Source organism: Heterodontus francisci, chromosome 19, assembly GCF_036365525.1.
Source record: "Heterodontus francisci isolate sHetFra1 chromosome 19, sHetFra1.hap1, whole genome shotgun sequence".
Taxonomy (NCBI): Eukaryota; Metazoa; Chordata; class Chondrichthyes; order Heterodontiformes; family Heterodontidae; genus Heterodontus; species Heterodontus francisci.
In genome coordinates this window covers 65364208-65475660 of record NC_090389.1, presented here as the reverse complement: position 1 = coordinate 65475660, position 111453 = coordinate 65364208, and the positions used below count along the sequence as shown (strand labels likewise).

Below are 111453 nucleotides of genomic sequence, written 5' to 3'. Positions count from 1 at the left end.
TGAAACCTACCTCTTTGACCAAGCTTTTGACCATTTGCCTTATCGTCTTTTGTGGCTCGGTGTCAAATTTTGCTTTATAATCGTCATGTGCATCACCTTGGGATGTTTTATTACTGTAAAGGCCCTACATAAATAAATATAAAAGGAATTAGCTGTGATGTCAGTTATCTTTTAATATTTTTTTTGAATATTGTTTACATTTCTTAAAGAAATTGTGTGTGTTATATATATTAGTTTGCCACATGGTACATACAGGAGAAGACATTAGCACATTTAGTGTCACTATGGCTTTGCATATTTGGGAACTATACATTGTTTGAAGTTGAGATCATTTCCTGCCAGTCCCTTTTGTTTAGTTTGGGTCAGACATCAAGGGCTGAATTTTAATGTGGAACAGCGGGCTGAATTTAGTGGAGCTGATGAGAGTCCCAACAATGAGCTGCACAGGCGAGGGGAACCATGCCTCAGTCCTTCAGAGCCCCCCAGTGCAATTCAATGGTGCTCAGGCATTTAACTGCCCGGCGCTGAGATCCCTGTCCCTTTAAGGCCTTTCCTGCCCCCAACTTAATTACAGAGCGACGGGCCCCCCGCACCCCGCCTTCCATCGCAATGCTATGGATCCTCCCTCGCCTCCCAGCCCATCTCTCAGAGACCCCTTAAATTCTGCACAGCATGTGGGTTTGGGTATGGGTGGGGGGTTTAAAACTGGCAAAATTGACAACACGTTGGGAATCTGGCTCCAACTCACTGACTTCCACATTTCACCGGAGCACATTAGGCTGTGTGCGAGCAGCCCTCTCAGGAGGGTTCTCAAGTTCTCAATTTCCATGTGTTAAATGCTCAATCAGAATGATATTGACACAATGTTTTCAGTTTAACGTTGGGCCCATGGGCTATTCTGGCTTCCTGAAACTCGCCTCTGAAAGCAAGGTGATTACACGGTAGCAACTGAGGGGGCTGAAGCATTTCAGGCAAAGGTGCCAAAAGATACTCAGAACTCACAGCTGCTTTCCTACCTGCTGGTGGGAAAGTGTTTGTTCACAGTACTTTGGCTGAGACATTACTTCATACAATTTAAAGGTTAATTTCTACACTTTAGAGATTTGCTGAATCACGTCCGGATAGGTGCAGCTTAGGCTGCCTTAGATTGGACCTCAGGTGAGGACCAAGATGATCAACAACAGCAATTGCAGCAACCTGCTATTCACGGATCTGTTGCTGCACAGCAGAGAAGTGCAGCTTACAGGAGGCACTACCCACAAAAGTGGGTCTACAGATAGAGGATTGGTTTCCTTGTCAGGTCTGAAAACCAGTGTTTCAGGAGATGACATCAGATGTGGGGAGACATCTGCAGCCTCCTGGAAGAAGGTCTGCTGGACCTGGTAGCCACGAATTAACAGTGCTTGTCAAAGTCACCGCCACCTTCAACTTTTTTGTCTCTGGATCCTTCCACGGCTCTTCCACAAACATACTCTGGATCTTGTCATGGAAGTGTAGTTTCTTTTTCTGTTTAAAACAGTGTGCCTTTAAAAACTAAGGGGACATAGTGTGCCAGCTGCACCTGTTTCCGAGTCACGGCAGGAGAGAGAGGTCATACGGTGTACTATAACTTTTAACTATGGGTAAAAACTGGTTTTAACTCGTTAGAACTGGAGAAAAACAAAGCATGCTGTACACTGAAAAGAAGCTGTTTATTCCTCAGCAGAGAAAATCTACATTGAGCTCAGACTGTGTTTGCCTAGGGAGGAATAAACCCCTGAAAATTTGCACTGTTGGAGGCAGTAAGTTCTATTTACTTCGAAACTCTAAGAAGTTTGTTACAGAAGTGACTCTTTCTATTGCCTTTCTGTGTTTGCTGGAATTCTCAGTAAAGTTTTTACCAAAAGACTGCCGATTTTAAAATCCAAGTAGACCTACTGCTGTGCTTCTCATTGTTTGAAAGAACTGTGTGACGCCTGCTGCAGCTGAAAGATTTTGAATGCCTATCTATTAAAAACTGTTTCATCAAATTCACCTGGAAACTTTGAGTGGCATCTGATTACTCAACTCTGGGACACCTTATCAACCGGGAACGTAACTTACAACCCAATTACTTATTTTATTCCTTCCAAAAACTTTTTAAAAACCAGTTAACTGTTAGTTTTTGAATGTATGTGTGTGAGCATGGGGGTTAGGTTAAATAAGAAGTTATACAATCTTTAGACATAAATTTATCTTAATAGTATTAAGATTTAGTTTTTTTAATAAATAGTTAATTTGTTGTTGTCTAAAGATACCTGGTTTGGTGTATTTTATTCTGGGGTTAATGAAGTGTTTAATTTGGCTGTTTTCTGGTTAGGTGGGAAAACTTTAATAATATGCTGCGACCTGTGGAGTATTGGGACTGAATTGACAGTGCATTGCTCCCGCCTCGGTCGTAACAATTTGTCAAACAGCTGTGCGCAAATGCACAATACAGCAACAACTTATATTTTACAGCGCCTTAACATAACAAAACATCCCAAGGCACTTCATAGGAGCATTATAAAACAAAATATGACATCGAGCCACATAAGAAGATATTAGGTCAGATGATCAAAAGCTTGATCAAAGAGCTGGTTTTAATGACAGCAGTGGTGCCAGTGGACCTGGGTGGAAACATAGCCCATGACCGAGGAGTTAAGGGAGGGAAGAGAGCCTCCAGTGAAATCACTAACAACAAAAGCAACATCTGCAAAACAACTATAATGATGTCACAATCAGGGCAGGAGCTGATTGTTGAGTAGCTGGTAAGTGTTTCTAGTTAATAATCTAGAACGTAAAGGCATGGTAGGCCACCTCAGCCCCATGGAGTGCACTTCCTGTGCCATGTGGAAATCTTGGATATTTCTTGTGGAAGTGTCACCAGCTAGAGCAGCTCAAGCTCCGGGTTTCAGAGGGTGCAGGCAGAGAGGGAATGGGTGACCACCAGGCAGTCAAGGAAGACTAGGCAGGTAGTGCAGGAGTCCCTGGAGTGCATCTAGCTCCCAATCAGTATTCAGTTCTGAATAGTGGTGAGAGGGATGGTTCCGGTGGGGAGTGCAGGCAGAGCCAAGACCACATCACCATGGGTAGCTCAGATGCACAGAGTGGCAAGAAGAGGAGTGGAAGAGCAATAGTGGAAGGGGATTCAACAGTGAGGAGAACAGACCCTTCTGCAGCTGCAGACGTGACTACAGGATGCTATGTGGCCTCCTTGGTGCCAGGGTCACAGATGTCACTGAGTGGCAACAGGATATTCAGAGGAGGGTGAGCAGCAGAGGTCGTGGTGCATATGGGCACCAATGACATAGGCAGAAAGAGGGATGTGGTACTGCAGGCAGAGTTTAGGGAACTAGGAGAGAGACTGAAAAACAGGACCAGTAATCTCTGGATTACTCCCGCTCTCAATTACTAATGAGTACAGAAATAGGAAGATAGAGCTAATGAATACATCGCCAGAGAAATGGTGTAGGAGGGTTTTAGATTCCTGAGGCATTGGGAATGCTTCTTGGGGGGTGGAGGGGTGGGTGGGGGGTGAGACCTATACAAGCCAGAAGGGTTGCACCTCAACAGGGCTGGGACCAATAGCCTTGCAGTGTGTTTTGATAGTGCCTTTGGGGAGGTTTTAAACTAGCTTGGCAGAGGGAATGGGAACCTTAGAGTAGGTTCATAAGGGAGAAGAGAAAAGTTGGAAATGGAAGGCAGAAAATTATTAAGCCTGTTTGGAAGGCAGAGGAAACAAAGGCTGGAAAATAGACAACAAAGGAGTTTGGCAGTGCTAAATGGGATATACTTCAATGCAAGAAATCGAAGGAATAAGGCAGATCAGCTGAGAGCACAGATTGGCAGGTGGGAGTATGATATTATAGCTGTTATTGAGACATGTCTGAAAGAGGGGTTGGAATGGCAGCTCAACATTCCTGGTTACAGTGTTTTTAGATGCGATAGAGAGGGTGATAAAAAAGGAGTTCCAATATTGATTAAAGAAACAATTATAGCTGTGAGGAAGGATGATATGGTAGAAGGATCATCAAATGAGGCCATATGGATTGAACTGAAGAACAAAAATGGGGCACACAACTGGGTGTATACTATAGACCTCCAAACAGCCAGAGGGAGATAGAAGAGCAAATGTGTAGGCATATCTCTGAGGATTGCAAAAACAATACGGCGGCAATAATGGGGAATTTCAACAACCCTAATATCATCTGACAAATGCAAAATATCTGTTCAATTCATCTGTCATCTTATTTTCCATTATTAATTCCCCACACTCACTCTTTAGAGGACCAACACTCACTTTGCTTATTCTTTTTCTTTTTAAATACCTGTAGAAACTCTTACTATTTGTTTTTATATTTCTAGTTAGCTTTCTCTTGTACTCTAATTTCTCCCTCCTTATTAATCTTTTAGTCATTCTTTGCTGTTCTTTATATTCTGCCCAATCTTCTGACTTGCCACTCATCTTTGCAGAATTATATGCTTTTTCTTTTAATTTGATTTAATTAGGCAGGCATCAAGATCGGCGCAGGCTTGGAGGGCCGAATGGCCTGTTCCTGTGCTGTACTGTTCTTTGTTCTTTGTTCTTGATATTATCTTTAACTTCCTTAGTTAGCCGCCGATGGAGTGTCCTTCCCTAGAGTCTTTCTTTCTCACTGGAATGTATCTTTTCTGAGTGTTCTGAAATGTCTCCTTAAATATCTGCTACTGCATCTCTACTGACCTATTCCTTGACCTAAATTGCCAGTTTACTATAGCCTTCATGACCTCATAATTGCCCTTATTTAAGTTTAAAACACTGATCTTAGATTTGCCCTTCTCTCCCTTAAATTGAATGTGAAATTCAATATTATGATCACTGCTACATAGGGGCACCTTCACTATATATCCTGTCTCATTGCACAGTACCAGATGTAGTATAGCCTGTTCTCTGGTTGGCTCTAGAACGTGCTGCTCCAAGAAACTGTCCTGAGAACACTTTATGAACTTGTCATCCAGGCTACCTTTGCCAATCTGATTTGTCCAATCTATATGTCAATTAAAATCGCCCATTATTATTGTTGTACCTTTCTCACAAGCCCCCATTATTTCATCCTGTAGCATTGTTACTGTTAGGGGGCCTATAAACCACCCCCACAAGTGAGTTTTTACCTTTACTATTTCTCATCTCTACCCAAACTGATTCTACATCTTGATCTCCGGAACTAAGGTCATCTCTCTCTATTGTACCAATGCCATTCTTAACTAACAGAGCTACCCCTCCAGCTTTTCTTAGCTTCCTGTCCTTCCTAATTGTCATGTACCCTTGAATATTCAGGTCCCAGCTTTTGTCATCTTGCAGGCATGTCTCTGTAATAGCTATCAGATCATATGTATTTATTACTATTTTCTCTGTCCATTCATCTGCTTTGTTACAAATGCTACATGCATTCAGATACAGAGCCTTTAGTTCCATATTTTTACTACTTTTGTAACTTCTAGTCTTATCTGCTGGTGCACTCTTAGATTTGTACACTCTGTCCCTCACATTCATCATCAAACAACCTAGAAGGCCACCTACCACCAAGCACCCAAGAATGGACAAGACAGAAACCCATGTGCATAATCTTGTGCAACTACAAAGCCTTATTTTCCCTTTTTCTGGTACTTCCACATGCTGCATCAATGTGTGGCTTAGTAGAACTAGAGGAATGCTGCTCAGATCCCTTATCTGACTGCTGCGATGATTTTCGATGATATCCTCTGGGTTTTGGAGCCTGTGAGGGTCCCATCACAGACTGCTCAATCTATACTTGTGCAGGGGGACACTCAGTCTTCAGGAGATGAGGCAGCTTGTGGGCTACTGACTGAAAGGTGGGCTGTTGGTTAGAAGTCGAGCCGCCTTGAATGGAGTCCCCACTTCCATGATCCCTTTCGGCATCATCCTTCTCATGATCCAGCTGCACTTCACGGCTATCACTGTGTTGGACAGCACTTTGTTGCAAGTCAGGCCAAGGCTAAGGTACCTGTTAACCTATGTAAGGTGGCAGACATGTTGGCATCCAGAATCTGCAGGGCAGTGTTGAAGGTGTGCATGGACTCATTTGATTGGAACATATGTTAGTCAATGCCACTCTATCCATGCAAGAAGACATAATCTCAGTGCGTGTGGCATTACCCCACCTCAGGCTTGAGGTGGACTCCTCCAATCTCTGCGCAATCACGGTGATTCCACTTTGAAGTCTTGTCAGTGCATCACTCATTGTCTGCTGCTGTTCAATGAATCTCCTCTTCATTGACAGCTCCCAAGGTGCAGCATCTGTGCCCAGCTGAGCAGAGCTTGGAGAGGGCTGTGCCCTCTGACCTGGCTGTCCATTGCTAACCCTGTCTCCAGTATTTGCTGTTGCTCTCTTCTAAAGTATGAGCTACCAGATGAAAACCCAACTATCTGCCTTATTGGTCCCACTGAAGTATGAACATCTGAAGTGGTGCATGGTCTGCATGTGTCCTGTGACAGTGACCCTCAGAAGGAATCATCTTCTCTGAGGAACTGTCATCAGCGACCTCCAACTGTTGCTGCGTGCGTGAAGGTCCTATGGGAGATAAAAGACATAAATTAGTCTTGGCAGGTAAGAATATATTGCATGTTATCATTATGAAGATGTTCTTATTCCAGAGACAATACAAGCAGGTTGTTCCATTTGTATATTTCTGCTTGCTAGGATGGGGGACAGAGATTACATTTCTTCCTACATATCAATGAGTTTGAGGATTAATATTGCCCCTAGGTGTTTGAAATCTGCTCCTAATCATGACCTGCATCAACAACAACTATAGCTTGTTTTTATATAGCGCCTTTAATGTAGTAAAACATCCGAAGGTGCTTCACAGAGGCATTGGGCCGAATTTTATAAGCCCCCTGCCAAAATTGGCGACAGGTGAAAAAAATGGCCTGCCCACTGTCCGTCCCCGGCAATGGTGTCTGCTGCCTGTGTGCAGGCACTGACACCATTTTTAAACGGCTGTCAGCCCTACTGGGACATTTAAATATATAAGGGAAATTGAATTTAAATAAATAAAAACATCTCTTTTGCCCCTCTCCCACCGCCCCAATAACAATTAACTTAATTATTTGCCCTTTCTCCCCCACAAAACACTCACCTTTACCAACTGACCTTCCCCCCTCCAAACTGCACAAACTTTCAACTTCAACCCTTTCCCCCATCCCCTACACCCATGAAGCTAATTTGACCCCGTTCCCCCTCCCTGCCCTGATAAACTTGCCTACCCTCCTCCCCACAAGCGTTCTGCCTCGTTTCCCTGGATGGGGATCTGAAAGCGCGGGTGTCCTGGCCGCTGGGATGAAGATCGCGGTGGGACATCAGGAGGACACGTGAGATTCATTAATGCAATTATTTTAATTTATTTAAATATTTAAATTTCAAACCCGTCGCTGTTTGGTGACAGGACCGCCATGAAGCCTCACCGCCACCAGCAATATCGGGCCGGGCTCTGCCGCCGTCGAGGTCCGTGGCGGGCCTCATACGTGGCCATCTTTAGGCGCCCCCCCCCACCCCACTGCCACACATCCTGATGTTGAGTGCTCCTTAAAATCCAGCCCATTATAAAACAAAATATGACACTGAGCCACATAAGGTAATATTGGGAAGACGAACAAAAGCTTGGTCAAAGAGGTAAATTTTAAGAAGACTATCTTAAAGGAGGAAAGCAAGGCAGAGAGGTGCAGAAGTTTAGGGATGGAATTCCATAGCTTAGGGCCTAGGCAGCTGAAGGCATGGCCACCAATGGTGGAGCAATTAAAATCGGGATTGCTCAAGAGGCCGGAATTAGAGGAGCGCAGATTTCTCGGAGGTTTGTGGGCTGGAGGAGGTTACAGAGATATGAAGGGACCAAGCCAAGGAGGGATTTTAAACCAAGGATGTGAATGTTAAAATCGAGGCATTGTTTAAGAGGGAGCCAGTGTAAGTTAGTGAGCACGGGAGTGATGGGCGAACGGCATTTGGTGCGAGTTAGGATTCAAGCAGCAGAGTTTTGGATGACCTCAGGTTTATAGAAGGTAGAATGTGGGAGGCCAGCCAGGAGTGCATTAGAATAGTCAAGTCTGGTGGAACAAAGGCATGGATGAGAGTTTCAGCAGGAGAAGAGCTGAGGCAGGGGCAGAGATAGGTGATGTTATGGAGGTGGAAATAGGCAGTGTTTGTGACGGCACAGATATGTCGTTGAAGTCTCATCTTGGGGTCAAATATGACAAGGTTGCAAACAGTGTGGTTCAGCTTCAAACTGTTGCTAGGGAGAGGGATGGAATCAGTGGCGAGGGAGTGACGTTTGTGGCGGGGACAAAAGGCAATGGCCTCAGTCTTCCCAATATTTAATTGGAGGAAATTTCTGCTGCGGCAGTACTGGATGTCAGATAAACATTCTGACAATTTAGAGACAGTGGAGGGGCTGAGCAAGGGGATGGTGGTAAGGTAGATCTATCTGTTATTACCATACATGTGGAAATTGTCATTGTGTTTTTGGATGATGTCACTGAGGTGATGTCCCCTAACATAGGTGAAGTGGGGAGCACAAGGATAGATCATTGGGTGACACCAGAGGTAATTGTGTGGGAATGGGAAGAGAAGCCATTGATGGTGATTCTCTGGTTACGATTAGATAGATAAGAATGGAACTAGACAAGTGCAGTCCCCCCCAGCTGGATTATGGTGGAGAGGCATTGGAGGAAGATGCTGTGATCAACTGTGTCAAAGGCTGCTGACAGGTCGAGAAGGACTAGGAGGGATAGTTTGCCTTTGTCATTCACTTAGGATGCCACTTGACATTGAACAACTTCACCTTCAACTCCACTCACTTCCTCCAAATAAATGGTATTGCTATGGGTACCTGAATGGGTCCCAGCTATGCCTGCCTTTTTGTGGGATATGTGGAATATTCCTTATTCCAGTCCTATTCAGGCCCCCTCCCTCACCTTTTCTACTGGTACATTGATGATTATATTGGTGCCTCTTCCTGCTCTCACCCTGAACTGGAACATTTCATTGACTTTGTTTCCAATTTCCACCCATCTCTCACCTTCACACGGCCCATTTCCAACTCTTCTCTTCCCTTTTTTGATTTCTCTCCATTTCTGGGGATAGGCTATCAGCCAATATTCACCATAAGCTCACAGACTCCCAGGGCTGCCTGGACTACACTTCCCCACACCCTACTTCCTGCAAGAACTCGATTCCATTTTCCCAGTTTCTCCATCTCCATTGCATCTGTTTGGACAATGCAATCTTCCATGCCAGCGCTTTCAATATGTCTTCCTTTTTCCTCAACCAAGGATTCCCCCCACCATCATAGACAGGGCCCTGGACCATGACCCATCTATTTCACACACTTCTGCTCTCACCCCTTTCCCTCCCTCCCAGATCCATGATAGGGTTCCCCTTGTCTTCATATTCATTCCACTAGCCTCTATATCCAAAGAATCATCCTCCGCCATTTCTGCCACCTCCAGCATGATGACATCACCAAACACATCTTCCCCTCCCCTCCCATTCCAGCAACATCTGCCCTTTTACCTCCTCCCTTCTCACCATCCAAGGCCCCAAACACTCCTTCTAAGCGAAACAGAGATTTACTTGTACTTCTTTCAATTTAGTTTATGTATTCACAGCTCACAATGTGGCCTCCTCTATATTGGGAGACAAAACGCAAACTGGGTGACAGATGTGGAACATCTCCATTCAGTCTGCAAGCATCATTTCAAGCTTCCTGTCACTTGTCAGTTCAATTCTCTACCCTACTCACACTCTGACCTTTCTGTCCTTGTCCTGCTACAGTGTTCAAATGAAGCTCAGCACATGCTCGAGGAACAGCATCTCATCTTTCAACTGGGCACTTTACAGCCTTCTGGACTCAACACTGAGTTCAATCATTTTAGACCATAACCTCTACTCCATTTTTTTTCTTTTCTAATTTTTTTTGTTTTTTTTTCTCCCCTCTTGTTGCTTTCTTAATCCCTTTACTTTGTGTTTGGACAGCTGCTACCCTGCCATTCGCACCTCATCCAGACATATCTTTTGCCTGGTCTGGAGGGTATTAACTATGAGGAGAGGTTGGATAAACTTGGATTGTTTTCACTGGAACGACAGAGGTGGAGGAGCGACATGATAGAGGTTTACAAAGTTATGAGTGGCATGGACAGAGTGGATAGTCAGAAGCTTTTCCTCAGGGTGGAAGACTCAGTTACTAGGGGACATAGGTTTAAGGTGCGAGGGGCAAAGTTTAGAGGGGATGTGCGAGGCAAGTTTTTTACACAGAGGGTGGTGAGTGCCTGGAACTTGCTGCCGGGGGAGGTGGTGGAAGCAGGTACGATAGCGACGTTTAAGAGGCATCTTGACAAATACATGAATAGGATGGGAATAGAGGGATACGGACCCCAAAAGTGCAGAAGGTGTTAGTTTAGACAGGCATCAAGATCGGCGTAGGTTGGAGGGCCGAATGGCCTGTTCCTGTGCTGTACTATTCTTTGTTCTTTTGTTTCTTTACTTGTCCCATTATCAATCCCTTTGTCACTGTACCATGAAACCTTTTGTCATTTAATCTCTCCTGCCCTCCGCCCTATCACAGACCTTCCCTTTTGTTCTTCTTCCACCTGTTCCTCCCCCACAATGTCACCTGCTCAAAACCTTTTATATTTCTAACTTTTCAGTTCTGATGAAAGGTCACAAGCCTGAAATGTTAACTCTGTTTTTTTCTTCACAGATGCTGTCTGACCTGTTGAGTATTTCCAGCATTTTCTGAGACTTCCAGCATCCGCAGCATTTTGCATTAGTACATACCTAAAAATGATGTGCCAAACTGTTTAAGCTACAACACATGACTACATGCATGCTAAAAAGCAGATGCAGCATGTTCTAGACTGAGCTAAACAATCCCAGCTCCACTGCTCTTTTCTCCAACGGGATTTTCGTTTGTCTCTTTTACCTTGTTCACCTTCATTGCTTTCTATTTCCCTCATGGTGTTCGATAAGGTATCTACCAAAACTCGTTTTCACAGCCACATCTCCTTCCTCAGTGACTGTCTCCAGCTCCGACTTATTCCACGTGGATTCCAACTGCAGTTTCACCCATCATGCTTTGAAACCACCCAGGATCACAGGTATCTCCGAGAAATACAACGTTCCTCGGACTGCTACTCTCGCCGCATCCTGAGATCCACACTCAGTGCTATGCGCTGCCACATGCACACACTGGACCTCTCTCTCCAGCAGCACCGTCTCACCTTATCTCAAAGCTGTTCTACTCCGGAGTTCCGAAGAAGGGTCACTGACCCGAAACGTTAACTCTGCTTCTCTTTCCACAGATGCTGCCAGACCTGCTGAGTGATTCCAACATTTCTTGTTTTTGTCCCAGCTCCACTGTCCTGTTCAAGAAGGGAGGGAGACAAAAAGCAGGAAACTATAGGCCAGTCAGCCTAACATCGGTCGTTGGGAAAATGCTAGAGTCCATTATTAAGGAAGAAATAGCAGGACATTCAGAAAAGCTTAACGCAACCAAACAGAGTCAACATGGATTTGTGAAAGGGAAATAATGTTTGACAAATTTGTTAGAGTTCTTTGAGGATATGACAAGCAGAGTTGATAAAGGGGAACTGGTAGATGTAGTGTATTTGGATTTACAGAAGGCAGTCGATAAGGTGCCACATAAAAGATTATTGCACATGAGAGGAGCTCATGGTATTGGGGGTAATGTATTAGCATGGATTGAGGATTGGTTAACTCACAGAGGACAGAGAGTTGGGATTAATGGGTCTTTTTCAGGTTGGAAAGACATAACTAGTGGAATTCCACAAGGATCAGTCCTAGGGCCTCAATTATTTACTATCTATATTAATGACTTGGAGGAGGGGGTAGAGTGTAATATATCCAAATTTGCTGAAGATACAAAAATAGGTGGGAGTGCATGTTGTGATGAGGACATAGGAATCTGCAAAGGGATATAGATAGGTTGAGTGAGTGGGCAAAAGCTTGGCAGATGAAGTCTAATGTAGGAAAGTGTGAGATCATGCACTTTGGTAGGAAGAATCAAAAGGAAGACTATTATTTAACTGGAGAGAGACTTCAAAAAAGTTCAGCACAGTGGGATGTGGGTGTTCTTGCGTATGAAACTCAAAATGTTAGCATGCAGGTGCAGCAAGTAATTAAGAAGACAAATGGAATTTTGGCCTTTATTGCTAGGGGGTTGGAGTTTAAAAATAGGGAAGTCTTGTTACAACTGTACAGGGTGTTGGTGAGGCCGCATCTGGAGTACTGTGTACAGTTTTGTCCCCGTATTTAAGAAGTGATATATTGGCATTGGAGACAGTTCAAAAGAGATTCACTAGGCTCATTCCTGGGATGAAGGGGTTGACTTATTAAGAACTGCTAAAAAGGTTAGGCTTTTATTCATTAGAGTTTAGAAGAATGAGGGTGATCTTATTGAAACGTACAAGATTCTGAGGGGGCTTGACAGGGTAGATTTTGAGAAGATGTTTCCACTAGTGGGGGAATCTCAAACTAGGGGACATAGTTACAGAATAAGGGGACACTCATTTAAAACTGAGATGCGAAGGAATTTCTTCTCTCAGAGGGTAGTGAATGTCTGGAATTCTCTACCCCAGAGAGTTGCGGAGGCTAGATTACTGAAAGTATTTAAAGAAGAGATAGATTTTTGAAAAATCGGGGAGTTGAGGGTTATGAGGAGCTGGCATGAAAGAGGAGTTGAGGTCTAGGGTAGATCAGCCATGATCTTATTGAATAGTAGGCAGGCTTGAGGAGCCGAATGGCCTACTCCTGCTCCTATTTCTTATGTTCTTATGTTCTGCCATATCCGGTTGTGAATGGTGGTGGACAATTAAACAGCATTCAGTACCATTCCCAACTCCTTAGACAGCGCCTTCCAAACCCGTGACCTCTACCACCTAGAAGGCCAAGGGCAGCAGACATTTGGAATACCACCACCTGCAAGTTCCCCTCCAACCCACACACGTCAATCTGACTTGGACCTATATCGCTGTTCCTTCACTGTCACTGGGTCAAAATCCTAGAACTCCTTCCCTAACAGCACTATGGGTGTACAACAGCACTGTGGGTGTACCTGCACCACATGGACTGCAGGAGTTTAAGAAGGTGGCTTACTGTCACCTTCTCAAGGGCAATTAGGGATGGGCAAATATTGCTGGCCTTGCCAGTGATGCCCACATCCCAAGAATGAACAAATAAAGGTCGATGGCAGTCTAGGGTGTCTCATTCTACTTACAATGCATTTACGTTTATATTACATTAAAGTTAGAGTCTAAGGGGTTTGACATTAATTCCAGTCACTTGGTGTACTATGGTAGGAGGGCTCTAACCATTGGCCTTTCCTCATTGAACCTTTGTGGTAGCTGCACCAAGCTTCAGTGCATCCCAATACATAGTTTTAGATCTTGGAATGTGCTAGTCTGTGACACTTTGGTTGTGGAAGGTTGGGGGTGGAAGGTTTTCAGGGGTAGGTGGAAATGTGGAGTAATCAGTTCAGCCCATGAGCTTATTGAATGGCGGAGCAGACTCGAAGGGCCGAGTGGCCTACTCCTGCTCCTAAATCGTATGTATGTAAGATCAACAAGTTTCAGGCAGACTAAAGAACATCTTTCACTGAGTTGATGGCTTTCCAACAGTTGATGTCTTGGTGGGTGTCCCTGTGAATAGCTCGTAGAGCCCAGAGACCTGTGCTACAGAGCTGCTCAGGATGAGCATGGACAAAAACAACTACATCTCTTTCCAGACGTTCTTTGCAAAGGCGCATTTCAGAAGATGAGTGATGGTCTTTTCCCTGCCGCAGCTGCCTCGAGGACAGTGCATGGTGGCGTTGAGAGTCCAGGGGCTGGATTTTATGCTAAGCTAAGAGGTCCTGCCACCTGGACCGAAAGAGGAACCCAACCCTGCACAGGTTGGCGGTGGGACACTGTTGAAGCTACAAGAAGAAGGGCAGGGCACCTCCATGCCAAAGCACCCTTGAAGACAAGGTAAGTTTTTTTTCCCTTATCATGCTTGAGCCAATAGAATCATAGAAAGTTTACGGCACAGAAAGAGGCCACTTGGCCTATCGTGTCTGCACCGGCCAATAAAGAACACCCAGCCTAATCCCACTTTCCAATGGAATCATAGAAACAGACAGGCAGGCCCCGGTGACAGGCGAGGGTGGGGGAGGGCACATTCCAGCAGCTGTGCCATAGCCGCGGGGGCACCCATTGCCGCCTGGGGCCCGTCTGTGTGCCATGGAGTGGCTACAAAGGAGGGTCCCCCACTGGAAACCTGCTGTGAGGTCGCCAGGGTCTACTTGGTGGTTTCCCCACGCAGTGGCGGCCTCTCCCAACTGCAGTAAAGTGCTGGCAGGAGGTGGCCCTTAATTGGGGGTGTCCACGCCTCTGGTAATATTTTGTGGTGGCAGGAAGGCAGAAAGCTCCGCTCCCAACACATTCTGCCACCATTTCACCAACCTCCCACCTTCCAGCTGGTATCCAGAGGGATGGTAAATTCTGCTCCAGGTGTCCCTTATTATCTCAAAAATGTATTACTTTCACATTGAAATTGGTTTCCACAAAATCAGACAACCTCATATAACCTGTACGTCTACCTTTAAGTTTTCTTGAATAAAAGGTGATCTTGGCATACTACACAGGGGCTTTTGTTATTTTTCAGTACAACACAAATTTCCAGTGTGTATCTGAACCAAATAAAGTAAGTTATAATCGGTCAAAATAACAACAAACAAATATCACCTTTAAATATGTCACAAGTGGACGAACACTCAACGGGCTGGATTTTACCAAGCCCATGACGTCGGGCTCCGTGCCGGGGGCGGGTCCGGAAGATAGCTGCGGCAGAGACCCGCAACGGAGCTCGATACCGGGAGGGCCCTGCTCGAAAACGAGACTCCCGAATGGTATGTTGCCTCCCAGGTGCACGGGTCAGGGATGTCTCAGATCGGCTGCAGAACATTCTGAAAGGGGAGGGTGAACAGCCAGTTGTCGTTGTGCACATAGGCACCAATGATATAGGTAAAAAACGGGATGAGGTCCGACAAGCAGAGTTTAGGGAGTTAGGAACCAAGTTAAAAAGTAGGACCTCAGAGGTAGTAATCTCAGGATTGCTACCAGTGCCACGTGATAGTCAGAGTAGAAATGAAAGAATAGTCAGGATGAATGCGTGGCTTGAGAGATGGTGCAGGAGGGAGGGGTTCAGATTTTTGGGACATTGGGACCGGTTCTGGGGGAGGTGGGACTATTACAAATTGGACGGTCTACACCTGGGCCGGACTGGAACCAATGTCCTTGGAGGTGCTTTTGCTAACGCTGTTGGGGAGGGTTTAAACTAATGTGGCGGGGGATGGGAACCAAATGAGGAGGTCAGTGGACAGTAAGGAGGTAGTAACTAAAGCCTGTAAGGAACTAGATAATGAAGTCAGCGTGACTAAGGAAAAGAGTAGACAGGGAGCAGATGATGAACGCAAAGGGACTGGTGGTCTGAGGTGCATTTGTTTTAATGCAAGAAGTGTAGTAGGTAAGGCAGATGAACTTAGGGCTTGGATTAGTACCTGGGAGTATGATGTTATTGCTATTACTGAGACTTGGTTGAGGAAAGGGCATGATTGGCAACTAAATATCCCAGGATATCGATGCTTCCGACGGGATAGAGAGGGAGGTAAAAGGGGTGGAGGAGTTGCAGTACTGGTCAAAGAGGATGTCACAGCTGTGCTGAAGGAGGGCACTATGGAGGACTCGAGCAGTGAGGCAATATGGGCAGAACTCAGAAATAGGAAGGGTGCGGTAACAATGTTGTGGCTGTACTACAGGCCTCCCAACAGCGAGCGTGAGATAGAGGTACAAATATGTAAACAGATTATGGAAAGATGTAGGAGCAACAGGGTGGTGGTGATAGGAGATTTTAATTTTCCCAACATTGACTGGGATTCACTTAGTGTTAGAGGTCCAGATGGAGCAGAATTTGTAAGGAGCATCCAGGAGGGTTTTCTAGAGCAGTATGTAAATAGTCCAACTCGGGAAGGGGCCATACTGGACCTGGTGTTGGGGAATGAACCGGCTAGATGGTTGAAGTTTCAGTAGGGGACTACTTTGGGAATAGTGATCACAATTCCGTAAGTTTTAGAATACTCATGGACAAAGGCGAGAGTGGTCCCAAAGGAAGAGTGCTAAATTGGGGGAAGGCCAACTATACCAAAATTCAGCAGGAGCTGGGGAATGTAGATTGGGAGCAGCTGTTTGAAGGTAAATCCACATTTGATATGTGGGAGGCTTTTAAAGAGAGGTTGATTAGCGTGCAGGAGAGACATGTTCCTGTGAAAATGAGGGATAGAAATGGCAAGATTAGGGAACCATGGATGACAGGTGAAATTGTGAGACTAGCTAAGAGGAAAAAGGAAGCATACATAAGGTCTAGGAGGCTGAAGAAAGACGAAGCTTTGAAAGAATATCAGGAATGTAGGACCAATCTGAAACGAAGAATTAAGAGAGCTAAAAGGGGTCATGAAATATCTTTAGCAAACAGGGTTTAGGAAAATCCCAAAGCCTTTTATTCATATATAAGGAGCAAGAGGGTAACTAGAGAAAGGATTGGCCCACTCAAGGACAAAGGAGGAAAGTTATGCGTGGAGTCAGGGAAAATGGGTGAGATTCTAAATGAGTACTTTGCATCGGTATTCACCGAGGAGAGGGACATGACGGATGTTGAGGTTAGGGTCAGATGTTTGATTACTCTAAGTCAAGTCGGCATAAGGAGGGAGGAAGTGTTGGGTATTCTAAAAGGCATTAAGGTGGACAAGTTCCCAGGTCCGGATGGGATCTATCCCAGGTTACTGAGGGAAGCGAGAGGGGAAATAGCTGGGGCCTTAACAGATATCTTTGCAGCATCCTTAAACACGGGTGAGGTCCCGGAGGACTGGAAAATTGCTAATGTTGTCCCCTTGTTTAAGAAGGGTAGCAGGGAAAATCCAGGTAATTATAGACCGGTGAGCCTGACGTCAGTGGTAGGGAAGCTGCTGGAGAAGATACTGAGGGATAGGATTTATTCCCATTTGGAAGAAAATGGGCTTATCAGTGATAGGCAACATGGGTTTGTGCAGGGAAGGTCATGTCTTACCAACTTAATAGAATTCTTTGAGGAAGTGACAAAGTTGATTGATGAGGGAAGGGCTGTAGATGTCATATACATGGACTTCAGTAAGGCGTTCGATAAGGTTCCCCATGGTAGGCTGATGGAGAAAGTGAAGTCGCATGGGGTCCAGGGTGTACTAGCTAGATGGATAAAGAACTAGCTGGGCAACAGGAGACAGAGAGTAGCAGTGGAAGGGAGTTTCTCAAAATGGAGACGTGTGACCAGTGGTATTCCACAGGGATCCGTGCTGGGACCACTGTTGTTTGTGATATACATAAATGATTTGGAGGAAAGTATAGGTGGTCTGATTAGCAAGTTTGCAGACGACACTAAGATTGGTGGAGTAGCAGATAGTGGAGGGGACTGTCAGAGAATACAGCAGAATATAAATAGATTGGAGAGTTGGGCAGAAAAATGGCAGATGGAGTTCAATCAGGGCAAATGCGAGGTGATGCATTTTGGAAGATCCAATTCAAGAGTGAATTATACAGTAAATGGAAAAGTCCTGGGGAAAATTGATGTACAGAGAGATTTGGGTGTTCAGGTCCATTGTTCCCTGAAGGTGGCAACGCAGGTCAATAGAGTGGTCAAGAAGGCATACGGCATGCTTTCCTTCATCGGACGGGGTATTGAGTACAAGGGTTGGCAGGTCATGTTACAGTTGTATAAGACTTTGGTTCGGCCACATTTGGAATACTGCGTGCAGTTCTGGTCGCCACATTACCAAAAGGATGTAGATGCTTTGGAGAGGGTGCAGAGGAGGTTCACCAGGATGTTGCCTGGTATGGAGGCCGCTAGCTATGAAGAGAGGTTGAGCAGATTAGGATTATTTTCATTAGAAAGACGGAGGTTGAGGGGGGACCTGATTGAGGTGTACAAAATCATGAGAGGTATAGACAGGGTGGATAGCAAGAAGCTTTTTCCCAGAGTGGGGGATTCAATTACAAGGGGTCACGAGTTCAAAGTGAAAGGGGAAAAGTTTAGGGGGGATATGCGTGGAAAGTTCTTTACGCAGAGGGTGGTGGGTGCCTGGAACGCGTTGCCAGCGGAGGTGGTAGACGCGGGCACGATAGCGTCTTTTAAGATGTAGCTAGACAGATACATGAATGGACAGGAAGCAAAGAGATACAGACCCTTAGAAAATAGGCGACATGTTTAGATAGAGGATCTGGATCGGCGCAGGCTTGGAGGGCCGAAGGGCCTGTTCCTGTGCTGTAATTTTCTTTGTTCTTTTTTTTCTTTGATGTTGAGGCTCCGTGATGGCCCCCCCACTGCTCGGCAGCCGGACTCGGATTTGAATATATAAAGAGCCGCTTTTCTTTTGGGCCTCCTTATCTCGAGAGACAATGGATACGCGCCTGGAGGTGGTCAGTGGTTTGTGAAGCAGCGCCTGGAGTGGCTATAAAGGCCAATTCTGGAGTAACAGGCTCTTCCACAGGTGCTGCAGAGAAAATTGTTTGTCGGGGCTGTTGCACAGTTGGCTCTCCCCTTGCGCCTCTGTCTTTTTTCCTGCCAACTACTAAGTCTCTTCGACTCGCCACAATTTAGCCCTGTCTTTATGGCTGCCCGCCAGCTCTGGCGAATGCTGGCAACTGACTCCCACGACTTGTGATCAATGTCACACGATTTCATGTCGCGTTTGCAGACGTCTTTATAACGGAGACATGGACGGCCGGTGGGTCTGATACCAGTGGCGAGCTCGCTGTACAATGTGTCTTTGGGGATCCTGCCATCTTCCATGCGGCTCTCATGCGCTTACCATACATTATTATGTACGCCACTGCAATTCAGTCATCAGTTCACGATCTTCAGCTGGACGTGCGGCACTCACGTGCCTTCACTGTCGTGTCCGTGAAAAGTCGGCGGCACCGAGGCGTCAGTCTTCAGAGCCTGTGAAGGTGGGTGGGTGTGTGTTGTGAAGGGGGTCTCAACTCTACAGTTTTGAGGGAAGTACCCCGACCCTTGTTCCATAAATGGGGCCACTCTGTGCCCATGAATGTTCAGGGGAGGGGGGGAGGGGAACAATGGCAGTCCATAACTCATTTTTGTGAGATGGGGGCCACAAATGGTAGCCAGTTTAAGGTCATGTCACTGGTGGGCCAATCAAGGCAACTGCAATAATATGACTGTGATTATGCTGTCCCACTCTTATTTAAAGCTAAGACAGGCAATGTCATGCCGTACCAAAGAGGTGATGCTAGAAAGCAGCTGAAGCACCAATTCACATCACTCTCTGCCCTGATAGATGCCATTGACCTACTGAAGGAACCAAGTTGACCTCCAGCGTAGAGACGGAGATGGTCCATCCTGTGTTTATTGATCCACGTGCCGTGAGGAGCCATATCCGCTTGAGGCGGAATCAAGAGACAGGCGCAGCCTACACAGAAGCTCCCAGACGTGAGCAGCAGCAGCCACCAAGGCGCATTTGAGGTCACAGAGGACAGCAGATCTACAGGCCCTGCATGACATACCTGCAGATGTTGGAGCGCCAGTGTCAGAGGTGACTGTGGATGTCCAGAGAGACAGTGACACATCTCTGTGCACTGCTGAATGATGACCTGGACAACCCTATGTCTGTGGCCCTCAAAATGACAGCGGCTCTTAACATCTACGCCTCCGCATCATTCCAGGGATCCACCGGTGACCTGTGTGGGGTTTCACAGTCAGTAGTACACTGCTGTATCAGGGAGATCACTGATGCCTTGTACAGCAGGGCCAGTGACTATGTTTGCTTCAGGACAGACCCTGAGATAAAGGCCTGCTCAGGTCAGGGAAAAAAAACCCGACCTGAACCTGACAGAACCACATTGGACCTGAGCCCAACCCAGCCCGAGTCCCTCCATTTTTTCCCGTGCCCGACCCGACTGGGACCCTCCCTGACCCGAGCCCAAAACCCGGACCCGGAAGAGCGACCCGACCCGACCCGAACCCAACACGTCGTCGGATCCCGTCGCATTCGGGTCGGGTAGCAGGCCTTTACCCTGAGAGTCAGGCCCAGAGGGCCCTCGGATTTAGGTCCATTGCAGGATTCCCACAGGTGCAAGGGGTCATAGATGGCACGCGTATGGCCATCCAGGCTCTAGCCGGGCAACCAGCCACATACCTAAATAGAAAGGGCTTCTACTCCCTCAATGTGCAGCTAGTATGTGACCACAGGAAGTGCTTCATGCAAGTGTGCGCCCGCTTTCCAGACAGCTGCCATGGCTCCTTCATCCTGCGCCAGTCCCGGGTGCCACTGCTCTTCACTGCACCAGCTCAGATCCAGGGGTGGATTCTTGGAGACAAGGGCTACCCCTTGCAGACATGGCTCCTGACACTGGTGCGAAACCCCACCAGTGATGCAGAAGAGAGATACTACGCCTGCCACCATCTTCATTCTCCCTTGTTCTTCGGGCAGTGTCTCCTGCATCTTTGAGAATTTGGACAGATGTTACTTGGCAAAATCATTGTCACTTTGTCTGCCAAAAATGATCTGCTGGTGATGGTAAGTCCATATCAATAGGTGTAGCTCTGACGTGGAGCATGGCAACAAGAACATTTTGTTTTGTTGTCCTACATTTCAGGATAAGCGATTTGATTGTGTGAACCATTAGCTCGTCAAGACCATTAGATCTGGGGTAGTGTGGTGAGGACGTCACATGGTTTATGCCCCATTTGGCGCACATATCCCTGAAAGGTTTGCCTGTATACTGTGTATTGTCAGAAATTATTTCTTCAAGGTATACTGAAAAGGCTCAATATAGCACTCAATGTGTCTACATGACTGCGCTCGAAATGTCTTTCACCTGTGTGATAATTGGACAAAGATGAAGTCATCTCCATTAACGCAAAATAGATTAGTGGCGATTTTGAACCAAGGGACTGATGGAATCTCATGAGTGTGTAGAAGTTCTCTGTGTTGTTGTGGCTGGTGGCTCTGGCACTCCTTGCACATCCTCACTAACCTTTTAATGTCATTGTTGATCCCTGACCAATAAACAGTGTGTCGTGCCAGTCATCCTGCTCGCTCTATGCCCATATAGCCTTGGTGAAGTTGTGACAAGATGTCCTCTTGGAGAGCTTTGGGCAAAATTTATTTTTTTATTTTATTTTTTATTTAGAGATACAGCACTGAAACAGGCCCTTCGGCCCACCTCGTCTGTGCCGACCAACAACCACCCATTTATACTAATCCTACATTAATCCCATATTCCCTACCACATCCCCACCATTCTCCTACCACCCACCTACACTAGGGGCAATTTACAATGGCCAATTTACCTATCAACCTGCAAGTCTTTGGCTGTGGGAGGAAACCGGAGCACCTGGCGGAAACCCACCCACAATAACTTGTTTTTCCTTAAAGGTTACGCCTCTCAAGATACCGAGTTTATCTCTATAAGGCCAAAGCACCTGAGGGTTTCTGGCACCTCTTTACTGTATCAGTTCAACCTTCTATGATGACTGTCCACAGTGCCTTCGGTTGTGGGTCACTGGCTGTTTCTGATTGCAGTTGGTTACATTCGTGCTGACTAAAATGCAATAAATCGATTTTTTGCACATCTTCCACCTCGATGTCCATGCTGTCTACTTGTAGATCCAGTGGGACTTCTTCATTTTTGTTCAGGTTTGTCAATCTGCTCAGCGTATCCAAGGTGACCATTTTGGTACCCGGTTTGTAGCAGACGTTGAACTTGTACCCCTGTACCTTCACTAAAAGTCGCTGTAGTCCAGGTGGTGCGCTTGTCAATGGTTTGCGCCAGACTCCAGTGGTTTGTGGTCGGTTTCCACAGTGAACTGCTTACCGAACAGATAGGTGTGGAACCTTGTGATCCACGATCACACAACACTTGCATTAAGGACTGTGCTGTTACGGTGATGTGGCTGTGCTTTGTGCCCTGGCATTAGGGACTGTGTTGTTGCTGTGATGTGGCTGCGTTTTGTGCCCTGGCCACTTGCATTAGGTACTGTATTGTTACTGTGATGTGGATATGCTTTGTGCCCTGGCCACTTGCATTAGGGGCTGTGCTGGGGCTGTGTTGTGATGTTAATGTGCTTTGTGCCCTCACTCACTGGCACTGCTGGAGATAGCGGGGTTGTGCTTCACTGTGACGCTGCTGCACCCTGGTCCACACGAGGCGCTGCAAACCCACCCGGCCGGGGGTAGCTGTCAATCAGCGGGGGCGGTGACATCAGGGCGGGGGGCGATTGATAGGCGCAGCGCTTGCTCTCTGGGAGCACAATGAGCCTGCGAGCGGCGGGCGCTGGGTAGCGGCCGGGGAAAGTCCGCCGCGGCCGGAGCTCACAGGCGGTGCGGCACAATGAGGACGTTGCTGTCGCTGAGCCGCGTCGCTCGCACGGCGCTCAGGAGGCTGAAGAAGGAGCGACCGCCGGCAAGCTGCAGACTGGTTGGAGGCACAGCCGAGTCTCAGGTAACAGTTGCCGGGGGGAGAGCCAGGGTATGAATGCTCCGCCAGCCAGGCTGTCATTCAGTATTAGCCGCTCCGCCAGAGCCACTCAGTGTCCCAGCTATAGGCTGAAGGTAACTCCGGGGATAGACTGCACGCTTTCCCCATCTACACCAGTGGCCACATGCTGCAGACTACTCATTCAACAATGCTGCACTTTTAAGCGCAGAGGAAGAATATCCTTAACACAATAGTTTTTTCGCCACTAATTTGACAACTTTAAATCATATTTAGATTTTTAAAGAAAAATTTTCAGTTCCAGACAATAATTAAACTCCAATATTCCACTTACAATACAGTTAACCTTAAATTACATTTTGTGAACTGTTAAACTTGCATGGTGAAATCTGAAAATATTTCAATCATTTGTTAAATGAACTGATGGTCTGTATGTGTTTTAATAGTTTGCTGGCTGTGAATTATTTGCAGGGTGGTTTCCGCATTTCCAGTTACGGAATTTACCATTCAGAATCGCTTTCGCCTCTCCGACTCCTTTTAAGCCGGAAACGAGCTCTTTGGCCAAAAGTTTTGCGGCTCGGTGTCAATTTTTGTCTGGTTAGAGACCTGTGAAGTGCCTTGTCACGTTTTACTACGTTACAGGCACTATATAAATGCAAATTGTTGTTATATTGGGACTAATATGATTACTAACATGCAACATCACATAGATATGTTCAAGTAATTGACTAAAATAGCAGGGAAAGGGAATGGCGACTTTATTCTGACAAAAAAGCAAGCAATGTGTCTCTAATCCCTGTAGATGCAAGTCATTTATAGCACAGAAGAAGGCCATGTGGCCCATTGAGTTCATACTGGCTTTCCACGGAGCTATGCAGTCAGTCCCACGTCCCAGCTCGATCCCCGAGCCTTGCAAGTCTATTTCTCTCAGGTAACCATCCAGCTTCCTCTTGAAGTCATTGATTGTCTCCGCTTCCACCACCCTTGTGGGCAGCGAGTTCCAGGTAAAGGCCTGCTACCCGACCCGCACCTGATGGGACCCGCGACATGTGTCGAGTTCGGGTCGGGTTGGGCCCCTCTTCTGGGTTCAGGGTTGGGTCGAGCCGAGTCCGAGTTGGGCCGGACACACGTGGTAAGTGCTCTGCTGTTAAGTATTGAAATTAAAAAAACTTACCTGAGCTGGGAGTCCAGGACGAAACTGAGTCTGCGCAGTGAGTGAGTGACATCACTATGATGTCATCACGCATGCGCTGCAGCTTCGTGGAGCTTCCCAGTCAGAAGGTAAGTGAAGGGATGGTCGGGTTGGACTTGGGTTAGGTTGAGTGGGGTTGGGGTCGGGTCGTGCTCGGGGCGAAATCGGAGGGACTCTGGTCGGGCTCAGGTCCGCTGTGGATTGGTCGGGTTCAGGTTGAGTTCTTTCTCCAGACCTGAGCAGGCCTTTAGTTCTGGGTCACTACGTCCTGCTGCGTTTTAAAAAAAAAAAAGTGCTTCCTCATATTCTCCCTGCATCTTTTGCCCAAAACATTCAATCTGTGTCTCCTAGTTCTTGTACCACTTGTTAATGGGAACAATGTTCCTTGTCTAACATTTCTAAGCCTGTCATAATCTTATATACTTCTATTAAATCTCGCCTCAATCTGCTTTGCTCGAAGGAGAACAACCCTAGCTTTTCCAAACTAACCTTGTAACTAAAATCCCCATTCCTGGAACCATTCTGGTAAATCTTCTCTGCACCCTCTCAAGGACCCTCACATCCTTCCTGACGTTTGGTGACCCGAAATGGTTGCAGTACTGCAGTTGGGGCCAAACCAGAACTTTGTAAAGGTTTAGCGTAACTTCACTTCTTTTGTACTCAGTGCCTCTATTTATGAAGCCCAAGATCTCATATGCTTTACTAACCACACTCTCAATATTTCTTGCCAATTTCAAAGATCGCTGCACATGCATCCCTAGATCCCTCTGTTCTTGTACACTGTTTAGAACTGTGCCATTAAGTATGTATTGCCCCTCCCCATTCCTTCTGCCAAAATGCATCACTTCTCACTTGTTGGTATTAAACTCCATCTGCGACTTGTCTGCCTGTTCTGCTAGCCTGTCTATGTCCTGTTGCAGGCAGTTGATATCACCTTCACTGTTTGCCTCAGCTCCAAGTTTGGTGGTGTCAGCAAACTTTGGGATTCTATTCTGTATTCCGAGATCCCAGACATTTATATATAGCAAAAAAAACATTGGTTCCCAGCACTGATCCATGGGGAACACCACTGTCTACCATCCTCCAGTCTGAAAAGCAATATTTACTATGTTCTGATGAAAGGTCACTGACCTGAAACATTAACTCTGCTTGTCTCTCCACAGATGCTGCCAGACCGGCTGAGTATTTCCAGCATTTCTTGTTTTTATTTACTATGACTCGCTGTATTCTGTCCTTAAGCCAGTTTTTTTTATCCAATTGGACACTGACCCTTCTATTCCATGAGCATCAATTTTGTTAACAAGTCTTTTAAGTGGTACCTTATTTTCTTTCTTAAAGTTCTTAACACTTTCTTAAAATCCATATATAAACATCTACCGCATTCCCTTCATAAACCTTCTCTGTTACTTCATCAAAGAATTCAATTAGAGTAGTCAAGCATGATCAGTCTTTTACAAATGCGTACTAGCTATCATTAATTAATTTGAACCTCTCTAAGTGTCTGTTGATATTGTTCCTGATTATTGTTTCTAAAACCTTACCCACCACTGATGTTAGACTAACTGGCTTGCAGGTGCTAGGACTGTCCTTACACCCTTTCTTGAATAAGGATGTCACATTTGCCACTCTCCAATCTTCTGGCACCTCCCCCGTATCCAGATAAGGTTGGAAGATCACGGTAAGCCCTTCTGCTTTCTCCATCCCTACTTCCTTTAGCGACCTCGGATGCAAGCCATCGGACCAGGTGAATTATCAACCCTAAGCATAGCCAACCTTTTTAGTATGGGGAGGCAGTGGCGAAGTGGTAATGTCACTAGACTAGTAACCCAGAGACCCAGGCTAATGCCCTGGGTACATGGGTTCGAATCCACCATGGCAGATGGTGAAATTTGAATTCAATTAATCTGGGAATTTAAAAAAAAAGCTAGTCTAATGGTGACCGTGAAACCATTGTTAATTGTTGTAAAAACCCATCTGGTTCACTAATGTTCTTTAGGGAAGGAAATCTGCTGTCCTTACCTGGTCTGGCCTACATGTGACTCCAGACCCACAGAAATGTGGTTGACTCTTAAAATGCCCTCTGAAATGGCCTGGCAGGCCACTCAGCTCAAGGGTAATGAGGGAAGGGCAACAAATGCTGGCCTGGCCATCGGCGCCCAACCCCACAACTGAATTAAAAAAAAACCCTCCCCCTCTCAATTTTTATCCTATCCATTGCCTCTACTTTCTCTGCTTCTACTGATATTTTGGCAGCCTCCATTTCCTTTAATGAGTACTTTGTATCAGTGTTCACCAAGTATATTAGCCTTGCCCTGCACCTCTACGTATGTTACCCTCTCTGTCCCTAATAGGGCCCACTCCTCTTCTTACTACTCACTTACTATTTACATGCCGGTAGAAGATCTTTGGGTTCCCTTTTATGTTGACTGCTATTCTATTTTCATATTCTCTCTTTGCCGATCTTATTTTCCTCTTTGCCTCCCCCTTCAACTTATTGTATGTGGCCTGGTTCTCACTTGACTTCACCTGCTATGCATCAAACACCCTCTTTTTTTTCTTTTGTTTCATCATCATCTCTTTCTCTCTCGTCAACCAAGGAGCTCTGTTCTTGGATCCCCTACCTTTCACCCTTGTTGGAAAGTTCCTAGCCTGTACCTGAAGCATCTCTTCATTAAAGATAACCCATTGTTCCGATACAGCTCTTCCTGCCAGTCTCTGGTTCCATTCTATCCTGGCTAGATTCCTTCTCATCGAGTTGAAATTAGCCTTTTTGCAATCTAGGTATTCTACCTTATTTTGTTCCTTGTTTTCTGCATTTCTAGTCCAAACCTTATGATACAATGATCACTCTTACCCAAGTGCTCCCTGACAGACACTTGGCCCACCTCATTTCCCCGCACCAGATCCAGCAATGCCTCTTTTCCATTTGGGCTGAGAACATACTGCTCCAGGAAGTTCTTCTGAACAAATTTGAGGAATTCCTCCCCTCCTTACCCTTTACTCTAAAATTATCCCAATTGATATTTGGGTAATTAAAATCCCTCCATATCACCACTCTAAAGGTCTTGCACGTGATTTCCCTGCAGATTTGCTCTTATATGGATAGTAAATTCCTTAACATTCTATTTTCAATCCCAGTCATTCCCTGTTTTGATAATTAGAGTGACCAAACATGGCTGAAATTGGTTATCAAATCTGATCTGCCTATTGTGGTTTCCACATTGGCCAATTCCAGAATAAATTCCAGTTTACCTAGGATCTGGTTGCAGTATAACAATAGTTTTGCTTCAAGATTATGTGCAATAGAATTTACTGAGTGGTGCTTGTGATGCGATGCACCTAAATGATCTCTAAGACCTGTAAACATTACATTTTGTGGAACTTTGTAACTAGTCTATATACTAAAGAAATTTGCCTCCAGTAGAATAGCACCAGATGTGCTGTGCTTTGTTCTAAATTTTTTTGAATTCTTTCATTGTATATGAGTATTGGTGGCAAGGCCAGTGTTTTTTGCCCATCCCTGAGCTATTTTTAATAATTAGCCAACCTCCTGCGGCATCGCTTTTGATGAGTTAGAGAATGTGCAATTTTAAAATTGGTCATATTATAATACAGTTGTTCATGAACAAAAAAAATTATGGGGCTAATTTTAACCGAACCTAATAAGGTCAGAGGTCACCTGTTTTACACCCCAGCAGATTTTACTCTCCATTGAAATTAGTGGAAGATAAAATCTTGCAGGATAGAAGATGGAGAGCTGACCTAATCCTATAAATTTGCTGTTGGGAGGGTTAGATTATCTTTTTCTGTAAATGGCCCTCAGTTTCTTTCCCACTAATTAGTTTTGCTGCTTTTTTTTGTTCTATTACGTACCTTTGGATGGGGCCCCAAGTACTGGAAAACTAGCTCTCAAAGCCCAAGAAACTCAGTCCTATATTGTTTTTGTGGACCTGGAAGTTTGGAAAGGGTTGTTTTTAATGCTGTTACTTCATTGGTGAATGAATCCTCACAGAACACCAAGATCTATTGTTAACAACAGCTGCAGATTAATGGGAGTGCAGAAATAAACTTTTTTTATATGTGGTTTCTAAGGCACAATATGTGCACCTATGCAGCCCATGAGCTTGAATTCTCCCAGCCTAGGGTACATACAAAATTGGAAGAAAACAATTCACTGGGGATAGGGCGAGGATGTTCGTGTGTTGATTCAAAATGGGTGGTTAAGGGAAAATATAGGGCTGTGGGATAAAGCCAGAAAAGATGGGTAGATGTCTCCAGAATGGGTGGAGAAGGTAGAGGTGACTGGGAACATTTGATAGGAAAGTGGGAGCATTCAATGAAGAGTATGAAGATTGGCGGATTAAGGTGGGTGGGGATCTGGGAAAAGTAGGATTTGATGGGCGGGTGGGGGTGGCTTTCTGGTTAGATGGGGAGATCATCAGTGCACTAGGGCCTTGGAGCATTGAGGAACTGAGAACACTGGGGAGGGAAGTGTGGATTGTCAATGGTGTGAAAGTGCTGAGGTTATGTGTGCTGGAAGGGGGGGTGAACTTTGGGGGCATTGAGGGGAATGAAAGAACACCAAAGGAAAGGTACGACTGAGGGCATGCAGCTCTTCTGTTCCTCGAGTTTATTTCTTTAATTTTCTATTAGATGACTTGAAGCTTTCTTATTAGGTGTCTGGCATCAAGTGTGGTGCACTCACATGGTACACTTGGAGAAGGAAATGCCATTTTAGTGGAGTAGCATTTTTCAGGAAAGCAGGACTGGTTCAGGGAGTAGATTGGCATTGCTGCTTTACAAGTAGGAGTAGGACAGGATTGCAACTTTGAAGCTGGATAGAAGTGGAACTGGCATCTTTTTGAAGCTTGGAGTAGCAAGCCAGGGTGGGGTTAATGATACTTGGTGACTTTGCTAAGATCAAGGTATAAAGATGATTTTAGCTTGAAAAGTATGTCTTGTTGCTATTGATGTTTTTTTGTAGTTGCAGCCTTTAACACAATCTCTGATATGTTAGCTACTGTTTAATTGAATTGTATTTGGAGACTTGTGTTGTGAAACCAGAACAGTATTTTAAAAATGGAAATATATTTCTGCTTCGATGCATTTCATGTAAAAATGTGATGTTCTTGGAATAAACATCAAGGGAAGGAGATGCCAAATGGGATGAAATTGTGCAGTGTTTGCTGAATAGATATTTCTGTAGTGACATGAAACTGAAGTCTCTTCTCTGTGTAGTCTGTGGCCCAAGGTGGCCAAGTGATTGTTTTTAAAAATGTCGGTGCTGAGCTGTTTTTATGGAGTCTAAAGTTCAGGATGTGCTTTTTTTTTTACATAGAGTCAAGTTGAAAAAAGATATTTGAAAGTATAATAATGCTGCTACTCATGCTGATTAAAGTAAATGGTGCAAAGATGACTTTTAGCTCTGTTTTGAAAAACTTTGTAGCCATGCAATTGAGTGAACAAAATGGGAAAAAATTCTAGGAGGAAAGCAAAGTATGAGGATAAACATTTCCCAGTTGCACCAGGGTTGGAATTCGTGTATTACTTTTTGTAAAGCGTGATGGGAAACCTATATACTAGATTTGTCATGACATTTTATTGCAGTTAAGCTCTTACTTTCAACGTAATTTCTGCACTAACCATAAGGACTTTGTAAAAGATTTTGAGTTTCATTAAAAAAAAAAATTAAGGTTTTGACAAACCGAAAGAAGCTTACAATAAATTTACTCAACACATGTGTGAAGATTGTCCACCAAAAACCTTACTCCAGGGTTGATTTTGTGAAAATAAGGGTTTGTGATAATGCAGCTATTCTATATCCAGATAACAACCAACAATTTTGGGCAGTCCTTGTTGTAAGGATATAAAACTACAATGAAGGTGCAATGCAGATTCATTGCATGTTACCAAAGATGAGGGGGTTACAGTTATGAAGATAGACTAGAGAAGCAGAGGCTTATTCAGTGGAACTGAGAAGGTCCAGGGGTGACCAGATTTTTGCAGCCTTGAAGATTATGCAGGGTTATGATAGGATAAATAGTGACAGATTATCTCTGTTGTTTGGCAAGACTGTAATAGGAGGGCATATATTTAAGATAATGAAGTATTAAAGGGAAGCTAGAAAAAAAATTACTACACAGAAGGTGGTCAGATTCTTGACTTTTCTGCGACAAACTGTTGATGTGGAATGTATAAACACTTCAAAAAGGCATTCAAAAGTTGCTTGAAACAAGAGTATTAAATTTTGTTACTAAAAGGTGAATCTTGGGTGGGCATATTAAGGAAGTGATAGTTTCTCATTTATCTGGTGTCAAGCACCTGAGTTTGAAGCATATCATGAAAATTATTTTAGAAATTGTAAACTCCATTGAAACCCATGCATGAATCTCAGCCAATTCGGAGGTCTGAAGAAGGTCTCCCCTCGGACATGGTGCTACGCTGTGCAGTAAGCTGACTTTCTGGAGGAAAAGTGATTTTTGCTTGTTTTTGATTTGCTCAATCCTGTGACAGTGTTCCTGGAAGAAAATTCTCTTGAGTTGATAGGCACTCAACGGGTTTTGGATTTGACCTTCCCAGTAGGCAATTTGCTGAACTGTGAATCTAGAATTGTGAAGAAAGTCAAGATGTTACCTAAACTTACACAAAGTGTATTTGCATTTTCAAATATACATGATAGCTGAGGTTTTCTGTTTTTTGTGTTTTCCAGCTTGTAATTTTCTATATTTAAATGAATGGATGGAAAATTGCTGGCTGAGGATAATTGGTATACAGGAAACTTGTTTTGGAGACTTGTGCCATGGGAGAAGTATCCAGTTATCAAAACCACTACTGTTTATCTGATTCCTATATTCTGTTTCAGTTGTATGTGAAAATCAGTTTTTCTGATCATCAGCATGTAGAATCAGAGGATAAATCTGTTCTGACTGGTGTCACGTTAAACGAGTGCAAAACAATGAGAAAGCATGTCAAGCCACATCGATCCATGTGCCTGACTGCCTCTTTTGTAATGCAGTCGTTATTTTTCTAATTAGAATATTGGGCACACTAGTATTGCTACTGTTTCACATTTATCACAAATTAATCATTTTTGTTGCTGAAATTATTCAAATGTTTGGAACCAAATAACTTTCAATAAAAATTAGATTTCTGATTGAGCAACTCAACTGAACAAAAATAGTGTGCTGTAAGTTATGCTGAAAATATCAGCATTGTATTTTATAATCCGAGGCACTTCTATTCTGAGGGAGGGCCAAGGGTTGTGCTGATCAGTGCTATAGAGATGACAGCAGCAGAAACTCCCTGCTGGGGAGTTGGGAACTAGCATCATTGAGGGGAAAAGAATGAGGATTGGGTCTACTTACTGAGTGGGTATTTGTTGGCTTATAAGCATGGTTCCAAGGCATTTGGAGAACCAAGGCATTTGTAGAAAAGAAAGGCAACTAATCCCAACCCAAGAATTAAAGCTGCAGCCAAGTATTTCAGATGGAGCAGCAGGCTCCTGACAGGGTAGATGCCTCTGAGAAAACATTTTCCAGGGGCACAATATTGTAAGAATTAGTATTTTAATCTTGTATATTTAATTTTTCATGGGCTTAATGTATTATAAATGGTAGCAGTTTATTTGGTCAGTTTTTGCTGTGTGCCAGTTTGGAATAATAAGACAATTCAGAGAGAGGAAAAATTCAAATTAAGGTGTTTTTCAGTATTGAAGGTGTTCTATAAATGCTGGTAGCTGTTGATGGTTTACAAAAAGAAATTGCAGTGCAATATCTCCCATTGCTTGGTTTTGTACATAATAAATCTAACTGTGTTTGATCAATCAGCTATTTTGTAAATTTAATGTAAATCTACATAATTAATTTTTGCCCTAACGACGTGTGATGTTCTGAAAAGGCTAGATGCTAAAGATCCTTATTGGGTGTAAGACTTTAACTTTTATAAACAAAAAGTTTCTGGTAAACCCATAATGCTTGCGACATTTCAATTATGCACTTATAATGGTATTTCAAAAGCCTTACAGTAGGTTTGTGTAGACAGTTGTGTGTTTGAAACATTTGTATTGATACAGTTTGGGCCTGCAGCAGGTGGTGAGAGAACCAACAAGAGGGGAAAAAACATACTTGACCTCGCCCTCAGCAGTCTACCTGTCGTACGTGCATCTGTCAATGACAGTATTGGTAGGTGTCCTGTCTTCACACTGAGGATACCCTCCATTGTGTTGTGTGGCACCATCATGCTAAATGGGATAAATTCAGAACAGATCGAATAGTTCAAAACTGGGCATCCATGATGCGCTTTGGCTATCAGCAGCAACAGTATTCAATCTGTAACCTCATGGTCAGGCATATCCCTCACTCTGCCATTACCATCAAACCAGGTACAAAGATGAGTGCGAGAGAGCACGCTCAGAGCAGCACCAGGTATACATAAAAATGAGGTGCCAAGCTGGTGAAGCTGCAACACAGGACAACATGCGTGCTAAACAGCGGAAGCAGCATGTGATAGACAGAGCTAAGCGATCCCACAACCAACGGATCAGATCAAAGATTTGCAGTCTTGCCACATATAGTCGTGAAAGGTGGTGGGCAATTAAACAACTAACTAGAGGAGGAGGCTCCATAAATATTCCCATCCGCAATGTCTGGGGAGCCCAGGAGATCAGTGCAAAAGACAAGGCTGAAGCATTTGCAACCATCTTCAGCCAGAAGTGGATGATCCATCTCTGCCTCGTCCTGAGGTCCCCAGCATCTCCGATGCCAGTGTTCTGACAATTAGACTCTCTCCACATGATATCAAGAAACGACTGAAGGCACTGGATACTGCAAAGGCTGTGGGCCCTGAAAACATCCTGGCTGTTGAGATGTGTGCTCCAGAGCTAGCCACACCCCCTAGCCAAGCTGTTCCAGTACAGCTATAACACTGGCATCTACCTGACAATGTGGAAAATTGCCCAGGTATGTTCTGTCCACAAAAAGCAGGGTAAATCCTGTCTAGCCAATTACCATGCCATCAGTCTACTCTTAATCATCAGCAAAGTGATTGAAGGTGTTGTCAACAGTGCTATCAAGCAGCACTTATGCAGCAACAACGTGTTTGCCAATGCTCAGTTTGGGTTCTGCCAGGGCCCACTAAGCTCCTGACCTCATTACTGCCTTGGTCCAAACATGGACAAAAGAGCTGAATTTGAGGGGAGGTGAGAGTTGACATTCAGGCAGAATTTGATGGAGTGTGGCATCAAGGAGCCCTAGCCAAATTGAAGTCAATGGAAATCGGGGAAAATTCTCCACTGGTTTGAGTCATACATAGTACAAAGCAGGACGGTGGTGATTGTTGGAGGCCAATCATTTCAGTCCCAGGACATCACTGCAGGAGTTCCTTAGGGTAGTGTCCTAGGCCCAATCATCTTAAGCTGCTTCGTCAAGGACCTTCCCTCCATCATAAGTTATGAAGTGGGGATGTTCGCTGATGATTGCATAGTGTTCAGTGCCATTCAAGACTTCTTGGATAGTGAAGCAGTCCGAGCCTGCATGCAGCAAGACCTAGACAACATTCAGGCTTGGACCGATGAGTGGCAAGTAACATTTATGCCATACAAGTTCGAGACAATGCCCATCTCCAATAGGAGAGAATCTAACCATTTACCCTTGACATTCAATGCATTACCATTGCTGAATCTGCCCCCCGCCCCCCAATCAACATCCTGGGGGCTACCATTGACCAGAAACTTAATTGGATGAGCCGTATAAATACTGTAGCTAAAACAGGAGGTCTGGGGCTGGGAATTCTGCAGTGAATAACTCACCTTCTGACTCCCCCAAAGCTTGTCCACCATCTGCAAAACACAAGTGAGGAACATGATGGAATACTCTCCACTTGCCTGGATGAGTGCAGCACCAATAACACTCAAGAAGCTCGACACCATCCAGGAAAAAGCAGCCCGCTTGATGAACACCCCATCCACCACCTTACAGATTCACTCACTCCACCACTGGCACACAGTGGCAGCAGCGTGTACCATCTACAAGATGCACTGCAGCAACTCGCCAAGGATCCTTCGACAGCACTTCCAAACCCTGCCTGCAGCAGTAGTAGACTCGCCAACTTTAAGGGCATTTAAGTGGTCATTGGATAGACATATGGATGAAAATGGAACAGTGTAGGTCAGATGGTTTCAAGGGTCGGCGCAACATCAAGGGCCGAAGGGCCTGTAATGCGCTGTAATGTTCTAATTCTAATTCTAAAACCCATGACCTCTACACCTAGACAAACCAGGGCAGCAGACGCATGGGAACACCAGCACCTGCAAGTTCCCTCTAAGCCGTAAGACATCCTGACTTAAACTATATTGCCATTCCTTCACTGTTGCTGGGTCAAAATCCTGGAACTCCCCAACAGCACTGGGTGTGCCTACACCACATGGACTGCAGTAGTTCACGAAGGTGTCTCACCACCACCACCTTGAGGGCAATTAAGGATGGGCAATAAAAATATAATATATATTTATTTTATATACATATTAATTTGCTACGGCTAAAAGTGGAACTATTCCTCATGGATAGTCATGAGTGACACTAATATGAGTGACTTGTTTGTAAAATCTAATGTGGATAATGGAATCTGTGAGTTGTAATGTTTAATTGTGCAGTTTATTTTAGTGTATTCCCAAACACATTTCTGAAGACTGACTGACTTTTTTTTTCTGTTGAATTTTGCAGCCCAACTTTGGCCTCCTTGTTGACATTGATGGAGTGTTGGTGCGAGGCAAAACACCCATACCGGCTGCCAGGAAAGCTTTCAAGAAGCTTGTGAATGTTAAGGGCGAATTTTTAGTGCCTGTGGTGTTCGTCACAAATTCAGGAAACTCTGTTCGGCAAACAAAAGCTGACCAGTTAACTCGGGTATTGGGAGTACCAGTGAGTATCTAAATTGGTACATTTTAAAGATGTTATAATTCGTGGAATCTTGTGGATTTAACCATTTAATTTAGCACTTGCAGCCCCTTGTAGTAGTTGCCTCTAAACAAAAGGTTGTAGTACAGAATGATATTACACAATTTTATCCTTTTTTCACAATTTTTGCTTAAAGGAGAAAGTAGCTGCTTCCTTGTATATTGGCCCAATTGTCCTGGTCATTCCTCATGTGCTGGTCCCATGATGTTAGGGGTTACATTTGTGCCATTTCTATCTATTGTATCCAGAACATAAATGCCTTAGTGACCAGGACTGGAAATAATACTGTAAGATGTTGATTGTTTATCTATACAAATATCTGAAATTCCAATTTAAATGTGCGGAAGTTATGTGTTTTGTACAAGTTGTGTTTTTTTTACATTTTGGGAGAGGAAGATTAGGGCCAAAGGAAGCATCGCCTTCATTTAGTCTCCCTTGTTTTCTTCTCACAGCTGTGAGCAAGTTATTTGCTAGTAAGTCACGTGAATTAGCAACATGATTTCATCACCAAGTCGATTCACCAATTTTGCTACTACATCTGAATGACAAAGATGTGGTGGAGCTATGTTGTAGAGGACCGGTAACTATGAAAGGGGTGTAAGGAACAATCCGCCTGACTTGAAATGAAGTCACGTAGCATGTAGGATAGCACCCAACAGCTTAGTTTGCAGTGAGTATGCCCGAACTGGAGCACAATATTCCACAACTGAGTAGCAAAGTGTGAGTGCAGATGGTTTTGACTTTCTTGGTAGTATTAGGGTTAGTGACTTGTTGAGGGTGATTTCCATTGACTGCACTCCACAAAGCAACAGTACAAGAATTAAAATATGTGCCTACAGCTCTGCTATTAGGTTATGGCTGCTGGTTTGACTGAAATAAATAAGGGAAGTTGACCTTACAGATTTTAACTTTGTCTTCCAAGTTAACAGCAGAGCCCAGCACCAAAACAGGGACTGTCTTCCAAACATGAATTATAAAAACAAGAGAGCACCATGTGGGTAATAGTCTCTCAAAACACTGAAATATCAAACAAATTATAAAGGCAGATTGAGGTACTGTTGTTGCTTTGAGAAATCAATATTTATATTTCCTCTAATTTCCATTGTTACGCCAATGTGCTTTGTTGAAAATTTTCTGACTGGAGATCTGAATTTATATTTTTAAAGACATTTTTAAAAGACCAGCTAAAAGGATGATTTTGCTGGCAGCTTAAGATGATCACTGATTTTGCAACACTCTACCCTCCACTGCAATGCTTGTGAGGAGCGAGACGAAACATCTGCTAAGTCCCCAGGAAGTTTAAAGGAACTATCTCTTCTCTCAGCAAGGAGAAGCAATACTGCTAACTGCCATGTTTGAATCATTGAGTGACTGTCATGTGACAAGCCCCTACCCATCTGTGTTTTTAAGCTGGTGTTTTCTCTGCAGCAGAGGAGAAGCAACTGGACTCTGACATCAGCAGACCCTAAGTGGAGCTCGCTCTCTGTCGCTCGCGCTAGCTCGATTCCAGCTTGAAAGCTTTCAGATCCTGCTTGCTCACTGATCACCTCTGCATACTCCAGCTACAATCTGAAACCCTGAGGAAATCATCCGCATTGCTATCTGAGACTCGCCAAACCAGTCATCTACCTCTTCAAACTAAAAGCCTCGGGACCACTGAATTCAGCCAGAAGCCAGCCGAATCACCAATGTCCACAGACTTTATACTTTATTTTATGGACTCTAAGTCAACCAATCTACCTTTCCCCATTCTGTAACGTGCGTGCGTACACCTGAGGGTGGGGTTGTGTACCTTGGTGCACATCTGACAGTGATGGCAACTATGCATGATCTGAATAAATACTTGTATTCGACCTGCAAGAGTGAGGGACTACGGCTATAATTCCATTTCCACTGTGAAGCTGCAGAAGGTTACAAACTTTGCACAGAAATATCTCCCAATATTTCTTTGTCTGCCTCATCAGCCATTCCCAAAAGCTCCCCAACTCCTTGATGAAAGCACTCCTACTCTAATTTCCTTTTCCTCTAATACTTCACCAGCATCATCCTTCTACCTCTGCCATCCTACTGAGCAGCTCCTTGCTTTTGCTTTTAATGCTCTTATGTCCGTCAACTCACTCCCATTCTTTCTTCCTCATTCACCTATGCTTCACCCTGCTGCAGTTCCTGATATTTCTAAATGTCTAACGTACTAGAGATTGAAAGGGTTTGCAAAGAAGGGAATGAGGAGTTCAGTAAGGCGTTAGAAGTCTGCAGAGCAGAGGGAAGAAGAATAGTTTGTTTCTGCTTATGTTGTAAATAGAGCATACAATAATTGCCTAACCAGCATAAGCATAACGCATGTACAACCTCCAATGTCATATTCTATTGAGTCTACCCATTGGATAAATAGCAGATAAATTTTGTGCAGAACTGAAGTGTAATAAAGGCATGAGAATAATTTAAAGTTCAGTTTCAATGCCTGGTTCACATTTCCCAAAAATAAGTACTAAAGAATGTGTAGCCTATTTTGTTCTCTGTATTTTAAGGAATTTTAAGCAGAATTGCTGCTTTGTATATCGTTATTAAACAGTGGCATTATATGCTATGTTTTGTTAGTTGCATGTGGCTTATCTCAAGTGTGGTTTAATGTGATGGTAGTGTGGCTGTCTGGACAGCCACAGGAATCATATACGGCATACGTGGGGTTAAATTGTCTTTGCCCATCTCTGGCTCGGGCGACAACACTGAATGTGAGTGCTGTGGCCACACGACATGTGTGGCTGGCTGACTGCGATCACACAGCGGCCGGCTCATTTGAATACAGGAGGCGTTGGGCCCTTCCCGTTGGAGGATGGGGACAGGTGATGAGGTGCTGATGGCACCGTCGGCTAAGACGAATGCAGATTCTGGCTTCATGTTTAAAAGTGCTGCCAGCCCTACTTGAACTGACGCTTCACTTGGTGAGTTTGATGCTGGTTTGCCTTTGTGCTGCTGGCTGGAGACCCTGTGCTGCTGACCTCCCTGGCTGGAGACCCTGTGCTGCTGACCTCCCTGGCTGGAGACCCTGTGCTGCTGACCAAGGCTTCATAAGGCCAGAAACTGACTGGGAGCCAGAGGGACCATGACGGGGGGAGGACACTGGGTGGCCCCATGGTTTAGTGTTGCCTCCATGTGGAATCTTCTTCTGGTTGTAAGGGAAGTGTGGGAAGTCCTATTTCCAAGGGACAGCATTAAGAGACCCTCCTGGCCAAGCAAACTGGATGGAGATCGCAGAGGAGGTCAGCAGCTGTGGGGTCACCCTCTGAAACTGGGTACACTGCCACAAGATGGTCAGTGATCTCCTTCGCTCTACCAAGGTGTGTCCTCCATGCCCATCTCCCCTTTGGGGCTGGCATGTGGCGACATGGGAGGGAATGCAACGTGATCAGGGAGTGGCTGCAAAGTGGGTGGCAAGGGGCTGAGGCAACAGCAGATCACGTCAGATGCATGGCTGTATCTCAAACAGCCAGCCGTCTATCTTAGTTTCCCCTGCCCTCTTTCCCCCCCCCCACCCCCCCTGCTGCGTGAACATGAGGAGACATTCAGGAGCCCCAATCGGGCCAAAGGGCTGGCACCAGAACAAGTGTCCTGCTCGTCTCAGTGGGAAGACTAACAGTGTCGCTCTTTCTGCTCGCAGCAGTAAATGTCCCACAACACTAGGGAAAGGACAAAGACTGGAGGTGGGATCCGGGATAAATGAGAACTGACGCCGTCAGAGGAGGCGGCCCTGGAATTCGCGGGCTCCCAGGGCAGTTGATCCATAGTAATTGGAGAGACTGGTGTGTCCACCCAAGAAAATGAGAAGGCATTGAGTTCATGTGCCCACCACTGCCCTTCTAGAGAACCACATCACGTATGGTTTGCACAGCCAGATCCACGCAGCAGAACCTTTAAATGTTTGTGTTTTCTCATGAAGGTCAGGGCACCTCAGAAGGAAGATCGTCTGCTGGCACCACTGGAATCCCATCATCCTCAGAGGAGGAGAAAGCGCACCTTCTGAGGATTCTGTCACACCACTCTCCTATACTCCTCCAGTGCAGAAACTCTCACGTTGGTGGCTATGCGCTTGGGCTCAGACGCAGGGTTGTAAGCGGATGAGGACACCACACATGCATCTGAGCAGCTGACAGAGGCCGTGACAAGCGAGGCCACTGACAGTTGGAGGACTGTGGGAGGCCTCGCATATGCTGAGCCACGAGCTGATGGTGCGCCTCTGCTAGAATTGCAGAGAGGGGTAAGGGAACATTTGGCAGAGTTGCCAAAGGCAATGTTCAGTCATGCGTTGACGATGGAGGTGGCCATCCATGTCATGAGTGCGGCCATGTCTCAGGCATGAGAACGCATGGCTTCATCCGTCAAGAGGTTGGCGACACTCCTGGAGAGCCAGACCTGTATATCCTCGCCTTGGCTATGAGCTCAACTTGTCCTTCTCTAGTTAGCAGGGAGGTTCGAGTGAGCCTTAAAAGGGAGGAGGAGAGGCTGACCACTTCTGGGAGCTCCCCTCCGAGCGTTCCTCGGCCCCTCAGCCAGTGAGCCCAGCTCCCGGCTGTCTTTGAGATACAGCCATGCATCCAACGTGATCTGCGATGACTGAGGAGCCTTCTGCACCTGTTCCCCAGGCAGCCGGAGGGCACCCACCAAAGTTATCCCAAGCCTCAGTGGAGTATGTTCAGCAACCTGTCTGCACCTTAGCTGTCAGCGCAGTGGGAGCACTTCGTAGAAGCTCACGGAAGCACGTGAAGAAGAATATCTAGACTCACTTGGGGGTTTCACGGGTGTGCTATTATTATTAATGTGAACGTTTAAATAAATAGAGATCGCTTTCATTGTTGAGAATCTCTCATGCTTTCTCTGCTGCCCTGTCAGATGTCACCTTTACCCTTGCTGCCTCAATGGGCTGCCAGTGCAGGGGCAGGTATGGTCACCTTCCCAGCTCTGTGTGCACACCTGGATGCTAGGCATGGAAGTGCGATTGGAAAGAGGCACCTCGCAGAATACAGTGAGGTGGGTCCTTATTCACTTGGAACAGGCATCTTGGTGGCAGGAACTGGATATGTATGATATTGTCCTGAGCCTCCCTTGTGTGTCTGTCAATGGGCCTGGTCTCTGGTACAAGGGCTTCATCGTTCAGTGCTGCCTGCTCAGCAGCCTCCTCCACATCCTCCTCATTTGATGAAGAATGGCAAGCAATCATATCCTCTTGATGCAAGATCTCCCCCCTCTGCAGTGCCAGATTGTGCAGAGCACAGAAGACTACCACAATATGTGAAAGCCTCACTGGGACATAGCGCAGAACTCCACCGGATTGATCAAAGCACCAAAATCGCATCTTCAGTAGCCCAGTGGCCTGCTCAATGGTCGCTCAGATGGACCCATGGAAGATGTTGTACTTTTCCTCTGCTACAGCGTGAGGGTTCCTCACAGGTCAGAGTAGCCTTGTCTTCATTGGGGAGCCCTTGCCTTCAGGGATGGGTTCTTGGGGCCAAGAGGGGACTGGAAAAGCTGTGGCGCTGCTGAAGTATGTAGGTGTTGTGCCGACTTCTGAGAAGCGGGCGCAGACCTCCAGGAAATGCTTTCGGTGGTCGCAGACCAGTTGAACGTGATGGAATGGAAGCCCTTTCTGTTTATGAAGGCCACTGGCTGCTCCGTGGGAGCCTTCATGGACTCATGCATGCAATCAATGACCCTTTCCACAGGATGGAATCCAGTGATGTCTGTTAAGCCAATGGCCCTCTTTGCCTGACTGTCGGGGTCGGTTCTGTACTGCCCATAGTCACTGGCCCTCTTGAACAAGGACTTACTTATCTCCTTGATGTATCAGTGGGCAGCTGCCTGGGAGACATCACATATGTCCCCAGTAAATCCCTGGAAAGATCCGGAGACGTTAAAGTTGAGTGCCACAGTGATCTTTAGACCCACGGGCATTAGATGTCCACCAAAGCCCATGGGTTACAGGTCATCCTGTAGCATGGCGCATAAGTCGGTGATGGCCTTCCTGGAGAGCTGCAGTCTTCACTGAGACTGCTGCTCGGACTTTTGGAGGTAGCTGAGGTGAGTCCGATACGCACTCTGCCGCAATAGGCCGTCCTTGGCACAGCCAGCTGCAGTCGCTCCCCTAGTCAGTTTTCACCAGCTTTCCCAGTTGCCTTGCCTCCCACTGAGCCTCTGCTGTGCAGCGCTGGGGTCTACAAAGGCTGCGTGAATTTGACTTATGCCAACTGGTTGCTTTCCCTCCTGTGCGCTGTCTCTGGAGAGAAGATCTTGCCTTTGGAACCTTTCCTTTGCCACTACCCTCTGTACTGGGGCTAATGCCCTCAGCACCCAGCCTTGCACAGAGCCCACCACCTGAGACGAAGCCCACCCTTGCCGTGAGGGCTGCGCTGCTGTCAGACAATGGCTGCCACTTCCCCCTGTTCCTCTTCCTGCATTCATCAGATGACTACTTTCCAGGGGTGGTACTGAGGCCTTACCTTGGTACTGCCACCTTTCACTTGGTAGGGAACAAAAGGCACGTGATCCCTGTGCGCCCTTGATTAAATTCGAAACCCTTCATGAAATCAGAGTGGGGTCTGTGCAAATGCATATGAAGTACCTGCTCAGCAATTCAAATTGCAGTCCCGTCGCGTCATAGCGGCAGCCCCACCTTGGACCTTCCCCACTGCTGACAAAATCTGGAACTGATGCACGACATTGGGTTTCTGGGCGATCATGTTTCCTCCTGATTTATTTATTTATTTATTTTTTTGCACTCCCACTCCCACACCTCCTGTCCCGCTCCTGCTGGCTGGATAAAATTTTCGGTGAAGCAGTATTTTCGAGGGAATGGGATTAGAATCAGTACTTTAAAAATGGGGCAGTAGTGGGATTGGAACTTTGGGAGGATTAACATTTACAGAAAAATGGGGAGCAGCATGAAATGTGGTAATGGGCAGCATTGGGAGTGATACAGCTGGCGAAATGGTCTACCTGTGTCGAGCATCAAAGTATGATTTCAGTTGAAAAGTATGATTTGATGCTGATAATGGGGTTAATTAAATTCTGTTTGGAGAATGGGTTAAACGAAGTGAAACTTTCAATTAAAAAAAAAAAGACATTTTTGAAAAAGTGAACTCAAGTGTGCTGATCTTGGAACAAAACTGCTCCGTGATTGCCATAAAATTGTTACAAGATGGTTGGTGCTGAGCAAATCTCTCCTCAAGGCCAGCATATGCTAGTGAGTGTGTTATTTTTAAGTAAGATTTGGGTATTGAGCTGAAGTCTTTCTTTACTCAAGTCTGGCAAAAATGACTAAAGAGTTAGTTGTTTTAGAAGGCCATTACTTTTGTCATCATTTGCATTTTAATATGCGGGAGGTAAGATAACTATTTTGCTTTGCAAAGTCAACATTTAAAAAGGTAATAATCCTCAGGTGGTTGGTAATACTCATCCTGCTGGTGGAATGAGAGAATTGCAATATGTGACTTAGCTCAACTGTGAACACAACTTTATAAACTTACAACTGAATGAACAAGATATAACTCAAGATGATGGGAAAATACAAGGAAAAGAAAGTATGTGAACATTTTTCAGTGGTGCTGGGGCGACGCACAACCCTCAGTGATTTTATGACCATGTGTGCCAGTGATAATCGCAACTTGACCATGCCCCCTGAGCAATCAACCGCAAAAGCAAACTTAAGATCTGCAAATGCCACTTCACACAGTGATCTAAGTACTATTGGTGAATTCCAAATCGCATTCAGATATCCAGAGGTGTCCATTTTTAAGTCTTGCATTGGATGAATCTTTTGATGTTCAGGAGGAGTACACAAGAATTGTAAAGGTGTAGATGCTCTCTTTTTGTTTATTGTAGCATGTGAAACAATTTTTAAGCAAATTTTTTAGACTAACACTTTAGGTATTTTTGTTTCAAAACATTTTGTAAATTAGCCACTTGACTTTTTCTCATGTCTGCTCCAGCCACTGCCTGTCTGTATGCTCTAATCAGTCCGACCCCGGAGATGTGATTATAATTGGTACAGAATCTCTGCTACAGTGTGGTATATGTTAGTGACTTCGTTAAACTTTAGTTTTGCTTTTAGAGAATTTTACTTTATTAGATTCCCCTTCTGACCAGGTGAGAAGGGGTCTAGGGGTTCCCTCTCCCTTTGCCTGGTTTAATCGTAACGGGGTTTAATTTTTAAACACCGTGTTTTTAGCTCCCCCTTAGTGAATTCTTGTTCACTGCTCCAATTGTAAGGCAAAAAAATAAAACCGGTTTCCTTAGATTCAAACAAGAAATGTAGAAGTTTATTAATCTTAAACTCTAATCCGGCTAATGACTATGAATATGCGACACAACCATGCTAGCATGCATACGCGATAAACACACACGCAGATAGAGACAGAAAAAGTAGAAGGAATAAAAGGGAAATGTTTGAGGCAATATCTGGTAGTTACATTCCTTTAAGTTCAATGTGGAGTCTTTGGTTACCAGTAAGTCTTGCAATTTGTTGGGGCCCAGTTCATGCTTCAACTTGTTCCATGTAGGAGTCTTTTCTCTCTTGAAGTTTACGTGTCTTCCGTGGATCGGATGGCTTGGGAGAAAGCGAGAGAGAGGGAGACAGCCAGGCGAGAGACTTGTTTGTTTCAGCTTCAGTTGCACTCTACCTAGCCTTCTGTGCTAGTTCAAAAAACCTGGACCAGCCAGTAGTAATGTGGCCAACTGGTTTAACCAATCCTGGCTCTCTGGAATGTATCATCTTAGCAGGGCCTGGAATGTGCTTCCTTACACCTTCATTGTCTGGTGATCAAAATCCATTTGGGTTTATTTGAGCAGGGAATAGCCTTTTGTCTCCACCGCAGTGTCTCAGTATGTGTCCCGGTCCTGAAGTTTTTTTTCGGAATATGCGATTTGCCTTTAAGACTTGCAAGGGATCAGTATTGCTTTAAGAGCTGGCAAGCCTTAGGAGTTATAGGAAGATGCATTTTTGTTGCCTTAGAAACAGCTAATTAGAGGCTGCGATTCAAGGGGTGCATCCTCGATACCATGGAAACAGCCACTGGGAGTGAGCCTGTTGTGATACATTTGTTTCAATTCAGTTTGAACTGGCTTTTAGTGAGACAGTTTGTCCTAACAGGAAAACCACTGACAGAAGACACAGCTGTGATGAGCACACCTGAAGAAAGAGCTCTCAACCATTTAAACTGAAGGAATAGGATTTTAGTCTGTTTAATTATTATCTCTCAAAATTCTAAGAAAAAGTCAAGCCAAAACAGAGATCCCTGGTAATTTAAATTGAAGAAAGGGAAGTTAGACTGTGACAATCTTTTATCCCTCAAAAACTCTAAAGTCAGATTGATTCTGTTGAAAATGTTTGCAAGTGGTTAACTGTTGAAATTCGCTGGAGAAGGAAAGCAACATCCTGGGAGGACTTCGAGCAACATCTTGAGGACTTCAAGCAACATTGGAGTGTAAATTTGCAAGGATTCTATTTTTTTCTATTTTAAATGTTGTTTATATCTTCATAGTGTTTAAGAATTTAGTTCTTCTAATTAAAGAGTATATTTGTTGATTTAAAGACACCTGCTTTGGTTAGCCTCATTTGGGGGTTAATAGATTTGGCTGGGTCTTTTTTTTTTAATTTGTAAAGTTTTAAATGATATGTTAGCCGATCTGTGGAACAACGGGATTGAATTAACAGTACGTTGGTCCCACCACAATCAGAATCGTATACTTTGATTGGGGGCTTTGACAGGAGCAGTCGGTCGTAACAGTATGTAAATGTCCTTCCAGCCTAGTGTCTGGTGATCTTCAAACAAATCATTTCTTCTCTCCAGCAACAGTTTAAAATCAATGTTCATACGTCTCATTCTTGGCAGGGTGGGTCTGCATGACGTTCCTTTTTATTGAAGTTTTGCACTCACTTGCTCCCCAAAATCTGATGCGTGATTAACACATTTTGTGACAGTTAAACATTGACATTATGGAAGAATAGAATGTTTAACAGTTTAGTGCATTGTCCAGTCACCTTTGGGGATCCAAGATCAACATCAATGGATCATCAGGTGCAAAGTAAATCTGGAAGATATGTTTTGAGTTGAGCCCAAACGGATAAACTAAATGCAGTCTCTCTCTGCCAGATTTAAGGGAGCCTCAAGTGCAGATAATTTGGGTAGTTTCTTAATAGAGGCAGGCCCAAAGACGGTTTGTCATCAAATTGGTTAAGCAGCCAGGATATCCAGTGTTGTGAAAAATGCCACAATGGCAGAATAGAAGATGTTTTACCAAGGCTGAGGTTAAGATGCAATTTTGGAACAGTAGAGTGAATAAGCAGGAAGCAATAGTCCATGGAATGCATATGATAAATAAATCTGAGCGTTTCTTGGTGCCTCTTGCAGGTTTGAAACCAGGAATGATTCTTATAATTCATTCATCTGTGGGAAAGACTCATGAAAATTATCCACAAAATTTAATCCTTCATTTCAAAATTTACTGTTGGCTATAAATAAGCTGCTTTTGCTCATGTATTTTTTTTGAACGTCTAACAGATTTCTCAGGATCAAGTTATGATGTCTCACAGTCCACTGCGGATGTTTAAACGTTACCATGACAAACGTGTACTGATCTCTGGGCAAGGGCCAGTCATGGACATTGCTAAAAGGTATCCTTTTGGGGAAATTATGCTGGAACATCACTACAAGCAAAAATGACTCTCTGCGTGTGTGTCCTAAAATTGTTATATTTTAGAGATTTTAATCTTTGTCATATTTTGAGTATGTAAAATTAGTGATCATTGAGAAAGCCACGGGCTAACCAGGAGCAGTCAACTTGGATTTGGAAAGGGAGGCCATGCTTGACTGATTCAATTTGTTTTTTTTTCTTCTAAAAGCCACAGACCATATTGAAAAATGCAAGGGATCCAGCATGTATGCTGTTCAGAACATCTTCTAAGCTATCACTTAAGAGACTTCTTGCAAAAACTAAGGCAGATGGTATTAAAGGGAATGTAGCTGCATTAATAGAGATACAGTACAGTAAATGGATCATTTTCAGATTGGGAGAATGTCGTTTTATGGTGCGCCTTGGGGGCTTGTGCTGGCGTTCCTCCTTTTGTTTTTTTTTATACATAATTGGACATGGGTACAAGAGGAGTAATATTGAAGTTTGGTGATATCAAATTCGGGGCATGGCAAACTGTAGGAAGACATAGAGCAGCGGAGTGGGCAGATATTTACGGATGCAATTCAGTGCAGAGAGATTGGTGGGGGTCAGTGAGGAATAAGTGAATGGAACTATATCTTTTAATGGTAAGAAGTGGATGAACAGGATAGTGCTACAGATAAATCAATCCTTAAATATGGGCGTGCAGGTAGAAAAGTCCTTCCTATTCACCCCCATCCACTCTTTCACCCACCACTTTACAACTTACTTTACCAAACAACGTCAACACTTGTGTTGGTTTCTGTCTTTATTTTCCCAAGTGCAAAAGACAGCCAGAAAACAAAGACCTGCAAACATTTTTGCCGGATGACAGAACCAATAACTCACCAACATTTTGGGTATGAGGTGTTTATGAATTACTGAGGCAAGCTTAAAAAAATTGCTTGTTATTTATAGTCTGAGGAAGCAACATTAAAGTTAGGTCGTTAAGCTGTTAATAATCTATCGTCTCATACTCTTTCTGTTAACTTGCATAAATATACTATGATTTTTGAAAGTAGTTTAATGTGGGAAAATGTGAAGTTGTTCACTTTGGCAGGAAAATGAAAAAGCAGAGTATTACTTAAATGGAGAATGACTGCAGAATTCTGAGGTGTGAGGGATCTAGGTATTCTAGTGCATAAGTCACAAAGTTAGTATGCAGGTACAGCAAGTAATTAGGAAGGCTAATGGAATGCTATCCTTTATTACAAGAGGAATTGAAAATAAAAGTAAGGATATTATGCTTCAGTTATACAGGGCATTGGTGAGAGCACATCTCGAATACTGTGTGCAGTTTTGGCCTCCTTATTTAAGGAAGGATGTAAATGCATTGGAGGTTCAGAGGAGGTTTACTAGATTGATACTTGGAATGAGCGGGTTGTCTTATGAGGAAAGGTTGAACAGACTGGACTTGTTTTCACTGGAGTTTAGAAGAGTGAGGGGAGACTTGAAGGAAGTATATAAGATTCTGAACGGTCTTGACAAGGTGGATGTGGAAAGGATGTTTCCTCTTGTGGGGGAGTCCAGAACTAGGGGGCACTTTTAAAATTAGGGTTCGCCCTTTTAGGACAGAGATGCGGAGAATTTTTTTTTATGAGGGTTGTGCAACTTTGGAACTCTCTGCCTCAGAAGGTGGTAGAGGCAAGGTCATTGAATATTTTTAAGGGCGAGGTAGATAGATTCTTGTTAGGCAAGGGAATCAAAGGTTATCAGGGGTAGATGGGAGTGTGGAATTTGAGACACAAACAGATCAGCCATGATCTTATTGAATGGCGCGGAGCAGGCTAGAGGGGACGAATGGCCTACTTCTGCCCTAATTCGTATGTTCGTATTTCTACCGATTGGTATATCAGTAACATTTGGGCATAAACTCTATATTATCACCAGAAGAATGAAGGAGGAAGTTAATAAAATATTTTTTTCCCCCAGAGTGCTATTAGAACTTTAAATACTTTACTTGAAGTGGTCAGTGAGGCAGAGACTATAATGTAATTTTAAAAAGGAATTGGTAACCGTTTGAAAAGGATGGATATCGAAGAATATGAAGGAAGGATGGTATATAGGATTTGAATAGCTAGCTGCAGTCAAAGTGCTAACACAGGCGCCATGAGCAGAAAAACCTAATTGTTTGCTGTAATTTCTATGCTTCTATAAAGACAGATTACATTCCAAAATAAATGTGACCTTTTTGAATTAGATAACTTTTTTTTTGATTTTGATATTGCCTTTTTATGCAGCCTTTATAGCTCTCAAGCAATACTTTAAAATCTATGTTAGTAAAACCTGAATCTGTAAAACCTGTTACGCATCCAGTGGTGGAATTAGGTGCAGTCTTTCAAAGATTATATATCAAAGTCTAGTTGTAAACTTTAATCAATGTCAATGAAAATGATTAACATTTTCTGCAGTTAAACCTTCATGTCACACCTGTCTGGAACATCGCATTTGTTGTCTAGCTGTTACACATGTGACAATTGCACTCAGAACATGCATTAATATTTACAATTTCCTCACATTGCTCATTGTTTGCTAATCTGGAACGCAGTGCCCAAGCCGAAGGTTCAGCAAGCAGATCACTGTAGATTTTTCTTGCATGGATTCTAGTAATGTTCTTGAGAGGGTGGGGTAACAGAATACTACTAAGCTGCATCCTTCCATAGAGGGAAATAACAAATGATGCTTTCATGTGAATTTTCCTGCCAACCCCTGGCTCAACACCCCCTCCCTGCCCTACAAATATTAGAGTGATGAAAGGATTTTTATGACAACTTCTATTTATATAGAAATTTTAGCATAGTAAAATGCTCCAAGATGCTTCTCGGGACTGTTATCAAACCAGTTTGGCACAATCACTTAAGGAAATATTGGGGCAGGTCACCAAAAGCCTGGCCAAAGAAGTAAGTTGAAAAGAGCATTTTAAAGGAAGAAAGTGATGTAGAGAGGAAGAAAGTGATGTAGAGAGGCAGAAAGGTTTGGGGAGGAAGTTCCAGAGACTAGGACCTAGGCAGATGGTGGCCAAAGAACAGTACAGCACAGGAACAGGCCATTCGGCCCTCCAAGTCTGCGCCGATCTTGATGCCTGCCGAAACTAACACCTTCTGCACTTCCGGGGCCCATATCCCTCTATTCCCTTCCTATTCATATATTTGTCAAGATGTCTCTTAAACGTTGCTATCGTATCTGCTTCCACCACCTCCCCTGGCAGCAAGTTCCAGGCACTCACCACCCTCTGTGTATAAAAAAAAAACTTGCCTCGCACATCCCCTCTAAACTTTGCCCCTCGCACCTTAAACCTATGTCCCCTAGTAACTGACTCTTCCACCCTGGGAAAAAGCTTCTGACTATCCACTCTGTCCATGCCGCTCATAACTTTGTAATGGTGGAGTATTTAAAATCTGATGCACAGGAGGCCAGAATTGGATGTGGGTGGAGATTTCTGAGGGTTGTAGGACAGGAGGAGGTTATAAAGATATAGTGGAAATTTTCTGCTTGTAATTTTTTTTATGTTCAATTGTACTTGGTGAACTCAGTGACATGATGATTTTACAACTTCTATTGCTTTGTGTTGAGTTTTCTTTCAGAACTTGCGTCCACATAACTTCTTTCATCTTATCCACATGTGCAGTTCTTGTTGGTTCTGATTGATCAATTCAGGGTTCTAGGTCTCCAGTCTGGTAGAAACTGGGGTGGAATGACCGTGACCCCCTCCAATTCCTTTTGCTGGGCTATCCTTTCCTTCTCCACTGGATTAACCTCACGAGCCTCTCCCCACTCCGTTCTCTTCCGCAGGCTTCACACCCTTCTCGATCCCTCCTCCCTCGGATTCATCACTCTCACTACCAGGATCCCCCCACACCTTTTCTCACTACCTTCTCCCAATTGATATCTAAGACCTAGCTGTCTGCATGAGATAGGCTGATGGTGGCTTTTGATGTTTTTTTCTGTTCTAATTAGTAAAACTAGCAACATTACTCAAGTTGTACTTATAAAATAAACAAATCCTGACTGACATTTAGTGATAAATTGCCTTGTACATGTGTTCATGCTTCACTTAAATAAAACTTGCTTTGGACTCTTTACTCCTCTTCCTACAATTAATTTGAGACATATTATTAGAGTTCTGACATTTTTCTCTTAGCTATTTGTGTTTTCTTTTAACAAAACTAATAATTCTTAACTCCTGTGTCAGTATTGGGTTTACCCGTGTCATTACCATAGAAATGTTGCGTGAGGCGTTTCCCTTATTGGATATGATGGATCACGATAGGAGGCCTGAATTGTCGGTGAGTGTTGGCTTTACTTAAACCTCTCTGCTTCAGCTTATTAATGGTTGCTACATTGCGGCACCTAAAGTGTCTCTTTGCTTTGAAGGTATAAAAAGAGATTTACTGACTAGTTCCTTCGAATTGCCTTTCCAGTCTTATGGAGGGAATTTAGTGCACATTCCTCTTTCTGCTGACTGGATTTATTCAGACTTAACAATATGGGCAGTAAACCAATTTGTTTTTTTAGAGTGCTGCTACAAATGTATTGGTACTTTTTTCCTTTGTGCCATGTTTTTAATGCAATTAAACGCCTTTGTGACTGGTAAAGGTCAGACTGTAAAAGTTTAGCAGCCTTTTTTGTATTACTGTCTGCTAGTAATTCCTTTACATTGTGCAACTTTTTTATTCATTTAATCTCCTATGCATCGATCTGCATAAAGTTACAAAATGGATAAGGAGCTTAGTTAATTACAGATGGTGCTTATAGTTTAATGACACTACGTTGGAGTGTCTCCTAATAAAGCTGTTATGACATTATAATGAGCTAAACAACACACTGTGTAAAGCTTTTTTCACAAAACAACTTGGAGCCTTTTGACTGTAATGCCTATACCTTATTTACGGTAGTTTTTAACACCTGAAAATGATACTGGAAGAACAAAGAGATCTAAGAATTCAGTACTTGTATAAATTAGTTTTAAACTGTGAAGCCATTCTAATATTTAGGTTTCCTTACAGAAATAGTGTACAGCCAGATCAGTGGTTTAATCACAGACCGTAGAACCATGGAAAATTACGGCACAGAAGGAGGCCATTCAGCCCATCGTATCCATGCTGGCCAGAAAAAAAAAATAACCGCCCAATCTAATCCCACCTTCCAGCACCTGGCCATAGCCTTACTGGTTACAGCACTTCAGGTGCATGTCCAGGTACCTTTTTATAAGAATTGAGGGTTTCTGCCTCCACCACCATTCCTGGCAGTGAGTGCCAGACACCCACCATCCTCTGGGTGAAAAAGTTTTTCCTCATGTCCCCTCTAATCCTTCTACCAATCACCTCAAATCTGTGCCCCCTGGTAATTGACCTCTCTGCTAGGGGAACCAGGTCCTTCCTGTCTACTCTATCTAGGCCCCTCATAATTTTGTACACCTCAATTAAGTCACCTCTCCGCCTCCTCTGTTCTAAGGAAAACAACCCTAGCCTATCCAATCTTGCCTCATAGCTGCAATTTTCAAGCCCTGGCAACATTCTTGTAAATCTCCTCTGTACTCTCTCCAGAGCAATTATGTCCTTTCTGTAATGTGGTGACCAGAACTGTATGCAATACTCCAACTGTGGCCTAACCAGCATCTAATGCAGTTCCAGCATTACATCCCTGCTTTTGAATTCTATACCCTTGGCCAACAAAGGAAATCATTCCATATGCCTTCTTCACCACTCTATATCTACCTGCCCTGCCACCTTCAGAGACCTGTGGACATGCAGTCCAAGGTCTTTCACTTCTTCTACCCCTCTCAATATCCTCCTGTTGTGTATTCCCTCGCTTTATTTGCCCTCCCCAAATGCATTACCTCACATTTTTCTGGATTGAATTCCATTTGCCACTTTTTTTCCGTCCACTCAACCAAACCATTGATATCTTTCTGGAGTCTGCTACCATCCTCTTCACTATTAACTAGATGGCCAATTTTTGTGTCATCAGCAAATTTCCCAATCATGCCTCCCACATTTAAGTCCAAATCATTAATATATACCACAAACAGCAAGGGACCCAACTCTGAGCCCTGTGGATCGCCACTGGAAACAACTTTCCATTCATAAAAATATCCGTCGTCTACTACCCTTTGTTTCCTGTCCCTGAACCAATTCTAGATCCAACCTGCCACATTCCCCTGTATCCCATGGGCTTTCATTTTACTGACCAGTCTGCCATGTGGGACCTTGTCAAATGCCTTACTAAAGTCCATGTAGATCACATCCACGTAGGCCTATAATTATTTGACCTATCCCTTGCACCCTTTTTAAACAATGGTACAACGTTCACAGACTGCCAATCGTCTGGTACCTCGCCTGTATCTAATGAGGATTTGCAGATGATCCTCAGCGCATCCGTTATTTCCTCCCTGGCTTCCTTTAACAACCTGGGATGCAATCCATCTGGCCTTTGTGATTTATCCACTTTCAAGGATGTCAGACCCTCTAGTACTTCGGGCGGCGCAGTGGTTAGCACCGCAGCCTCACCGCTCCAGCGACCCGGGTTCGATTCTGGGTACTGCCTGTGTGGAGTTTGCAAGTTCTCCGTGTCTGCGTGGGTTTCCTCCGGGTGCTCCGATTTCCTCCCACATGCCAAAAAACTTGCAGAGTGATAGGTTAATTGGCCAATATAAATTGCCCCTAGTTATAGGTAGGTGGTAGGGAAATATAGGGACAGGTGGGGATGTGGTAGGAATATGGAATTAGTGTGGGATTAGTATAAATGGGTGGTTGATGGTCGGCACAGACTTGGTGGGCCAAAGGGCCTGTTTCAGTGCTGTATCTCTAAACTAAACTAAACTTCCTCTCTCATTTTGCTTATCGTGTCTAATATTTCACACTCCTCTTTAACTACGATGTCTACATCAGCCCTCTCCTTTGTGAAGACAGACAAAAACTCATTAAGGACACTGCCCACATCTTCTGCATCCACACATAAGTTCCCTTGTACATCCCTGATGGGACCTACCCTTTCCTAAGTTATCATCTTGCTCTTAGTATACTGAAAAAACATCTTTAGGTTTTCCTTGATTTTACCTGCCAATAATTATTCATGTCCTCTCTTTTTTGCTTTTCTAATTTCCTTTTTTACTCCACCCCTGTACTTGCTATGCTCCTGTAGGCTTTCTAAAGTGTTAAGATTTTTATGATCGTCCTAAGCTTTCTTTTTCTGCTTTAACTTACCCTGTAACTTAAGCTTCTAGATAACCAGGGGCTCTAGATTTGGCAGTACCACCCTTTGTCTTTGTGGTGACATTCCTACACTGTGCCTGTAGTTTTTTTTTCCAAAATATACTTTATTCATAAAAATCTGTAAAAATTACATTGCCAAACAGCACCAAAAAATACAAACATTGCAAGGGAGATCAGTTTCCTTCAATACAATCATGAGTTGCTTCACAACCCTTCCATTTCATTTGTCATGCCATTAACATTTTACATTTTACAGCAAAACAAATTTTCCCGATACAGTTCGAGGGGTTTCCCATGGGTCCAGCGCCTCAGTTCAGCTTTGTGGGGGGGACCTTACACTGTGGTCTTTCCCCATTGAGCCTTTGCTGTGACTGCCCCAAGCTTTAGTGCGTCCCTCAGCACGTAGTCCTGGACCTTGGAATGTGCCAGTCTGCAACATTCGGTCATGGACAACTCTTTACGCTGGAAGACCAGCAAGTTTCGGGCAGACCAAAGGGCGTCTTTCACCGAATTGATAGTCCTGCAGCAGCAGTTGATGTTTGTCTCGGTGTGTGTCCCTGGGAACAGCCCGTAGAGCACAGACTCCTGCGTTAGAGCTGCTTGGGATGAACCTTGACAAAAACCACTGCATCTCTTTCCACATCTGCTTTGCAAAGACACAGCCCAGGAGTAGGTGGGCAACCATCTCTTCCCCACCACAGCCACCGCGGGGGCATTGTCCGGAGGGGGCGAGACTTCGGGCATGCATGAAGGATCTGACGGGGAGGGCTCTTCTCACCACCAGCCAAGCTACATCTTGGTGCTTGTTTGAAAGTTCTGGTGATGAGGCATTCCGCCAGATGACTTTGGCGGTCAGGTCGGGGAACCATCCGACAGGATCCACCGTCTCCTTTTCCCGTAGGGCCTTGAGGACATTCCGTGCAGACCACTGCCTTATGGATGGGTGGTCAAAGGTGTTTTCCCGCAGAAACTGCTCCACGAAGGATAGGTGGTAAGGCACGGTCCAACTGTATGGAGCGTTCCGCGGCAATGTGACCAGGCCCATCCTTCGCAACACCGAGGACAGATAGAACCTCAGCACGTAGTGACACTTGGAATTTGCATACTGGGGATCGCCACACAGCTTGATGCAGCCGCACATGAAGGTGGTCATCAGGATGAGGGCCACGTTGGGTACATTTTTCCCGCCCTTATCCAGAGGTTTGAACATCGTGTCCCTCCGGACCCGGTCCATTTTGGATCCCCAGATGAAGTGGAAAATGGCTCGGGTGACTGCCACAGCGCAGGAGTGGGGTATGGGCCAGAACTGCGCCACGTACAGCAACAAGTTGAGCGCCTCGCACCTGATGACCAGGTTCTCACCCACAATGGAGAGAGATCACTGCCCCCACGTGCTCAACTTTTGTTGTACCTTGGCTACTCGCTCCTCCCAGGTTTTGGTGCATGCCCCGGCCCTTCCGAACCATATCCCCAGCACCTTCAGGTAGTCTGACCTGACGGTGAAGGGGACAAAGGATCGGTCAGCCCAGTTCCCAAAGAACATGGCCTCGCTCTTGCCGTGGTTAACTTTGGCTCCCGAGGCCAGTTCGAACTGGTCGCAGATGCTCATCAGTCTGCATACGGACAGCGGATCCGAGCAGAAGACGGCGACGTCATCCATGTACAAGGAGGTTTTAACCTGAGTGCCTCCACTGCCTGGGATTGTCACCCCTCTTATGCCCGCATCCTTCCTAATAGACTCAGCAAAGGGTTCAATACAGCAAACAAACAAGACTGGGGAGAGAGGACAGCCAGATTGGATCGGGAAACTTTCCGATTCCCACCCATTGAGATTGCGCTACTGATGTTTGCATAGAGCAATTTGATCCAATTGCAGATTCCCTCCCCAAACCCCATTTTGGAAAGCACGTCCATCATGTAGGTGTGCGATATCCTGTCAAAAGCCTTCTCCTGGTCCAGGCTGATGAGGCAGATGTCCACCCTCCTGTCCCGTACGTAGGCGATCGTATCCCTGAGTACCGCGAGACTATCAGAGATCTTCCTGCCGGGTACAGTACAGGTCTGATCGGGGTGGATCACCAACTCCAGAGCAGACTTGACTCGACTGGCTATGACTTTGGACAGAATCTTGTAGTCAACATTAAGCAGTGAGATGGGCTGCCAATTTCTGCCCTCTCCCCCTTCCGCTTGTAAATGAGGGTGATGAGGCCTTTTCTCATGGATTCTGACATGCTGCAGGCCAGGAGCATACTCTCGTATACTTCCAGCAGGTCCGGGCCGACCCAGTCCCACAGGGCCGAGTACAACTCGACCGGTAAGCCGTCGCTTCCGGGAGTTTTACTCGTCTCAAAGGACTCGACGGCCTTTGTCAGCTCGTCCAGAGTTAGCGGCTTGTGCAGTCTCTCCCTCCTGCTGTCACCTAAGACCTCTGTGATAGATGACAGGAAGGACTGGGAGGCTCTGCTGTCTGTGGGCTTCGCGTCATACAGCCCAGCATAAAAGGATTTGCTGATCCTTAGTATGTCAGACTGCGAAGACGTTACCGAGCCATCATCTTCCTTCAGGCTGCTGATAACAGAGCTCTCTCTGTGTACCTTTTGGAAGAAGTAACGCGAGCACGTCTCATTCCGCTCGATGGAGCGGACTCTGGACCGGAAGATGATCTTGGAGGCCTCCTTGGCAAAGAGCGAGACCTGCTGGCTCTTCACCGCTTGGAGGTCCTCCTTGACCTCGACCCCTGTTGACTGCAACCGGAGCAGATTTTGCATACTTTTCTGGAGTCGGGACATTTCCCTCTGTCTCTCTCTCGCCCTCTGAACACCTTTGAGGATAAAGAACCTCTTGATCTCCTTAATCACTTCCCACCAGTGAACTGGAGACTCAAAGAGGGGTTTCACGGTCCTCCAACCTTTGTAATCCCTTTTGAGTTCCTCAACGTTCTCTGGGGTCAGCAGTGTAGCATTGAGCTTCCACATCCCTCTGCCAACCCGCTGGTCATCCTGTAAGTGACAGTTGGCCAGTAAGAGGCAGTGGTCGGAGAAGAACACCGGCTTGACGTCGGTGGATCCGACCGTGACAGCAGGGGACACAAACAGGAAGTCAATCCTGGAACGGGTAGACCTGTCCGATCTTGACCATGTGTATCTGCGCTGCGCTCCATCTGCAGGTTTGCTGAAGACGTCGTGCAGTTTGGCATCTTTAACTGTTTCTATTAGGAATCTGGACGTAGCGTCCAGTTTGCTATCGTCACTGCTGGATCGTCCAGCCGCATCGATGATGCAGTTGAAGTCACCGCCTAGGATGACCGGCCTGGACGTCTCCAGCAGCAGTGGGAGCTGCTGGAAGACGGTCAGCCGCTCGCTGCGTTGTACTGGGGCGTACACGTTTATCAACCGGAGCGGAGCGTTGTTGTACATCACGTCTGCTACGAGGAGGCGACCGCCCACCACCTCCTTAACTTCGGAGATGGTGAAGTTACCTCCCCGCAGCAGAATACCCAGGCCGGAGGAACGGCAATCATTACCCCCCGACCAGATCGATGGCCCGTGGGACCACCATCGCGACCACTGCCTGCCTGTAGGTGCTGAGGTGTGGTATTCCACACTCCTGCAGAAACAGTAGGTCGGCTTTGACCTTGGCGAGGTAATCCAAGGTTGAAACACATCGCGTAGTAGATTTAATGCTACGCACATTAATGGAAGCAATCCTTACACCCATTTTTTTAAAGTTAGTTGCTTCCCATACCATTTGTCCTTGCTAGTCCCAGTCCTTCGGGATGTTCCTGCATACCCATCGTGTGCGCAAGCAGTTTCACGTTGGTTGGGCTCAGAAACCCCTCTTGGTTTTTCATGCAGGGTTTGTTCCGCTGGGGTGACATCGGGGGCGTCTTGTCGGCAGCAAGGATTGGGTTATCCTCTGCTGCTTCCCTCTGTTCCTCCTCGAAAACATCACTACTCCCGGCTTCCCGGAGCTGAGGTGCGCCAGACGTGTCTTTGCTCTCGGTGTCCCGGAGCTGAGATGCGTAGGCCATGTCGTTACGTGTGGCGCTTTGGGTTTGGGGCACGCCGGGCCCATCACAGCTTCCAGTGCCCGGGGGCTGGGATGCTTTATCTTCCATCTCCTTGGAGTTCTGCCGCCTCTTTTGAAGGGGCTGTCGTTCCAGCATTTCCCCGTCCAGTGAAGAGGCGCTGTTGTAGTCTGTTTCAGAAGGTAGCCTCCTCTTGCCACTGGTTTGTGTGATGGCCTGTTCCGCTTTTGGATGTTTTTTCTTTGTGGTTTTCCTCTGGACCACTTGCCACTGACCTGTTTGTCCATCTGCTGCCTCCTCCTCCTTTGATTCTGTCTGGAGGAGGGGTTTCCGGGTGCAGGGTAGGTGCTGGGTCGCTGGTTTCAGCTGCCTCCCCTTCCTTCTCCTTCTCAGGTTGAAGTTCCTCACTGCGGAGAAGGTTGCTGGTCTCCTTTCGAACACCGGACGCCTTCGTCGAACCTTCTCCCGGCCTTTCCTTGGACCTTGCCGCCTGAGCATAACTGAGGCAGCGTTTGGGGCAGGTTTTGTAGAGGTGGCCTGCTGCATTGCACAAGTTGCAACACTTAGTCTGCTTACAGTCCTTAGTCTGATGGCCTTCCTCCTTGCAGTTCTTGCAAACAACCGTGCTGCAGTTGGCTGCCATGTGACCAGATTTGCCACAGGTGCGGCAAACTCTGGGCTGTCCAGCGTGGACCAAGAAGCCTCGACTTCCCCCGATAGCGAAGCTGGGGGGAGGGTGGATGATGGCTCCTTCAAGGTCACTTTGAGATGCCGCTTGCTGGTCCAAATCCCAAAGGGGTCCTTGACATCAGGGCTGCTGCCGGCCACCTCGACGTTCCTGGCGAGTTCACGCTTCCGTCACAACGGGACCGGGTGGTGACGATTAACCTCTACACTGTGCCTGTAGTATCTCGCTTTTGAATGCCTCCCACTGGTTTGCCATGGATTTTCCTTCAAGAAGCTGTATCCAGTCCACTTTCGCCAGGTCACCTCTCAGTTTCTTAAAATTTGCCTTCCCCCAATTTAGAATTTTTACTCTTGTTTTATCATTGTCCTTTTCCACGATAATGCTAAAATTTACTGTATTATGGTCAATATCTCCAAAATTGTCATCCACTGTTACTTCCTCCACTTGCCCAGCTTCATTAAATCTCTAATTGCGCCCCTCTTGTTGGGCTTGTTACGTGCTGGCTTAAAAGTTCTCTTGAACATAGTTTCAGAATTTTGTCCCCTTTGTGCCCATCACACTGTATCCCAGTTGATATTGGGATAATTGAAATCCCCAACTATCATTGCCCTATAGTTTTTGAACTCAGAAATTTACCAACATATTTGTTCTTCTACCTCCCTTTTACTATTTAGGGATCTGTAGTACACTCCTAGTAGTGTGGCTGCTTTTTTTTAAATTTCTGAGCTCCACCTATATGGCCTCATTTGATGATTCATTTAGCATATCATCCCTCCTCAAAGCTGTTATTGATTCCTTAACTAATAATGCTACACCCCCTCCTTTTTTATCTCCTCCTCTATCCCACCTGAAAACTCTATATCCAGGGGCATTGAGTTGCCATTTTTGCCCCTCCTTAAGCCAAACTGAAATAAAACTATTACTTTCTGTACATGAAATATTGTAAGATCCAGTGTACATGCTAATCCAGTGTACATTTTGCGACTGAGCTTAAGTTAATCTTCTTAATATGTTCTCATGAAAATATAATTTTAAAAGAAACCTGGCGAAAGAATAAAGTTTCAGGTTTTCTGATTCGCAGAGATTTTATATTTTACTAAAATCTTGAGATTGATATTCTGAATTTTCTTTTGGCTGTAGATATTTTGGTATTTCTTTGACCTTAATATACTATAGCTTTCTCAGTGACTCAGTCGGTAAATAAACTGAGCCATAGAGAGCAAGAAAATTTCTAATTCAGACCCTAATATCTGATCCTTTTTGAAACGTGTGCGAGTGATTCTTAGGTGATGGCATCGGGTTTTGCTGTGATACCCTATAATCAAATTGCCTGCCAGTGGTTACTGTACACTCCTATGGGAATAATATGCAACTGAACAAGGTAGTGAAGACAAGTTGGTGCTTGTGGAACTGTGTCTTTGCATGAGCTACTTTCTTTCAAATGACATGTTAAATCAAGGTTTCGTTTGGGCAGATATAACAGATCCCATGGCACATTTTGGAAGGATAGCAGGGAATTTTGCTAGTATCATGGCCAACATTCATCACAGCCAGCAACACCAAACTAAAACAGATTAACTGGTTATCCTCTTCCTTGTTGTTTAGTGGGAAGTTGCTGCAGCTGTTGCGTTCACCTCCAAAACAGTGACTACAAAGACTATACTTTTTAAAAAAAAAAAAAGTTTTATTCATTGCTACTAAATTGCTTTGGAACATCCTGAGTACTGAAAGGCACTATATAAATGCAAGTTTTCTTTCTTTTGCAATTTTATCCATTTTCCCTCCTCATTGCACTTCAATAGCCATTGGTAGACCATCAGTACTTTACTTGTGGCTATTTTTCATGTGGGTAGGCAGTTAAAACTAGCAACAACACCATTTCTCCTCGCAGATCTTTCTTTTACACAGATCTTTTACATACTTTCCAGCAAGCTAACTGGATAGAAACCATCAGCAGGAATTGTTGCCAATTTTTCTTCCTCTTCCTCTCCATGAATATTGAGGCTAATTGTAGGACCTTGCTGTGGTTTGGAAATCAAACCTGGGGCTTTTCTGGTTTGAACATATGGCTATTAGTGTAATCTAGTTTCAAAAGGCTGATCGGATCACCCAAAAACTTAGTCTTGGGAAGACTAAGGGAAACTTGATAGACCTTTTTAACATTGTGAAGGGATGCTTGGATTTATTATTCAGATAAACTGGGGATTGAAGTATGAAACAATTATTACAGGAGCAAGAAACTTTAAGGGGTTTCAAAAAAGAAACAATTATGTTCCTGATACTGGAAAAGATTCATTGGATTTTAGAAATGATAGAGGTATTTCATAAAATGGTTTGACAGGATGGAGGGATCGATAGGTAAAGGCAAAAATTAAGAAAATTAAAATAGGAGGCAAGGTTGGTGATAGAAAGAAGGTAGGGTGAGCAAAAATATTTAAATTTTTAAAAATTAAAAACCAGTTGATCTGTTTCACCACTTGACATCTGGAGCACAGTTGTGACATTTAGATGGAACCCTGACCCATCCTTTTTATAAAGCTGCTGCTTAGATACCCCATGCTACTTAATAGATCCTGAGCTCAGTTGCAAGTTAAATGTTGATGGTGAGCACTTGTAAATTTCTGGCTAAAGGTTAGATTCTCCTCACCAAGAGAAATTAACCTGTACTTGATCTCAGCATAAAATGACTGACCTCTTATATATATTTTGTGAAGTGTTTGGATGTCATCAAAACTTTTATACAGATGTTTTAATTGTATAATGTCAATATTACTGTATTGAAGCTTCCCCAGACCATTGAGTGACTCTTACTGTAATTTTCAGTGTAATAATGAATTGAAATAAGCATTTTAAATTCTTCATGGGATATGAGCGTTGCTGCCAAGGCCAGCATTTGTTGCCCATGCCTAATTGCCCTTGAGAAGGTGGTGGTGAGCCTCTTTCTTGAACCGCTGCAGTCCATGGGGTGTAGGTATACCCATAGTGCTGTTAGAAAGGGAGTTCCAGGTTTTTGACCCAGCGACAGTGAAGGAACGGCGATACAGATCCAAGTCAGGATGTGTGACTTGAAGGGAAACTTGCAGGTGGCTGAGGCAGGAAGCCTGAAAGCCAGTAATCTGTGTATCCTAAATACTGTGTTCAGGGTTTACGCAGCTTGTTTGCTCTGCTTATATTCTCAGAATTGAAGGAAAAAAATCTCATTGGATCCAGAGAATTATCCACTGTTATTTGAATTTCTCAGACCTACAATGAATCTCTGCAATGTATCGTCACCCTGGTATCTGTCTAGTACCTCTGTAGATGAGAATAATTTCACTAAAAAAATGTTCATTCTTGTTTGTAAATCTGGCCTTGCCTCACCCAACTTCTGTAACCTCCTCCAGTCCTGTGTCTCAGCACACACCCATTTCTGATCTGGCTGCCTACATTCCAGCATCAGTGCAGAGCCTCCAAAACTTTCAAAAACCCTGTTTCAAAATCTACCTCTTCAACTGCATCTTTATTCTCTTTTTCAAACTCCTCTTTCATGTCCTGTTTTCTGCTTTGCAAACACTGTGGAATATTTCACTATGCAATTACATGCTGTTATTTTGTTCCATTAAGTATTCTGCTTTTGTTAATCAATAAACTGTTATTTCAAAATCCCCAAGTCATCTGTGCCGACCTTTTTTATATGTGATATTCTGACTTGCATCGTTGATGTTATTCCCTACTCCGCTCTCCTCCTCCTTCCCCCCCCTCACCAAAATTAAGCAGAAAGTGGAAATTTAGGTTACTTAGATGGGACTGACCTTTTTTGGCTTCAGTTCCACAAGTTTGCATCTAAGTCGATCTCAGATTGAAAAAACCCAAACCATCTGAAAGAAAATCAATATTAACACACCTGCTGCCTACTAAGCTGGAGATTTTGAAACGACTTTGTATTCTACAGCAACAGCGTGTATTTATATATTACCTTTACCGTACACCAAGCCACTAAGGGAGATATTAGGGCAGATGACCAAAAGCTTAGCCAAAGAGTGAAATCTTAAGGAGCACGTGAAGGTGGAAAGAGAAGTAGAGAGGTTTAGGGAGGGAATTCCACAACTTAAGGCCTTGGCAGCTGAAGGCATGGCCACCAATGATGGAGCATTTAGAATCGGGGATGCTCAAGAGGCCGGAATTAGAGGAGTGGCAGATAGCTCTGAGGGTTATAGTGCTGGTGGAAATTGCAGTAATGGGGAGGAGCAAGGCCATGGAGGGATTTGAAAGCGAGGATGAGAATTTTAAAATGAAGGCGTTGTTTAACCAGGAGCCACTGTAGATCAGCGAGCACAGGGGCGATGGACGAAGGGAACTTGTTGGGAGTAAGGACATGGGCAGCAAAGTTTTGGATGATGTCATGGAGGCTGGAATGTAGGAGGCTGACCAGGAGTGTGTTGTAATAGTTAAGTCTAAAAGTAATAAAGGCAAGGATGAGGGTTTCAGCAGCATATGAGTTGAGGCAGCGACAGCATCAGAGATATTAGAGAGGTAGAAACGGGCATTCTTTAGTAATTGGACGAATATGCGGCATAAAGGTCATCTCGGGGTAAAATGTAATACCAAGGTTGTGAACAGTCTGGTTCAAGCTTGGACAGTTCCCAGGGAGAGGGATACACAATCTGGCTAGAGAACGGAGTTTTGTAGTAGGGACTGAAGATGATGACTTCAGTCTTCCCAATATTTAATTGTAGAAAACTTCTATTCACGCAGTACTGGATGTTGGACAAGCAATCTGATAATTTAGAGACAGTGGAGGAGTTGAGAGAGGTGGTGGGGAGGTCGAGCTGGGTGTCGTCAGCGTACATGTGAAAATTGAGGATGTGTTTTCAGATGATGTTGCTGAAGGGCAGAATATAGATGATAAAAAGGAGGGGGCCAAGGTCAAATCTCTCAGGACATCAGAGGTAATGGTGTGGGTGCAGGGAAGAGAAACTATCGCAGGTAATTCTCTGGCTACAATTAGATAGATAAGTTACTATGATTCTATGGTTACTATGAAGAGAACCAGGCGAATGCAGTCCACCCATAGTGGTGGAGAGGTGTTGAACATGGATGGTGTGGTCGACAGTGTCAAAGGCTGCAGACAAGCTGAGAAGGGCAAGGATGGATAGTTTATCTTTGTCACAGTCGCATAAGATTTGTATTCCTTAGATGGGGAAGGGAGAAGCACTTCATACTACGGGTCACTGACCTGAAACGTTAATTCTGTTTCTCTCTCCACGGATGCTGCCAGACCTGCTGAGTAGTTCCAGCATTTCTTGTTTTTACTTCATACTTGCACATTACATCCTACTCTTCATTCAAAACATTTTGTCAAAATATTAACTGCTCGGAAATATGAATTAAGTAATTTTAATAAAAAGGTGCTATTATGTTGCATAAGTAACAGATAATTTTCAATTAAACAACTTTGAATTAAGAGTAGACTGTGCCTATTTGAAACTGCAATGCTTTGAACATTGTAATTGACTGTTTAAAATAGCTTCTTATGGCAAGCATGAGACAGATTGTCTTTCTCATCAAGTAACATAGGATTAAGCTTTTGACACTGGAATTCTGTGTTTTCCAGCCACCTGTACCTATGAAGTTTCCTGACATTGAAGGTAACTCAAATATGTCTGTTTTTGTGCGTATAAATTGTTTGTGTTAAATGGCAATTGGCTTAAAGTTCATTCCCACTCTGACTGCAGCATTGGTGTGAAGCAATTTGACTTTACACTGCTACTGAAGTTACACAGCCTAAATACAGCATCAAGGCCCAACTTACACCAGAATTACACTCTGTTCAACTCCCTGGAGGACGGAGTCACACTTTCAAATTAATTTAGGCCTTGGTACCTAGTTTAGAGTCTAAGTTTAGAGTCCCATCATGTCAATGCTAAATTTGAATGGAATGCAGCCTTCGAGTAACAAGTCTGCTGTGCTCATATTAAAGGGATTCTTTTAAGAAGAGGCAGTTCTGTAATACCACAGGCTCTTGGCTGTATTGAATTCAACCTGTTTATATTATGGGGCAAATTGCACATAGCAGTGAACAAACAACTGTTGTATGTCTATCTCAATTACCACTACATGCACTGGCTGGGATTTTATCAGGGCGATGGGGGTCTCGACCTCCGGCAAAAGTGCTGTCGAGAACCCCATGTTGCCTCTTCTGTGGGAGACCCGCCGAATCAAGTGCCAATTAGGCACTTAACTGGACAGCAGCGGGCCTTCCACAGAATCAATGACCACTGCAATAGAGGTCCTGCCCTCTGAGAGCTGCTAGCCAATTAGAGGCCGGCAGCTCTTTCACTGAGCAGCACCGCCGTGGAGGCGCTGGCGTCTGCTGGTGGAGCACCCACCCGAGGCTGAGGAGCGGCACTGGGCCCAGGCCACAGGTAGGTCAGGGTGGGAGGGGTCTCGTGGGGGGTGGGTGTAGGGGTGTCAGCAGCAAGGACAGGGAGGTGGCTCTCAGTGGGAACTTCCCCCCCCCCATCCCACCCCATTTTCCCGATGCTGGGTCCCTCATTCAGACACTAAGTTCCTTTTAAACTCCCTCTCCTCCCTGGAGTCGGCAAGCAACCCACGTGGTTTTTCTTGCCGTGCTTCCTGTGCAGCAACTGGCCCGCCCACTGCTGGGCTAATAGCGGCAGTGGGATGAGGCACTTAATTGGGCATTAATTACCCACATAAGGGCCTCAATTGGTGGCGGAGTGGGAAGGCCGTTCATAGGCCTTAAGTTAGGTTAAGTCCCGCGCTGGACTTAATTTTGGTGAGGCGGGAAGGTGACAGGCGTATCTTCCATGTTAATTAAGTTTAGTGTAAATGCCAACTATATCAGTGCTGCTGACTGTGCTCTCAGTGCAGAATTAGTGCGAGTGCTGGTAATACAGTAAAGTTTAGTTTATATGGAAGTCTTGCACTCCTTTCTTGCTCCCATGAGACTAAATCGGTTGGCTGGTTGCTAAGCTGGTTGGCAAGTTTGTTCTCTGTTTTACTGTTGACTGCTCCAGTTCTGTTCTGAGTTCTGTTGCTGGCTGTTTCAGGTCTCAAGACAGCTGTCAATGTTAAAATATAACTATAAGCCTATATGTTTTAAAATTATATTTTGTATCTTTTCTTGGTGCTGGTCTTTGTGTTTATTTTGCAATGTTGTAGGGATGCTCCAATGCCAAAAAAAACTTACTAAGAACAACTTAGAGATGCTGTCCTTAGTCAACATTTCCCTCGTTTTGGGGTGTTTTGGGCAGTGTACATTTTTTCCCCCTACGCCATTCTCATTCCCATGGTCATTATAACATTTAAAGGTGTTAAAATTCCAAACTAAGAAATACAGTAACTTGCAACTACAGAAAAGCTGTGTAATATTAAACTCTGTAATTATGGAACAGTCTTTCAAACTCAGAATGTAATCATCCAGAATTTCATGTAATAAAAATGGGATTTGATTTTGTTCAGTCACTGTACCCTAGGTTTTCAAACTGAAGTTTGGTGAGGGAATTGCAAGGGATTCACAGATTAACAGACTTTTGTCTGTCTGGGGCTATGCATATTGCTTGGTGTATCAAATTTTGCATTCTACTTTTTTCCGCATTTGTTGACTTGCACATTATTTCTGTCGCTGCATGTGAACATTTACGTTGAATCCACCAGCTTGTCATTATTTGCGGGTCTCCCATACACACAGTGGCATGGTTGGAGGTTCCAAATAGCTCACTTGAAGCTGTGCTGGTCTCAAAATGAACAGTCACAGATTCAAATTTTGCAGGTAGATGTGAGCAAGAAGGTATCCACCTAACTTCATTGTGCTTTTATTAACTGTGTTCAGTCAGTCTGACATTTCATAAATGCCTTTGTATTTGAATTGACCTTTACAGTAGGAGAGTAAATGTCATCAGCCTTTTCTTTTGTAAATGTAGAGGTGAGCAAACCAATGTGACTCTGGTTTCCCCCTAGTGGCTGATTAGTAGAAGAACATGGGCAAAAGTCATAATTGCACATTTGTATTATTAATATTTTGACTTGATTGACTTGTTACAGTCTTTGATACATTTCACAGATGTCTTTTCTTGTGTGATTATAGCCTCTGTTTGATCTGAGGTAGATTGTGAATCCAAGTTACTGCATATATTGGTGCACAGCAATGATCTCAAAAGAGGTGAATTTCATTGTACTGTCGCCAATCGAAAGCCTTTTCTTAAGGATGACTCAGGGTGTTTTATTGTATTTCCAATGTGGCTTAATTAAATTTACTTTCTCTTCCCTTCTACATTTTTTAGCCATTATCCTGCTTTCTGAGCCTATCCAGTGGGAAACACATCTTCAGCTGATTATTGATGTCCTCTTGACTGCTGGAAACCCAGACCATATTCCTCGGCAGTTAATTTACCCTCATATTCCTGTAGTGGCTTGTAATACGGACTTGATGTGGGTAGCAGAGGGCAAGTCACCAAGGTATGATAAGGCATGCACGTAAGATTAATCAGTGGCAAAGGGCGGCCCAGTGGTAGCACCGCAGCCTCACAGCTCCAGCGACCCGGGTTCAGTTCTGGGTACTGCCTGTGCGGAGTTTGCAAGTTCTCCCTGTGACCGCGTGGGTTTCCACCGGGTGCTCCGGTTTCCTCCCACAGCCAAAGACTTGCAGGTTGATAGGTAAATTGGCCATTATAAATTGCCCTTAATGTAGGTAGGTGGTCGGAGAATGGTGGGATGTGGTAGGGAATATGGTGTTAATGTAGGATTAGTATAAATGGGTGGTTGTTGGTCGGCACAGACTCGGTGGGCCGAAGGGCCTGTTTCAGTGCTGTATGTCTAAATAAATAAAACTAAAGGTAGACCTAATTCAGATTGTGATGAACCAAGGCAGGACCTAATTCAGATTAATTTTCCAAAATGAAGGTTAATTTTGAGGTTCACCTGCAACCTGGAGAATTGCTATATGAAAGTGCAGTATACAGAATTGGTCTATAATTTTATAACACTTTCTCTGACCCCTGTTCTAATATAGCAAGATTCCAAGCTAGGAGTCTCGCCTCATAAAGTACCCCTTTGTTGTGAATTCCAACTCTGCAACATACAATCCTGACAGAAACGTTGGTTGCAGTAATAGATGTCAATACTTATTGCACAAACTTTGCTGAGTGGCAGTTAAGTGGTACCTGTCACTGGGTTCATTTTTCATATGCCAAACTTCAAACATTGACTATGCAGGGAAAAACGTGGAGAATAGTCGATATGTTAAAAGCATTTTGCAATGGCAAAAAATCTGAAGGACAAAGAGCATGAGGAAGCATTTAATTTTTGTGATGGTTTTGGAAATGAAATGTACTTAAGGTCATGAGGGAAATAGCATGACTTTTCCTCCCCTTTCTATTCCGCCCCCCCAAACCCCTAAAATGACAGGTAAGAGGATATTTTATATAGAAGTGGGAGAGCTATAATGGTGGGGGGAGAGTAGTTTCAGATTAGATTTACAAGCTAAATGCAACATCCCTATATTCTGGGGCAATTAACTCCTGGAATAGATTGCTATCTAGCACAGTGAATACTGACTCAGCTGAATCTTTTTTTTTTGTTAAAGATGTGTATGCATTTTAGAGGTGACCAATTCCTCAAGGACTTTGGAGAGGGACTGGAAGTTGGAGTTTGAGTAGTAATAGTAGTTCACAAGGACAAAGGAGTTGAGGATGGATTTTATTTTTGAGGAGTTGGGTGATGATGATTTTAAAAAGGCGTACGACAGTACCTGAAGAGAGAGAACTATTTACATTCTCAGGCAGCACTTGGGGCCAAAATGGAAGTGGTATGGCCAGTGGTTTAGTGGGAATGAGGTCAAGAGAGTAGGAGCTGGATCTTATGGACAAAATGAGCTTGGAGAGTTGCAAGGAAAAGTTAGAACAACTAGGGCTATATTCACTCCAACTGAGAAGATTGGGGCAGGGTGAAGAGTTAATATCATTCAAAATGGTAAAATAAATAGACACATTAAGCATAGGTCATTTCCACTGATGGGTATCGGAAAACAAGAGGCCATAATCTCAAGACAAGTGCTAGCTACATAAATGGCAAGATTAGAAGAAACACTTTTGTGCAAAGAGTTATAGTAAAGTACAATGGGTTGCTGCAAGCCATTGATGCTAAATTGATAGCAATATTCTTACTGAATAATTTCTGAAAGAAGAATAGTAATATGAATGAGTATGGGAAAAAAATCAGGAAAGTGGGACTGTATAAACTCTCCAAGGGGCCTAAATTCAGTGCAGGCAAGAAGGGTCAAATGATCTGTTCCTGTTCTAAATATTTCTGTTTCTCTTTAAACCTCTCACTACCTCTACCTCTCTCCTTAAGATGCTCCTTAAAAACTGCCTCTTTGACTAAAGTTTTGGCTATCTGCCCTAATAGCTGCTTATGTGGCTCCTTGTCAAATTTTGTTAACGCTTCTGTGAAGTACCTCGGGATGGTTTGCTATGTTAAAGGCACTGTAGTAATGCTTTCTGTTTCTTGCCCTTCCACAATATTTGGTTAACAGGGAAACCAAGCGAGGTAAATTTCTCCTGCGCTAGAAGTAGAACTTTACAGTTAGCAATCCAGTCAGTAATTGGAAGAGAAAGCAATTTTCTGTAGTGTGGTTTTGACTTTTCTCCTCTGGACCAACAGGTTTGGTCATGGAATATTTGTGCTGTGTCTGGAAAACATTTACAAGAAAATCACTGGCAAAGATCTTAAATATGAGCTCTTACTAGGAAAACCAAGTGAAATAACCTATCATTATGCAGAGTGTCTCATAAGGGCTCAAGCTGCGGGAAGAGGATGGCATAAATCTATTCATACACTTTACGCTGTTGGGTAAGTGGCTACAATTATGGGACCACATTTGACCCTCAAATTTGTATGGACTAAAAAAAAAAAGTTTACTTTGCTAGATATTTTCCTGTTTTTAAATTATCCTGTACTCCTGGTAGCAGCAGTCTAGCATATCAATGTATAAAGACCCATTATAAACTACAGAAATTGTTGTCAACGATGTGTTCCTTTATGTCAAATTTCTGATTTGCCTGCTTTGGGGTGGAGTGGTCTATGAACCAAATGACAAAAGCTGGAATCCATTTGGCTTTAATATTTCCCATCTTCTGACGGGGGCACAACCCTGACTTGACCTAGGGTTCTTATATGTCTTTCTACCCTCCTTACTCTATCCATTCTATTCATGTCAGATGAGTAAAATGTGCATTGGAAGGCAGGGTAAATAATTATCTGTGCTAGTACAATACCATGCAAGTTATAAATTAGTTATTCCCAGATTAAAGAGCCCAAGTACCCAAAGGAAACTTTGACGACCCCTCATTTGGAGTTGTGGAGAGGAACAAGGAAATAGTTTCACGATAGGTAAACACATTTGATTATAAATTTCATAAAGGCACATTACAGATCAGTAAGGACGTGCTTGACTTTGCTGGTGAAAAATGTACAGGCTAAGCTTTTTGCTTAGGATCCTTGTGAGAGGTAATAGGAAGTAACATTTGAACCAGTCTTGAGAAGAGAGCTAAATTTTCGCAAACAAACTGACCCCCAGCATTTTTCTTGCATTATTGAAATCCTATTTTAAAAAAAATCATTCTGCAAAAAAAGCCCTGTAGTTTGTTCCAATATTGGCCAGCTTGTCTCTTATGGACTACACTGATTCTGTTTGCTAAAAGTGATTTTTTTTTTTAGGGATAACCTAATGACTGACATCTATGGTGCTAATCTGTACAACCGCTTCCTTGAAGAGGAATCTTCTAGAAAAGGCTCACGGGTGCAAGCTAAAGTTGCTGCGGGAAAACAAACGGCCACAGTTTCTCAGGATGAAGATCATGATGTAATAGCAAGTGAACTGACACCAGGTTCTGCTACTTGCTGTAAGTCTGTGCTGGTTTGCACAGGTGTGTACAGTCCCTCTAAAGATGATATAGAGGGCCATCGGGAATTGATCACGGGAACTGTATTTCATGGGCACAGGGACTTTAAGTTTGATGCTGATTTATCTGATCCAGACTATATAGTACCAGATGTTGATGCTGCTGTGGAACTGATCTATAAGCTGGAAAAATATGTGCCTAAGTAACCATTTAAAAAAAAAATGCTTCTATTTGTATGCCAAACTTACTTTTGGACCGAGGGAAAAAAAGCAAATTTTAAAGAGTTGTGTAAAACATGTCATCAAGGTCAGTTCAAACAAACACCAAATTGTCTTCTATACTGTGTATGACTGAATTTGTCAGTGACCCCACCCTAGCACAAGTCTCAGTTTGAAAATATTGTAGCTAAGTGTTAATTTTCTAATGGCTATTCAGTGTCATCAGATTCTTAGTTGTGTGACCTGCAGATGTGTTGCTCCCATTACCTTTAAGAAAATGTAGGAAATGTGTAAATCGTCCTCTCTGTGATGAAGCTCCTTTACAAGAATTTTTTTTTTTTAGAAAGATATTCCAGTCAAGCTCAGTGCAAATAGCAATGTGGTTTCTTTGCTCCTCGCTCTTGCTTTGCTTAAACTACAAATTTGTGCATCTTTTTGACCCTATTACTAAATGATCTGTGGACACAGGTTCCTACATAGTATGAAATATGTAAGTGCTTGTATTATAATTTGAGCTGCTGACAATCATTAGTTGCAAGGTAGGGGTAACAAATTTGCTAGAACATACCCTGGGAGGCTAGAGTGAGGGAACTGTGTTTGCAAACTAATATATGAAAATGTTATTGATCTGGTATTTCTTTGCTTGGGTACTGTTGAGTTTATATATGAAACACTCCAATCATTAGTCATAATGTATCCTTTCTTTTTCCACCTCCAAATCTGAATCATCAACCATATCCAGGTGAATACTTAGAAAAGTAGATTGACATATGCATAAAACCAGTTAAACAAACCCAGTTTGCTATTAGTATAGTTTTCTACTTTTCTCTTTGTATGGTTAGGTAGTGCAATAATAGCATCGTAAAAATCACTATAAAATGATTCTATTACAAGATTGTGGTCAACTTTAAGTCAATAACTTTTATATACTATCAATCTTTTATAAGTATTTTGTTACAAATATGTAGAAGTGAGAGGATAGACCTCTTCAAGAAAGTTAAATGTTCTGTTTACTTATATCATCCTCCTCACTTCTCAGTACAGTCTTTTAGACGTGAGTAAAAAATTTGCAGCAGTATCTTTTCCGGCTGCCTGTGGACTTGCCACTTAGTAAGCTGAATTTGAAAATATAGTGACGTAATTTTCAACAACCTCTTGCTGTCACACTGTAGGTTTTTTAAATAACTTTTTAATGTTTTGTATTTTGCATTTCATAAATTTTTTCAACTCATTTAAATAGTCCCTTTGTGGATTATCCATGGTTACAAAGCCTTTATTCTGTTTATAATACACCCTTTATTTCATTCTTGAACTGCAAAGGGGTGGTTTAAAATATTTTGAGTTGTAAAAATTCTCATTTTTCACCCCACCCCACCACCCCCGCAAGTTCTTTTAAAGGCATTGTTGCAGTTTAAACCCTTCTGCCTCTTTGTTTGCCATGGCAAATAATTAATTCTGTGCACTTAGTTTACAAGTGAAAGGTGAGTATTAGAGTCAGAGTCATAGAGTCAGAGTCAGAGTTTTACAGCACAGAAACAGGCCCTTTGGCCCAACGAGCCTATGCCGACCATCAAGCACCTGTCCTAACTAGTCCCATTTCCCCGCACTTGGCCCGTAGCCTTATATGTCATGGCATTTCAAGTGCTCATCTAAATAGTTCTTGAATGTCGTAAGTGTTCCTGCCTCTACCACTTCTTCAGGCAGTGTTCCAGATTCCAACCACACTCTGGGTGAAAAAATTCCTCCTCAACTCCCCTCTAAACCTCCTGCCCCTGGCCTTAAATCTATGCGCCCTAGTTATTGACCTCTCCGCTAAGGGAAAAAGTTTCTTCCCATCGATCCAATCAATGCCCCTCATAATTTTGTACACCTCAATCAGGTCCCCCCTCAGCCTTCTCTGCTCCAAGGTAAACAACCCCAGTCTATCTAGTCGGTCTTCATAACTGAAATGCTCCAGCCCAGGCAACATCCTGGTGAATCTCCTCTGCACCCTCTCCATTGCAATCACATACTTCCTGTAGTGTGGCAGCCAGAACTGTACACAGTATTCCAACTGTGGCCTAACCAGCATTTTATACAGCTCCACCATAACCCCCCTACTCTTATATTCTATGCCTCGGCTAATAAAGGCAAATATCCCATAAGCCTTCCTAACCACCTTATCTACCTGTGCTGCAGCCTTCAGTGATCTATGGACAAGCACCCAAGGTCCCTCTGACCCTCTGTACTCCCTAGAGCCCTACCATCCATTGTATAATCCATTGCTTTGTTAGACCTCCCAAAGTGCATCACCTCACACTTCTCAGGATTAAACTCCATTTGCCACTGCTCTGCCCATCTTACCAGCCCATCTATATCGTCCTGTAGTCTAAGGCTATCCTCACTATTTACGACACCACCAACTTTTGTGTCATCTGCGAACTTACTGATCATACCTCTTATATTCACATCTAAATCATTAATGTACACTGCAAACAGGAAGGGTCCCAGCACCGATCCCTGCGGTACACCACTGGTCACAGACTTCCACTCGCAGAAACAACCCTCTACCATCACACTCTGCCTCCTGCCACTAAGCCAATTTTGAATCCAAGTTGCCAAATTACCCTGGATCCCATGGGCCTTTACTTTCTTAACCAATCTCCCATGCGGGACCTTATCAAAAGCCTTACTGAAGTCCATTGTGACTGCTCAGAATTGTCTGCTGCCCAGTGTTGCCAAGTGCATAAAGAATGAAGAGGTTGAGAATGTTGCTACTTTTCTTGTTTCATTTACAGTAAAAGTAGTGTCCCAGGCCATACTAACTGCATTTCTGTTCCAATATCGCTTTTAAAGCACAATTGCCTTCCCTATACCAATCCCACGCCCCCACAAGGCCATTTGTTGCTTGATATTCTAAAGACACTGAAGAAGGCTCCCTTGACTGACACAAAGTACATATCAAATAAGACATTAGGTGCCTGAAATGGAAGTATTCCATTCCTGCTCTGTTTCTTTTCCGCTGATTAGTTGGTTGATGGGGTTGGAGGCAGGGTGAACTTTCCTAGGGGTAGGCTGGGGTCTAGGTTGGCTGCCTGCTCTAGGGAGATGGGTAGCCAATTAGTGCAATTAAGGCCCAGTTAGGGGCCATTGTGTGCCGTTGCCGGTATTTTACTGATGTTGGAGTAGGCCTCCACCCCCACCGTGTGCGGGGACCGTCTGCTCATTTGAGACTGCCTCCCCGTAGCAGACCAAGGAGTCATCAGAACCAAAGGCTCCAAGCCCCAATGACAGGACTACAGGGATAAGAAGTCGCAGCCCTATCTGTGAGTAGGCCTGTCAAGGGGTTTCTCCTCCAAGGCAATGGCCCGACCAGCTTCAGGCCTCTTTATCACTTCTATGCAGGCAGCCGAGGGCACCTCAATGTTGAGGCACCCTTGCACTTGCCTGCCTGTCTTGGCAGTGCCCGTCTTGGCAGTGCCCGTCTCTCTGGGTGGGTCTGCTGACCTGACAGTGCTGCAGGCCCTCTATTTGGGCCAGCAGCATCGAGAGCCCATGAAACGTCCTTATTAGGACAGTGAGCACAGAACCGGCCAATGAGGAGGCCGCCTTCTGGAATGTTGCACTGGTGGGCAAGCTGAGGACATAGGCAGGCTCAGGGCCCGCGTCACATCCTGACAGCTGAAAAACTCAGCCCTGGATGTCTGAAACGGAAAGCATTCCATTGCTCAGAAAAGCCTTGCCTTGAGCGCACAATATTGGGAAAAAAAGTTACAATATTAATCCTTGAAGATTAATACATTTTGAAGATACTTGCAACAAAATATTCAATAAAAATGAAGAAAAATGGCTGTGGTATATGTTCTTGATTTGCATAGTGTGTTAAAACATGAGAACAAATGCCTTGCTGCTAGTGCAGTTTATAGTTTTCTATGTGATTCTCTTGTGTGTGTTGAAAAAAAGAGTTTAAATGGGGCAGGGTGTCTTTCTCCCCTGAATAGCCCCATCTTCTGGTTTGTCCTTTCCCTCCCACCCCCAGTAGGAATGACCTGATAGGGAGGGAGAAATAGCATAACCAGGCTGCACACTTGTTGATGGAGTGTGATGTAGCAATATCCTGGTTTTCTACTTTTCGGCAGATGTTTAGTGTAGGCATTATGCAGTTCTTGTATTAGGGCTTTCCAGAGAACCATAGAAAAGTTACGGCACAGAAGGAGGCCATTCAATCCATCATGTCTGCGGCAGCTGAAAAAACTTGTCGTCCAATCTAATCCCACCTTCCAGCACCTGGTCCGTAGCCTTGCAGGTTACAGCACTTTAGGTGCAGCTCCAGGTCCCTTTTTAAATGAGTTGAGGGTTTCTGCCTCCTCCACCGGGTAGTAAATTCCAGACACCCACTACCCTCTGAGTGAAAAAGTTTTTCCTCATGTCCCCTCTAATCCTTCTATCAATCACCTTAAATTGGTGCCTTCAACTCTACAGAATTCACAAGGTAGAGAAAGTAATACTGAAGGGGGATAAAAGTGTGTAACTAGGTAGTACAGTATATTAGAATACTTTTTGGAAACTGAAGTAAATGCAGCTCTGATTAGTGGCATGAAATTCTGTGTCTCTTTCACCCCTCAAAATACCCAAATCTACTAAGTTTAAGATTCTTAAGTGAAATGCATTTAGGCCTATCTCCTTAGGGTCTTGAGCAGACAGTATAAATCTTCTAGTTCAGCATTACAATATTGCTAAGACTACAAGGAGAGCTGGTGTGAAAAATGCTATTTTTGACTTGAGTGTGCTTGATCAATCTCCTGATACTGACATCTCAGCACAAATAAGTTGCTGAGGAACTGACTGTGCAGGGGATGTTGCCTGTTCTGCTTTCTTGAAGTGTAGTAATCCTACTACAGAAAAAAATACATTATAGATGCAAGTCTTTGTTTTATATAGTGTCTTTCATGACTCAAGATATCCCAAAGCGCTTTACAGCCAATGAAGTACCTTTTGAAGTGTAGTCACTGTTGTAATGTATGCCAAACAATAATTTTTATAAATTAAGGTAATGTTAGCTCGACCTGGCCTAGGTTTGTTTGAAGTCTGGAATTGGAAATCAGATGGAGCTTATCCTTGTTCACATCCAACTCTATATCTTACCAGAACAACTGTGATGTGAGGTGGCACAAATTAGAACCCTGGATAGGGGTGATATTTAATGGTTCACCAAAGGAATTGGCCTTGTAGATGGTCATCCTTTCACTGTTAATATGCCCTAGCTAACGAGATGTTTCATCCTCTGTAGCTGTTTGACTATATTTGGAATACATCAGTTTTCTGAAGCCGATTAAACCTTGCCTATGGAATGTCCTTGCTTCCTCTTCATCTCGCCCCCTCCCTGCTCCCCTTTTTATGTAGGTCAGTAGATCACAAAAGTAGAAGTGCAAATAAACATTCTAGTTTGGTTTTTATCCGATTATATATTGCTCCAACTACTTTTGTTTCCATGGCCAAGTTGTGACACAAGTATCCATCAACAAACAACTTGACCTTCCAGAAGAATTTGTTGAATTAGCCGATGACTGACCTTTTTAAGTTTGTTTTATTCCACAGTGACTAATACATTTAGGTGGGTTGCATCAGGAAAGCAGTAACCTACTATTAGCCCATTTAAGGGCATTGGATTTCATAGTTTGTCTTGGCATCATGATTTTAATTCTGCTGTAGTATTTGAACTTTGGAAACTTTTATATTTGCTGATTTTATAAACTACTAACCTTGAGTAATTTCTTAAGAGCACAGTTCAAGAAATGTGCAAGTACTCTGCAAAAACTTATGTCGTCATTTTCCTTTTGTAAAAAAAGACCTAGTCTGACATCTGACTAATCTTTCAAACTCTTTCAATAAGGCCAAAGTGGTTTTAACAATTCTGTAGTAGAACATAATCTACATGTGAAACTAGACCAAAGATTCTTGAAAATGTTTTTAAAATACCCTAGTACATGTTCAAGGCTGTAATGCATAGCATTTTTATTCTTGTGATTTATTGTACATCACATCTACACACTTGTACCATTGAACATCCTATTATAAGTAATGTAGCGAAACCAATGCTCTGATCCTTATGTTTTCTGAATCATACAAAATGTATTGATTTGAACTCAACTTTTTAATATAAAATTTGAATTTTTGCTGTTTGATTCTTCAAGAGTATGTAATGGTCTAACTTCAAAGATTGTGATGCCAAGTTAGTTTATTAAAAGATACAAAAGACATTTTATTTAATGTTTTTTTTATTCATTCATGGGATGTGGGCATCACTGGCTAGGCCAGCATTTATTTTTCATCCCTAATTGCCCTTGAGAAGCTGGTGGTAAGTTGCCTTCTTGAACCGCTGTAGTCTGTGGTGTAGGTATACTCCCAGTGCTGAGGGAGTTCCAGGATTTTGTCCAGTGACAGTGAAGCAACAGTGATTATTATATTTCCAAGTCAGTACAGTGTGTGACATGGAGGGGAACTTAGAGGTGACAGTGTTCCTGTATGCCTTTGTTCTTCGAGGTAATAAGAGGTTGTGGGTTTGGAAGGCACTGTCAAAGGGGGCTTGGCAAGTTACTGCAGTGCATCTTGTAAATGGTACAAACTGCTGCTACTGTGTGTTGGTGGAGGGAATGTTGAAGGTGGTGGATGGGGTACCAATCAAGCGGGCTGCTTTGTCCTGGATGATGTCGAGCTTCTTGAGTGTTGTTGGAGCTGCGCTCATGCGGGCAAGTGGAGAGTATTCCATCACACTCCTGACTTGTGCCTTGTAGATGGTGAAAAGGCTTTAGTCAGGTGGTGAGTTACTCGTCACAGAATTCCCACCATGTGACCTGTCCTTGTAGCCACATTAGTTATGTGGTTGGTTCAGGGTGCAGCCTCATCAAAAGCTTGAACTAAAAGCAAGCTGCCATTCCACATAGTTATCTTGCTCTGAATGTCCTGTAATGACTGGTATGGTTTTAATAGATGAACAATTTACCTAGAAATAGGGACTGAATAATTTTAGTTACCATAATAACCGAGGTATAGTAGATATTTGATTTTCCAGATGAATCACTAATTTTCCATTTTAACACAGTAAAAACATATTTTCCAGCAGGATGAAGCCCAACCCCAGCCATAGGTGTCTAAAGCCAGTCCTGTGCCTAATGTGCAGACAGCAGTCTAAGACTTGCTCAACTCAACAGCCATATGTACAAGAGTTGAACACCAGAGAAAAGATAACTGCCCTCAACATCAAGATAGCATCTAAGTATAGCACCAAGGACCTAGAAAAACTGAGGTCAGTCAGGTCAATGAGAAAACCCTACAATAGCTATATTGACATCTAACATGTAGGTTATGCATCTGAGGTGATGACCATCATCATTACTCTCCACTATCAACAAGAATACTTGATGCACGCCTGGATGTGTGTAACTACAACACAAGTTTTAACGCCAGCCAGGGCAGAATAGTCCACTTGATTAGCCTCCATCACTGGACTCCATATCCACTGGCAGACTGTGCCTGCAGTTGGCATGATCTGCAACATGTACTGCAGAAACTCAGTAAGCTTACCTCAACATCCCTGTGACCTCTACTAGTGTGCAGGATGATTACAGTGACATCATAAGAATATCACCTTCACATTTTCTTCTGACTCAGCATCCTGCCTCGGATACATATAATATTGCAGTTGGATCAAAATCCTGTCATTTTCTATTGAACACCATTACTGTAAGAAGTGCAATGGTGAAAGAAAGGGATAGGCAATAAATACAACCTTGCCAATGTTCTGAGAACAAATTTTTAACAGATGCTGCAGCAGTTACAGTGCACCTGTTCAGTACACTAGATGTGAATATGGTCAAAGGGGCAAGAATTAGCCAAGACCCAGATTTGCTGGGTTCTGGCCTTTTGTGCTTCTGTAGGTTTGAACTTGGGCCCACTGGAACTTCTATTGCAAATAAGGGCATCCACATCAGAAGGTATCGGGCTGGGCAGGAGGATTTCAAGACCAGGTGTTTCCTTAGCCTGGGGCTGAAAGAGGAACAGCAGCCAGTAATCCTAGGAAGAGAGTTGTACCAGCTGCTGCAGTAGCATTAGTGGGATCTGCCTAGGAGTCCAGGCCCAGGATTTGATGTGGCCCTCTGAAGTGCGCTAAACATTTTTTTTCCATTTCCTTTAGAAAGGCGGCTAATGGGCTACATTGTGGCATGTTTAGAGGGATGACCTGGCATTGCTATCCCCTGACCTTCCTAAGTAGGTAGTCTTTGCCACATTTAGTGACTTCCATTATCTGGTGAATACCCAAGATGTGGTCCTAGTGTCTTGGGAAACTCCCACTAATATTTAATTGACGAAACCCTTCCAACCTCTGAAAATCTAAGTTCAGCAGGAACTTTTATAATCAGGATAAAAAAACAGCCAAGACAGGTCAAATTGGCTTTACTGTTTTACTCTAGCATTAGACCTTAAATAGCGTGCTAGCACATGGCTGCTTTTAGGATGAAGATATTCCATTTTTTTTTTTAAAAAGGAAAAAAAATCTTCAGTCTTTGCTTGTATTGTGGCTGTGGTTAATCTGAAGGAGTAATTTTTCTTACTGACGTTCTTCATTCACCTCTCATGCAAGTGTTGACTAATTTTTGGCCATGGTTCTTTTGGCACCAGCCACCTCTTTGGAGGGGACTCTCAGCCAAGGCTGAACTTGACTTCCACATCCACACAAACCACCAGCAGCAGATGGCTATCATAAGTGGAATCCTGGATGTGGTTTTCCCCCTCTCTAATAAAAAGTAGTGCTGAGGCCAAAGGCCGTGCCCCTACCATTGCCCCAGTTGAGGCCAGCTAACTCAATACACTAAGCAATCAAGCCTGGCTTCTTCCTAGTTTTTAATGACAAAAGTGCTCTATGGAGAAACTCTAAGCCATTAGGTTGCGGGGGTGGGGGGCGGGGTGGTTGCTGCTCCTATTCCTATGTTAACAAAATGAGGATTAAGTGGTTAAGAATGGTACAAAAAACACAAGATACTAAATGCCCATGATTTATTTTTTATTTCCAAGATATTTTACAATAACCAACCTCAGTATGTAATCTCGACCCTTTTGTTTCAGAAATCTGTTGATCTAGTTACACCAAGTCATTCATTCTACATCTTATACATGTATAAGCAAAACACTATTAAGGAACAGCAAGATAAAATGGCTATTAAGTGGAGGGAAAGAATATAAAAACTGCTTCAAGTGATCTGACTGGGTCAGCAGTGTCTCACATTTCACTGTTTCCCCACTCTCCAGTCATATACAACTCTCTATCATAATGCATTCAAGTTTAAGAGCATTTACATATTCCTGGGGTTAGCTATGAGGCAGTGCAAGCTACATACAGTGAGCTCATTGTTAAAGCATTCAATTTCACACTTTAAAAAAAGCCAGTTATTTGATACCAGTTAGCTGTTGATGTTTCTGCTATTCAGACATCTTGGGGAGAATAAACACCCCTAAAACTAGTTGGCCATCATGTGAATTGGTGGAGGGAAGAGTGATCAGATTTATTTTTTAACAAACTGAGCTTACCACTGATTTACAATTAGAACAGAGCTATGTAAAATGCAACTATGGTGTGAGACCCCAAAATGTCAATGATCTGAAATTAACTTTATAGCTACTTTTTCCAATTAAAAAAAAACTGTTAAATTTAACTTTCAGAATTGCCATTCCTGTTAGCTCACGTACCAATCTATTAACATACTGTTTTGACATCAGAAATTATTATGGTGCCCTGAAGAAATTATTTCATACTACCCGTACATGGACCCTCCTCTTCTGACCGATATTGACTGCCCCGGCGTACAGTTCCACTAGCATTGCTATTTTGCCCTGCTAACTGTTCATGTGTGAGCCTTGTTGGTGAAAATTGGCAGACTTTAATTGTAAGCACATCACCGACAAGTCCAATCCTGCATACACATGCACACTTCCAGTATGGGTTGCTGGATGCTAATTAGTTGCTTTCCCACCTTATCTACTCACGGGCTGTTGCAACCAATTGTAGCATTCCTATTTTTATCCAAGCTGAGTTCAGCTAATCCAGCATAAACTCCCTCTCGAACCTGGGGCCTTCCCTGTCAGTATGCCTTCACTATCCTGCTGTGTAAACTAGCAGAGCAACCCTATGGAATGACTTAAATTCACGGACAGGTATGATATAAAACTGTCTTTTCAAAATGTTAGAATTAACAGTCATAAATTAAGCAGATTAAAATCTAATTCAATTTAAAACTTTACACAAAACCTTTATTCTACGAAAATAAACTAAGAATAATTGTCAAATATAAACACAGAAGACTAGCCAACACCTATCATTTGATTGGCTATGATGTGTTTAGCCCTTATGTAAATGTTCTTGTTTATTCTTAATAACATGCATTATTAGTTTTGGAATATTTGGTGTGAATTTTGAATATAGTAGCAGCCCATTGCAACCAGACTTTAGCGCCAACTTTACAAAGTTATGCTAATAGAACAGACTGGTCAGATGTTTGCTTGGTGCCACCTTAATATTTTATGTTCTTATACAGTTTGCAAATGTAAAATGTTTTTAAAAAACATTACGAAACATGGAGAGGTTATAAAAGAATGAATTCTGAAAAAGTTATGAACTGAAGTTACTGAATGCTAACTTTTAACTGATCCAAGCAATTGAACTAAAAATATGTATACTCAACAATACATTAACTCCATCTCTTTTGAAAAACAGGCATTGATCTGTAAACTATCAAAGCAGAATGAAAAATCTAAACTGGAAAGATTTCAAGACTTATGCAGAAATAGATAAATATATGTATTACTGAAGATTAGTGACTATTATCTGGAATATCTTGACAAGTTGGTCACAAAAATGTTACATAAATTAGAGTAAAGGTTACTAAATTTAAGAATTTATGAACTTAAGAAACCACACTTTGTGTTCATTGAGAAAACCGTACTGTTTATGATGATGATAAATGTGCAGTATACTGCTGTGTGGATTAGGGAATGATAGTCTATAAATAACTAAATGTCCAGAACACAAATTCTTTGAGATGGGATATTATGGTATTGTCTTGACTGACAATTAGTTCAATTTGGCAACTAAGCACATTTTTACATGATGTATCAATGGATTAATAACCTATTTTATGTATCTAAGCATCACTGCGTAAATTAACAAATTATCGCTATTGCTGAGTATTAACTTGCATTGAAAGCCTTACCTGAACTTAGAGATTCATTTAAATTTTAAAAAGTAACAAAAATACATCCAGCAAAAGGCAGCCACTGCAAGTCTACAGCAAAATATAAAAGTCACTCCAAAAGCATGACTTAATGGAACCTGTGTGTAACCTGACTGCATTCCATTTAATTATTCTATTAGTCCTATTAAAATTGTATAAAAATTAAATATCCATTCAATGTAGTACAACCACATTGAGATAGTTTGTGTTTTATGTTTTCTGGATATATTTTGTGGCCATTGAGCTGGAGGAAGTCAGTGTCGATAAATGAAATGCTTTTTACCTCTTTCCGCACTAAAGGAGGAATTTTTAACTCTTCCCTGATTGATGGGAAGAGAGCGGGGCAGCAGTTAAAATGGAGCGGATCTATTCCCACCTATGCTCTGTTTTAACACCACTGATTCTGGCAGAGGGTGAGGCTCCCACTGGTCTCTGGCAGACATGGGACCTTGATGGAATTTTAACCCTCTGCTGAGTGGGGCACCTGTTACCTTTATCTGATGGAGCAGCAGTATCGGGAAGCTAGCATGGCAACTGAAGGCAAGTGGGGGCAGGAGGAGCAAGAGTGCTCTACCAGTCTTTACAGGAATGCCCAGTCCTTTAATGCCCTCCTCCTTTCTCCAGGTAGGAGACCCTCTGAGCACCTTCCCCCTACACCCCCGCCCTCAAAAATAAAAAAACCACCAGCGACTTCCCCATCAACAGCCTTCTTTCGGTGCTTGTGGACATCCTCCAGGCCACTTTCTCTTAGTCACCTGTCCAGCTGCCACATTTGGGCCAAAACAGGCAAGCCGCTAAGCAGCAACATTCAAATGAGGCCTAGCAATTAAAACCTGCTGTTGACTCCAACTCAAATGCCCAAGCTGGAATGCTGTCCACTCCCACTGGAACTTAATATTGACCCTTGAGTGGCAGCAATATCAGGCCAGGCAAGATGTAGTAAAACTCTGCCCAAATATAACTACAGCTTTAGAAAAGCAACCCATATTAATATACAATATCCATAAAAGATTGCAATTATCGCACTACATTTTAGTAAAGCAACGTGTTCAAAACTCTTCCATATATAAATACTGTAGGCACTACCCATTTACCTGGTTATTAAAATAAATGTCCTCTGAACGTTCATTATTTCATCCTAAGCACTAAAGTTCTCTTTAATCCCCTTCCATAAAATAATATTGTACCAAGCTACAACCAACCCCCTTTATAAATCCGAATGCCCAAGGTTCTCTGGCTTATTCCATTCTTTAGTTTGGATGTTGAAGTGTTAATGTTGATCTGAAATAAGCATGGTCAGAAAGGAGTGCTGCTGCTTTCAATATAATCAAGGCTAGTTCTGGGTAATACGGTCTATTTAATGTGACTAAAAACCCACTTCCCCAAAATCACTATTGCTGAAAAACAACTTCATAATCAATTTTTGCTGTTATTCTGGAACCTGCTTTTCTTTTAAATAAAGTGCGTGATGCATTTTGTAGGAGAGATTATCCCTGCTAGCATTTTGCAAATGCTCGGCAAAGGACACATCACTACTGTCTACTAGTGGATGTTTTGTTCTCACCAATACAGACTACGTACTTTGAATCAATAATAAGGCTGGCATCGATCCTAGTTGCAAGTTAAATGCAGGACCACACAATACAAAGCACAACACCCAGGCAGGGAGTTGCAATCATCTGTTGCTAGGTTAACCAATGCCTTTTCTAAGCTGCTCTCTGAAATTACATCATTGTCTTGGGAGCAACAAAACACTTGGGTCAGTTGCAGGCCACAACACGCTGAACAAAAATAGGACAATCTCTTTCAAGATTAATTACTATCTGCATGTATTTGATTCAAGTTTCAAATTAAATCACTATATATTAAAATTGGTCAGATAAGTAAATTACACACACAGTAAAGCATGAACTCAGATTTTAAAGAGCAATACGTAGGACTGCTAAGATTCCTAATAAATACTGAACTGGGACAAAAAGTAGCTGGAATGCACGTGTTTTTATTTGTAAGGCAACAATGGATATGCAAAAGAAAACGAACTTATTGTACACATCGTCCCCCATGACTGCTTACAAGCAATAATTTTAATCAAACAAAAAGCAGTCCTACGTACCATCTCCAACTTAATTTCAATTACACTTTCATATTTGAAATATTCATGTGTTCTCTGTAAAATGCTCTGTTCAGATCTATAAAGTTAATTAGAAAAAGGGCTGGTAGAGAAAAATGAGTGCTTCAGTATCAGTAGTTAAGGCGATGGGATTATGGTTCTTATTGGAATGTCAAGGAACCTGGAATGTCAAGATTTCAGGACCAGCAAGAACAGCTTTGACAGTCATCGTCTTCAAATTGGAGGAATGGATACAGTTCACAATGGTTTGTACAGCTTCTGTGCACAAACAGATCACTAAACATAACTGGCTCTGTACCAAGTGACAAACCACAATTTGTGATTGATCCATCTATCCTAAAACAAGATGATGCGCAACACAATAAAATTAACCTGCAATGTCAGCAGCTACATCCCCATCCTTCATTCACATCTTTGCTGTTTAATTTGATGCTTTCGGTTGCTTTTTCAGTGAACATTGGCCCAGCATGTCTCAGCATGAGCTCTGTGGCCATTTTTGTAAAAGCTTCTTCCACGTTGCTAGAATCTTTGGCAGAAGTTTCTAATACAGATGCCATATCATAGTGAACTGCAAGAGTTTGGGCTTCTTGGGATTGAACCTCTCGGGCCTCATTCTTATCAGACTTGTTACCTGCAACAGTAAACAGAAACTTAACAGTTTGCTAAATCAATGTACAGTAGTTTGTCCTATTGCTGCAGCACATCCAGCCTCAAACTTAGCAAAAAACATAGACATTACACAGAAACTGGCTGGCCAATCTGTGAGCAAAAAGTCCTAAATCACATTTATCTGCTCAGTTCCATATCCCTTTATCCTTCGTCCACCTATCCAATCTAATCTTGACTGTTTCTGCCTCAACCACAAACGCTGATAGCCACATATATTTTAGTTTTAGTTTAGAGATACAGCACTGAAACAGGCCCTTCGGCCCACCGAGTCCGCGCCGACCATCAACCACCCATCCACACTAATCCCATATTCCTACCACATCCCCACCTGTCCCTATATTTCCCTACCACCTACCTATACTAGGGGCAATTGCTAATGGCCAATTAACCTATCAACCTGCAAGTCTGTAGAGGTTTCTCTTGCTGCTGTTCTAAATATCTCATTTCATTTTCTATCTATGGTTCCTTGTTCCAAAGAAAGACCTTGCATTTCTGTCACACCTTTCGCAAACTCAGGATGTCCCAAGTACTTCACACTGAAGGAAATACTTCTGAGGTGCAGTCACTGTTGTAATGGAGGAAACATGGCTGCCAATTTACACATAGGTAAGGTCCCACAAACAACGATGTGAAAATTAAAAGATAATCTATTTTAGTGATGCTGGTTGATAGATAAATATTGGCCATGACACTGGGGATAACTCCCCTGCTTGTCTTCAAAATATTGCCATGGGATGTTTTACGCCCAGCTGAGAAGTTTAATGTCTCATCTGAAAGACAGCACCGTCGATAAAGCAGCATTCTCTCAGTTCTGCACTGGAGCGTCAGCTAGATCTTTGTACTTAATTATCTGGAATGGGTCTTGAACCCAGAACTTCTGATGCAGAGGTGATATTTAAACCCCTCAATTACTGGAAACTGTCTGCATCTATCTACCATGTTCCAGCTTTCATAATAAACAGTTCTATCATATTACCCCTTAACTTGCATGGTTTTAATGAAAGACAATATTTTTAAATTTTTTGTATTTCCTCACAGGAGACAAACAAAAGCAAATTAACACATTTCAGAATACTAAATATTTAATTTAAAAATGTACATAAAGGTACAAATGTAGAATGTCACTGAAATGTTTGAGTGTATCATGTGATCAAATAACTGAGTTTTTAGAGAATCCCACAAGTGTTTTTAACACTAGGCTATCCTCAATATGGAATTACAACAATTATGGAATACTTCAGAGTCCTTGCATTTGAAACAGATAGCTGGCATTGTAAGTTGGTCAAGTGAAGGAATCCCTGGAAAGAGGGGATCACGGAGACTCAAATACACAGAGTTAGATAGAAGTGAGGGAATATATAGGAATTTTCATTTTGAGGCTTTGACAGTCAATGTAGGTCAATACTACGACTACATTTGTATGATGGGAAAAGTTTATAATGGGATGTCGTTTGATTATGCATTCTATGACCTCCTGAGATGCCGAGTGGAGAAATGAGGTGCATACCATAACAGATCTTAGTGGGTCGATGTGGTTTTCCATAGTCTTACACTTCAGGTTATCCCTCAACTTCCACTTGTGGAGCAGGTGGCCACATTGTCCATGCCCTGTGCGTATTGATTGAGTGCAGTCCACTGTCTTCAAGGGAGGTTGAAGCCAGGGACTTGTGTTGTTGGGTCAGTGATGAGGTGTTGCTTCTTTATGCAGCAAAAAAAGGAGCTGGCCTTTTCGGCCCGTAGTACAGGGCATCATCATATCGATACAGGCATTGGAGGCGCTCTTTCAGCATGCCAATCTCCTGCTCAATGGTGGCTCACGTAGCTCAGTGTCTGGCATTGTATCTCTCCTCTGCTGGTGTCAGGAGCCATGTCTGCAAAGGATAGCCCTCATCTCCAAGAAGCCACCCCTCCATCTGAGCCAGTTCAGTGAACAGCAGTAGCAGCCGGGACTGGCGCAAGACCCAGGTGTCATGGCAGCTGCCTGAGAAGCGATCACACATTCACTGCAAGCATCTGCGGCGTTCGCATACCAGCTCACCTAGACTGAGAGGGCTCCTTTAATGGGGACATCTGCAGGTGGTAGCCTGGCAGTAGGCCTGATGGCCACATGAGTGCCGTCTATGAACATTACAATTTATGCAGATTGGCAAATGTGACTTCTTTATTCAAGAAAGGGTACAAGGATCCACTTCGCTGATGGGATGGTGTCTCTCTTGAGGATGACAATACCGTCAGTCAATGCTGGAAAGAACATTTTTAACAACTCATCAACTGTGAATCCATAGTGGCAGCTGATACTCTCCAGGCTTTCCCCAGTACCCTGTGGTAGAATCCATTTATGTAACTTCCCTCTAATTAATTAAGTCACACAAGCAGGAGGGAAAAGCTGGTGAGTCCACTGCTCTGTTTTATTTTAAAGCAGTAAGGTTTATTACTGAGGTTATTAATACTACTGATAACATTTTAGTGTTGATGGGGTATATTAATAGTGGTAAGGTAGATTAGTTTTGGTAAATGGACATCACAGGGAAGCAGGTAGGCGATTGGCTGGTTGAGACTTCGGAGCTACAAACAGCACAAGAGGAGAGAGCGGCGAGGCACAGGGAGCTAGTCGGTGAGTATCTGGTGGGTATTTTCTTGCTTTCTTTTTTCTGCTGCTTTTCATGTTTTCTCAAAGCATAAGCTGAATTTGTTAAAATTCTTTTTTGGGGTGTGGATGTCGCTGGCAAGGCCAGCATTTATTGCCCATCCCTAAGTGCCCTTGATCTGAGTGGTTTGCCAGGCCATTTCAGAGGGCATTTTAAGAGTCAACCACATTGCTGGAGATCTGGAGTCACATGTAGGCCAGACCAGGTAAGGACGGCAGATTTCCTTCCTTAAAAGGACATTAGTGAACCAGATGCGTTTTTATAACAATTGACGATGGTTTCATGGTCACCATTAGACTAGCTTTTAAATCCAGATTTATTAATTGAATTAAAATTTCACCATCTGCCGTGGTGGGATTCGAATGCATGTTCCCCAGAGCATTAGCCTGGGCTCTGGATTACTAGCCTAGTGACTTTACCACTGTGCCACTGCCTCCCCAGTAGTTGGTAGGTGGTTACCCATTTGTTCCTTTTATTTGTAACCGTTTTTTGTGTTTATTTAACTTCCAATTTCAGTACAGTAAATAAATAATTTGAGGCATGGCAGGGCTGCTCAGACCCATCAAATGCATATCCTGTGCCATGTGGGGACTCCAGGCCCATGTCCTGTACAACTATATGTGCAGAAAGTGCCACCAAATGGAAAAACTCGAGCGGCGAATCTTGGAACTCGGGGAGCAGGTGGAGTCACTGAAGCACATTCGCGAGGATGAGAGATACATGGATAGCACGTTTCAGGAGGTGGTCACCCCACAGCTTAAGACAGCGCAGGCAGGGAGGGACTGGGTGGCTACCAGGCAGACAAGAAGGGCCAGGCAGGTAGTGCAGGAGACCCCAGAGGGTATCCGACCTTCTAACTGGTATTCAGTTCTGAGTGCCGATGGGAGAGGGGGTTGCACTGGAGAGTGCAGCGAGAGTCATGACCAGAGCACCATGGGTGGCTCAGCTGTGCAGAGAGAGAGAGAGGAGAAAGTACAGGAGAGCAATAGTGATAGGGGATTCTATAGTTAGGGTAATAGAAACGCATTTCTGTGGTTGCAGACGTGATTCCAGGATGGTATATTGCTTCCCTTGTGCAAGGGTCATGGATATCACCGAGCGGCTGCAGAGCATTCTGGAGGGCGGGGGTGCACAGCTAGAGGTCATGGTCCACATTGGTACCAACGATATGGGTAAAAAAAGGGATGAGGTCCTGTAGGTTGAGTTTAGGGAGTTAGGAAAGAGATTAGCAAGCAGGACCTCAAAGGTAGCAATCTCCGGATTACTCCCAAGGCCACGTGCTAGAGACTACAGAAATAGGAAAATACACCAGATGAATGCATAGCTGGAGAGATGGTGCAGGAGGGAGGGCTATAGATTTCTGGGGCATTGGGATCAGTTCTGGGGAAGATGGGACCTGTACAAGCCACATGGTCTACACCTGAACAGGACTGGGACGAATATCCTTGCAGGAAGGTTTGCTAGTGCTGTTGGGGATGGTTTACACTAGATTGGCAGGGGGATGGGAACCTGAGGGCAGCTTCAGATAGGACAAATTCAGAGCAGGGAACAGGAAGCAGAAAATTAGCGAGTGACTCTGAAAGACGGAAGAAGCAAAGGTTAAAGAAGTGTACAGCACAGGAATCAGGCAGTGTTAAAAAGTATTTTTTAGTGTAGATATGTCCCCACAAAGAAAAAGGGTGGTACTGCCAAATCCAAAGCCCCTGGTTATCAAGAAGCATACAGGGTAAGATAAAGCAGAAAAAGAAAGCTGATGACAGTCACGAAAGAACTTAATACTTGAGAAAGCCTAGAGCAGTATAGAAAGTGCAGGGGTAAAGTAAAAAAGGAAATTACGAAAGCAAAGAGGACATGAAAAAATATTGGCAGGTAAAATCAAGGAAAACCCCAAAGATGTTCGATCAGTACATTAAGAGCAAGAGGATAACAAAAGGGAAGAGTAGGGCCTATCAGAGACGTACAAGGTAACTTAAGCGTGGATGCAGAAGATGTGGGCAGGGTCCTTAATGAGTACTTTGTCTCTGTCTTCACAAAGGAGAGGGATGATGCAGACATTGTAGTTAAAGAGGAGTGTGAAATACTAAATATGATAAGCATAATGAGAGGGGAAGCACTACAGAGTCCGACATCCTTGAAAGTGGATAAATGACCAGGGCCAAATGGACTGCATCCCAAGCTGTTAAAGGAAGCCAGGGAGGAAACAGCGGATGCTCTGAGGATCATCTTCAAATCCTCACTGGACACAGGTGATATAGCAAATGGACTGCAGCGGTTCAAGAAGACAGCTCACCACCACCTTCTCAAGGGCAATTAGGGATGGGCAATAAATGCTGGCCTAGCCAGCGACGCCCACATCCCTGAATGAATAAAAAAAACAGAGGACTGGAGGTCTGCAGACACTGTACCATTGTTTGAAAAGGTGCGAGGGATAGACCAAATAATTATAGGTCTGACCTCAGTGGTGGGCAAATTATTAGAATCAATTCTGAGAGATAGAATAAACTGTCACTTAGAAAGGCACGGATTAATCAGGGATAGTCAGCATGGATTTGTTAAGGGAAGTTCGTGTCTTACCAACTTAATTGAATTTTTTGAGGAAGTAACAAGGAGGATGTTGTCCACATGGATTTTAGTAAGGCATTTGACAAGGTTCCACATGGCAGACTGGTGAGAAAAGTAAAAGTCCATTGGATACAAGGGAATGTGGCAAGTTGGATCCAAAATTGGCTCAGTGACAGGAGACAAAGGGTAATTGCGACGGATGTTTTTTGTGAATAGAAGGCGGTTTCCAGTAGTGGTCCACAGGGCTCAGTATTGGGTCCATTGTTGTTTGTGGTATATATTAATGATTTAGACTGATTGATGCCAATATCATCACCCTCTATAAAAACAAAGGTGATCGCGGTGACTGCAACAACTACCGTGGAATCTCCCTGCTCAGCATAGTGGGGAAAGTCTTTGCTCGAGTCACTCTAAACAGGCTCCAGAAGCTGGCCGAGCGTGTCTACCCTGAGGCACAGTGTGGCTTTTGTGCAGAGAGATCGACCGTTGACATGCTGTTCTCCCTTCGTCAGATACAGGAGAAATGCCGCGAACAACAGATGCCCCTCTACATTGCTTTCATTGATCTCACCAAAGCCTTTGACCTCGTCAGCAGACGTGGTCTCTTCAGACTACTAGAAAAGATTGGATGTCCACCAAAGCTACTAAGTATCATCACCTCATTCCATGACAATATGAAAGGCACAATTCAACATGGTGGCTCATCAGACCCCTTTCCTTTCCTGAGTGGCGTGAAACAGGGCTGTGTTCTCGCACCCACACTTTTAGGGATTTTCTTCTCCCTGCTGCTGTCACATGCGTTCAAGTCCTCTGAAGAAGGAATTTTCCTCCACACAAGATCAGGGGGCAGGTTGTTCAACCTTGCCCGAAGAGCGAAGTCCAAAGTACGGAAAGTCCTCATCAGGGAACTCCTCTTTGCTGACGATGCTGCTTTAACATCTCACACTGAAGAGTGCCTGCAGAGTCTCATCGACAGGTTTGCGGCTGCCTGCAATGAATTTGGCCTAACCATCAGCCTCAAGAAAACGAACATCATGGGGCAGGACGTCAGAAATGCTCCATCCATCAATATTGGCGACCACGCTCTGGAAGTGGTTCAAGAGTTCACCTACCTAGGCTCAACTATCACCAGTAACCTGTCTCTAGATGCAGAAATCAACAAGCGCATGGGAAAGGCTTCCACTGCTATGTCCAGACTGGCCAAGAGAGTGTGGGAAAATGGCGCACTGACATGGAACACAAAAGTCCGAGTGTATCAAGCCTGTGTCCTCAGTACCTTGCTCTATGGCAGCGAGGCCTGGACAACGTATGTCAGCCAAGAGCGACGTCTCAATTCATTCCATCTTCGCTGCCTCCGGAAAATACTTGGCATCAGGTGGCAGGACCGCATCTCCAACACAGAAGTCCTCGAGGCGGCCAACATCCCCAGCTTATACACACTACTGAATCAGCAGCGCTTGAGATGGCTTGGCCATGTGAGCCGCATGGAAGATGGCAGGATCCCCAAAGACACATTGTACAGCGAGCTCGCCACTGGTATCAGACCCACCGGCTGTCCATGTCTCCGCTTTAAAGACGTCTGCAAACGCGACATGAAGTCCTGCGACATTGATCACAAGTCGTGGGAGTCAGTTGCCAGCGTTCGCCAGAGCTGGCGGGCAGCCATAAAGGCGGGGCTAAAGTGTGGCGAGTTGAAGAGACTTAGCAGTTGGCAGGAAAAAAGACAGCGGCGCAAGGGGAGAGCCAACTGTGTAACAGCCCCGACAAACAAATTTTTCTGCAGCAGCTGTGGAAGAGCCTGTCACTCTAGAATTGGCCTTTATAGCCACTCCAGGTGCTGCTCCACACACCACTGACCACCTCCAGGCGCTTACCCATTGGCCTCCTTATCTCAAGAGACAAAGAGGAGACTTAAATGCGGGAGGCATGATTGGGAAAGTTGCAGATGACACAAAAATTGGCCGTGTAGCTGATAGTGAAGAGGATAGCTGTAGACTCCAGTATATCATCAATGCTTTGGTTGAGTGGGCGGAAAAGTAGCAAATGGAATTCAATCCGGAGAAGTGTGAGGTATTGCATTTGGGGAGGGAAAACAAAGCAAGGGAATAAACAATAAACAGGAGGATAGAGAGAGGGGTAGAGAAGTGAGAGACCTTGGAATGAATGTCCACAGGTCCCTGAAGGTGGCAGGACAGGTAGATAAAGTGAAGAAGACATATGGAATGCTTTCCTTTATTGGCCGAGGTATAGAATACAAAAGCAGAGATGTGATGCTGGAACTATATAAAACGCTGGTTAGGCCATAGCTGAAGATTGACTGTAGCGTCCAGCCAGTGCTAACCACGCTATTGATTGGCTCAGTGCATCAGCCTGGGTGGGGTGGGGGGGTTACAATATCAGGACTGGCTAACACCATTTAAAGCTAGCCTCCACCTCTTAAAGTTGGCCTCCACCTCTTAAGGTGTGTCTGCAGCAGGTGGTGACTATTGTTCAGGAAGTGAATTAGACTTGTGAAACACTAAATAATGGCACAACATAAGAGATGCAGGCTCCAAGGTTTGCAGACACTGTACTGGAGGCCTTGTTGGAGGTGGTGGTAAGGAGGAGAGATGTCCTATCTCTTCAGGGAGCCAGGAAGCCCTTCAGACACTGAACCTTGGGGAATACCACTGTCTACCATCCTCTCGTCTGAAAAGCAACCATCTGCCATGACTTGCTGTTTTCTGTCCTTAAGCCAATTTGTTTTATCCAAGCCGACACTAACAGTCCTATTCCATGAGCCTCAATTTTGGTAACCAGCTTTTTATGTGGTACTTTGTCAAACACTTTCTTCTTAAGATCCATCTGGACAACATCCATTGCATTCCCTTCATCAATATTCTGTTGCTTCATCAAAAAATTCAATTAGTCAAGCATGATCTGCCTTTTATAAATCTGTGCTGGCTCTGCTTAATTAACTCAAACCACTCCAAGCATCTGTTTATTTTTTTCCCTGATTGTGGTTTCTAAAACCTTACCCACTACTGATGTTAAACTGACTGGCCTGTAGTTACTAGGAAAGTCCTTGCATCGTTTCTTGAATAAGGGTGACACATTTGCCACTCTCCAATCCTCTGGCGTCTCCCCATTATTTAGGGAAGACTGGAAGATGATTATGACAAGCCCTTTTGCTAACTCCACTCCCACTTCCTTTAGCAACTGGGATGCAAGCCATCCCGACCAGACGACTGATCAACTCAGAGCAAAGCCAGCCTTTCTAGTACATCCTGTCTATCAAACCCCATCCATTACCACTACCATCTTTGCTTCTACCACTATTTTGGTCAGCATCCTCTTCCTTAGTAAACACCAATATAAAGTACTTATTAAATATTCTAGCCTTCCCCTGCGCCACTAAGCATAGATCACCCTCTCTATCCCCAATAGGACCCAATTCACCTCTTACTACCTGCTTACTATTTATATGCCGGTTGAAGATTTTTGGGTTTCCTTTTATGTTAACTGCCATTCTATTCTCACATTCTCTTTGCCATTCTTATTTTCCTCCTTACTTCCAAATACAACTTATTGTATTTGGTCTGGTCTCACTTGAAGAATTCATCTGACATGCATTATACATGCATTTTTTTTTGCTTTGTCATATTCTCTATCTTACACATCGTCAAAAGGAGCCCTGGCTTTGGTTTGTTTAATTTACAAATTGAATAGTTCTTAATTCTTAATGCAATCTCACATCTCAAAGGCATTGGGTGAACATCTAAACAGACTTAGAACAATAGTCTCAAGAGTACATTTTATTGAACAATATGAAATTGCATTTACTTCCTAGGAACATAAATATGGTCATCTACATAAAGTGAGTGCAGGAACAGGGAGACCTGGGAGCGTATGTGCACAAGTCTTAAGGGGCAGGACGAGTTGAGATGTTTGTTAAAAAAGCATATGGAGTCTTGGCTTTATAAATAGAGGCACAGAGTACAAAAGCAAAGTAGCTATGCCAACCTTTGTAAACACTGATTAGGCCTCAGCTGGAGTATTGTGTCCAATTCTAAGCACTTTAAGAAGGATATCAAGGCCTTAGAGAGGGTGAAGAAATTTACTGGAATGGTACCAGGGATGAAAGATTTAAAAAACACACAGAGACTGGAGCAACAGGGGATGTTCTCTTTTAAAGCAGAAAAGGTTAAGCGAGATTTGATAGAAGTGTTCAAAAATCATGACAGGTTTTGATAGAGTAAATGAGGTGAAATTGTGCACTGCCAGAAGGGTCAGTAACCAGAGAACAGAGATTTAAAACAATTAGCAAAAGAACCAAAGGCGACATGTGGAAAACATTTTTATTTTACGCAGCGAGTTGCTATGATCTGGAATGCACTGCTGGAAAGGGTGGTGGAAGCAGATTCAATAATAATTTTCAAAAGGGAATTAGATATATACTTTAAGGAGAAAAATCTGCAGAGTTATGAGGAAAGAGTAGGGGAGTGGAACAAATTCGCTAGCTCTTTTAAAGAGCTTGCTCAGGCACAATGGGCCGAATGGCCTCCTTCTGTGCTAACAGTCTGAGTCGAGTCTAAGTAGGTGACGTTAAGCACGCTCAATCTACCAGTCTTTTCATTTCAGTATACCTACACAATGAATATATTCCAATAATTCAAACTTTCATAAGTTACACTACAAGTTTTTAATGTTACAATTTACAGCAGAATAACTGGTAAAATTAAATTGCACTAAATGACTGAACTAAGTGGATTAGAGGTGAAATTTTGGTTATTATTTTGACACCGAGGGCTGAATTTTACCGGCTCCTCAACGCCGTGGGTCATGGTGCGGGGGCCGGTAAAATTCTTAGGGGAGAGGCCCGCCTCGACACACTATGTCGAGAAGGGCCCGCTGCATATTACCGGCAGCGGAGGGACCTCAGTACGGTCCCCCCGCCACCTGGCAGTGGCTCTTTCATCTCCATATGTAAATTGACATTAAAGATATTCAAATTAAACTTACCTGCCGTCACATGCTGATTTTACGTTCGGGCTTCGTGCGCTTTCGGAATCCTGCACGGAATTCCGAGGTGAGAACCTGGTGGGGAGGGGGGAGGACTAAAATCTTCAGGGTGGGAGGGGTGGAGGAGCGAGGAAAACAATTTTGATTCGATGTGGGGATGGTGGGAAGGGGTTGAAGGGCAGAAGATTGAAGGTTGGGTGGGGTGGGGAGGAGGGAGTTCGGGTATTTGAAAAATCAATTGTTTGTCATTTCAGGCAATGAAATGACTATTGGGGGGGGGTTGGGGAAGGGTCTCCATCACAATTTTATAATAAAAATTACTAATGATTTACCCGTTAAAAATTAAAATTAATTGCAAGGGCTTTAAGCCCTTTAAAAATGGCACCGCGTCCACGCGGTGGCGCCAGATGCCATTGCCTGGGACGCTGCGGCTGCCCCCTCTAGGTCATCGGGGGTGGCCGCTCCGCCCCCTCTATTTAAGTGAGCCCATGCGCGTAATATCGCGGGGGCTTGGAGGCAGTCGTTGAATGCAGGCTACGGGTGTTCAAAGGGCACGACCAGAGCGCAGTGCCCAAATAAAATTCAGGCCAGAGCGTTTTTTTTTTCATTAAACCATAACGAGTCCTGTGAAATCTTAAAAGACTGGACTAATTTGATAACTTTTTTGAATTTTTTTTAAATGCTGGATAGTTTAACGTATTCATTCATTGTGTAACAACTGGATATTACTAAATTTCATGATCAGTATTTTTAACAGTTTTTCAGTAGACATGCTCCCCATAAAGAGGAATAGATAGAAATGAATGGCCAATGAAGTTAGGCCACTGTCATGCATTTCTGAGCGACCGACTCAAATGTAGCAGGGCACATGATTAAGAGCAGGTGGTTTCTAACTCACTATGGTAGGAAAATACAGGTTAAGTGAATACTGCATCTAAAGTGACAGCAAGTTTGCCTAATTCATGTTATTTGGGTGCAACTTTGCTTATCCTTTTATAAAAAACAAAACTGTACATAATCAAAAGGGACAAAACATACCTCCATGTACATTATTAAAAGAAAAAAAAAAAACTTGCATTTGGTCGCCTTTCACGACCAAAAGATGTCCCAAAGCGCTTTACAGCCAATGAAGTATTTTTTTTCCCCCCAGGTGTAGTCACTGCGGTAACGTAGGAAACATGGCAGCCAATTTGCATACAACAAGCTCCCACAAATAGCAATGTGATAATGACCAGATAATCTGTTTTTCTGATGTTGATTGAGGGGTTGATATTGGCATGGAAACTAGGGAGAACTCCCCTACTCTTATTCAAAATTAGTGCTATGGGATTTTTTATTTTATTTTGTGTCCATCCAAGATGGCATATGGAGCCTCAGTTTTATGTCTCATCCAAAAGACAGGATTAACCTGAAAATGTAGCAAATTAGTGGCATGTAAGCCACTTTGAGTCCAATAACTCACTCAAGGAAGCCTTTCAGCAGTACCCACTGTATACACAAGCTACATGTGATCTAAGTAGCTGTTTTACAATAAAACACAATATTATACACATACAGAATTCAAATACAGGCATATATTGGGCTGGAAATGACCATTTCAATCCATTTGGCCAGCCCTTATATCTTCTTGATATTAGTACATTCTATTTGATCAAATCTGAAAGTACATCTCAGACAATGCTTAAAGCATTTAAAATCATTCCTTTTAGGAAATATGCATAAACAGTAATATTTAGTTCCAAATAATTAAAATCAATAAACACAAGCCTGTTTGCTAATTTAGTTTCACACACATTCCCTTTTCTTAACTTGAAGGGCCAAATTGGCTTTACTCTTCAGAATGGTTTCTTGGTGTTTAGTATTTTTAGATTGGAGAAGTGGTTCATCAGCACACTACTCAAATTTAAAGCCTATTTCAGTTACCATTTCCCAAAATTCAGTTTAATAATCTACATTTAGCTGCAATTTACACAAACCATCGATCAGAGGTCTGTACAATAGTTTTACGTATTGCAGTACTGGTATGATCTGACAAATCCTTGCAATATATCAAACAGAATTTCCTCTTTAACTAAATTGGAATGATCAAAAAATATACATCTTTTAATAAAGGGAATATACAGAACTTGAGTATTGCTGAAAAAAAAAGAGACATGCTGTCAAAGCTTTTCATCTTTGCACTTATCAGGACAGATTGCCAAATTTCAAAGGGAGCAACAATTTATACTGCACGAGAAAAGGGTGCTGATTGGTCGAGGCGTTGCCATGAAGAACTGACCAGGAAACTACTGTCCCCATGCTTTTCTTTTTAATTAAAAAAAAAAGGGCAGTGCCTGGACATGTTCCTTTTACCTGCAGAGGCCAGCTCCCGGTGTATAATATATATAACTTCGAGCAAGCTGCTGACTTGAGGCACATTGCAAGCCCGACTGATAATCTTAAATTGGTTGTTAGTGTAATTCTTAGCACACTCCGGATTGTTCAGTAAATGCAGTCCAATCGCAGAATCACATCTAGCGTTAGACATTGTGCTCTGAATTTTGCAAGTACGGGCTGGTTGAATACAGTTATGACGTTAGATGTGATTCCACAATTGGACAGTATTTGCTGAACAATCCAGAGTTTGCTAAGAATTACACGAACAACCAATTTAAGATGATCAGTCGAGTTCGCAATGTAGCTCACTTATGCTTACTAGAAGTTACATCTATTCATAGGCATGGACCTGTCCTCTGCAGGCAAAGGAACATGGCCAGGCATTGCGCCTTTTTGAATGAAACAAAAGCATGGAGACAATATTTCCCTGGTGCATTCTCCATGGCTACTCTTCTACAAAAACTGACTTGCCAACCAATCAGCGCCCTTTTCTTGTGCAGTATAAATTGTTGCTCCCTTTGAAATCTGGCATTCTTGCGTTCATCCTGATGAGAGCAGGACGAAAAACTTAAACAGCATGTCTCTTTTTCAGCAATACTCAAAGGGAACATGCTGGATATTGAATATATGGACTTCCACTCACATGGACAGAAGGACTGCTAAAAAAAAAAAGATAGTTTTCAAAATCATAAAAAAAAAAGGGTGAAAGTGAAACATTGGAGTTGATTTATGTTCCAGGCAGGAACGCAGCCTTGCAATTGGCCAGCCTGTTCATGAGAGCCAGTAGGGAGGCTTGGTCAATTATAACGGCCAGGCCTTTTGAGTATGCAGTTTACCCACTTCCTGACCAGAAGGACAAGGAAATAGATGTTTAACCTTCAGGAACTCGCACAAGATTCGGGGAGGGGAAATTGCAGGGCATGGAGGCCCATGGTTTCCTTGTTGGGCCTGGAGAAGCATTCCAGCTCTACAGGGAACCATAGAATTATTTAAAAAAAATTTGTGTCTTGTTGCCGTCAGGTTTGGTCTGGCAGGGAAAACACCAGTCAGGCTTCAGGCTAAAACAGAAGGTGGGCCTCATCGGTCCCAAACTGCATATTTAAAAACAAACCTTGCCAGCTTCAAAGCAGGATTCTTAAATGTCTTTGCGAATATGCAATAAATTATATTTGCATTTAGCTCAAGCCACTAACCTCTTGTAATTTTTTAAAATTTTTACATTGCTCTTGCAATGGCTCCAATAAGCAAGCTGTATTGCATGTTTGCTCTCATGCAAAGTGGCTTCAGCTGAATGGTGATAAAAAAAAATGAAGCTTACTGAAGTCAAACCACCAACCATTTGGGACTCGGCAGCAGATGAGACCAGCTTAAGAAGATAGTTTCACATTGCGACAGTTTCAGATCAGGTGCAGCATAACTGCACTTGGTGCAAACCACACAGTTTAATTTTAAAGTTAAAAATTTCCTCGGCAGCTTGCTGGAACACCTGTTTAGGTTCTTAATTTTAGCTCCATTGGTTCTTCAATTACATTAAAAAAATCACAGCCTTTGGATGCCAATAAAGAGTTCTATGCAACTTCCACCTAATGTTCTCCACCCCCCATAGCAGCTCAGATCTAGAACAGGGTTGAGTGCAGGTTACACCAAGTTAAAGGCCTGCTCAGGTCAGGAAAAAAAAACCTAACCCGAACCCGACAGAACCACATCGGACCCGAGCCTGACCTGGCCAGAGTCCTTCCATTTTTCCTCCGCGCCCAACCCGACCACTGGAATGTTCACTTTACCTACCTTCCAATTCCGAATCCGTTTTTCACTTTTTCAGTTTGTGCAGATAAGCAACATAAACAGTAATTTACTTGAAAGGTTGTTTAAAAAGATGAAGATTGGAGCCACGATGTCAGTGATCGTTTGTTCACGAATTAAACAGAAACCCATGGAGTTGTGCCCAGACAGTTTGTGCCACAATGTACTAGTATCTGTATTGCTTAAAATAAACACAGCAATTGCCCGAAGGCTCAGAAAATATGATACATTACCTGGACTCCTGCTTTACAAGTTGAAATACTTGCTGCAAGTTTATCCAGCGAGCAGCTGAAATGCAGAGACCAGGAAGGTCACAGCTGTACTGCGGGAGGACACCTCAGAGAGGTCATGCAGCGAGGCAATATGGGTGGAGCTCAGGAATAGGAAGGGTGCAGTCACGATGTTGAGGGTTTACTACAGGCCTCCCAACAGTCAGCGGGAGGTAGAGGAGCAGGTATGTAGACAGATTTTGGAAAGATGTAAAGGTAACAGGGTTGTAGTGGTGGGTGATTTTAACTTCCCCAATATTGACTGTGACTCACTTAGTGCTAGGGGCTTGGATGGGGCAGAATTTGTGAGGAGCATCCAGGAGGGCTTCTTGAAACAGTATGTAGATAGTCCAACTAGGGATGGGGCCATTCTGGACCTGGTATTGGGGAATGAGCCCAGCCAGGTGGTCGAAGTTTCAGTGGGGGAGCATTTCGGGAGCAGTGACCATAATTCCATAAGTTTTAAGGTACTTGTGGATAAGGATAAGAGTAGTCCTCGGGTGAAGGTGCTAAATTGGGGGAAGGCTAATTATAACAATATTAGGCAGGAACTGAAGAATTTAGATTGTGGGCGGCTGTTTGAGGGTAAATCAACATCTGACATGTGGGAGTCTTTCAAACGTCAGCTGATTAGAATCCAGGACCAGCATGTTCCTGTGAGGAAGAAAGACAAGTTTGGCAAGTTTCGGGAAGCTTGGATAACACAGGATACTGTGAGCCTAGTCAAAAAGAAAAAGGAAGCATTTGTAAGGGCTGGAAGACTAGGAACAGATGAAGCACTTGAGGAATATAAAGACAGTAGGAAGGAACTTAAGCAAGGAGTTAGGAGGGCTAAAAGGGGTCATGAAAAATCATTGGCAAACAGGATTAAGGAAAATCCCAAGGCTTTTTATACATATATAAAGAGCAAGAGAGTAACCAGGGAAAGGGTTGGCCCACTCAAGGACAGAGATGGGAATCTAGGCGTGGAGCCAGAGGAAATGGGCGAGGCGCTAAATGAGTACTTTGCATCAGTATTCACCAAGGAGAAGGACTTGGTGGATGATGAGCCTAGGGAAAGGAGTGCAGATAGTCTCAGTCATCTCATTATCAAAAAGGAGGAGGTGTTGGGTGTCTTGCAAAGCATTAAGGTAGATAAGTCCCCAGGGCCTGATGGGATCTACCCTAGAATACTGAGGGAGGCAAGGGAAGAAATTGCTGGGGCCTTGACAGAAATCTTTGCATCCTCATTGGCTACAGGTGAGGTCCCAGAGGACTGGAGAATAGCCAATGTTGTTCCTTTGTTTAAGAAGGGTGGCAAGGATAATCCTGGAAATTATAGGCCGGTGAGCCTTACGTCAGTGGTAGGGAAACTATTAGAGAGGATTATTCGGGACAGGATCTACTCCCATTTGGAAACAAACAAACCTATTAGCGAGAGACAGCATGGTTTTGTGAAGGGGAGGTCGTGCCTTACTAATTTGATTGAGTTTTTTGAGGAAGTGATGAAGATGATTGATGTGGGAAGGGCGGTGGATGTTGTCTATATGGACTTTAGTAAAGCCTTTGACAAGGTCCCGCATGGCAGACTGGTGCAAAAGGTGAAGTCACACGGGATCAGAGGTGAGCTGGCAAGATGGATACAGAACTGGCTCGGTCACAGAAGACAGAGGGTAACAGTGGATGGGTTTTTTTCTGAATGGAGGGATGTGACTAGTGGTGTTCCGCAGGGATCAGTGCTGGGACCTTTGCTGTTTGTAGTATATATAAATGATTTGGAGGAAAACGTAGCTGGTCTGATTAGTAAGTTTGCGGACGACACAAAGGTTGGTAGAGTTGCGGACAGTGATGAGGATTGTCAGAGGATACAGCAGGATATCGATCGGTTGGAGACTTGGGCGGAGAAATGGCAGATGGAGTTTAATCCGGACAAATGTGAGGTAATGCATTTTGGAAGGTCTAATGCAGGTGGGGGGTATACAGTAAATGGCAGAACCCTTAGGAGTATTGACAGGCAGAGAGATCTGGGCGTACAGGTCCACAGGTCACTGAAAGTGGCAACGCAGGTGGATAAGGTAGTCAAGAAGGCATTCGGCATGCTTGCCTTCATCAGTCGGGGCATAGAGTATAAAAATTGGCAAGTCATGTTGCAGCTGTACAGAACCTTAGTTAGGCCACACTTAGAATATTGCATGCAATTCTGGTCGCCACACTACCAGAAGGACGTGGAGGCTTTGGAGAGGGTACAGAGGAGGTTTACCAGGATGTTGCCTGGTCTGGAGGGCATTAGCTATGAGGAGAGGTTGGAAAAACTCGGATTGTTTTCACTGGAACAACGGAGGTGGAGGGGCAACATGATAGAGGTTTACAAAGTTATGAGCGGCATGGACAGAGTGGATAGTCAGAAGCTTTTTCCCCAGGGTGGAAGAGTCAGTTACTAGGGGACATAGGTTTAAGGTGTGAGGGGCAAAGTTTAGAGGGGATGTGCGAGGCAAGTTTTTTTTTTTTTTACACAGAGGGTGGTGAGTGCCTGGAACTTGCTGCCAGGGGAGGTGGTGGAAGCAGATACGATAGCGACGTTTAAGAGACATCTTGACAAATATATGAATAGGAAGGGAATAGAGGGATATGGGCCCCGGAAGTGCAGAAGGTGTTAGTTTAGGCAGGCATCAAGATCGGCGCAGGCTTGGAGGGCCGAATGGCCTGTTCCTGTGCTGTACTGTTCTTTGTTCTTTGAATATTATAAAAAATATAAAACAATCACTGTCAGGACTCTAGTTTACACACATACAGTACAGTACTGTATGTGTGGCACAACCTGACTGGACACAACTCCATGGGTTTCTGTTTAATTCGTGACCAAATAATCACTGACTTCGTGGCTCCAATCTTCATCTTTTTAAACAACCTTTCAAGTCCAACTAATACTGTGTGTGTCCGGCCCGGACCCGAGCCCAGAAGAGCGACCCGACCCGAACCCGACACATGTCGTCGGGTCAGGTAACAGGCCTTTACACCAAGTGTTAGCACTCACATGCTCAGGATCACTGGACCACCTCAAGTAGATTACAGCACAATTAGGGAGTGATATTAACTGAACACGTGGTTTTAAAAACCATTTCCAGAAACTTGCCAAGACCACAAATAGGCATCACAATCTAAGTTCAGTTTTCTAGACTTCCTTTTTTTTGTTGAAAAAAGGACCTATGGCTGTTATTTAAACGGAATATTTACCAGTACAAGGTGGTGAGTCCCTGGGCAAGTTCACACCATAGATTCCCCCCTTACGTTGTCAGCTATATCCAAGGTACACTTTGTCACTTTGTTCAGCTATGCAAAATGAGGCAGGTAGAAATCTTTACTAGTAAGACCAAGGGTGCCAATTTCAATTCTTTGGTGATCAGGAAGGTATGAACTGATCTACAGGAGACACTGCTTTCAGTTTTTGTCACTCCAGCACTTATGTAGAGTCCCTTAAATGCATTAAAGCCTAACAATCGAAATACATTTTAAAGGAGCATTTCACTATATTTCTTACCACAAGATTGTGTAAATACAATGAATAAATGAAGGAAAAGTTTTCAAAAGTAAGCATTTAAACAATTGGAAGTCTTTTTTAAAAAAGGAGATTAATACCAGAAGTCCAGATTTAGAGGCAAGAATGTCTCTAAGACCACACTGGACATGACAGGTGCAATGTATACCAGACTCAAGCCTTGGGGATCCTACTGGAAAACAGCAGCCACAAGGGCCTAAGGCCCTATTGATCATGATGGGAGATGAAAATAATTTTCTCTCATTGCCATACCTTAGATTTTTAGGTTGCTGCTGGGAACCATAGACCAAATGCTACTGCATTAGCATACCTCTTTGGCCGTCCCATGGTTGCAGCAACAAGAAAATGAAGTAAGAGGTCTGGAAGTGACCTTTCCTACCTCACATGTATTGGGCCTGAGCCTACCCCAGGTGCTGACACAGCTCTTGTCAATTTTGGAAAGCCCCCAAAATCCTAGGGCAGTCCAGGTGTCCTTCCTCTTTACAGCACCTGGGAATGGGATATTTCCCAGGTGCAAGAAAAAAGAAAATCTACCCCAAAAGACTTTTAGAAACAAGAAAAGTCCATGAGGCCAAACAAGCCTGCCCCTTTTACATAGATCAATCTCCATCTAACTGCCTTCTCACTACAGGGCCGATTCCATGCTGCAAGCGGCTCACATAGAACACACTGTAGGAAATTGTAAGTGCACATCACCAGTCTATCTGTCCATTAAAATTATGTAATTCAATGAGTTCTCTCTCCGAAAACATAACTAATTGACCAAGAGAGAAACCCCCAGCCACCCAAGGCTGGATATTCCATCTCAAATCCTGGGGACAGGATCATTTACAAAAGCAGGACAGGCCACAGCACCTGCAAGTTCACATCAGCAGCAGCTGAGGTCCAAATGGGCGGAGGTCCGACTAGAGAAGGTCATCAATACCCTCTAGAATTAGTAAAGATTTCAGAAGACTTCAAAGAGACTCACCCCCGCCATGCCCCTTTGGTGTAAGAGGTGCTGGCTGAAGATCTGATCACAAGCTTTTCTAATTGAAATTAAAAGGTAAAATCTAAACAGGACAGAAGCCCAGTACAGATGAGTTTCAATCCATATTCCAGGCTCTCCCAGTTGATTACATCACTGATACACACATTATACTGTTGGCTGTGTACATATTTAATGCTGTCGATTAATAGCTAAAGTTTCTACACTTCTATAGTTCGTCCTAGACATCTCTGAAGGAAGTTTTTCAAAACTAATAACTGTCAACAAGAATGGAGATAAAAGGATACCTAGGATTAATTACAAGACCACCATTTAATCAAGAAACAAAGGGATTGTTGTGGTACTAATACCAAAGGGGCAGCAAAGTGGCGCAGTGGTTAGCACCACAGCCTCACAGCTCCAGTGACCCGGGTTCAGTTCTGGGTACTGCCTGTGCGGAGTTTGCAAGTTCTCCCTGTGACCATGTGGGTTTCCGCCCACAGCCAAAGATTTGCAGGTTGACAGATAAATTGGCCATTGTAAATTGTCCCTAGTTTAGGTAGGTGGTAGGAGAATTGAGGGAAGGTGGGGATGTGGTAGGGAATATGGGATTAATGTAGGATTAGTATAAATGGGTGGCTGATAGTCGGCACAGACTCAGTGGGCCGTAGGGCCTGTTTCAGTGCTGTATGACTCTAAAAAGGCAATTTAGTCAAGCAGCTTTCAAGGTTCCCCATGGCAGGCTGATGGAGAAAGTGAAGGCGCTTGGGGTCCAAGGTGTACTAGCTAGATGGATAAAGAACTGGCTGGGCAACAGGAGACAGAGAGTAGCAGTAGAAGGGAGTTTCTCAAAATGGAGACGTGTGACCAGTGGTGTTCCACAGGGATCCGTGCTGGGACCACTGTTGTTTGTGATATACATTAATGATTTGGAGGAAAGTATAGGTGGACTGATTAGCAAGTTTGCAGACGACACTAAGATTGGTGGAGTAGCAGATAGTGAAGGGGACTGTCAGAGAATACAGCAGAATATAAATAGATTGGAGAGTTGGGCAGAGAAATGGCAGATGGAGTTCAATCAGGGCAAATGCGAGGTGATGCATTTTGGAAGATCCAATTCAAGAGTGAACTATACAGTAAATGGAAAAGTCCTGGGGAAAATTGATGTCCAGAGAGATTTGGGTGTTCAGGTCCACTGTTCCCTGAAGGTGGCAACGCAGGTAAATAGAGTGGTCAAGAAGGCATACGGCATGCTTTCCTTCATCGGACGGGGCATTGAGTACAAGAGTTGGCAGGTCATGTTACAGTTGTATAGGACTTTGGTTCGGCCACATTTGGAATACTGCGTACAGTTCTGGTCGCCACATTATCAAAAGGATGTGGATGCTTTGGAGAGGGTGCAGAGGAGGTTCACCAGGATGTTGCCTGGTATGGAGGGCGCTAGCTATGAAGAGAGGTTGAGCAGATTAGGATTATTTTCATTAGAAAGACGGAGGTTGAGGGGGGACCTGATTGAGGTGTACAAAATCATGAGAGGTATAGACAGGGTGGATAGCAAGAGGCTTTTTCCCCAGAGTGGGGGTTACAATTACTAGAGGACACGAGTTCAAAGTGAAAGGGGAAAAGTTTAGGGGGGATATGCGTGGAAAGTTCTTTACGCAGAGGGTGGTGGGCACCTGGAACGCATTGCCAGCGGAGGTGGTAGATGCGGGCACGATGGAGTCTTTTAAGATGTATCTAGACAGATACATGAATGGGCAGGAAGAAAAGAGATACAGAACCTTAGAAAATAGGCGACATGTTTAGAGAGAGGATCTGGATCGGCGCAGGCTTGGAGGGCCGAAGGGCCTGTTCCTGTGCTGTAATTATCTTTGTTCTTTGTATGCTGCTGCAGGAGGTCCTGCAAGTAACGGTTGTTCCTTTTGGAGCGGAGTGTGGCTCAGTGTCAGGACTGCAGGGATGGAAGCGACTGAAAGGGTGAATGTAAATGTCAGGTGCTCAGAGCCTGGGACAGGTCAGGAAGAAATTTGCTGGTCTCAGGCAGGTTGCTAAATGCTGCTGACATTTTGTTGCCTTTTCAAAGGCTGCCTTATAACACACCTTAATATCACTTCATTGTAAACTTGTTAATCTGTCTTAGACAATTAACAGCATTCTGTCAACTACTCATGCACTTTCCAAATGCATGAGAGCATTCCCATTTTTCTCTAGGGCACCCAGCATTGCAGGTAGGATAAGGTGTTTTGCCCTGTGGCCCTTTAAATGAGGGAAATAAACTCCACACAAGATTTACACATTCACTTAGTGGGCACTGGGGCATCTTCCTTCATCATTTAAAAAAAATATATGTCCCAGTCTTCAGAAGGCTGCAGATAGTCAATGGCAGCTGCTTCTAACTGCAGAAAGACATGGGTTCACTGGAGATTTTGGGCATGGAGGAAATAGAGAAAGTAAGGGAGGGGAAGCTTGGTGGTCTCCCCAAGTTCATTGCTACTATATCCATTGCTTTCATTTCTTGCCTCCTTATTCATTTCTACCCAGAAATTGGCAAAGCAAGGATGGACCATCCCAACTCTCATGCACAAAAAAGTGTGCAGGCCCAGACAGTCACTACTGCATTTTCACAGCCAGGGAGGCACTGGATACCTTGCACCCTCAGAGGCAGACACCGACATCCAGCAGGCAGTCTCCTCATATAGTTCTCTCATCAAGCAACATTTAAAATGAGGAAACAAAAAGTAGAAGATACACATTCATGCACTTTCAGAAAGGGGCAACATCTGAACATACCTGCACCACACATTGTAAGGGCAAAGAAAATTTATCACTGCTGCTGGTCTGACACTTCAGTTAAGATGGGAATTCATTTAATTGTGGAGAAATGCTGCTGCATTCATGGGAAATGCTGCAGCTATTGATGATAATATTTTGTTCCCAGCCAAGGTAGTGAGTATTTACATGACTCTGTACCTATGCACTTTCAATTTAAACTTTGAGAGAAAACCTACCAATTAATAATTGCACAATGTTTGAACCTGCATACTTCTTCACATCTTCTATCCACCGTGGCACAGATTCAAAAGATCCCCTTTTGCTAATGTCATAAGCAATAATCGCACCATTAGCACTTCGATAATAACTTTGTGTAATTGTCCTAAATCGTTCTTGTCCAGCCGTGTCCCATATCTGCAACTGCAATGGGAAAACACATGAACAATAATGAAAAACAAGAAATAAGAAACATCATTGCTCAACATAGGCTCGGTTAGTTTGGGCACAAAGCGGAAATGAGACCCATTTAAATTCTTCATATCTTGACAAAGGATGATGAAACACAGATGTAATTGTTGGTTCAAGACTCTGAACTAATTTGTTTGCCATTATTATTGCATTTGTCTGAGTTATTTCTCTTTTAGTAACTGTTCTTCCCAAATAATTAATGGTGTGTTGGATTGGCATTTGATTAGATTAGATTAGAGATACAGCACTGAAACAGGCCCTTCGGCCCACCGAGTCTGTGCCGAACATCAACCACCCATTTATACTAATCCTACACTAATCCCATATTCCCAACAAACATCCCCACCTATCCCTATCACCTACATATACTAGTGACAATTTATAATGGCCAATTTACCTATCAACCTGCAAGTCTTTTGGCTTGTGGGAGGAAACCGGAGCACCCGGAGAAAACCCACGCAGACACAGGGAGAACTTGCAAACTCCACACAGGCAGTACCCGGAATCGAACCCGGGTCCCTGGAGCTGTGAGGCTGCGGTGCTAACCACTGCGCCGCCCCCAGGACTTGCTATCAGAGCAAGTTTTATGACTTACATAAAGGATAATATATACTTTAAAAAGCATTACAGCAAGGGGAGGGGGGGCAAATTCAGGTGATTTGAAAACACATTTATGGTTTGTGTCTCAGTTGTGGTTTAGCTGATAGCACTCTTGCCTCTTAAGTCAAAATGTTGTGGGTTCAAGTCCCACTCCAGGACTTGAGCACAAAACTCAAGGCTAACACTCTAGTGCAGTACTGAGGGAGTGCTGCACTGTCAGAGGTGCCGTCTTTCGGTTGAAACGTTAAACCGAGGCCCCATCTGCCCTCTCAGGTGGGCATAAAAAGATCTCATGGCACTATGTCAAAAAAGAACAGGGGTTATCCCCATGGCCCTGGCCATTATTTATCCCTCAAACATCACAAAAACTGATTACATGGTCATGATCACATCTCTGTTTGTGAGAACTTGCTGTGTGCAAATTGGCTGCTGCGTTTCCTACATTACAACAATGACTACACTTCAAAAGGTACTTCATTGGCTGTAAAGTGCTTTGGGACACCCTGTGGTCATGAAAGGCACTATATAAATGCAAGACTTTGTCCCACAACCAAGACTTAGTTTTTAATATCATTCAAAATGTGCCAATTTTTATTTTATAGAAATCCCACTGCATTGCATTCTTGTAACTGAAACACTTATCTATACTTTTGTTACCTCCAGACTTGACTATTTCAATGCTCTCCTGACTGGTCTCCCATTTTTCACCCTCCATAAACATGAGCTCATCCATTACTCTGCTGCCCATTTCCTTACGCACAGCAAGTCTCACTTACCCATCACCCATATGCTTGCCAACCTACAATAGCTCTCAGTCCACCAATGCCTTGATTTTCTCCTCCGCATGTTCTCCTACATTAAAGGCTCTGTATAAATGCAAGTTGTTGCACGACACAAATGCTGGTCATTTAGGTGGGGGAAAGTTGAAGACACCAATAATTGCAATGTCACAGATAGCTCAAGTATCATAGCATGGGAATTCAGCTGTCACTGTATTTATGGCATATTAAATGAAATGAGTCCAAGGTCATGTTTGTTTTGTCATACTGAAGCCAGAGATGATTATACTACATCAATATCCAATTCAAACTTAAAGCATAATTGAACTGATTTTAAGTTCTGATTTTTTTTTTAAATGTGAAAATAAAATTCTGATTTCTTTTTAAAAAAATGAAAAGGGTTGCCAGAAGAGGTCTGGAAACTGATCACCTGCCCCTTTCTCAGACATTGTTGATGTGTGTAAAGAACATGGATCTAAACAAAATGCAATTTTAATAAACCAATCTGAAGACATTTTTGCAACATGTAAAATAAGTTTTGTTTGAAAACTTCACAATGGACAGTTTACATTTCCTAATCTAAATTATTTATTCAATAACCTGCGTGTATTAACCATCTGAGTATGCAACTTTTACTTGTTAGTTTTCCTTCCGGCTAATACTATGCTGCCAAACTGCTGCAGGTCTTTGAGGGAAGGAGAGCAGGTGAATCCTCGCAATGATCACGAGCTAGATACAGTTTGATGGACTCCGCACTAACACTTTAATATATTTAAATTTATATTATGTATCGAGATAGACTGCCAACTTTCTATTTCCTGTTTGAGATGAGCTTTAAAAAAAATCGTATCTTTTCCTGCCACTTTGGGTGTCTCACAGCCTAACGTAAAACACATTTCATTTCCTCTCTGGAGACAAAAGTTTAAAGTGGCACAAAGAAGTGAAAGGCTTGTTTTGTCAATGCTTTAGTCAAAAGTGCAAAGTGACTCATGCTTGACTGTCGGGGTTTGTAGCACGTTACGTCTTTTGTTAGAAATAATGCTAGATTTGAACAAAACCCATTTAACAAACCCAGTTGCGTGAGATTCCCGCAACAATATGAAAAGTTAAACCAGATTCCTGTTGCCCACCCCACAAAAAAAATAAAGCAAAAATGCAAAACCGTGCTCGACCCAGGACTTGGAATATACTTGACGGATGAGCCTGGAATACAGCAAGCGTAAGATAAGCAGGAAAACCATCAACTGCTGGAGTAAGAGAGGCTTCAAGGATGAGAAGTTTGCTGAGGGAATAAAGCGGCTGTCGGCAGCTGCGCACTTACTTTCACCCGCTTGCCCTGAATCTCTAACGTTTTCATTGTAAAGTCCACCCCGATCGTGTTGCCCTGTTTCTCCACGAAAATTCCCGATTTGAACCGCTGGACGACGCAAGTTTTCCCGACGCCGGCATCTCCAATCAGAACGACTTTAAACAGAAAATCGTAAGGCTCGTCCGGATCCACAGGCCCCGACATCTTCCGCCGGCTTTTATTTCCCCCCCACCCAAGTCACCGGCAATCTCAATCGAAAACTTTTTGATGCATGAAGCAGCCGACTCAAAATGACAATAATCACCGAAAGCCCGCACACTTGCGCACATGACGTGGATGTAAAACTCCGGAACTGACAGCGCGGAAGAAATGTTCCAGAGAGATCCACTGGAAGGACCCCCCCTCCGCTGGCCGCCTGCCGCAGCGCCTGATCGCAACCCCCATGCAGCCGATAGGGCGCTTTCACATAGCTGGCCGGTGCTCGCCTTCAGGACCCATTACCCAACGCCAGCCACACGTACCTAACCCATACACAGTTTCGGCGTTCGGAAATGTGCGCACCGTTTCTTCTGTAAAACAAATTGAAAAATAAGACTAATGCAAAATTGTAAAGCACAGTACAAAAACCCGTAGGAAGCTTAAAATTGATTTTTAAAATATATTTTAAAAGAGTCATACATATGGATAGGCACCAACATGTTGCACCATGGACATTTGACAAAATTGACTCAGCCACTGACATGGGTACAATTAATCTGTATATAAAGTGTATAGCCAACCTAATACCATCAAAACACAGCCCGATTTCTCCCCATTTAGTGAGATACCTGGCATTGTTTTAGCTTGCGCAAGTAGTCAATGTCTGCCCTCATGCTTGATAAGCAATGCAGAGAATTTGGATAGATGTCTATCTGTCAGGAGTGATCTTGATCTCTATTTATCTATATCCCCATCCCTTTCCCCCCACCCTCTCCCCTCTGTGTCCATATCTCCCCCCCGTGTCCCTCCCCTCTACCCCCCACTCTGCCAATGTATGCCCTCTCACCCTGCCTCATCTTCCCCCTCCCTCTCCACCCTCTTTTCCCTGACCCCTCCCCCTGCCATTCCCCCTCTCCCGTTCCCTCACCCCCACTCTCCCCCTCTGTCCCCCAACCTCCCCCCTCTCTCCCTCAATCTCCCAATCAATCTCACTTTCTATCTCCCCCTCCCCCTCTCTCCCTCAATCTCCCCCCTCACTTTTCCTCACTCCCCCTCCCTCCCCTCTCTCTCACCTCACCCTCTCTCTCTCTCTCCCCCTGCCTCCCTCTCTCTCTCTCCCCTTCCCTCCCCCCTCTTCCACTAACACCTCCCTCCTCCCTCCTTTCCCCCTCCGTCTCTCTCCACCTCTCCCCCCTCCGTCTCTCTCCCCCTCTCCCCCCTCCGTCTCTCTCTCCCTCCCTCCGTCTCTCTCCCCCTCCCCCCTGCTCCCTCCGTCTCTCTCCACCTCCCCTCCGTCTCTCTCCCCCTCCCCCCCTCCATCTCTCTCCCCCTCCCCCGTCTCTCGCCCCCTCCCCTCTGTCTCTCTCCCCCTCCCCCTCCGTCTCTCTCCCCATCTCCCCCCACCCCATCTCTCTCCCCCTCTTCCCCCTCCCCCTCCCCATCCCTCTCCCCCTCCCCGTCTCTCTCCCCCTCTCCCCCCTCCCCATCTCTCTCCCCCTCTCCCCCTCCCCGTCTCTCTCCCCCTCTCCCCCTCTCCCCGTCTCTCTCCCCCTCCCCCCATCTCTCTCCCCTCTCCCCCCTCCCCGTCTCTCTCCCCATCCCACCCTCCATCTCTCTCCTCTCCCCCCCTCCGTCTCTCTCCCTCCTCTGTCTCTCTCCCCCTCCATCTCTCCCCCCCTCTCCCCCCTCCGTCTCTCTCACCCTCTCCCCCCTCCATCTCTCTCCCCCTCTCCCCCCTCCATCTCTCTCCCCCTCTCCCCCCTCCGTCTCTCTCCCCCCTCCCCCTCCCCCCTCTGTCTCTCTCCCCCTCCCCCCTCTGTCTCTCTCCCCCTCTCCCCCCTCCATCTCTCTCCCCCTCCCCTCTCCGTCTCTCTCCCCCTCTCCCCCCTCCATCTCTCTCCCCCTCTCCCCCCTCTGTCTCTCTCCCCCTCTCCACCCTCCCCCCTCTTTCTCTCTCCCCCTCTCCCCCCTCCATCTCTCTCCCCCTCTCCCCACTCTCTCTGCCTCTTCCCACTCTCTCCCCCCTCTCTCCCCCTCTCTCTCCTCTCCTCACTCTTACCCCACTCTCTCCCCACTCTTTCCCTCTCTCCCCATTCTCTCCCTCTCTCTCCCCTCCCTCCCCTTTATCCTCGCCTCTCTTCTCCCCACCCCTCTCCCCTCCCCTGTCCCTCCTCTTCCCCTCCCCTGTCCCCCCTCTTCCCCTCCCCGTCCCTCCTCCTCCCCTCCCTGTCCCTCCTCTCTCCCTCCGCCTCTTCCCCCCCTCTCTCTTACCTCCCTCTCTCCTCTCTTCCCAATCTCGCTCTCTCCTCTCTCTCCCCCCACCACTATGCACCAAGAGCAGAAACACATTGCCGCTCAGCACCGGCCCCACACTTTGACAGAAACCAGGACCTTTGGAGAGCTGAGAAAGTAAACTGTCTGCCTAAAAAAAAGCTTGGTCTAGCTCAAAGCAGTCTTGCCTTTCCAATTCTATCATTGCTTTCCTGTGTGCTATCCTATCTGTTCTACTCACACCAACACTCTCGCGGTCTGACTCTGCAGGTCAGACATGGACAGGGAAGAGTTCTACTCTTCCCAGCAAGTCCTGCTTCCTCCATGCTCTGATTCAATGGAGGTCCA

At 44.0% G+C, this 111453-nt stretch overlaps 2 protein-coding genes across 2 annotated transcripts; one reads left to right on the top strand and one right to left on the bottom strand.

Annotated features, from left to right (window-relative positions):
- Window positions 1-22369: 22369 nt before the first annotated feature.
- Window positions 22370-75714, top strand: zgc:77375 (uncharacterized protein LOC402927 homolog). Its single transcript, XM_068051810.1, has 8 exons — window positions 22370-22594; window positions 34499-34696; window positions 45283-45395; window positions 49626-49719; window positions 62956-62989; window positions 65648-65822; window positions 68025-68213; window positions 69081-75714. Exons 1-8 carry the CDS (start codon window positions 22484-22486, stop codon window positions 69469-69471), a joined length of 1305 nt encoding a protein of 434 aa, XP_067907911.1. The 5' UTR covers window positions 22370-22483; the 3' UTR covers window positions 69472-75714.
- A 2792-nt stretch (window positions 75715-78506) lies between these two features.
- rab43 (RAB43, member RAS oncogene family) lies at window positions 78507-109053 on the bottom strand. The gene is made up of 3 exons (XM_068051809.1): window positions 108649-109053; window positions 105717-105900; window positions 78507-83509 (listed from the first exon to the last, which is right to left on the bottom strand). Exons 1-3 carry the CDS (start codon window positions 108838-108840, stop codon window positions 83259-83261), a joined length of 627 nt encoding a protein of 208 aa, XP_067907910.1. The 5' UTR covers window positions 108841-109053; the 3' UTR covers window positions 78507-83258.
- Between the last annotated feature and the right edge of the window lie 2400 nt (window positions 109054-111453).

Excerpts from the sequence above, each read along its gene's own strand:
- rab43 (XM_068051809.1), bottom strand. The coding sequence starts at position 108,840 with ATGTCGGGGCCTGTGGATCCGGACGAGCCTTACGATTTTCTGTTTAAA. Across the intron at positions 105,901-108,648 it reads TTCAGGGCAAGCGGGTGAAA|TTGCAGATATGGGACACGGC; the intron begins GTAAGTGCGCAG and ends TTCCCATTGCAG. Across the intron at positions 83,510-105,716 it reads CATTGTGCAATTATTAATTG|GTAACAAGTCTGATAAGAAT; the intron begins GTAGGTTTTCTC and ends TTACTGTTGCAG.
- zgc:77375 (XM_068051810.1), top strand. The coding sequence starts at position 22,484 with ATGAGGACGTTGCTGTCGCTGAGCCGCGTCGCTCGCACGGCGCTCAGG. Across the intron at positions 49,720-62,955 it reads ATAGGAGGCCTGAATTGTCG|CCACCTGTACCTATGAAGTT; the intron begins GTGAGTGTTGGC and ends TGTGTTTTCCAG. Across the intron at positions 62,990-65,647 it reads GAAGTTTCCTGACATTGAAG|CCATTATCCTGCTTTCTGAG; the intron begins GTAACTCAAATA and ends TACATTTTTTAG.